General features: G+C 34.5%; 2 protein-coding genes, 1 long non-coding RNA gene and 1 pseudogene across 5 annotated transcripts; 1 reads left to right on the forward strand and 3 right to left on the reverse strand.

Moving 5' to 3' along the window:
* Window positions 1-9,970: 9,970 nt before the first annotated feature.
* LOC111374223 lies at window positions 9,971-10,789 on the reverse strand. The gene is made up of 2 exons (XR_002699096.1): window positions 10,630-10,789; window positions 9,971-10,528 (listed from the first exon to the last, which is right to left on the reverse strand). It is a non-coding gene; the product is annotated as an uncharacterized LOC111374223 (long non-coding RNA).
* Window positions 10,790-30,222: 19,433 nt separating this feature from the next.
* On the forward strand, window positions 30,223-33,593 carry LOC111374233 (lysine histidine transporter-like 8). Its single transcript, XM_022996884.1, has 4 exons — window positions 30,223-30,788; window positions 31,462-31,595; window positions 32,036-32,499; window positions 32,820-33,593. Exons 1-4 carry the CDS (start codon window positions 30,415-30,417, stop codon window positions 33,303-33,305), a joined length of 1,458 nt encoding a protein of 485 aa, XP_022852652.1. The 5' UTR covers window positions 30,223-30,414; the 3' UTR covers window positions 33,306-33,593.
* Window positions 33,594-38,021: 4,428 nt separating this feature from the next.
* LOC111374234 (B3 domain-containing protein Os01g0723500-like) lies at window positions 38,022-50,859 on the reverse strand. Of its 3 annotated transcripts, none has more exons than XM_022996886.1 (7): window positions 50,540-50,859; window positions 48,851-49,388; window positions 47,936-48,084; window positions 40,419-40,830; window positions 40,160-40,329; window positions 39,277-39,590; window positions 38,022-38,319 (listed from the first exon to the last, which is right to left on the reverse strand). In XM_022996886.1, exons 1-6 carry the CDS (start codon window positions 50,603-50,605, stop codon window positions 39,315-39,317), a joined length of 1,611 nt encoding a protein of 536 aa, XP_022852654.1. In that variant the 5' UTR covers window positions 50,606-50,859; the 3' UTR covers window positions 38,022-38,319; window positions 39,277-39,314. The 3 variants fall into 3 exon arrangements, with proteins under 3 accessions (XP_022852654.1, XP_022852653.1, XP_022852655.1); XM_022996885.1 differs by having other exon boundaries at window positions 38,022-38,342; window positions 50,540-50,857; XM_022996887.1 differs by having other exon boundaries at window positions 38,022-38,342; window positions 47,936-48,081; window positions 50,540-50,853.
* Window positions 50,860-57,244: 6,385 nt separating this feature from the next.
* On the reverse strand, window positions 57,245-97,753 carry LOC111374219 (annotated as a pseudogene).
* Between the last annotated feature and the right edge of the window lie 21,704 nt (window positions 97,754-119,457).

A 119,457-nucleotide genomic window follows, 5' to 3' on the forward strand; every position in this document is an offset into this window, starting at 1 on the left:
GTGTTCTGCACTCTCGGTATTTGTAAGTGCAAAAATCGTTATATAAAAATACACTGCAAATACGGTAGGCAGCATATACGGTAAGTTGCAAATACCGTAGGCAATATATATGGTAAGGTGAAAATATGGTAAGTTGTTTGCAAATACGGTAAGCTGTAAATACGGTAGGCAGCGTATACGGTAAGATGAAAATACGGTAATGTAAAAATACGGTAAGTTGTTTGCAAATATGGTAGGCTGCAAATACGGTAAGTTGTTTGCAAATACGGTAGACTGTAAATACGGTAAATTGTAAATACGATAAGTTGTTTACAAATACGGTATGCTACAAATACGGTATGCAACATATACGGTAAACTGCATATATGGATTTATAATTTGTTATAAATGTATAAAATTTAAAAATATAATCTTCACATTCAATTCAATCATATCAACACTATCAAAGAATACAAACAAAATAGTTTGTATATTTCTTATTCAAACATGAAATATACAAGTATATTTTTCTAGATAATATACTGCTATACAATTGTAAAAATAATTTATAATTATTTTCTTATATTATGAAAATATTTTTAGATATTACTTCTAAAACTTTCCAAAAAAATCAAAATTCATACACTAATAAAAATATAATAAATACAAAATTCGTGCAGCGCACGTGATAGCGACTAGTTTAAACATAACAACAGTTACACCGTTTTAATGTTTTATCTCAATCCAGTAACGGCACAAGAGTCGTTTTATAAGCGGTAACGACACTTGTGCCGTTCTTATGAACATGTTTTTGTCTTTATAACGCTACTTGTGTCGTTCTCCCTATCTTGAGTTATATAAACATTATCGTCGCTTGTGTCATACTCGTTATTAAGTTTGTCACTATAACGGCAGTTGTGTTGTTCTCTATATCTTTTCAAGATCAGTAACGACACAAGTGTCGTTCTCAATGACCTTTTCATCCTCTAAACAACACTTGTGCCATTCTCTTAGAACTTTTCATCTTAGTAACGACACAAGTATCGTTCTCAATGACCTTTCATCCTCAAACACTAGATCTCTAAATTATGCAAGAAAACTAGATCATGTGACATAGAATATGGAGTATTGAACTAAGTTAACCCATTTGCTTGTAACGACATTTGTTCCACCCTCATAGATACTTATATAAGTCCAACAACAACACTTGTATCGTTTTAATGAAAGTTTATAATTTATACAATGTCACTTGTGCCGTTCTCATATACACTTATAAGTCCAGAAATGACACTTATATCTTTTTTTGAGACATAACACAATAAAGATACACGTTAATATTTAACAAAAGACAAACATATCCTACAGAAAAAATTCATCCCCTGTAATAAAGTCATCCTATTGATATGCGCATTTTGAAATGTAATTTACAACTTTTTTACATTCTTCAAAATATCAAAATTCTCAAACTCGAGTGAAAAATATATATACCTTGAAATAAAATAATTTTGAGGGGTACTGTAAAACGCTAATCCTAAGCTCTAGTTACACTAGAATCATACCCCCCACCACTATAATTAACATTATTTCAACCACTACCACTGTACTAATATGTGCTTTCCCCACTCCGAGTATAAGAGTTATCACTTCTAAAATCACGACCACCAAAATGCCCACACCACGTCTACTTTTACCTCTATATGGAGCTCGACTTGTAAACCAAATCAGCCAATGGGTACCTCTTGATTGGCTTATCAAATCAGCTGGTGGCTTTGTTGATACGTGAGCAATGTAGGGAATATCAAGGCCATGACCTGCCATATCTGTCACAACCAAAATTAGTGTGTTTCCACTTTTAAACGATTTCAATGCTAGTTCTCTTTCTTGGAACAACAGGTAAATCAAAGTCAAATCAAGTAATAATCAATGTAGGCGTAATGATACAACGTTTACGCAACTAAAGAATAAAATGATTCAATAAAGTCAAGGGGAAACACAACCTTTTAAATTGTAAACTTATATACATTATTTAGTATGTGAAGTTCCAATCTACAAATAAGGGTACTGTGGTAAAAATAGGCAAAATATAATATGAAAAAATTCTGAAATCAACAAGTGTAAAGTTTAATAATAGAACTCACATAAAATAGGAATTACAGTAAAACATAATATAAAGAATTTTCCTAAAAATGCCGAATTATTTAAATCAAATTATTCTTAATGCAACTCTCTAAGTTTCAAGGCATATCAAAGAACAAGCACATTTACATATCACAATTTCGATTTATAGCAATGCCAGTAAATGAATTTTTTTTTAACCCATCATCTTCAAAACCCCAAATGTATCAAAAATCCATTCACATTAAAAAAACTCAGCTAAAACTAAACTAAATATACAAATAAATCACGAAATCATAAAAAAAAATGCAATTTTTACAAATTTTATTATAAAATTATAGTAATGGAAGCACAAAATCACATTTTAAAATAACAAAAAAGAAAAAAAAATCGGAGAAAAAATTACCTTTTTTGTTGTCTTAATTTGTACCAAAGAGAGGGTAAAGTAATGTGAAATAAACTAGAGTTAAAGAAAAGTTTTTTGTAATATTGAAATATCGTGAAAATTAAGGTGAAGAAGATGGGTTTAGAATTCAAGTTTGGGGAATAGGGTTTCACAGGAAAAGAGAAGAAGAAAGAAGAATGTGAAATAAAAGAAGTTGGGTGAATAATTTGATATAAAATGAACGACAATTTTGTCATTTTATCAATTAAAACATTTTTAATTTTTTAATTCCATTTTAATGATGGTCAAAGGCTATTTGTCCAAAATCATTGTCCAAGTGGGTCATCTGGCCAAATTCCCCTTTAACAAGTCATACAATGCTCCCTATAAAACCTGCTATAATATCTCTACTTAGGGTGAATTATTGATTCTCTCTTTGCTTCTTCTGTAAAGGCTATCCTTTTCACCATCACAACTCTCATTGTTATAGCACATCTAATATGGATGCTTTTGTTTAGGTGAGTGAATGTGAGGACGAACTACTTGCTGAGCAAATGCTTGAGCTGGGTAGTGAAAATGAGGACGTTAGTGGAAATGAAGACGGGAAAGAGGAGGAAGATAAAAGTATGAGAGAAGTTGATGTCGAGTATACAAAAACCACGTTCTAAGAGTGAAAATGCTGTTGTTTTGTTTTGCTCGAGAAAATTCTCTTTTTACAGTTGAGTTATTTTCTTAACTTTTTGAATTGGGTATTAAGAGGGTGTATTAAACTGCACTGAAGTTAGTTTACATATTTGCATTGCTCATTTACTAATGCCTTTGAGCTTTATTTGAATTTTGGACTTAACATTTAACATTTTCAATGGTACATTTGATTTCTTTGCCCCCTCCTTCGAAGTTCTAGCTGTTGCTACTTTATCTAAGGTGTAAACAACTCCACCACCTCGCCTTAACATTTGACATTTTCATAGGTACATATAATTTCTATGCCCCACACATTCGAATCTGTGTAACTTTTTTTAATTTGTATCACTTTTTTGAATTTTTTTCACTTTTTTTTAGTAATTGTCACTTTTTTTGAATTTTTTTGACTTTTTTTAAGTGTTTATCACTTTTTTCAATCATCTTTTTAAAATTTTTATCACATTTTCTTAATGATAAACATCCTCATTGTATGTAATTTTTTAATAAAAAGTGGTACTAAATTTTTAAAAGTGGCATTATGTCACTTTTTTTACGCTTGTCACCTTTTTTACAAAAGGTGACACAATTTTTATAAAAAAGTGATATTGCGTTTCTTTTTAATTTTACAAGATATTTTTTACCTATAAAAAAACTTAAAAAAACTTTTCATATGAATTTTTTTTTTATCTCTCGTAATTTTAAAGGTATTTCTGTTAGTTGTTCATATTTATCTTTGAAGCCCAAGGCCCACTCCATAGTCAACATGGAAAATTGGGCCGCCCAGTCCCAGTTAGAGGGTGTAACATACCCTTGCTAAATTTGTGTTCTCGGAAAAAAATAAGAATAATTCTAAGTGTACATAATTTAGTTTACCAAATAATTTACCTACTCTCACAAGCACGTGGACCCCGCGTGAATAAAATAATCCCAACATGTGATCCACACACTCCTATTGTGAGTGTATGTAAAGTATTAGGTAAAAAAAATTAGGTACATCTAGCTTGATCCAAAAAATAATACCTACCAAGTTTGACTTCTTGCCCTGAAAAATCAATCACAAAAAGAAAATTTGGATTATTCAGGTTTTTAATATGAGTGGATTATAGTTTAATTTTTTGTTTGTACAACAATTGAAGGTTTTTTCGTATTTTTGTGTCGTCAATGACAGTGAGACGGACAAAGGAATTATGTTGATTTTTGATATAACCAGAAGCTTAAGTGAAACAAGAGCTTAGAAACAAATTTGGAATTTCATTGGTTTCATTCGATGGGAATGATGGAGAATTATGGTGATGTTAGTTATAGTCACACAATATTATAGGTCAAAATCACAAGAATTGAAGGTCTTTTTGTATTTTTGTGTCGTCAATGACAGTGAGACGAACAAAGAAATTATGTTGATTTTTGATATAACCGTAAGTTTAATTCAAACGAGAGCTTAGAAACATATTTAGAATTTTGTTGGTTTCATTTGATGAGAATGATGGAGAATTATGGAGATAGTAGTTATAGCCACACAAAATTATAGGTCACAATCACAAAACATAATAGGTCAAAATCACATACGTATTAAAAATAAAATTTGCAAATTAGGGGGAGACATCTTGTTTGAGCACCATTTTTCAATAATAAATTCTCCAAATTCATTTTCAATCATATGTTCTCTTAATAAAATAATTTTATATTTAAATCTATTTTTTTTTCTATTTTTTAGTCACACATTTTCCAAAAAAATCACTATTTCAAAATCTATTTTCACTAAATAATGGGACTCAAACAAGGGCATAAATCGGTGCATTGCAAATTTTTCAGAATTTTAATAAAAAACATGTGGTGGTTGATGCCCGCGATGGAAAAATAGTTTATAAACATTGTTCAATTCTCAGCTTCACCAATAAATGGAAAACGGTAATGAATTTGTAGCGACAGGAAACAGAGCCAATTGCAGAGCCACTGTAGGGTCGTGTGACCCACCAACTTTCAACTTAATTGTATTGAAGTAGAAGAGCTCGCCGCTTGTTTCCCTTGAAAATCAAAACATTTTGCAAACCTCTTGCGATTCCGATTATAGAAAATTAGAACCCACTACTGGATTCAGCCTCTTATAATCCCGCGATTCCGATTCAATCACTGGCCGTCACTGACTAATTGAAGAACCAACAAAAGAAGCAAAACAGAGTGACCCTTCTGCTACTAATGGCTCAGATTGACCCATCTGATAAGTTAATTTTGCTTTGGCCTTTGCTTCTGTTGATTGTAAATGTATCTCAGATTCTCATTACATGGAATTTGGAAATATATTTGTATTAATGCTTAGACCACCCGTATTTGTTCTTGTGGAATAGAATTATAGAAACCCTGCATGACCTGTGGTCTGTGTCAGTCAAACATTGCACAAATTCAAGAATTTTAAATAAAACAGCTGGTCTTAATATTAATCCCTGTCCGTTTTCCATTATTTGGATACAAGAACGCATTTTTTGACCCCCTTTTTAGCACATGGGTCCCATTGTGAGATAGAAAGTCATAAAAATCAGCTGCTACATTTGCAAGGGTCTGAAAAGCTATTAGAATGAGGCAAAGAAATTTGAAACAGACAGGGACTTAATGCTAATGCCCCCGTTTGGCCCCCATTATCATTTTTATTCTTTTTTTCTCTCTTATTTTTAACCACACAATCTTTCATAAAATAATATTACACGTAAATCAAAAACTTTTCATTCTTTTTCAACCATACATTTAAAAAAAAAACAATATTTCTACCATTAAAATTTGACAAGAATGGAGGCCAAACGGGACAATCTAACCTTTTCGAATGGTGATACAATTTGTTGAAACTCACGAGATTGGAGATTAAGCCTTGTATTAACTAAGTTCATGAGATTAGTACAAAAGCAGTGTTCATACCTTTTTTGCAAGTTTGATTATGTCACCAACTCAAAATATCTGTGTCCGTCACTTGATGCTGTTGTAGCACCTGATAGGTCACTTATTTTTATTTGTTGGCCTTTGTCTAATAAAAACTGTCAATTGTATCTGTAAACAATCTGGCAATGCATTAATCTGCACATGTAACATTGTCCCCCCTTTTTCTTTATCTCAATAATTTAAGTTGTTATTTAAAGGTGGTGATATGATGACTGTATGTTATTGTTCTCAAATTAGTATTACAAACAGTTTAATAACTCATATTTCATACTATATTAATTGTTTGTTAGTTGGCGTTTAATTACAACTGATTATCCTTTTCTTTTCCATATTAACAAATCAAGTGAGATCATCTTCTAAAGCGATTGGATTGCAGGAAGATGATAGAGAACATTGCCAAAAATTTCGGAGAACTCCCAATACACGAATTTGGGTTCTTTTTTCAAGTCTAACAAACTTTGGAAGATATTTTACAAATAATTGATTTTTGAACTTTTAAAAAAGAATTATGGATTTGGGCATAATTTCCTTGCTAATTTTTCTTGTGTTAATTGTCTAATGCCGTATATCACATTTAGTTACAATTTTTTTTTTTTTTTTTATGCCCATTACCTGAAAATGAAAATGAGGGAAATAATATATTTTAGAAAAATGAGTGGTTGAAAAAAAAGGAAAATTTTTCGATTTATGTGTAATATTATTTTATGAAAGATTGTGTGGTTGAAAATAAGAGAGAGAAAAATGGAAAGTAATATAATTTAATTTAATGTCGATCAAACAGGGGCTTAAATTGTTAATTATAATCTTATCGTATTTAATCACAAATCATTATTTATTTCTTTGCAAATTTTAGATTGTTAATTATAATGTTATGGAGAGTATTGACTTTTTGGTTTAATTTTTGATAATTTTTGAATGGTACTAGCAAAAGAAAGTGAGATAATCTTCTGTATGATTGGACTACAATTTATATTAAGAAGAAAAGAGAGAACATTGGAAGAAACTAAGGAGAAGAACTCGCAATACAAAAATTTGGATTTTTTTTTAGCCTCAATTAATAGTAATTTCTATATTAAAAATTTTATTCTAATAAAATGAAAAAAAAATTACAATTGTTTTTTATGAAGCATAAATTTTTAAATGTTAATATTCTTCAAAATCACAATTTTACAAGTTATTATATTAAAATAATATTTCATCATTGCTTCTGAATAGCACACCTTTATTACTTAATATTTATAAGCATATTATATTATTGCTTTCTAAAAAGCATAATTTATATATCAATATTTATGAATAATAAAAATTATTACTTTTAGAAGGGTAAGAGTTTAAAATCAACATTCAAAAAGAATATCGAGTTATTTTTAAAAATCCTTATACCAAAAATATTTGATTTTGTTGTTCCTGAAAAGGTATAATTTCAGATATTACAATTTATTTCTTATGGAGAATACTGTTTAATCAAATAAATATTATAATATAATATTTTCAACCAAAAGAATAACTTTATCTAAATTATTTCTTTTTAAAAAAATATTATATTATTACTCCCACAGCATAATTTATAAGTTTTAGTTCTAGAGGAATATTATATTGTGCTCCTGAAGTAGTGCAAATTTCAAAAATTATCATATGATCTAATCTCATGAAATTTTGTAATCTATATGCTTTGTATTGTTCAATGTACTGAGACATGATTAGATTCAAAACATCACAAATTAGAGTGAAGAAGTCTCGATATCACATATTATTAAATGGTAACAAAATATTCAATTTATTGGTAATATATTATTCATTAGTCACAAATTAAACAGTTTGTTAGGCAGAATTAACAAAATAGTTGGTTACAAATGCCCATACTCCACGCCTTCCCACGCACAACAACTGCACCTACATCGCCACGACAACCACCTACAAACACTGTCATCATTTGCAAACCACCACCATAACTCCAGGTTTTTCCACACTTTCTACCACTAGCAACGAATACTCACGCGCCCTGCATCACGCAAAATCAACGCTTCCTAAGTTCGTCACCACCATCACCATCGCAACCTCACCAATACCACCAATATCACTACAACCTTACCACCACAACTAGCAATACTACCACCACCAATGGCAAACATCACCAACAAAACTCTCCCCAAAATCACTTCACAATCACCACAAAAATCATATCCAAAACACCTGCACAACTACCACAAATTAGATCCAAGATCAGTAACCATCGATCGCAAAAACAGATCTAGTCAATTATGACCGATGCGCTCTGAGCGTAACCATTATCGCATCTTTGCTGTAGCAGCGGCATCAAGCGACATCGTCGCTCAACGTGTAGCGACGACGACATCATCGTCACGATTGCCGACAGATAATGGGGAGAGGGAGAGAGGATTGAATTTTGGTGGAACGACGTTGGGGGTGAGGGTGGGCATATTAACTTAATTTTATAATATTATAGTAATATTGACTTATAATCTGATTTTTGTATAAAAAATTCTAAAATTGATTTTTGAAACGATATCTTAAAAAATCCGGTTCTATGTAATTTCCACTTTATTATGGTTTTCAGTCCAAAATTTTATTTAGACCGCATAAAACCATAAATTCAACTTCTACTTTAGATAGATGAAAATAGGCTTTATTTATCTTTGAAGCCGAAGGCCCACTCCGTAGTCAACGTGGAGAATTGGGCCGCCCGTTCCCAATTAGAGTGTGTAACTTATGCTTGCTAAATTTGGGTAAATAACTTGGAAAAATATAAGGGCAACTTACAAAATTACCCTTAAAATTATGAGTGTTTTTAAAAATCATATGAAAAATTATTTGGCAGTAAGAAATACTGTGTAAAATTAAAAAGTGACACAATGTCACTTTTTTTTTTAATAAAAATTGTCACTTTTTGAACACAATTCAAAAAAGTGACACAAACTCAAAAAAGTAACACAAACACTCCAAAAGTGACAAAATTTGAAAAAAAGAAAAAGAAAAAGAAAAAAGCAAAGGTGACACAAACTCAAAAAAAAAATGACAAACATCAAAATAACATCATCCATTTAGGTAACACCAGCAATCATGTTCTTAACAAAATCAGCGTATCCAGGACAATCCACGTGAGCATAGTGACGATTCTTAACATAATTAGAATGTCTAGGACAATCTACATGCTGATTATGTTAGGAAAATGTCACATATCATGTCACATTTTTAAGAAGATATTAAGAAGATAAAAAAATGACAAAATCTAAAAAGTTAAGAAACTCAAAAAAGTGTTTAAAAAAAAAAGTTTTTTGAAAGTAAAAAATATTGTGTAAATGTAAAAGTGACAGAATGTCACTTTTTTAACACAATTGAAAAAAAAAAAAAAAAAAGTGATACAAACTCAAAAAAAATTGACAATTAAAAAAAGTGACAAACTCAAAAAAAAAGTGGCAAAACTAAAAAAAAAAAAAAAAAGTGACACGAGCTCCAAAGAGTGACACACACCAAAATAGCGTCATCCATTTTGTTCGCCTAACATTTCATATAATTTTCCACCAGTCACCGTCTCACGTTACAACTTTTTCAATGTAGACTACATCCCCATCCTTCAAATCGAGATAGACTAGGTTACCTAGAAGACTAAGAAAATTCCCACTCCTAATTGTGCCATTTCCCACTATAATAGCAGGGCTCCAAATTAAGGGATAAGGGGACTATGATGGACAAAATCATAACACGGTATTTATAACGAATATATGGGTTGGGTAAAGGCTAATAGATATTTTTAATCATTTTTCTATGACTTCAAAATTTGCCATCAATATTTGTGTGACCCATAATAGCATGCTGTTCAACTACCAGAATTTTAAAATGAACACGCTACAAGTTAAGTACAGAACTCTAAAAAATGGTAGCATTCAAGAGATGGAGATTGTCTTCAAGTACAAACACCAACACACTTGATACAAAATTGTTAACTCCAAGTGTGGATATCAGATTTACAATATACAATATTATAATAATCAGCTATTCTTCAATTGTATATAACTAGCTAGATAGAAGTTGTCTACCACCCATCTATCTCTCCTCGCTAAAGCCGTTCCGTCTCACTCTGCTGTCCTAGTCCTCGAATCCTAAGGTGCGGTTGATTAGCAACAGTCGAGAACCTCACATTTTGTACAGGATTCTGTATTTCCTTCCACCACCTCCTGAACTATTATCTTCCTCAATGAATTTGCATCAGTGAGCAAATTCCCTACTTTAGACCTCAATGCATCGGACACTGCTTCCAAATCCATTATTCCACTACTGTTCACTACCCTTATTCTGTATTTCGCCACCAATCACTACCCTTCTTCATATCCGCTTTGCTAGTTCTATCATTGGTGCCGTTGCCAAACTTTCTTGAATACTTGCTGAGGCAAGTATCTCATAATTTCATTAGATGCCCTAACACAACATCATTTCTAATGATTGTCTTCATAAAAACCAAATTACACGAGAAAGTAAAAGAATTTACCAAGAAAAACTAACAAAACTTTGGTCGTCACCTCAAATTGAATGGAGAAAGAGGTATGGTTTGATGATGGCTGATGGAAAACGTTAAAAAGGGTCGCCAATTACCGACCAAATCATGAGAATCGCAGGAAATTGGCGGAGAGAAATCATTGGTCTAGGGTTAGGTTGGAGTTGAATTGCATTCTTTTTTCTTCTGAGAACATAAATTATACGATTAACGACAGATTTAAAAGTGAGAGGGTAGTAGTCAATTTTCCAATTAATGGGCCGTACTTGGCCTAATTATCCCAAAATATAATTACCTTCCAAGTTAGACCTTCCTGCCTTGAAAAATCAATCACAAAGAGAAAAATTGGATTATTCAGGTTTTTAATATGATTGGATTATAGTTTAATTTTTTGTTTGTATTCATATTAAATACTATATTTGTATAAATATATATTTTTTCAACAATTGAAGGTATTTTTGTATTTTTGTTTCGTCAATGACAATGAGATGGACAAAGGAATTATGTTGATTTTTGATATAACCACCAGCTTAATTGAAACAAGAGCTTAGAAACAAATTTAGAATTTTGTTGGTTTCATTTGATGGGAATGATGGAGAATTATGGTGATGGTAGTGATAGTCACACAACATTATAGGTCTAAGGTCACAATCACAAAACATAATAGGTCAAAATCACATACGTATTAAAATGAAAGTTTGCAAATTACGGGGTGATATCTTGTTTGAGTACCATTTTTCAATAATACATTTTCCAAACTTATTTTCAATCATATATTTTCTTAATTAAATAATTTCACATGCAAATCTAAAACTTTTTCGATTTTTCAATTATATATTTTCCAAAACGATCACTATATCAAAATCTATTTTCACTAAATAATGGGACTCAAACAAGGGCATAAAGTGGTACATTGCAAAATTTTCAGAATTTTAATCAAAACATATGGTGGTTGATGCCCGTGATGGAAAAAATAGTTTATATACATTGTTCAATTCTCAGCTTCACCAATAAATGGAAAAACGGTAATGAATGAATTTGTGGCGACAGGAAGGAAACATGTATTTTTGGTAAAAATCATGTTGGAAAATTATGGCCAAATTCTTCATCTACTCTAGAAAAATCACCTATGGATGTGTATATATATCAAATATTAGGTTTGCAAAACCCATTGTATTGAAGTAGAATACCAAAAATATTTTATTTTGTTGTTCCCGAAAAGGTACAAATTCAGACATTGCAGTTTATTTCTTATGAGGAATATAGTTTAATCAAATAAATGTTATAAAGGAATATTTTCAGCCCAAAGAGTAACTTTATATAAATTAATTTTTTTTTAAAATTATATTATTACTCCCACATAGTATAATTTATAAGTTTCAGGTCTAGAGGAATATGATATTGTGCTCATGAAGTGGTTCAAAATTCAAAAATTATCATATGATCTAATCTCTTGAAATATTGTAATCTATATTCTTTGTATTGTTCATTGTACTGAGACGTGATAAGATTCAAAACATCACAAATTAGAGTCAAAAAGTCTCGATTGTCATTGTTCTGGAGCGACAAGTGTTTATAGTGTGTGTAGAATTTGTTGGATGTGTTATGATTGAAATTATGAGCTTAAAATCTACAATAATTGGAGGTGAATTGTTTTGAGATCCTCGGTCAAAAAATGATGCCTTGCTCTTTCACAACCTAAATTAAACTAAAATATCTAACAGTGCCCTTTGCCCTTTCACCTAGGAAGCGATTAATGAACGTCTACAAGCAGACGCCTCACACCGTCGAATGATCACACATGTCTTACATCTAACGGTGCCCTTTGTCTATAAATACTAAGAACTCAGCTAAGAATAAGGTAAGTATGATATTGGTGTTATTCCACAATCAAGATATTCTATTTTGTCCTCTCACTTGAGTTAGTGCATTCCGGCACCTTCACCGCTGTCGATTGACATGATCGTCGTAGTGTATGTGGTTGTCGCCACTGCTAGTACCAGCCACGTACGCCTGACCATTTGCTGTTGCAGGCAGAGAGGAATACATAGAGTAGCTCTATGTTGACCATGTGAAGGGTCCAGTTCACAGGGTCAACAAAAAATATTGATGGTAAGAAAATAATTGCACGGAAAAATTAAAGAATGAATATGGGGGATAAATCTTTATGATATAATCCAATTTAATGAGCTGAATTCAATCAATGCATTGTTCCCCTTCCTTGATTATCAAGTCAGATCCTCATGCAACATGTAGAAATTGGATTGCTGCCTTTGTGAAACCCAAAGTTAATATGCCCAACCCATGACCCTGTTAAATGGCCCAATAGGAAGAATAATCTGGAAGCTCAATTGAATTAAAGAAAAACACGTTTTTTTAGTTGTGAAAAATGACTTTCACCTGATCTTGACACTTGACAATTGCTGGACCATTGGATCAAATGATTTGTTTCTTTCATATAAAAGAAACCAAAAATGCCTAGGGTTTAAGTTGCTCTCATTTTACGCAGCTTTCATTTTGAGTTAAAATTTTCTCTATACTTTGGCTCTCTCATCTTGGATCTTGTCATTTCTCTGTTGTTGGTTGAGAGTATGCATGATGTTATGAACTCTTGTGTGGGTTCTTCGTGTTGTTGAGGGGATTTTGCTGTCGTTGTTGCTGAAACTGTGTGTTCCATTTGTAACTCAAAACTGCTGTAATTTGGGCCAGTGTTTTCTAGTGGATTCGAGTTTATTCCTTCATGGATGCTCAACGGGGACTAGGCGATCTGATAAATCGCTGAACCTCGGGGTTTCGGCCAAAAATCGCTTGTGTTCTTTTACTGTTTTTCAGATCTACAAATCTTGATTTTTAGTCTTGCGATTTTCGATGGTTTTGAAACGTTCCTAGGTTCCTACAGTGGTATCAGAGCTTGAAATATTTTTCTTTTCTTTTTTTCAGTCACCTTCTAGTCGAGGATCTGAAATACCATTCACGGGCCGAAAAGAAAAGGGCAGATCTTGAAAGATCTACCAACATTATTTTTTTAAAAATTTTCTTCTTTTTCTTTCGAGTAACACTGAAATTATTTTTCTTTGGCACTGTAAGGTGTGCTTCTTTCACCTTTACAAAATCAGTGTGGGTGTCTCCTTTCTTTAAGAAACTAAAGTGTTCTTTTTGTTTGTGGAGTCCTCTTAATTCGGTTGGCGTTGTTCTTAAAACTGGAAAGAAATTCCTTGATACTGTAGGACTTGATCACCTGCAGTATTGGTGTTGATCTTCGTTTACAAAATAAATGAAGCCTATTGTGTTTTGTAAATGCTGCAGTATAGCGATAATTTTTTGAGTATATTTTAAGCTGTAAACTAACCTGTTTCTTGGTGAAATTCACAGACGCCTCTTGTCTATTTTTGTCGTACCTGCAGTCTGCAGACATTGAATTTGTGATTAATCAGTTTTTTGTATTGTATTGTTGGTACATTTAGTTCTTGGAAGTATTATTTTGATAATAAAATCATTTTTCCAAACTAGGGTTTCACAGAACCTCCTCTAACTCTATCTCTGTTTAGAGTTCTCTGAGAACCCTAGAAACTTTGGGGATTAGGGCTTCGGTTCAAGAAACCTGTAATCTTCAAAACTGTTTTTTTTTAATTCTCACTGTGTGTGGATAATAAAACCAAAAATTATATTTTCAAAGTTAAATTCTTGTACATTCTGCGTGAACTGTATAATACTCAAATTGATCTTCTCAGGTGTTGAATTACCTAAGAATAATTGTTTCAAAGGTACATACATTGCATTTACAATTTTTTGTAACTTACTATGTGTGAGTTTATGTAATTAAATTCATTGCATGCTTAGTGATTTGAATATTGAATGTGTCTTAATTTGGTTGAAATAATTCTGTACATATCACACTAAAGCACAATCTATATAAAATTTGAAATCGGTATAATAAGACAGTGATCTTTGTGATTACTGTTGACTGAATTACTACTTGTGAACAATTTCACACTATAGCACATTATGAACTCTAAGGTAGATATCCAAATTTGGGATGGCAAAGGAGACTTTAGTCTCTGGCGTCAGAAAATAAAAGCACTCTTGTTACAGTTAAAATGTGCTAAGGCTATTGATGAATCTTGGCCAGAAATCTTATCTGAGGCTAGGAAAACTGAACAAAATGAACTAGCTTGGAGCACTTTGTTTCTACACTTATCTGATACTGTGATTAGGAAAGTAGAAGAAACTAAAACTGCTGTAGAATTGTGGAATGCCTTAGAAAAACACTACCTCACCAAGACTGTACCAAATAAATGTTTTCTTTGGAGACAGTTTTTTAGTTTTAAGTTTGATCATAATCTTGATACGGGAGATAATATGGATAGGTTTAATAGAATTACGCAAGACTTAACAAATTGCGATGAGAAAGTTTCTGATGAACAGAAGGTAGTTGGCATACTTAATGCTCTAGGGGATAAATATAAAGACATAAGAAATGCTCTAGAGTATGGTAGGAATGATCTCACTGTTGAAATAATTCACAGTTCTTTTCTGAACAAAGAACTTGAATTAAAATCTGAATACAAAGAAGTGTTCCATGTTAAGGGTGTGTCATCAAATCAAAAACCACATGTTAAAGGAGTAAGTAACCTCAGTCATTTCAATTTTAACAAAAGGCAATGGAATAACACTAAAGGAAGAGGCAAGAAACCAATTAAAGGAAAAGCGAACAGCAACAATAATAGAAAATGCTTTTACTGTGGAAAAATAGGTCACTTTATTAAAGACTGTTTTAAAAAGGTAAATGACAAAAAAAATGGGTCTAACACTGAAAATGCTTCTTTAGCAGCTGCTGCTAATTATAAAGAGCAGGTGCAAATATTGGGGTTGCCTATGTGTCTCTATCTGAAAATACTGATCAGGACTGGGTTCTGGATTCAGGTTGTTCCTTTCATATGACACCCAATATAGGCTGCATTTCAGACTTTTGTAGTCTGGATGGAGGATTTGTAAAACTTGGGAATGATGAGTCATGCCAAGTGAAGGGAATTGGAAATATACTGTTGAAATTTAAAAATAGTCATCACATGTTGTTAAAACATACAAGATATGTACCAGCACTTAGAAGAAATCTCATATCCCTAGGAGTTCTTGATGATGACAATTACCAAATTGGTATTAAAAATGGCTTTACAAATATAATAAGAAATCAAGAACTCATTGTCAGTTCACCTAAGTTTAATGGAATTTATGTAATATGTGTTGAAATAATTTCACCAAAAAATTCTGTGAATTATGTCCCACATCCCGATAAATCAGAACTGTGACATAAAAGACTTGGCCACCTAAGTGAAAAATGTTTAAAAACACTATCATATCAAGAGGCATTTGGAAAGGATAGTGTTCAAAAATTGACTTTTTGTGAACACTGTATCATGGGAAAACAAGTCAGACTGCCTTTTAAGGCAGGGCTGCACAAATCCCAAGATATCATTGAATACATACATTCTGACTTATGGGGACCTGCACCTGTTTCTACTGTATCTGGCTACAGATATTATCTTCTTACAACCAATGACTATTCAAGAAAGACATGGATTTTCTTACTAAAATCTAAATCTGACACCTTTGCGATTTTCAAAGAATAGAATGTACTAATTGAAAATCAGACTAGTAAAAAGATAAAAATTTTAAGAACTGGTAATGGGCTTGAATTTTACAATATCGAATTTGACCAATATTGCAGTAAACAAGAGATAATGAGATGTAAAACTATGAGCTATACTCCGCAACAAAATGGAGTTGCCGAGAGGTTAAATAGGATAATTCTTGAAAGGACCAGATGTAGCTAATCAATTCTGGCCTTCCAAAAAATTTTTGGGGTGAGGCTGTAAAAACAACATGTTATCTTATCAATAGATGCCTTTCCAGCTCTCTAAATAGCAGAATTCCCGAACAAATCTGGTATGGTTCAATGCCAGATTATTCTCACCTAAGAACCTTTGGATGTACAGCTTATGCATATCATGCTGAGTCAAAATTGGACCCTAGATCATTGAAGGGTGTGTTCTTAGGATATGGAAAAGGTGTTAAAGACTATAAACTGTGGTTAAGCGATGTGAGGAGTTATAAGGTGATAACAAGCAGATCTGTTATCTTTAATGAAGATGATTTCCCTTGTCTTCGTGACAAATCTGGTGAAAATTTTGGAAAAGATGACTTTATTATCATAGAAATTAATTTTGATAGCCAAAATACTGATGACCAGGCTCAGTTTGAGGTGGAGCCACATCAAGTAGAACCACAGAATGTCTCTGATGTTGAAATATTGGAAGATGAACAGCATCTGGAGCCTGCACATGACTTGCAGGGCTACCAGCTTGCTAGAGACAGAGAAATGAGGCAAATAAGACCTCTTTCAAGATATCAGTATGCTGATTTTGCATTTGATCAGTTTGACATAGAACCAGCCTCTTGTGAAGAGGCTACTTCTTCCAAAAAATCCCTAAGTGGATTGCTGTGATGGAAGATGACATGAACTCACTTTTTAAAAATGAAACCCGGACTCTAGTTGAAAAACCAAAAGATTGTAAACTGATTGACTGTAAATGGGTTTATAAAATTAAAGAGGGTGAGACTAAGGCTAGTGATAAAAGATATAAGGAAAGACTTGTAGCTAAAGGCTTTAATCAAAGGGAAGTGATAGATTAAACTGAAATTTTTTCACCGATTGTTAAATATACATCCATTAGAGTCCTACTTGCTATAGTGACACAATTTGACTTAGAGTTAGAAAAACTCGATGTGAAAACTGCCTTCTTCTATGGTTCATTAGATGAAACCATACATATGACTCAACCAAGAGGGTTTGAAGTGGAAGGAAATGGAAACTTAGTGTGTCTCTTAAAGAAATCCTTGCATGGTCTAAAACAGACCCATAGGCAGTGATACAAAAGATTTGACTCTTTTATACAAGGTTTGAACTTCAAGAAATCAGAATATGATCCCTGTTTCTATTATAAGAAAGAAGGTGAATCGGATTTTTTCTATCTCTTTTTGTATGTTGATGATATACTCCTTGCTGGTCATAATTCTGATGCACTTAACTCAATTAAAGAAAATCTGAAATCAGAATTTGAAATGAAATATTTAAGACCAACTAGAAAGATTTTGGGCATGGAAATAAAAAGGGATAGAATAAATGGAAAGTTGTTCTAACACAAAAATCTTATGTTGATAAGGTTGTTAAAAGGTTTTCCCTTCATGAATCTAAGCCTGTTAATTTGCCTTTATCTGCTGGTATGAAATTATCTGTTGATCAATCGCCTAAAACTTGAAGAAGACTGATTTTCATTATTTTTGTTTTTATAGGTAATAAGAGCAAATGAAATGAAGTTAAGTTTTGAATCCACAAAAGCAGGCACAAAAGACAGCAAAGGTGGAGAATGTAGAAATTGGGTTGCTGCCTTTATGAAGCCCAAAGTTAATATGCCTACCCATGACCCGGTTAAATGGCCCAACAGAAAGAATAATCTGGAAGCTCAATTGGGTTAAAGAAAAACACGTTTTTTCAATTGTGAAAAATGACTTTCACCTGATCTTGACACTTGGCAATTGCTGGACCATTGGATCAAATGATTTGTTTTTTTCATATAAAAGAAACCAAAAACGCCTAGGGTCTGAGTTGCTCTCATTTTACGCAACTTTCATTTTGAGTTAAAATTTCTCCCTGTACTTTGGCTCTCTCATCTTGGATCTTGTCGATTCTCTGTTGTTGGTTGAGAGTATGCGTGATGTTATGAAATCTTGGGTGAGTTCTTCGTGTTGTTGAGGGGATTTTGTTGTCGTTGTGGCTGGAACTGTGTGTTCCGTTTGTGATTCAAAACTGCAGTAATTTGGGCCGGTGTTTTCTAGTGGATTCGAGCTTATTCCTTCATGAATGCTCAACGGGGACTAGGCGATCTGATAAATCGCTGAACCTCGGGGCTTTGGCCAAAAATCGCTTGTGTTCTTTTACAGTTTTTCAGATCTACAAATTTTGATTTTTAGTCTTGCGATTTTCGATGGCTTTGAAACCTTCCTAGGTTCCTATACAACACTTTTGTATAAAATCATGAAAATGTGCAGCCTTATGAGTTCTCTCCATAATGTTCGAATCACCTTATTTATCGAATCCTAACATCGCTTCTCAAACTACTCCACATGAACCAATTCATCGTGTTCTTTTAAAGTTACCTTAGCTTGTTATGATGCCTCGCGCTTTTCATAACCTAAAATAAAACATTAGAAGCCAACTGACTATAAAAAAATAAAAATAATAAAAAATTTCAAATTCCCTGTAATAATTTTACATATTCCCCACTAAGTGGGGGTGGTCCATCATTTTTGTGTCCCTCGGCGTGACCATAATGTCCAAACATTTTTGCTTTCCGTGGAAGTTATACAGTGAACATCTCCATCGAAATGCTGGTAAATGTGCTGATTAAAACAATCCTAATGCACCCCATGCGGGATTATTTATATGCCTTTTCTCGGGTAATCCTTATAGTTTTCTTCTTGTCATCATTCCACTTTTCAGATTTTGTCAATCTTTATTCTACATGTTTTGCGATTAATATTTGATGTATTGGAATTATCTCTTGTTCTTAGGGGTGTCAATGAGTCAAGTCGAGTCGACTTGTGAGCCAAAAATCTCAGCTCAAGCTTTTTTAGGTCGGACTTTTTTTGGTCCGAGTCGAACAAAAACTCGGAAAAAAATTGAGACTCGACCTGAGCTTTCACCTAAGCCCTTACCGAACCGAGCCGAGCCGGCTTGAGTTTTTCTTTTTCCATGATGGCAACAGCCAGCCTTTAGAAGGCAGTTGGCACGCTGCCTAAACAAAGGCGATTACTTTAACTTTTTTTATTATTATTTTTTTATAATTTTCAAGCTGTCCTGCTAGCCACACAAGCATGACCAGCTCGGACTTTTTACGAGTTGGGCCACGGACTGTCCGAGCCCCCTAGGCAATTTGTCATCCCTACTTGTTCCTCTTAAGACATTTTTTCTTTTATAAGATTAGTATAGTATTGTTGTGTAGAGATAAAATTGTAAGATATAAAAAATAATATTTCTTTCATACTTTTTGAGTGCAATCCAGTAGAAAACATGCCATTAGTACCCAAGTTTAAGAAACTCGATACCCTAAACTTTATATATCTAACCGTTTTAGGGTCATATATATACTGCGAAAATCTTGAGAATTGTCCCTAAAAGCAAAACAATATGAACGTAAAGTCGAAAAGTTGTTTTTGTAAAGTTTTCCCATATAATTTTCAATTGTCCAAGGCTGCAATAATTAAAATATATATTTTTGAAGACGCCAAATTAAAACCAGAATTCCACGCATCTTGTATTGATTATTATAAGACCAATCTATAAATTGTTTTACTCGATTTGAACTCAACCAATTTAACATTTGACACAAAAAATCTAAATAGGTCATTTCAAGAAGTCGAGCTGATTATCTGTATTTCGTTACCATATTAAAATTTCAATCTCGCTTGCATGCAAAGCATGGGGTCAAAATAAATGGTTTGTTTGAGCCCCATGTTTTGACAAAATAGAGAATGTGGTAAAAAATCCATAATAGAGTCTGACCACAACAACTAAATTGATTATCTTCTTGAATAAGGATATTAGATTACCTGGTAGAAAAGATCGAAAAATCATCTCAAACCTCCCTTATTTCTTTTCTATTACAATTTTTGGATTATTATATGATGATTTTTGAACTTTCCATATATAGAAAAGAAATAGAAAGAGATAGATCGAAAACGTTAATTTTAATTTTTTTTGGAGAATTTGTGATTAAAAAGTAGAGAATTTTTTTTTGAATTTACGTGTAAAATTATTTTATTGAAAAAAATTTATGGTTGAAAATAAATATGGATGAATGTATGGTTAAAGATGAATTTAAAGAAAAATGAATTTTTATAGAATGACACGAAAAGGGCCAATTATGAATCTTTAAATTATCTGATCAAATTCTCTTGTGATAATTTGTTTTGTTAAAGATTAGTTCCTGCTTGACATTCATTAAAATGAGTTTTTGAAATAGTAATTTTTTGGATTAGGTATAAATAAAAATAAAAATTGAGTTTATTTTCAAAATATTTTATTATGTGAATGTGTGGTTAAAAATGAGTTTTAGAATTAAAAAAAAAGTTTTGATTTAATGGATGTGAACTATGGACTAATAGTATTTGTAATTAAAAAAAATTCAAGTTTACATATAAAATATTTTATTGTGTAAATGTGTGATTGAAAATAAATTTAAAAAATAATTGATTTAATGGATGTGAGCCAGCATTTGCAATTTGTTTAGTACTGTCCAGCCACAATCATATGCTCAACGTCAGAGTCCTAGTAGTCAAAAACACATTGATTTTCTGTCCAGAACGCAAATAATGATACCTTCTCAATCTCAGATCCCGCCCGTATTGCTGTCTGCATCCTCTACCCACGGCCTAGCTCGTTCATGCCTTCCATGTCTAAAATGGTCGGCCCTCTGCTTGGCATGTCGTAAGGGGTATCTAGGAATGGCAATCGAACTTGCCAGCTCGAGACTTGGGAAAATCAAGCTGAGGCTCGGGTCAAGCCCAATTTTTGGTGCCGGGGCAATGCTCGAGCCGGTTCGGGTGGCTCGCCAGCTCGAAGCATATATTTTAAAAATATTAAAAAAATAAATAAAAGACAGCGTGCTGCTGTCAGAAAAAGGGCAGCAGGTTGCTACCTTGTTTGGCAGCAACCCGCAGCCTTAAATGGCAAGTGCCTTGTTGCCAAGAAAGGCCCGAGCCAAAAATTCGGATCGAGCCTAATATTTTTTGTCGAGCTTTTGCTTGACTTGGCTCGGGCCCGGAAAAAAGTTCGGATATTTTACTCGAGTCGAGCTCGAGCCTAGAATTTCGGCTCGTTGACATCCCTAGATGGTGGTGGTGACATTTGCATATTCCTCTCCTTTTTCTTTTATTTATTACATTCCTTTGTTATTCTTTGCTTTAATTAAAATGGAAATATAATCATTTTTCAATTGAAATATATTTCGTTTTAAGGGTAGTGCGAATGATACATGAACTTTGCCCCATTTACTAAAATTATGCATAAACTCAAATTTGTATCAAAATCATATATGAACTTATAAATTTGTATTCAATTCAAATGTATTTACTTTCGTTTGTCAAAACTAACAGAATAATCCATATGGCAAACGGAGAGCCTACGTGACAATGATCCCATAGACACCCGATAAGCTAATAATACAAATGGTACGTGAGCTTTGCTCTTGTATCAAAATCACACATGAATTGTATTAAAATTATACACGAACTTAACTTTATATTAAAATCATACACAATCTCACGAATTTGTATTTCCATCTATTCTAGAATTAAATTATGCATATTGAAAGTAAACGAAAAATTCACGTAACAAACAAAGTGGCAACATGACATCGTGAATGTTGACATTACGTAACCTCATTATTTCAATTGCATTTCTTAGAGGATTTGAGATTTCTTTACTAAACCACTTTTAGTTAAGGTGATCATTGATTTTCATTTTGACTTTTAGAAAAATCGTACACGAAATCTCTTTAAAGCATGTTTTGTTTTGTTTTCAAATTAAACGTGGTTTAAATCCCCTAAAACTATCAATTAAATGACGTTATTTAGTAATATTAAGTGTTTGACCTTTTATGCCAAGTAGGCAATTCGTTTGTCACGCAAACTGTTTCATTAAGTGTGACAGACAAAAGGTAATATATGTATCTGTGAGACATATATTTGTGAACTGATGGACAATTTTGCTACAAATTTAAACTCTGTATGAAATGTACAGTGTTCATGTACCATTCATGCAATTAACTTTCTGAGTATCGATCAAGTTATTGTCACGTAAGATCTTCGTTTGCCACGTGGGTTGTTACTTTATTTTTAACTAAGGTTTTAAAAATCGAACCAGCTCAGTTGGTTCAACTGAAAAAAATTAGGAACTTGGACCAAGATCTGTCCGATTAAATTTATAAAACCTCTAATTAAAAACCCTCCCCAAAATTCGTTAAATCAATCGATTTTTAAAAGATTCGTGACCCATTCACAATTTAGCTAGTTCAACCTGTGAAAATGTATATTTTTAATTTTTTTTTTTTAAAATCATCGATTCGACCCCCGGTTCAATATTTTGATCCTTGACATTTTTCCTCTTTCGGGTCAATTTAAAACATTAGTTTTAACATATGAAAGTTAATTTTAGGAAAAATTGCAATAGCAATCCCTAATATTTTCGTTTTTTGCAAACTTTGCCCTACTTTAATTTTGTACCAAGGGAAGTCCCTAACCTTTCGTATTTATGCAGTTCGGGTCCATCTGGATGGAAACTGTCCAAAATACCATCAATTGACTTGAAAAATTAAAAAATGAGCTATATTGATCATTTTAAGGAGGGGCAATTTTGTCCATATATGTCAATATTCTTAGAAAACATACTAGAGATTTTATGAGCACATGTAAGTTGCGATTTTCTAATGCACAATTCCTTCTTGAACTATCAAAAGTTCTATGAACCATTTCCAATTTCTTTTGTTTTCAACATCCACTACAACCCTTGCAATAGGTAACATGCAATTATATTGATCAATACCAACTGCAGCCAACAATTGTCCATCTTATTCACTTTTTAGGAAGCATCTATCCAAATCAATCACATGCCTACACCCAGGCCTAAAACATTCTTTACAAGCCCGTAAGCATATGCAGTATCTTTTGAAGCTTGGCCCTGAATCTTCAATTTGAACTGTACTAGTAGAATTTTTTCATTTGAGCTCTTCACCATAGTCCCACAATATCTTGTACTGCTCAGTTACAAGATCATCGATAACTTCTAAACATTTTATTCTTGTCCTATAAAACTGATGTTTTGATATCTTATACACGTAGTTTTCCTATATTATCTCAATGAATGCTCATGGATAGTTTTGAATCTAATCTGAACTTACGAATGTATTTCTTTGCTGAGTACCCAATCTGCACTCTTTTGTTCTGCTACACCATTATGCACTTATGTTCATCTTTGAAGGTATTAATCCTAAAACTTCTAGCTAGTTGTTGGCGAAAATATAACTCCTATGGATAGTTATTCTGACACCTTACCCTTAATCTGGTTCTTTCATTCTTCACATATCTAATCTGCTTTATAGTATTCACTAGATAGTGTACCACTACATCCCTCAGTGTCTTTATATTATCAAACTTTATGCCTGTATGGAATAAAATATGTCAAATATCTATGTTATACCGTTAGCATATAATAAAACATGAAAGAAGTACAAAAGATCAGTAACTATCTGGAATTTTAAATCTTGCATGATAGTTGCAGAGTTAAATCAAGTCTCATTCGTAGCTCTTGAAGAGGAACCCCCTTCTTCATTGCCACTTGGAATGCTTCTCAGATCATCTGAGTCATCGTAGTTTTTTCCATCACCATCTTCAACACCTACATTACCCATCACTAATATCAAGAGATTCGGTCAACCTAAAGAATGCATCTTCATTACTGTCATCTATATCTACAGTCAACCTAAATAATGCATATTCAACAACAAGCAAACGCCACAACTCAGCAATCTTCCTATCTTTAAACAACTTCACAAAATTCATAAAGTCTCCATCACTCACCAACCAAAATGCTGGCTCACTAACTCGCTTCTTTTCAACCTTATATAGATACCTCATTCTGTGAGAATGTCTTAACATCTTTAAAGCATTGTCTAGAAGAAACTTATTAAACCAATCTAGATTCACATAGTCAAAATATGCTATCTTGCCATGTTTGTACACAAAATTTCGCATCTTGGCAATTAATTTACTACCATAGTGTAGCTTTATGGTGAAATAAGTATATTTTTCTCCTGTAAAACAAATTCAACCAAAATGATAATCAGGCCCAAACCTTAGTCAGAAAATATACGAATGCTAATGTGAACCCATAGTGATTGCACATTTTATGCTATACCCAAATCAATAAAATAGTACGAAACATGAAATGTTGCACTAAATTACATTTTTTCAACGCTTAGTGCATAACAAAGAGCCTAGCAATTTTCAGAAATTTCGAAACACAAAAATACTCACTGTAGACAGGTTTCAGAAGAAGGTTCGTATGTGACAAGATATATCTTCAATATTTTCATCAAATTGATAGCCTTCTTTACCAAATATTGTAGAAAATGACTATTTTCCTTTCTCTTGCTATTACGTTACAAGGTTAGTGGAAAATGCATATGCAATTTGTGAATGAAAGGGAGATAGTATATGGACAAAGTTTCCCCTCTTCAAAATGGTCAATATATCTCATTTTTTAATTTTTCAGGTCAACTGACAGTATTTTGGACAATTTTCCTCCAGCTGGACCTATAAATGTCAATGAGCCGAGTTGAGCGAAACCGGCTTAAGAGCCAAAGCTCAAAGCTCGGATTCGGCTCTAGTAAAAAAGATTCGAGCTTTTTGGACTCGAGGCTAGCTGAACTTTTGCTTGGCCAAAAATGTAGGTTCGACCCGAACTTTGCATGAAAATTCTAACATTTTTCAAAAGAATTTAAAATTTATGCAATTTATACGGATTGTAAATTAAATAAAAGTTACAACACTTCTCATTTTTTCGAGTTTAAAAACAACTACAATCAACGTAGACAGAGTTAAAATTATACACGAATAAAATATTTCATATACAATATTTTTGGAACAAATAAATTTAAAAATTACGTATTTTTTTAAAATTAATCAATTTAAAAACTTATAATATCGTTATACTTGGATCTGCTGCAACTCTTCGATCATTAGATCGTCAACTTGTTTTTGAATACGTAATTCGGCACATTCCCAGTTTTTCAAGCATATTAAAGTCTCTAATATATTTTCTTTTAGTCTTGATCGTTCGTATAATAAAGGTCAACCACCTAAACTAAATGCAGCCTCCGATGCCATCGTAAACATCGGAGGTATTAGTAGATTACAACTTTTGATACAATTGGATATTTCCCTTTATTACACCTCCACCATGATAAAATATTAAATTCTTGTAATTCTTTTGATTGTAAGACTCTACAACCGTCCACGCACATATGCCTAGCTAACTCAAGGGGAATTTCAAGATTTATACCACTAACATCTATCACTCTAGATATTGATGAACTAAAAGTAAATGCGGGAACACTTGTGTTGTTGTCCAAATAATTTTATATATAATCTGAATTTTTTGAAATATTTCTTAAAAAAAAACTTTGAAAGGTAGAGTTACCCCGATTTTCAACATAATAGTTATACATTTTATATAACATAGATTCTATATGTACATGTAATAATTTCACATTCATAAATTTTAAAATCCCATTTATAATAGTTTTTATGTCAATTAAATTGAGTTGATGGTCCATCATTGAAGCTAAAAGAAATTAAGAGAGCGGTTCTTTCCAATATTTACGAAATTTCAACTCCACAAAGTAGATTACCTCAACAAAACTTAAAAATTCCTATATTCATGAAATGTTTGCAAAATGTAGAAAAAGTGTTGTAAAATAAGTGAAAATGTAGGATAATAAACATTATTACATTCCTTTATGGTATCAAAAAAGGTTTTATGAAATTTTCACACAAAATGCAATAGATCATTCCCAATATTCCAATATATGTTCGGGTTCGTATATATACCTACTATTATAATATAGTCAAATAACTTTATCATAATTTCCACACGAATGTGATATAAGATATATAGAGCTCCATCTATATGTTCATTAGTGGCAAATGATTTCTCTCGTAAGCCATACTCTACACTTAAACTTTTAATTACTTGCTTTCTTACTAGCGAAATAGTAATAAAATTTATAGCTTGTGAAGTTTTACCTAAAGAGAGTTTTACATGTTCTAATCTATCTGTTACAATCAAATTGATAATGTAGTATACACAATGTTGATAAAAAAAAATAATAATAATAAACTTTCCAAAGGTGGGGTTAAGATCATTAATAAACTTATCGATAACACGTTTGTTAACATTAGCATTATCAAAAGTAAAATTTTGAACCATTTCTTGTATACCATATTCTTATATAATATATTTTAAAATCATGTATATATTAGTTGCATTATAAGGACATTCTATCCATGTGAATGTAATAATCATTTTATGTAGAAGTCACATGTGATCAATATAATGAGTTGTAATAGCAATATAACATTATTTATTACCGTCAATCCATAAATTAGAGGTAAACAATACAACATCGTTAAAAAAAAATTATTTTTCAATAGCAACTTATTTTCTTTTGTTACATAATTTTATAGTATCTGAATGAAGAATATTTTTACAATAAAAAAGTATACTTGGGCTGGAGATAATTTTGCATGAGTTAGATAAAGTGTATTGAGTCTATCATCGTAAGTGGTATCTCTACTACTTTCATATATGCAGTCATTCTTTCATGAAATCTTTCATGTAAATGTGTGAATGTGGAAAGAGTAGAACAAGAACTGTCAAATTAGGTCAGTTTGGGTCGAGATCGATTGATTTCGCTTTGTAACTCTTTAATATATGTCTATTCAAATGCGTTGTGCTTGAACCAGTCTTTCAACTAAGTTCTTTGCCACAGTAATTGCAACATACTTTCCAAATATCAACTCCATTTTGAACACTAACTTTTTTTACGTGTCATATATTGTCAATAAGAATTATTCTTGAGGTACATAACCCCTTGCGTAAGGCGCCCCTCCGATAGGAGGCGTCGGGTGTCCATTTTGGACACACTTATGTGCCCCCTATGTACCCCAAGAATAACCTTGTCAATAATTCTACTATTCTTTTTTCATCCTTTTAGTCTCAAGCAATTCTTCCTCTTCAATATCCTCCAAATCAATTGGAATATTTTGAGATGCATTATTGTAAGTTGGATTACTCAAACTACCTTTAAACTAATTAATCTCATCACTAGTAAAATTCATTTATATTATATGGCTATTATGACAAAAGATGCTGCATATTAGAGTAAAAGAAACTAAATATTAGATGAAAAAAATGAAGATTTGGAGTTGAAACTAGAATACTACATGTTAAAACTGATTGAAGAATATTTATGAGACTGAAAAATTTAACTCATATTTATAACCAAAAAATATAACCGTCTCAACTCAATTTGAAATTTCAATCTTGTCATATAGGCTATGGCTACTAGTTAAGGTAGCAGACGTAGCTGCCTTTTTCATTTGACTTTTTTTTTTTTTTTTTTTTTATTTTTGGAAACCTTTTTTTTTTTTTTTTTAATATCATTATCGTCAGTGTGGTTTTTACTCTACATTCAACGGTGTGGACTCCCCCTTGTACGCCATCACAATTCCGTCAACGGAAGAGTCAAAATTGTACCATGGCCGTCAGATTGTGATGTTGTTTATTTGAAGTTGTTCCTCTTTTCCTAAGGCTTAGCTTGTTACAGGCTTAAATAGCCTGTGATACGAGTCGGCTTGTGGGGTTTGGGCTCTAGCAAACGTCCCAAAAAGAGGCTAGGCTCGAGTCATTCCTCTGATCCACGAGTCTGGTTAGCTCAGGCTTTTATTGGACCAAGCCATAAATTGATGAATCAAATTTACACCCCTAGTTGGACCTCAAAATGAAAGTTAATGTAAAGTTTGTAAAAAAGGAAAATATTAGGGATTGTTGCTACAATTTTCCCTTAATTTCATTTTATGTATAGATGTAATACAAAATTAATTCATATATGATTTTGATAACATCATGTATGATTTTGGTATGTGAAACAAAGTTCATATACATTCGTGCATTTAACTTGAAAGCAAATGAATTATGTCCACTAAATAGTAGAAACTCACGGTGTTACAAATTGAAAGGTTGGAAATATTCTTGTCAAAATGTAATCTGAAAATCAATATGTTGAGGACCATAATAGCAATATTCCCAATAAAATATTAGGAAAACCCTTAAATTTCCACGGTGGTCCTACTTGTCATATTTTTGTAAACCTAATGCCAAATAATTGTTACCACTTTCGAATACAATCGTTGTGCGTAGACCTTTTACATTTTTGGATGAATATCTAAACTCGATATATTTTATAATAAAAATACTATTTAGTATCAATGATATTAGAGTATCAATCTAAATGAATGAATAATATGATATTACATTTAAATGAACTTATTATTTAATAATATACATTTGTTATTTTAATTAATATTTGATATCAATGATGTTAAGTTCCCGTTTGATTTTCATTCTTTGAAAAAATATATTTTTAAACAATATTTTGATATTATCTCAAACACACATTTTTTAATAAAATAATATTAAATACAAATTTAATTTTTTTATTTTTTAAAAATATATTTTTTATCAATATACTATTTAAAAATTCATTTTTTTAAACAAGGCTCGAACAGGGCTAAATAAAATTACTGTGTGTATTTTCATGATTTTAAATCAGTCGGCCACTTGTCTTTCCTCTGTATTTTACCTTTGTCGGTCACTTTGAATGGGCAGCCCACGCCACCATCATTGCACAACTCCCCAATACAGGCCCACACCATAAGCAACTGTAGTCACTACCGCACCATATTCCGTATTGATGTAATGTCTTCGCTAACACACACACACACACAACCATAGTACGTATACATCAGGCAAAATCATAGAACAAACATTAAAATCTTGTATTCAAAATATAATTTTTTATTTTATTTTATTTTTTGCATTTTTTTCTTTATAATGACCATAAAACATGGGCTTAATTTTGACATTCTATTAACTATTAAAATTTATTAAAAATTTAATTTTAAGTACACTCTAGAATATAGTTAGTATACATAGCGACCTTTTTGAAGTAGATTATTTCGTAAAAAGTGACTTTTTGAAAAATGATAATTAAGTAAGAAAAATAATAATTCACGTTCAAAATTATTTTTTTTGAGAGAATGTGATTGAATGTGAATTTGAAGAAAAATAAATTTTATTGAAAATGTGCCAAACACTTGCTAAATATTTCAATTGTGAAAATATCACTCGTCAACTTTTACGATTTTAGCATATGTTTTATAAGTATTTTTAAACATTTATATTTATAAGAACATAGAATGAGAATATGATAAGTAATACTTCTGGATTTCACTAAACATGTGCATAAAATATAATTTGACTTTTGTAAATATTTATAAGCACTTGTCAAGCTTTTTGTCTCAACATAAATGATTGTACATGTTCGGTGCACAAAATTAAATCATACATATTCCTCTAAAGGACTAACTTCAATCCACTAAGAATACAGTAAGAAAAAATACCCGAAAAATACATCTTTGCTGCAAGATCTCAATTTGCTCGTAGATCGAACAAAATTTTGCACCCACAAAATTTTAATTTTATTCCCACAAAATTTTAATTTTATTTTTTCTTTTCGATATAATTTTTCCTGACACTGTACAACAATAATGTAGAATATTAGACTATATTTTCTTAATACAATATTACAAATACTTAGTTCTAAAGAAAATTGAACATAATTATTCACAAATTTTTATCTTTTTTTCTTTTTTAAAGGTCCCTTCTAACATAGATTTTCACAATTTGCATTTGCATGATCAGTCAGTCATTCAGTCAGCAGTCCAATTATTCTTCACTTGTCTGAATCTCTGAGTTCTGACCACTCCACACTGAGAAACAAACAAGAAGAAGAAAACAGAACTCACCATTCAATTATTTCACTTCGTTTTTCATTTTTTTGCATAATCACTTATGGAGGAAAGGCCAGAGACTGAACTAATATCAATACCTGCCACCCCTCGCGCGTCGACGCCGGAGATACTGACCCCTTCCGGTCAGAGGTCGCCGAGGAAGGAATCCAGCACGGCGAAGTCATGGACTCCGACTTCGTTCATTTCGCCGAGGTTCTTGAGCCCTATTGGGACTCCCATGAAGAGGGTTTTGACTAATATGAAGGGATATTTGGAGGAGGTGGGGCACTTGACGAAGCTGAATCCTCAAGATGCTTGGCTTCCCATTACGGAATCGCGCAATGGGAATGCACATTATGCGGCTTTTCATAATCTGAATGCTGGTGTGGGATTTCAGGCCTTGGTCTTGCCAGTTGCTTTCTCTTTTCTTGGATGGTATGATACTCAAAACTTGAATTAAATAGGAGTTTTTCAATATTATTCTTGATTCTTTTGTTAGTTTCAGTTCATATTCAGAAACTTTTTGTTCAAAGTAATTCCAAGATTGCATTTCCGGGTCAAACCAACTCGACTAAAACTTTAAGCTAGTAGAGAGGACATGAATTTATTTATTTATATTATCTTCAATAAAGTTCTTAAACAATGCTAATCTTCCTTAGAAAATTTATTTTTCTTAAATGACTACATGCTTCAGCAACCTAAACGTTTACACACCATTTAGATAAGGGGTCGATCTACTACTGAGGGATTCATCTAGTATTTTACTTTCGTGACGTATATGCATTTGGCAATTCTTGGGCTACTTATTTTTAGTGAAACTTATGAATTGATGGGAGATCTCATTATCAACTTATTTGCCTTGATGAATACTCTTCCTTGATAAGTTTGTTAGGGTAAAATTGTATCCTTCCGAAACCTATATAGTTATGGTTGCTTTCCTTTATGATCAAAGAAATTTAAACCTTACACCGAACCACAGGTCACTTATGATACTACTATCTATGTTCAGATAATTATTTCAATATAATAAGTAAGATGAGTATCCAAAATACACTTCATAACAATTTGAGTAGGATGATTTTTCAGTTCTTGTTATTTTCTGATGCAGGAGTTGGGGAATAATTTCTTTAATTATAGCCTACATCTGGCAGCTATACACTCTATGGATTCTAGTTCAGCTACATGAAGCAGTTCCTGGGAAGAGATACAATAGATACATTGAACTAGCCGAAGCAGCCTTTGGTGAGTTCCAATTATAGATGACAATAGCATTAAAAATAAGGTCCATATATATTTTATTTTAGCCTTGCAAGCATTGTATAAAGTTGTAGCTTTGCATATTTCATGCGTTCTTTTGACGAGAAATCTGATTGGAACTGTGGAATGAAGATGACGTGACAGACAATAAAGGTTTAGAATATAATTTTACTATTATCATGTATTATGTCATCCAAAGAATCCGGTGTTTTAATCGAAAGAGCCTATATAGTTCTGCTTAGGTAAATAGGACAAGTTTTTCCCTATTATTCACTTTGGGAAGTCAAAATTCAACAAAAAAATGTGTGTTATCCCCAAAATTACGATCTTGGGACACTTTTGTCATTGCGATCCAGCATTAATATTACATATATTTCAGAATATGCAAAGATCAAAGAATATTTACCGTTACTTCTTTTAATCAGGGGAGCGATTGGGTGTCTGGCTTGCTCTTTTCCCCACTGTTTACCTATCAGCAGGGACTGCAACGGCTTTGATTCTTGTGGGAGGGGAGACCATGAAACTATTCTTTCAGATAGTTTGTGGTCCCCTCTGTTCGTCTAATCCTCTGACGACTGTTGAGTGGTATTTGGTATTTACGTCCTTGTGCATCGTATTATCCCAGCTTCCGAACCTCAATTCAATTGCCGGACTCTCGCTAGTTGGGGCGGTGACTGCAATCACGTACTCGACCATGGTGTGGTTGCTCTCTGTAAGCCAACCTCGACCACCCGCAATTTCGTACCAACCCCTTTCACTGCCTACAGCAACAGCTTCTGTGTTTTCCGTCTTGAATGCACTCGGTATCATAGCATTTGCATTTAGAGGCCACAATTTAGTCCTTGAAATTCAGGTTCTCTCTCTCCCTCTCCTGGCTTATGGAAACCTCGTAAGTTTTATCACTTATCTATGAGTGGAATTTGTTATGATGGAACCTTTTATTTTTATTTTTTAAGGATTAGGCAAATCTAATGAGATTTCTGATCCTGTTGGTTTATTCTCGTTCCTTCCTTTGATGGTTCAGTTCTTATTAGTATCTATTATACAAGCCGAATCCTTGATGTGAAAATATAAGAAAAGTGTATCTCATTGCACATCTCATCCCTTGTGCCCAACAAAATGAATAAAGAGTATTCTCTAACTTAAGATACCTTTAAAGTCGACTACTAAGCACATTTAACACAGTAACCTTTTTTCTATTTCTTGCAGATGCCTTCTGGAGGAATTCTTAATGCGTTATTCGGATTTCATAGTCACGATATTTCAAGGGGCCTTCTTGCAATGACATTTCTTCTTGTTGTGTTTAACTGCTTGAGCAGTTTCCAGATATACTCAATGCCGGTTTTTGACAGTTTTGAAGCCAGCTATACAAGCCGTACAAATCGTCCTTGCTCTATTTGGGTGCGCTCCGGTTTCAGAGTTTTCTATGGATTTGTCAATTTACTTATAGGGGTGGCACTCCCTTTCCTGTCAAGCCTTGCCGGTTTATTAGGAGGTCTCACTCTTCCAGTCACCTTCGCATACCCGTGCTTCATGTGGGTTCTTCTTAAAAAGCCAACAAAGTACAGCTTCAATTGGTACTTCAACTGGATTCTTGGTTGGTTGGGGATTGCATTTAGCTTGGCCTTCTCTATGGGGGGTATTTGGAGTATTGTAAACAGTGGGCTTAAGCTGAAATTTTTCAAGCCGAACTGACGAATGAACTGATAAATTACCTTAAAAGGCGTGTGGTTTGGTAAGTTGGATTAGACGTTCTGGACAATGTTAAAGAAGAAAATGAAGTTAATATCTTGTCTCGTCTATCATGTCTAGTATTGCATATGGAACATGCGAAAAAGGTTTCTACTATAGTGTGTTTAACCAGTATCATCTTATGGTTTTGATCCTGGCTAGCTGATTAAAGGCTTCCAGATTTTGTTTAAGAAAAAATTGCTGAATGTTTTATTCTACCAGTTTATAATTCGTAGTTGCAATTTGGGTTTATTTTTCCCATTTATTTTTTGTTATAAATGCTCTACTGAATTATCATGCTATTTCTGCAAATAATATTTCTCATTCTATTTTTTATTACTGAAATTTGTCTTTTTACGTTATTTTCTTTTCTTTTTTTCCTTCTAGACGATGCTCCAATATTATTGGACATTGCTCCAATTACTAGACGAGTTTCTGACTCTTGATAATTGGAGCACCATTCATGAAATTCCCTATTATTTGTTTTTTAAGGACACGTTTGGTACGTTGGAGAACCCTATATTTCTTAGTTATAATAGGATTCTCTCGTGTAGAAGGTGTCACAGAAATGGAGCTTAAATTTTCTCAAGCTTTTACATGGTACTCCTCGTGGTGGCACTCATATTAGTACGTAGAAAATGAAATTGTTTAGTGTCATCTGAGTTGATCTTTGCTTGAAGTATGAAATGTCAATGTTACTCGAGTCACATGATCACGTACAAAGTGTTGGAAATATGGTTTACATACAAGGGGATGGAGAAGAAAAATAACAAGATGAAGAAACATAAAAAGAAGGTTTAAACACGTAATCGTTTTTTCAAATGATATTTACTTTCTTTTGTATTAAATTTGATGCTTAAATGGATTCTTGGCAAAACGGTTTACATGATTTATCAAGCCTTGAAAAGGATTTAGCACTTAAAGCACTAGTGAAATTCTTCAAAACTAGAGAACACAGAATCAAGATTTGAATATGAAGAGAAAAATGAATTTTAAAACTTTTTGGAATGAGGAATTAATCTCAAGTGTCACTATATATTTCTTATTGATCATCAATCCCCTATATATAGTCAATCAATCAATACTACACAAAGTGGTGCCAAAACACTTGAAAGCCCACCTGAAACTCAAACAAAAAGGGCACTTGACGGCGAGAAAAATGTTCTATGTGCCCACATGGATCAAACCTATGCGGCCGCATAGATCGTTTAATAGTGGCCCTGCAAATCACCATGTGACCGCATAGGCCAATATTTTGGCCTCCAGTTCCATTTTCATTCCACATTCTTTTATTGATTTTGAACAACAATATTCAACACAGTGATAATCGAATCAATTAATGCATGTCGAGTCGGAACAAGTGGGAATGATGTCAAAAGAAAGATTGGTTCATTGGCTTATGATGAGTTGATAAACAAAAATCTGAACGTAAACATGAAGTTAGAGCTAGATAAGACACTACTAGTAGATTTTCACGTCCCTCGAACATCAAGAAATTCCATTCTTTCGGTTAATTTTGTCTGCTACTCACTAATATCCATCTTATTAAAAGTACCACAAGGAATTAGCAGAAATTCGATTGGACTTGACCGAATAATCCAACAGTACAACCTCAAGAGCATGGTTAATTTCACTTAGGTTGTGTTTGATACACCAAAATTTTTCAGGGAAAATGGAAATAGAATTCCATTTTCCAACTTTATGATGTTTGATAGGGTTTTATTTTCATGGAATTGCCTTTTCTTGCTTGTCTCGAGAATTGATCTTTTCTTGATTTTTAAGGAAATTCCATGTTACTATACCATTTTTTTTTTTTTTTTGATTTTTGAATTTTTTTTGGGTGGTAATGGAAACAAATTTTAAGATTTATTGTAAAAAATATATTTCCTTTTAATTGACAATTTTCATGTAAAACAAAACTAAACGAACACTCAAAGATAGATAATTTTCTTGAATTTATTATTTTTTATTTTTTTTGGTTTTGGCAATAGAAATAAATTTCATTCCCAATACCAGTAAATTATATCCCTTTAATTAACAATTTTCATGTAAAACAAAGCCAAACAAACATAAAAAAACACTTTAATTTAAACATTTTCACATGAAAAATTATACCAATCAAACACAATAATTTACAATTTCCAGAAAAATAATTTCCCATCAATTCAATTCCTTGAAATTCGTTTTCTTTCCACCTAAATTCCACATTTCCAATCAAATGGACCCTTATAGTCATTGAAGAGTGAAAATTTCAGAATTGTCGTGAAAGTTTTTTTTTTTTTTTTTTTTTTTCCACATTCAATTCCTTGAAATTCGTTTTCTTTCCACCTAAATTCCACATTTCCAATCAAATGGACCCTTATAGTCATTGAAGAGTGAAAATTTCAGAATTGTCGTGAAAGTTTTTTTTTTTTTTTTTTTTATCCACTAAAGTTAATAATTGTTTAATAATTCTTTTGAACAATTATAGCTTAATTTATTGTATGTTTTATTTATTAGATAAAACTCGATAATTGAAAATAAAATTGAAAGAAAGAAGCAAATATCGCATGAATCAAGGTTCTCCCATATTTCATTTTTAAATATCCATAACCTTTGTACGGCACACGAATCAAGATTCTCCCATATTTCAAGTCTTGCCGCAATGGAAAACAAATTAAACATGTTATCGTCGTTTATCAATGATTTTATTCTCGTTGCAGCCTTCGACCCCTTTCTAAAGTTACGCAGAGTGGAATATCGTTTGGAATTATTTCAAAATATTTTAAACTTCACTTTCGAAACAAATATCTATACGAGAAAGTATAATACAATTATGTAATCGTACTTCGTTTTGATCTATACTAATTTATTTTAGTTTTTCAAGTTCCAAACGTATGATAATCATATACTCGGAGCAACTACATGGAATGAAACATTGGTTGACGACAACTTGTTTAGTTTACGTCAGTAGAGGAAATTACAATGTTCTCACTATCTAATATTGTCCATTCACTTTAAGAAGTAAAATTTTTAATGAGAAGTCATATTTTGGATCGAGATTTAACACGTGCAGGTGACATTGCAAACCAATTCAAAGCACATTTTGTAAGACATTGGCTTGAAGAAGGTGACCTTTTGGCTATTCTGCCAACGTTCATGTATTTCAATCGTAGACACCGGGGGTAAGTACATTTTATATTTTTATTTATTTTATTTGTAACTAAATTTTATATTTTTATTTATTTTATTTGTACAATGTTATTATATGTAATTATTTATTTTACAAAAAATGTGCACAAAATATTAATTCGTGTACAAATTACAATTTTAAATGGACTACGGATTGTATTGTCGATCCCAAATCCTTAAATCGACCACGTATTGTATAGTTGATCCCAAATCCGGACAAAGGAGGACTTTTACAAGTTCAAATTTCTTTTATTAAACATTTTTAAGAAATCAATATTTTCAATTTCACCATTTATTATTTTGTGAAGTTCCGGAAAGAACGATAACAAAGTTGGCAGAACGAGCAATTCTCCCCAACAATAAGCGAGTCGGTGTGAAGAGCATAGCCGGCTTTTTTGAGATGTGCTGAGCATTCATGCTCGATTCGTTCCAAAGTGTGCATGAGTTCTCTCTTAGAATGGGCCTAGCCCAACATGAATATAGACGAGCCGAGCCAACTCAGCTAGGCTAATTAACACTCCTAAAAATCAATGATGGCCATTTGTAGAAACCAAAATGCCTCGCAATCTCTAACCCTCGAGCGATTTTTGTCAATAATTTACAAATCATTCCTGTAAGCTAAAAAGCACCGACACGGACACGAGTGTCCAACACGGAAGTCGACACATAATTTCACAAAAATGTATCCATACGATACGTTATCGACACATTGATTATTTTTTTTTACTTAATTTTTATAAATATTTTGATTTATTTTTTATGTCAAGGAAAAAAAAATTAAAGAATTTGAGCAAGAAGCAAGAAGAATTTTCTCTTGAAATGAAGCCAATCTCTCTGTAATTGGAATGGTTATGTAAGTGTGTATTCCAAAGCATTGGTAAAATAATAATTTAGTTATAAAAGTTTTTCACCATTTGGAATTAGCAATTGACATAACGTTCAATTCTTTCATGACTAAATAAAATGTAAATCCATTTAAAAAAAATTTGACCCAATTTAAAATTGGCCTCACCCACTTTAAAATTGGCCAGGTCCACTTTAAAAATTTTGACCCAATTACTAAAACCTTAAAATTGAAAAACGAACTCTCTGTCTTCCACAAAATTAGGTTTCCCATAGAGAATTTCTTCCCCCTCATGAGGCACCATCAAGTTATTGTCGAAAATTTGCTAGAACCCATGAAAGTTTCGGTCATAGACACCAAAACCCAACTAAATCAACAGGTGTCAACCCCTGTGTACAAATAGCAAAACTCACGAGGAGAGAGCGGAAATAACTCTACTTGATATTTTGTTAAATGACTATTTCCCTTACACTATTCAAATGACCTCATTAAGGATTTGAAAACTAACCCGTTCATTTTCTCTAAAGACAGAACATTCTGACCTGAATTGGAATTCATCTCAGGATGATCTAGATACAGGTGATCGTTTTTGACATATCAGGGATCGATTCAAACCAACTCAGTCAACTGACTACAAGTTAAAAAAAATAAGAACGAAGCACAAATTGAAAAACAAGTTATGCACAATTTTCACGTCTCTTTCAGCTAGTTTTTACTGGTTAACAGTCACCGAGTTCCAATTTGATCATCTACACTGGCACAGGCATTTCATGCTTCTAAATACTGAATTCCACCAGAAGTTATAGCATAAAACTCAACATGTAACATAAATCTAAAACATACCGAGGATGTTTTTCCAACCCAAAAAGCAGCTTTATCTCTTCCTTTCTACTAATTGTTCCATTATATACACGAAGAGACGAGCAGCTAGAAAATGTTCCTATTTCAACCATCCAGAAGAAACTGCAGCCCGCCAATAAACATCACTAGTCACAACATCAGATAATTCATTAGGGATTTTGGATAAGCTAGCGTTTAGAACATCCTAATCAAAGATCCAACATATAAAGTACGGGTTAAAAACGCTGATGGACTGAACTCCAAACAAAATTTCAAGTTGGCCTTCATTTTGTTTTGAGTTAGTAAATTAAACTTTGTTTCAGCTCGTCCATGAACTTCAACATTTGTTACAATTTGGTTACTTTGCCTGTACTTACTAGTTTGACTAACTTAAAAGTTGATCTGACAGTTTAGTTGGCAAATAACTAGACAACCACGTCATGCTTTCCGTTGAGTAATGCTATATGTACAAACTAGGGATTATGGGTAGTTTAGTCGGCAGATAACTACACAGCAACATCACGTTTTCTGTTGAATAATACTATGTTACTAATTAGTGGCGATTAAAATCAGATTTTTAGTAAATTTTGAAAGAAATTGATGAAATGCGTGATTGAAATGTAGTGGGTCAAAATTAATTGTAGGCCTTAAGTAAATTTTTATCCCTACCGAACAGGTGCTATACGTACAAATTGCGGGTGCGGGGTAGTTTAGTTGGCAAATAACTAGAATGCAACATCACGTTTTCCTTTTGAGTAATACTATATATGTACAAATTGGAGATGATCCCCATGTGAGGTTGCATTAAATGATAATGTCAATAAAGCGGGTCTCATATCCACACATTTAATTGGCCTTATCATTACACCATACGTTTACCTACTACATCACATGGGGATGATCCCACTTTGTATATATAGCATTATTCTTTTCTATTAGTCAAACTAATGGATATGGTCTAAATAACGGCCTCGAAATAAAGTCGAAGTTGAGTGACGAATTTGGTGTAAAATGAAGTTTAACGATCGCCAGTGTATTTAACCCAATAATAATAACAGGAATGAGGAGAACTATATTTACCATGGTACTTCAGGTAAAGATCAACTTCCCTCCGCATTTCATGTCCCGTTTTGATAGTCTACAGCTTTCTTCCCAATACCGGATATGTGAACACGCATTTCACATTTGCCAATAAGCTCAAATATGCAGATATCTCCCATCTGGATATCATTATCACGAACGAACGCCATCCACCCTCCACAGAAAGTATGCAATGTCTGCACCTTCATAGTAGGGATAGAATTTACAGTCCAACATTCTCCTTTCAAATTATGAAGGACAATCTCCGTTCTGCAGTTTGGCAGGTGATCCATCGAAAACTGATAGGGAACTTTCTGTAAAAAAGATTTCAGAAACATGATCATTGAGTGATAAGTGGTGAAAGAAGCAATTTGCAGAAAAACAACTAAACTGTAAAAGCATTACCAGCTAATGTGAGATTGTGAATAAAGATCCTTAAACCTAGATGTGCCAAACACTACAAGCACTAAAACTAAATCAAAGAGGACGATGCTTCAATTTATCATCCTCAACAACTCCATCAACTGTAAGCGATAATCCCGTGAGAATTTGTGCCTCAGAGTTTAACATAATAATGTCATATTTTTTCAGATTTTATATCAAACACTGCAAGCATAAATCTATATGTATGGTCCACGAGTTATATTCTGACGATTATTGAATATTATATTTTGTATTCATTTTTTTATTCATTTCATTATATGGAATAAAAGTATTATTGAGGCAAAAAAAAAAAAAAGCTTACAAAGTATAGAAATCTTTTTTCTATCATGCAACATATTTGACATGGAAAACAAGAATATTACAAGTTTAATATAAAATTAAAAATTTGAGAGAATAACCAAAATAAAAAATAAAAAAAGAAAAGAAAAGAACTGCTTACCAGAGTATAAGAACCACTAACGTTGAACTTCTTCATACTTTTCACGAAATGAGGCAAATTGGAGACAAAAGACTCAACAGCTATTTTTTCTTCAGGTGCAGACTTCATTGACATACATCCTTTAGCATAAGGACCCTGTTTGCTCAAGGAGCCAAATTTTTTCTGGATATCTGTTATAATTTTGCAGTAGAACTAGTCAGCAAGAATTAACAGATTCTCAAAGAAGACATATCACCCAAGCAGAGAGTTCATTAGTTACCTGATTCTCCTATGCAAGTATGTGAGGAGAGAGAAGATCCCCTCTTACTATTAGCAAGTCCACTTATTTTCTTTGATTTACGTCTCGATATTTTATTTGATGTGCCAGCAGAACCATTAATGTTCCTGTTATGAAATGCTTCACCAACATTCCCATCTATCCGTTCCTTTCCCACATGCAGAATTCGCACTTGCAGCTCATACTTGCGCACAAGCTCAAAGATGCAAATATCTCCCAAATCAATAGTATTATCACGAACAAAGCCCAACCATCCTCCACAGAAAGTATGTGAAGTATGGACTTTTGTGGTGGGGATTGAATTTACTGTCCAACTTTCTCCTTTTAAATTACGAAGCAAAATCTTAACTTTGCATTTGGGAAGATGTTCCATTGCAAACTGATATGGGACATTCTGCATAACAAGCAAGGAGAAGCCTGAAAACGAGGGTAAAATAATGATGGAAGAAAGAAAGTGAAAACGAAAATGCTCAAGAGTAATGGCTGCCAATTAACTTGCTTGGATGAAATCTCTCATGTAAAGAGTCAATATGATTGTTATTAGTTAGTTAGATTTGATTATTGTTAAGGGATAATCCCATATTGAATAAACATAAATAAATAATCAATATATAAGAACTTGAACTACTCTTCTTAACGAAAGAGACCTTTTTAAGATGGACCCTAAACGTTTATATGGTATCAAAACCTATTAAGCTCAATTGAGCAATTCAATCCAACAAAGAATCAAACGAGCACAAAGTTTAAAGATTGGTATATGCAAACAAGCCGCCATGTTGCATGGACATGTTAAGGGATAAGTTCCACATCAAATAAGATAGAAATAAATAACGGCATAAGGACTTGTCAGGTAATTAACAAGACTGATGAAGAGCGGGAAAAGTATAAGAAAGAACTTATCCTACATTTCAAGGATTGTTGTTTTCCCTTTATTTAGCGCTTCACCTTGTTCAGGAGACGGTCTAAAAATGAGTTCAGTCCAAATAACTCTGAACAAAAATAAAAAAAGGCTATCCTTCATAACAAGGCTGACCTATTATTAATAAGGAATGAGAGCTTGAATATATTTAGAAAATAAGATTAGAGCGAGAAGGTAAAATGAAGTACTATAGGTATTTAGTTCTACACAATTGCTATTCAACTAGTTGTGTTTAATGATATTAAGTGTGGGCTTTCAAAGGATAATACATTCAGAAGATGAAAGCAGTATATACTATATATAAAGATGATAAGATGGATGCACGTCCATACTATAATAGATATAATAAGAAAGGACTATGAAAGACAATAAGGCCACACCAACTAAAAAATTTCAAGAAAGATGACTTTGATGGTTAAAGTGTGTCTTCTGAAAACCAAAAGAATCTCAATTCATGAGAGCGATCAAATCCAAGGGTACAAGGGGTGGTATACACTAAAAATAGCATGGCTTTATGTGGCCATGACGCTCGGACTCTCCAAATATGAAGAAGTATCCATGTCACACAGGATATGGATCGGATCCTTGGTTTTGGACTTGGATAAGGCGGCAAAAGAGAGAAAACAACGGACGGTAGAGTATTGCTTTTGGCTTGTGCCTGTGGCAGCAACAAACCCATTTATTTTGGGTCTTGTAATAATAATATGCAGAAATTTTCGGAGGAAAGGAACACGGCAGCAAAATTTGCAAAAAAAAAAAAAAAGAAAAAGAAAAAGAAAAAAGATGGGGACGACGACAGGTTTAGAGAAGACTTGAGGGTTTTGGAGAAGGTGTCAAATGGGATTTTGAGAAGCCTAATGAATAGAGTTAATGAAATGATGAATTTAGGTGGTTTCAAAGTCAACAAAAATATTGCTATGAATCAGGGGTAGTCTCTTCCAAGTTTTTTATTATTTATTGTGAGCGGCATGATTTATTATTTTATTTGAGATAGGATTATTTTAATATTTAATTCTAAATTTTCGTTTGATACGATAGTTTAAGTTACAGTTATCCATTTTGAGTGATTTAAATCTATTGGAAAGCTTGCAAGGCATTCATGATAAATATATTACGGATGTAGTATAAATGTGAAAGCCGTCTTTGCATGAATTATTGAATGCCACATTCTAAATTGTTTAATACGTAAAATGTACACAGGTAACCTATATTTTATATATATGAAAAAAAGAATAATAAATAAGTTGATACATGTGTACATATATTTTAATATATTGACATGTCATTTTTTAGTGTAAAAAATTTAACACAACAAAATTTTACAGACAGATATACATTATTATCAAATTGAAAAAGACATATTAGACACTAAGTGACTTTTTAATTTAAAAGTGACATAACATATCACTTTCAAATGGACAACCTTAATTTTTCATATTTGTCTACATAACTAATAAAAATATTAATTTTATAAATGTGTAAAAAAGAATACAAATAGAATTGTGTGTGACTTTTTAATAAAAGTGATAGATTATTTCACGTTTAAATTCCAACATATTAATTCATATACAAGACATTCAGTGTATCATCATGTCACTTTTAGGCCCCGTTTGGTAGTCATTTTTTTTCAAAATGCATTTTTCTCTCTCTTCTTTTCAACAACACATTCTTTATTAAAATAATATTACACGCAAATCAAAATTTTTTCCTTATTTTTCACAAACACCTTATACACACATCTTTAATGGATCAAGAAAGAATTCAAATGAGATTGCGACTTTCTTAAAAAAATGACGACAAATAAAGTGTTACATCATATCACTTTTTTTTAATGTAAAGAACCAATTGAATTCATATTCATATTTAAATTTTCACACACACCTTATATGCACGTCTTCATGGATAAAAAAGAAATCAAATGAGATAAGACTTTTGAAATTATAATCCAATTGTTTAAATTGATTTTATCAAAAGAGTTGATAAACAAAATAAACTATGAGTTCATTTTTTAACACTGAATATCAATTAATTGTGTATGAGTAAATGTAAATTTAGATTGATATTATTCAAAACGGTTGTCCAATACTTATATTTGAGTTCCTTGATGTATTAAGTTTTTTATTTCTTATTTCTACTCATGTAAACTTTTTATATAGTAATTAATACACAAATCAGTATTATTAATTATAAAATTAGAAATATTTATAACACAATAAAAAATAATAATTGATGAGTAATCAAATCTCCATCTATGTACAACTCGATTAACTTATCACCTATGCACGATACTAGTCGACTTTATGCTTTTCAACATGTGATCACACAACTTCACATTAAAGGTCCTTAAATAGTATAGATCATATTGGTCCTAACTCACTTTAATCTTTTAAAGTATTGGTGAGTAGTCAAATCTTCGTCTACGTACAACCCAGTCAACTTGTCGCCCATGCACGAGTTGGTTGATCTTATTCTTTTTAGAGTGTGATCACACAACTTCACGTTAAACTTCCATAACCATAAATATCTTAGATCATATCGGCTCTAACTCAATTTAATTTTTATAAGTAAAGTAAAGGATTGGTGAATAGTCAAATCTCCGTCTACGTACAACTTGAAAACTTTTCGCCTACGCACGACGCTAGTCGATCTTATTATTTTTAGAGTGTGATCAAACAACTTCACGATAAACGTACTTAAACCATAAATATCCTAAATTATATCGACTCTAACTCATTCAACCTCTAAAAGGAAAAGATGGTGATTAGTTAAATCTCCGTCTACATACAACTCGATCAATTGTTGAATAAGTACGACACTAGTTGATCTTATTATTTTTAGACTGTGATCACACAACTTCACGTTAAACGTACTTTAACTATAAATATCCTAAATCCTATCAACCCCAGCTCATTTAATCTCTAAAAGTAAAGTAAAATATTGTTGAATGGTCAAATATCCGTCTACGTATAACTCAATCAACTTGTCGCCTATGCACGACGCCGATCTTATTCTTTTTAGAGTGTGATCACAAAACTTCACTTTAAATTAATATAAAGTCAGAAAATTAATACTTGCTAAAATAATATCTAATAAAACGAGTTGGCCAATCTAAAACGGATAACCTAATGTTTATTATAGAATATTTAATCAAGCATCAACAATTGGAATTAGGAAGCAAAGCATTATTTATAGAATATTTAATTAACAATAATGCATTAACAATTGAAATTGGAAAGCAAAATTCTGGTGAATAAAAGGTCCAGGAATCAAGCCGCCAAATTACGTGAAGAATTGCGATTTTAGTTTCTTTTTTTTCAAAAATTTCAGAATTTACTCTTGGAATTGCAATTTGACGTTTTAGCTTTCTCTTCAAAATTTCCACCAAAAACTCTTCTTTACATAAATGACAAATTCGTCTTCCTGTCAATATAAACATATTTTCTTCAATAAAACATTTTCAGATTCTTATTTACTCCTAATTTTCAAATATGAATCCAACTCTTCACTAGAAACATCTAAAAGACCATCAAATCTTAGTGCAAATCAGTTTGATGATAAGCAACTATGGAACCATGTGAAGGTACTCACCACAGCAGTGAGCAAAGGTAGAAATCGAACCTGGAGTTGCAACTATTGCAACAAAAAAGTGACTAGATCGTACACTAAATTAAAAGCTAATTTGCTAAAACTTCCAAATCACAAGGTTGAGTGTTGTAAAGCTATAACAAATGACATTCATCCATCAACTAGGAGAAAATACGAGCAAGTCGAGAGGAAAAAATTACAAGATGAGGTCAATGAAAGGAAAAGGGTTGAGTATGTCTTATTACCGAGTGGTTCTGATTTGTTGCAGTAGAAAAGGCAAAAAAAAAAATAAAAAATAGAGAGCTTGAACCTCTAGGAAAGACATTCGACATGGCGCACAGGGACACAACTGATAAGGAAGCTGCCAGAATGTTCTTAGCTAGTGCATTGTTATTCAAATTTGCAAAATCTCCTTACTTCATACAGTTCTGTAGAACTTTAGCCAATAGCAACTTGATTGGTCATACCCCTCCCTACTTTTAATCGATTGCGTACAACATTGCTTACACAAGAGGAGCATTTCAACAAAAACTTCAGCCCATCAGAGATTCATGGAAGAAAATGGGAGTGTCTAATGTTTCTTATGGCTGGTTGGATAAACAAAGGAGACCTTATAAATGTAACGGAAGCATTTGCATGTGGAGCTATATTTATTAAAGCAATTGATGCAAGTGACAATGTAAAAGATGGAGAATACATGGTAGCAACGTTTATTGATGCTATCAAGCAAATTGGAAGAGCAAATATTGTTCCAATCATAAGAGACAAGCATTGAAACAAGGCATCCTCATATCTTTTGGACTCATTGTGTGGTACAGTCTGAATGTGACTTTGAAAAGCATATGTCATCATTTTGAAAAATCGCCATGATATGCACATTGTAAGTGGATTGCTGATTCGGTGAGTGATGTGCAAATCATTTGTAATTTTATTGTCAATCATGGAACGACATTAGCTATATAAAATAAATATTCTAAGTTGGGTTTGTTGAGGATGGCTGATACAAAATTTGAATCGGCTATTGTAATGAGAGTAAACGATTAAGAGAAGTTAGGCTAGCACTTAAAAAAATAGTGATGGATTCAAATTGGAGAATTTATAGGGACGGAAATAATGAAGGTAAATCACAAAAAGTGAACATGTGTGTTGTCAATGATGTTTGGTGGGATAATTTGGATTTCTTTATTTATTTATTTATTTTTTTTATCTTTCACCGAGCTTGTTCATAATATGTTACGAGTAGTTGATTCCAATTCCCTAGTTTCACATTTAATATATGATATGTGGGACACAATGATTGAAAATGTGAAAAACATTGTATTTGACCACGAAGGGACAAACATAGTTTTAGGACATTTAGATTTTTGAGCAATGCTACAAGTACAACAATTTTGACATCATGGTTGACAACTTTGGAGCCCACGATTAAAATAATTGAGGTCCCCACAATTATGAGAGTGCTATACATGCAAAACACTAGATTTTTTTTTTTCATGCTATTCATCAAGTTTTGGAGAGTAGATGGCATAAGAGTAACCCTCATTTGCATTGTATGGCACACTCTTTGGTTCATAAGTATTATAATGAAGCTTGAATTCAAGATGGAAGTAACGGAGTTCCAAGAATTGTACCACATGAGGATTAAGAAGTTTCAAGGAATAAAAGCAAATGTTTCAAAAGGATTTTTTTTTTCCAACTGATTTAAGAAAAGCATATGTTGAATTTAGGTCCTTTATCTTGCGGATTGGAATATTTCAATCAGTCCCATGTTATTGATGCAAGAATGTACGAAGAACCAATCTCTTGGTGGGCTAATCATGGTTTTTCAGTGCCTTTGTTGCAATCTCTAGCATTTAAATTGCCCTCGCAGCCAACGTCTTCTTGTTGTGAGCGAAATTGGAACACGTATTCACTCCTCCAAAGTATCAAGAGAAACAAGTTGGCGACAAGTAGGACTAGAGACTTGGCATTTGTTCATTGCAATCTTCGAATTTTATCACAAAATGAAGAGTACAAAGATGGGCAACAAAATATTTGGATTTGTGTATGTATACTATATTCTTACTTTTTTTTTCAGATATCTAATTTTATTACCTTAATATTAGTATATCTATATTTTTTGTAGGCCGGGATCAAATTGAATTGGATGGACAAAGTAGCATTGATATGGCAAAAATATCCATTGATGAGCCAAAATTGGATGCAATTACGTTTGATGAAGAAGAGGAGTAAAGCTTGATTGGGAACGCTTGTTCAGTTTGATTTCGAGTGGGGAACTTCTTGCTTTTTATATTACGACATTTTGGATGTTTAACTTTATTTTGAATCATGTTTTGTTTGAATTTGAATTTTATCATTATATGAAACATTTGTATTGTGGTAATTTGCTATTTTGCTTTAATATTGTGGTTATTTGCTTTAATTGAATCATTTTTCTCTTTGTTATTTTCGTATTATTCTACCATTTAAAAAAATTGTAAGAAATATCCCCGTACTAGTATCCAAAATACGGAACCTTTAAACCCATATCCCCATAACTTAAATTTTTTAAAATGAGAAAAATTCGACTCCTGGATATCCGTATCTAACACCCATATCCGATTCCGAGTATCATGGTCAGAATGATTTGATTTTATTAGATTTTATCAAATGCAGTGCCAGATTGTATAGGTGGCGAAAATAAGATTCATGTATCTGACCCAACTTTAATGATAGTAAAGTTTACTTCATCGTCTTTGTTGGTCAAAAGAGACAAGGTGCATTTTACCTTCCTGTTTAGTATCTTAGTCAGGCTAATGAAGTGTATAGATAAAATGGATTGAATGCTTTGATGCACAGTAAGAGCACATTATCAATCAACAAAGAATCCCAACAAAAAGCTCAGAGATCATTGACACCCAACGCTAGTTAACCTTTTATAGTCCAGTTTAATAATAAATGACTTTTAAGGGTGCTCATAAAAAAACACATGGCAAATAAAAAAAATATTTTTAACCAGAGTGTACGAACCACTAACGTTGAATCTTTTCATGACCTTTGTAAAATTGGGGAAAGATGAAGTGAAAGATTGCACTACTCTTTCTGCTTCTGATGCTGATAACAGCACGTCTAGCTTGGTGGTCCTATTAGTAATTGGTCGATCTGCTTCACAAAACCCAAACATTTAAGAATTGATAGGCTTTGAAAAACTTTACCTACACCAGTCATTTTTTTACCCAAAACTTTAAACTAGCTAATCATAGCAATTCTATTTTCATTTACTCTTGACTTTGAAAATTGGAACAAAGAATCAATTTGATCTATAAGTCAACAGAATCAAGCCATAGTCAACTCTACACATTCATAGAAGTCATTAGCCTCAACACATTAAGAGCCTGTTTGGAAAGGATTAAAATTCGATTTTAATCTAAATCCAAGTCAAACAATCAATATGAATCTCATCTTTCATGGTTTCACAGCTTTTCAACCACACATTTCAAAAACTTTCATCACAATCTACTAAAAAAATATAATTTAAATCCCCATCAAACATCCTCTGAGATTTCTGCTTTGGCTTTACTAATTGATTTTTTTTTATGTTTTAAATATTGACCTTCTTATTTTGTTGTCTATTTAATTTTTACGTTGCATAAGCTTTAAATAGAAGTTTGCAAAAGGAAAAGAGAAAAATCATATGAATTCCATATAAATACATCTTAACAACAAAGCATATAATCCAGGCAGCAGGTAGAATATTTTGTTTTAATCAATATAGTTTTCCAGTTCCCCCACAGCAAGGAACCATCTGTTCTTAGCAATACTGTCAAGTAGCTATCCGTTGCAGATGGCAAAAATTTTGGGAGGCATTTACCTTTTAGAAAAGTGAACTTTCAACTGCAAACCCCAAATAAAGAACAGTGAGCACTTTTACCTGAAATCTTATTGAAAACCTCGGCATGAGATGGTACAGCAACAGTTACAAAATTCTTTAATTTACTGTTGCTATCAGCTTCTTTCAGGCACTCTTCCTCGTCTATACCACATATACAATTTTCCGGATTTTTAGTCAAGCATTCAGAATGCATTTTAGAACTTCGTATTTTCTTCGGAACGCCTTCCATGATGCTATCTAAGTAACCAGAGCTTTCCCTGTCTCTTTTTTTCGCTTCATGACTAACATAGTTGCTTAAATCTTGACTGCTTGCAGCACTAAATGCAGATTCCTTCTCGCATAAACTCCTATCGAAAATTTGCACTGTAAAATGCAAATCACCATCATATCTGAAAACAAGAGTATCACCTTGTTCAAGAAAGTGATCTCTAACAAAAGCTGCCCATCCATCTTGAAAGAATAACCTATCACCAAGCAAAACGATGTCTGCATACCAGGTGTTACCACTAGGACCTACTAACAAAGCTGTTCCTGACCCGCTTCCTTCAACATGCTTTATGAAACTGAAGGGAATATTCTGTGAGAGAAAGTACTTAAATGATGTCAGTAACACGCGACACGATGGATTTACGTCTAAACTATAGTGATAAATTACTTGAAAACCTCATTTAGAGCACGATGGATTTAATATGAATTACATATGACGAAAAGGCAGTATCAACCTTGATAGACTGCTTACAATAAAAAATATTCTCATGGTTTCAGCAAGCACATTGCCTATATGCAGCAAAATTGGGTATACCAAGGAAGTAAAACCCCTCAATAAAAAAAAGGATAAAAAATAGCAATTTTTAGCTATTATACAGTGGAAAAGATCTTATCTCTTAACTTCATAGTTATAGTTGTCAAAATTTGTTTAGATCAACATTAGATGATACAAACCTCAAAGTTAGTTGAAGACTTGAATTAACACACATTTCAGTACCACTTTTAACATCTCAAGTCCATTAAGTAGAATGATTCACCACCAATGATAAAGTAAAATGGAATTAACACGCAATTATTTAAGCCTAATACTCATTACCAACTTTAAAACAAACACGCAGCCTTATTACCTACACAAGTAATAATGTCAATTTTCACCTATCAAAAATTTATCAAACTTTTAAGAAATATGGTTCCCATCAAGTACGGTTCAGTTGAACTGATTTCCCTTCCCAACTAAAGAACAAAACATATCCTGATATCCGTAATTATTTCAACCAAACAAACTGCATTACCAGTCAAATAATTTATAATCAATATTAAAACCCTCATTTTTCTCAACGCTTGAAAATTTTCGAATTTTAAAATTAAGTGGCACCTAGCAAAAACAAAATCTCATGAAATCCAGACAAATTAGGAAATCAAAGACTTTATTTCTCAATCCATTTTTATTAATCACGGTCCACATTGTATTTCACCCGAAAAAATAATAAGTAAAAGTCAAGCCTGCTTACACACTTCAACCCATATGCATAAAAATACCGTTAAACCAGAAAAATTACACAATCCTTTTTCAATTACACAATCCTTTTTCAATCAATTTTTATCAATCACGACCCACATTACATTTTACCCGAAATTTAACTAATTCATACTAATAACAAATAAGATCTAGGTACGCGAACACAACCCATATGCATAAAAGTACATATAAGAAATATGAGGATATGAAAAGAAAATTACCAGTTTTTCGCAGCATAAAGAAGGGTCAAAACCCAAAATAAAGTGAGGTCTTCTCATATCCAACATCTTTTTCTTTCTCTTTTTCTATTTCTCTCAACTGTTTATGGGTAATAGGAAAAACCAAGAAAATTTGATGATCAACATTTTGCTGTGAATCATATTTGAGATTTGGGATTTTTGCGAGAAAGTAGTATAGAAAAGATTTTTGAAGGAAAAAGCAGAGAAATCTAGGTAGCGAAGTGAATAAATAATGAATAAAATGAAAGGGACGTAAACGAAATTATTGTGAAAGTAAGGGACCTTGCTATCGAAGAAGAGGAGAGAGATGGCCGTATAGTTAAATGGTTCATCCGTAGCTGAGCTTTTACATTGGTCACACTTTATTTATTGAACTTTGAAATACTTTCAAGCAATATCCTATAAGTGTGGATAGGCATGGAGTTGAAACTTTACGAGTTTAGATGAGGTTTAGAAGAAAAAAACCATTTTTTAAATTTTTAACATTTTAAAAAAATCATTTAATAAATAAAATAATACATATCAAACATCTAGAATAATAAAATACTGTATTTACTTAATAATTCTTATCATTAGTCAATCATATAATTTTCAAATTTTCGAAATGCTAAAACTAAAATACTTTTCATAGTTTTAATTTTCAACTAGATAAGTTCTACTTAATAGATATATATGAATTTCATACATATTTTTTGAGTTTGCAACAAAATAACGAGTTTCAATATTATAATTACATAATGTAGATAACACTACAACGGAAATCTTATTTAACTATTTAGATAAAGTCATTTTTAACTTTTTGTACAAATAAAATTTTTTAAAAACTTGAAATTAAAGTTAAATGAAAAGCGTTTAAAAATAAAAATAAAAATTAATAAGCTAAAGTCAAATAAAAGACTTTTTTAAAAAAGGAAAAAACGAATAAAGTGCGCCTAAGAAAAATGAAAGAGATGAAGGGAAAAATTCAATCGTTTATTGGGAAAAAAAGTGTCTAAGCATGAAACGAGGCCTTTTACCAGAATTTCAAGCTTAGGTGGCTAGGTGAGCTTTTTTAAAATTACTTTCAAGTAGTTATTGAACTTAAAGCATTGCACTCCATCACTTACCATGTTTTATAAGTCATTAAATTTTAAAATACTTTCGAAGTGGTCACTAAAATTTAATGTGTTACATTTCATCATTCATTTATCATGTTTCATTAGTCACTAAACTTTAATACGTTGCATTTCATCGTTCATTCATCAAGTTTCATTAGTCACTAAATGATAGGTCCCCGTCAGAGGCACATAAAATGGTGAAAAAAAAAATAATTCTCTTCGTGTGAGAATTGTACCACATTTAGGACTTTTTTGGATAAATATGTCCTCCTTTATTGAATTTGAAACTGTGGTTTATATAGGAAAAACCACGTTCAAATTACATGCAAGAGTAAAGGGAAAGTTCCTAAGAAATGGCTAATAGAAGGATAATGCAAAACAAATTGCTAGAATGTGCAAAACAGGAAAATAAAAATGCTGGATTTTCTTAACAGCTCATAGTTTATTCTCTAACCCCACGTACTCTCATCCTTCACCTATCAATACCTCCCCCTCAAGTGGAGAGTTGTCCCCAAGGTCCACACTTGGAGTTTGCTTCTGGAGGTCTTCCTGGGTATGGATCGCTTGCACATGCTTTGTCTTCAATTGGATTGCCCTCTATGACCTCTTCATCGGTAACGTTGCTCGTGTTTGTACACCTCTCCAACAGTAATATTTATGATTTTTGACATTTGTGACCAGTAGTCAACCTATCATTGCAATTGAAACAAAGACCTTGTGCTCTCCGTTTCTGCATTTCATCCGAAGTAATTCTCTTTCACGGGCAATGAAACTATAGTTTGTGCTGGAGATGAAAGTGTGAGTTCGGTGCGACCTGATGATGCTAATCGTAGGGACCTTCTTGCGCGTTTTAGATGTTTGTCCTTCATCCTTGCTAAGCTAATTGCCTCCTTTAAGTTTTAGGCTTAAACATGCGAATGCCCTCTGCAATCTCAAGTTGCAAGCCTCCCATGAACGTGCCCACAAGAGCCTTCTGGGTCCATCCCTGTACGCAATTGCCCAACCTTTCAAATTCTTGTTGGTAGTCCTTCAACATACCAGTTTGTGTGATATGCGAGAGGGCTTCGTTGAAATCCTCTCCTTCTGTCGGCCCCAAGACTTGGCCACATCTCTTTAGAGAAGAGCTCCCATGTGATCAGCCTGCGCTCCTTTTGATATGTCTTGCGCAACCATTGCCACCATTGATATGCTTCTCCCTCCAGGTGGTAAAAAGCGAGGGATACTCTCTGGTTGTTGGGGGTGTCTTGGTACTCAAAAAATTGGGCCACACGAGTGAACCATTCTGTTGGATTGTTGCCATAGTACTTTGGAAATTACAGCTTTGCCACTTTAGAAGAGAAGGGTTGGCGGCCACTTTCATTCTCCTCGCGATGTGAGTGGAAGGGTACTTCACGTTCACGATTGTTGTGGTTGGATGAAGTACTGTTTTAAAAGGATAGCGTCGAAAAGCTTTTAGATGGTTGCCTCCTGTTGGTTCAACTTGTCAGTGACGCCAATCCCCATTTGCTGTAGTCCATTTTGAACCCTGCCAAGTCCTGCCTCCAAGGCTTCAATCCTTTCCTTGTTTGTAGCCATGATAATACAGCTCTGATACCAATTGATAGGTCCCAGTTAGAAGCACATAAAATGATGAAAAAAATAAAAAATCTCTTCGAGTGAGAATTGTACCACAATAAGAACTTTTTTGGATAAATATTTCTCTCCTTTTATTGAAACTGAAATTGTGGTTTATATAGGGAAAAACACGTTCAAATTACATGCAAGAAAAAGGGAAAGTTCCTAAGAAATAGCTAACGGAAGGATAATGCAAAACAAACTGCTAGAATGTACAAAACAGGAAAATAAAAACGCTGAATTTTCTCAACAGCTCATAGTTTATTCTCTAACCCCACGTGCTCTCATCCTTCACCTATCACTAAATTTATATATTCGTCATACTTTACTCATTGAGCTTTAAAATGCTTTTGGATAGTCACTGAACTTCATAACATTTTCGAATAAAGTTGATTTTCTATGAAATTCGACATAAATTAAGAAAATAAAATAAAATAAATATTGATGAGACGAGAATATTGATATTGTTAAAAAATATATAATCTCTCTAATCTTCAAAAGTTATGTTCAAATGAAAAGTAAAATGCTAATCTCAAACTGATACAAATCATAATTTAGATTATAATCTCGCTTTACGTCGAGAAAATAAAATAGAGAAATGATTTATCTATTTCGATTGAGATAGTATACCCAAATCAATATAATAAAAATCATATCCCAAACCGACATTGAAATTTTCGATTTTAACTTTTGAGTCAATAATATTAATCAGGACTAACAATATAATTTTTAGAATCGTTACAACGTAATTCAAAAGGAAAGAATGTCATTGTTTTCGTGTATTGTATTTTATACTTCAAGATTTTAAATTTTTGAACAGTTGATTTAATGAATAATGTTTAGTGACTACTCGAAAGCATTTTAAATATAGTGAGTAAAGTATGACAGAGATGGTGAGTAAGTAATGTAGTAAAGCATATCAAAATTCATTGACAACGCGAAAATATTTTTAAGTTCAATAGTAAAACGTGTGGAGGTATTGATTAATTAGATAAATACCCTAATAACTAATTAAATCATTTAAAAACGTAATTAATACGCCATAAACCCCCAATACCCCTCCGCCCATATATATTTCATCAGATTTTTGCTGCAAAGAATTAGGAACCACCACATTATAGGATCAAATTCTATACACTCATCTCTCTCCAATTAATGATGACAAAGTGAAGAAGTTATTCAAGAAAAAGATGATAATGATATTGAATTGGAAAGCAATTCTCACAACTCTGAACTGAAAGATTCATTGAAAAAGTGTTGGGTTGTGAAAATGAAGATGTTAAAGGAAAAATTCACACTAAGGTAGAAATGGCCTATAAGCAGTTCTCACAACTCCTCTTTGCCTTTGCCGAAAAAGCTCAACCCGAAAGACCTCTCGAATCAATCGAACGAAACTCACATGGGTTCCACCTGGAATGCGGTATTCTTCTGATAAAAAGTCTTATGGTGATAAATGATAAAGGCGGTTTTTTTTTTTTTTTTTTTAAATTTATGATTATTGCTCATAAATGTTTGTTTTGAACTTTTATTGGCACAAAACAATTAAGCAGTAATGGAGAAGTATAGCAGGAAAGGAAACTGAAGCTAATTTGATGTTTGAAATAGTTGAATCATAAGTATTCAAGAGATGGGAAATGTTTGATTTTGGAAGATCTAAAAGAAATTGTATTTATTCCTAAATCTAATGAGGATAAAGTTATGCATTTGTTGATGGGTTTCTGATACATTTTGATTGTAAGCTTGCTCTTTTGGTTTGGACTTGTTGTCTAAATTGTTTTAGCTGTGAATTGATGGTAGTCAAGTGAAGGTTTATCTTCCTTAGATGATGCAGAATAATCAATGAATATTGGAAGTTGCAAAAATATAGATGGTTTACATATTCAGTAAACAAATAAAATTTAAGAAAGTGAAGTATGATTAATGGCTCACTTAGACTAAAAGGAGAGTTCTGTGGATATCATGTATAGTTGTGAAAAAATTGTGAGGAAGTAATAGGAGAAAGGAAGAATGCATGAAAAAAGAGCAGAGGAAGCAGCATTTTGGTCAGTTTTGGTAAAGTGAGGATATGCATTTTTTGTTGTGTTGAGTGCTTTTTTTTTTGTTAAGTATGATTTTTGTTAGTGTGTGTGTTTTTGCATTTCATCATAACTACTTAACTGTGTTTATGGGTTTAGTTCAGAGGGATAAAAGTAAGTACGTAACAACATCAATGTGTCTCTCTCTGTAAGAGAGAGAGTTGGAAATATTAATATACAAAATGATGTACTTAAATATTTTACAGAAAGAAAGGAATAATGAAGGTTGCAATGAAGGACGCACAAAACACTCATTCAAGTTCGTCAAGAAACACGATGGCTTAATGACTGAAAGAATACATCCTTACAGATGTAAAATATTATGTCATTTTTTGGATTATTTGTCATTTTTTTTAGTGTTTGACACTTTATTGGAATTTTCATCATTTCCAACTTATAAATTCTTGTGTTCATACTGTCGTTGATGTGCTTGTGATTTAACTACCAATGTTCATCGTATTAGTTGTTAACTTATTGGATAATTTGGCTATATTGCAAAATTGTGGACTATGATTCGCCACTTTTTTTTTTTAACTTCTCACATTTTTAAAAATTGTGGGTTTTTTTTCCCCTTTTTTTTTTTTTTTTTTTTTTTTTAACTTCTCACATTTTAATCTATGTAACTTTTTTTTTTTAATTTGTGTTACTTTTTTTAATTTGTCACTTTTTTTTTCTAATTTTTGTCCTTTTTTTGAATTTTTGTCATTTTTTTTAGTGTTTGTCACTTTTTACAGCCACCTTCTTGATTTCTATAACTTTTTTTAGTGGCAAATATCAATTTTAAATAAAAGTGACATTGTATGTCATTTTTCTTAAGAAGTGACTTAACTTTTAAAAGTTTTTTAATTAAAAAATGACATAATTTTTATAAAAAAGTGACATTGTGTCACTTTTTAATATTATACAGTATTTTTAGTTTTTAAAATTTTTTTTTATGATTTTTCAAAAGATCTCTAACTTTAAGGGTATTTTTGTAAGTTGTTCATCAATATTGTCAATGGAATTTATTTTTAAACCAGACCATGTTTGACAACCATTAAAGTAAAACTCATTTTCTTGTTAAACTTATTTTCAACTACACATTCTTACAATAAAATATTTTAAACGTAAATCCAAAATTTTTTCCTACTTTTTAATCACCTCCAGAAATCACTCTTTAAAAACTCTTTTTTTTCCCTAAAAACTCATATTTAGAGGTTGTCAAAACAAAAGCTTAGCCCCTGTTTGACCCCCATTAATTTTCATTTCATTACATTTCATTTTTCTCTCTCCCATTTTCAACCATACAATCTTCCATAAAATAATATTACATGTAAATCGAAAACTTTTCATTCTTTTTCAACCACTCATTAAAAAAAAAAAACACTATTTTACCCATTAATTTTTCAACAAAATGGCGGCCAAACGGGGGTTTAATTAAAGTGATTAATGTGAAAAAAAAATAGGCACAAATATATTTAAGTGAACAAGTCTTTATACTTTAATTAATTTCTTAAACCAACCCCCCATGTTAAACGGAAAATTAGTACATACGTAATATCTCATACAATTTAATTTGCAATCTTAACAACCCCATTCTGTTCTGCTATCTCAAATTCATATTGCATCACACATAATTCACTCTTCCAATAGACTTTCATCTACAAAAATTTGGATAACAACACATATATTCAATTTATCTATTTTTCTTCTTTATAAACAAATCTTCTTTGTAACAAGTTTTCGAGGGACATTTTCCGAGCAAAATCCTCTACCAAGACTGGCATACTTACCAACCTTGCACGAGACTCAACGACCGAAGCGAAGCTATGGACAGTCCTCGAGGACAGCACATTTCTAGCAAAGTTCCCCAAGAAATCGGTAAGCTTGGTAATATCAATCATGGAGAAATAGGCCATCAACCATCATCTATTTGATTGACTAATCACGTTGGTTACCTTATTTCTTAATTAGACGGTCTCTGGCATGCAGCAAATAACTGCCAGCTGATAAAAGCCATCACCTTAGAGGTGAAAAGCTCGAAGCCGACTACTTTTGATAACTGCCACTCCAAGCTTAACATCATGTAGCTGCAAAAACCACAAAGGGATGCACTTAAACATGGTTTATCATGCCTCTAAATTTGGACAAGAAACTAACTGAATCGACTCAGTGAGCATTACAGGTTCCGTTTAGATGGTTCTAAAGATGACAGAAAGAGGAGAGCATGTTTTGCTAAGCTTAAAAATAAGTAAATAATTTTTTAAAATATATTGCTATTTGGATAGTTCAAAATTGTAAATAAGTTACTTTTTGGCAGCAAGACAAGTTATTTTTAGTTAATTTTTTCTACTTGAAGAGTTAGAAAAAGTAACTTGTCGAAACATGTTGGAAACAAAAGTTATTCTCAATCTGTTGCTTCCTTTTAAGCTAGCCAAACATGATCAAAGCTCGTGATTATCCATATTTGGAAATCTCTTACATACTGAAAAGTATAATAAGCCCAAAAACTTGTTTATGTATAACTAATACTTTCATGTAATTTGCATCTTACAAAACATCATTCTGGATTTTAATGTATCTATAAGCCCGCATAATCACTAATTATAAGAAAAGATGAGTATTCGATGAGTAAAAAAGTAACACCAAGAAGCATGACAGAGAAACTGACCTTGTGATTGATGGCATTGTTGCCACAATCACGCACCTACATATATTATAGGAATTAGAGTCCTCAGTGTATTATTCCTCAGCCACATTAAAGATCCTAATGCAGAAAGTGATATGCTCAATGCCTGAAAATATTTTGTAAAAAGGGTTCCAAGATATTGGCTTAGAAGATCAAGGGCATGAGTCGAAAATCTCTTCCAAAAAATTTGGATAAAGAAGACTTGAGAAAAAAAAAATTCAAAAAACTATAACACGTAAATTATCCATCTGAAGACAATTACAATTTACTGACAAAATTGACAAGTAGGAAGAGATGTACCAAATCAGCATTTTCTTCAACACCTTGAAATATGTAGTTCCAAGTGAATTCTAATCCTCTAGTGCTTACCCAAAGGGGTGCCAATCTATGCAGGACAGAATCAGCAAAGGCCCATCCTGCCAACGTAGAAAATGGGACATTAAATGCCAAGAGGAAGAAAAAATTTATTTAACAGAAAGAGGAGGAAAAAATGTTTTAAACTTATCAACAATTTTCTTTCCGTTGATAATGAATTATTCATTATTAAGTAGGAGGTTCTTCCAATTACCATTTTCTCTTCTTTTTTACCTTAAGAACATCACAACCCCCATGGCTAAGAAACTTCCCAATGTTCCCCTCTAGAACAACATCCCACCAATTATTCCGCCTAGAGGAAGCCCAGTGCAAGTGAACATCCACCTCAGTCATAGATAAAATAAGCTAGCAACAAAAATGCCATTTTTAATTAATTTAATGATATCATTGATTAGGCACCAAGGGAGTGAAAGAAATGATGAGAAGGGCTTGGTCAATCATGCCAAAGCCATATATTTGATATATATTTATAGGTAAAGTGTTTACAGGTTTTGATACATTCCATATACACATCCTCTGATATAGTAAATTTACAGTAAAGACATCCTAAAAATAATCATATTGCTATGCTGGACATATGGCAGATTTGTTGCTTTCATCATTGCTAGTATCAATCAATATTGCTAGTATTTTTTTGAGAATTGGGAACAAGAATGAAAGGTTGCTGTTTAACACCCCCTCGCAAGAAAATGGGGAGCTCACAAACCCTGAGCTTGTCTTTCAATAATTGAAACCGGGAGGATGTAAGTCCTTTTGTGAAAATGTCACCTACTTGATCCACTGAAGAGATGTAATGAATGCAAACATCACCATTTACTACCTTTTCTCTAATGAAATGGAAATCCACTTCAATATGTTTTGTACGAGCATGATAAACAGGATTGGCAGCGAGTGCAATGGCACTTTGATTATTACATCAACTGATGGGAGGTGAAGTAAGTGGAATGTTCAAGTCTTTAAGTAACATGCGAATCCAATAAAGTTCAGCGACCACCATCGCAAGAGCTTGATATTCAGCTTTCGTACTTGATCGAGCTACAACACTTTGCTTCTTGGCACACCATGATATTAAGCAAGGGCAAAAGAAAATACCATAGCCGGTAGTAGACCTTCGATCAGATGGGTCACCAGCCCAATCTAAATCACAATATGCATTTAGAGTTAGAGGACCCTTGTTGAAGTACAAGCCATGTTCAACAGTACCTTTGAGGTAACGTAAGAGTCGTTTAGCAGATTTCCAATGGACATGAGTTGGGGAATGAAGATGTTAGCAGAGTTCGTTAACTGAATATGCAATTTCAAGGTGAGTAAGAGTACAATACTGAAGTGCCCCAACTATTTGTCTCTAAGTGGTAACATCTTCAACTGGTTCATTAGTACTAGGAGAAAATTTTTCTCCAGATACACAGGGTGCAGGATATGGTTTGGCCCCAATCATTCTTGATCGATGCAAAATATCTAGGATATACTTACTTTGATGTAAATGAAGACCATGACAGTCCCGAGAAGCCTCAATTCCAAGAAAACATCCAAGATTACCCAGAGTTTTGAGTGTAAAATCTTGTTGAAATTGCTTAGTTATTATCTGAATGAACTGGGAACAAGAGCCAGTGATCAATAAGTCATCAACATAGATTAATATAAAAACATGTATCCTCCCATAGTGATAAGTAAACAATGAGTTGTCAACCGAAGAACCTTGAAAACCAAGATCAAGTAGGCTATTTGAAAGTTTGAGGAACCAAGCCCTTGGGGCTTGCTTGAGTCCATAAAGTGCCTTTTTAAGGCGATAGACATGATGAGGTGCAGTAGGGTCAACAAATCCCTGTGGTTGCTCAATAAAAACCTCTTCTTCAAGATTTCCATGAAGGAAATCATTGGAAACATCATACTGTAAAATGGGCCAACCAAAAGAAACAGAGAGACAAAGAACCATACGTATAGTTGCTGGTTTTATTATCGGACTGAAAGTTTCGGTAAAATCGACACCATCTATTTGTTGAAGACCTTTAGCAACTAGTCTCGCCTTATAACGATTAACACTTCCATCTATCTTTTGCTTAATTTTGTTAACCCATTTGGTACGGATGATGTTGTGATCAACAGGACGAGGGACCATAGCCCAAGTATCATTGGCTATTAGTACATCATATTCCGGTTGCATAGCTTTCTGCCACTCTTGAGATAAGGCGGCTTGGGAAAAAGTAGTAGGTTCAACAATATTAAGCACACTATGATACGTACATACAGGATGATTAGATGTATAAAAAATGTATAAAAATCAGAAAATTGCTTGGGTCGAATAGAACCAGTTTGGGATCGGGTCACCATTTGATGTTGAGTTGGATTGGGTATAGAAGAGGTTCACTTTCTAACTCAACAGGGGTTAGGAGGGTTTCAATTGCTGGAGAAGGACTTAAATTGGGTATGTGTTGGTTGTGGTCAGATGAAGAAGAAGCCGGTATTGGTAATTCTTCTTCATGTGGTTGTTGTGACAATATATCATGTTGAGAGTAAAAGGGTGTAAGATCAGATGAAATACCTAACACATGGGTGTTTGATGTAGCAGAGCAAGTATAGGAGGTCCATCCTTTGGTTGGAAAGTTTTGCTCATCAAAGACAACATTGTGAGATATGTACACTTTATGAGAGACGGGGTCTAAGCATCGATAGCCTCGATGGTGAGAGGAGTATCCAAGAAAAATACATTGTTTAATCCTTAAAGCTAGTGTATGACTCGTGTACGGTCTCAATAAAGGATAATAGGCACATCCAAAATTTTTCATAAAATAATAATCTGGGTTTTCCTCAAACAATTTTGCATATGGAGTTGCATTTTTCAAAACAGGTGTGGGTACTCGATTAATCAGGTAAATGGCTGTCATGAAGGCATCGACCCAAAATTTTCTAGGTAGATGTGATTGACCTAAAAGGAGAGTCCAACTTCCATAATGTGTCGATGTTTTCATTCAGCCAAACCATTTTGCTGAGAGTTATATGGACATGATAGGCATTGATGGATACCATTTTTGCGAAGAAAAGATTGGAATTGGTTGAAATATATTCACCACCATTATCACATTGAAATTCTTTAATTGTCGTAGATAAACGATTTTCAACATAGGCTTTAAATTACATAAAGCATGAGAGCACTTCGAATTTATTTTTAAACGGGGACAACCATGTAAATCTAGAGTAATCATCTATGAAGATAATATAAAAACGATAACCATTAGAAGATGGCGTAGGAGAGAACTAAACATCAGAATGAATAAGTTCGAGTTTTGATAACGTGATATGGGAAGACTAGCTAAAAGGTAAATTTTTTGCTTTTCCCAATAAACACGGTTTACAAACAGATTCAATATTAAAGGATCCAGAAATAGGTAATTCAATATTCTTGACTACATTTTTGGTGACTTGGAAAGATGGACGACCCAATCTCAAATGCCAACCATTAAGTGTAGTTCGAACACATAAGAGAGTAGCATGAGATCGAAATTTATTGATAGATTTTCGATCAACTTGAATAAGATAGAGACCTCCTTCACTCCGCCCTGCTAGTAACGTTCATCCCGTGTGGTTGTCCTTAACAAGAAATTGAGAACCAGTTAGAATACAATAGCAATCATTATCTAAGCAAAGCTTATTTATTGACAAAAGATTTACTGATACTTGTGGACAATGAATGACATTTTTTAAGTGTAATGGCAAAGGAGATTCCTGAAACGTGAGTTTACCAGTATACTTAATTTGTAAAAAATTACCATTACCCACAACTACTTTATCATCTCCATGATATGGCTTAGTCAAGTGAAGGTTTGAGAGGTCCGTTGTGATATGTTGATTAGCGCCACTATCTACATACCATGTATTATCATCAAGAATAGAATTGGAATGGGCAGCCATAGCTGCTAGCTGTTGAAGAGGATGACATCCTTGGTAATTGTAGTCATAGCGGTGAAAACAATCAAGTGCCATAAGACTCTTTTTCTTATAAATTTGACAAGCATAAGGGTCAAAGTTAGGTATATTTGCCCAAGCAAGAATTTGATTTGGAATATGATAGGCAGCTTGGGGAGGTTTCTTTGCCAGAATAGGAGCCGTGTTAGGATGAGCTTGCTGCCAATTCTTGTTATTTTTCTTTGGGTTCTCTCCTCCACCAAACTTCTTTGTCATCATAGCAAAGTTGTTGTGATCATTGTGCACATTTCTCTGTTGATTTTCAAGCAAGGCTTCAAAGGCAATTAATTCAAAGTGGAAATCAGTTAATGTAATTGACTTCTCACATTGTGCAAAATAGACATTGGATAAAAAAGAAGTGTATGACGAGTTGAGTCCTCCCAGAATATGAGAGATTAAGTCCTCATCAGTCACTGATTTTCCCACAGTGGCTAATTGGTCTGCAAGGACCTTTGCACCTTCAACAAACTTAGAACAAATTTTGCCTCCTTGTTGTAGGTTTTGTAGTTGACGTTTGAGTTAATTCACATTCGAGGATGAGAAAGAAACATAACGATTTGCCACAGCAAGCTATGCTTGCCGAGCAGATTTGAGGCCATGGACTAAGGACAATATCTTCTCCGAGATTGTGGACTTCATCCACACTAGCACGAATCGATTTTTTTGTTCCATATGATAAACTCCGGATTAGAAATAGAAGCAACAGTCCCTAGAGCAGGTAGGAACTCTTTTGGGTATGGTTCAATACCATCCACAAAACCCAGAAGACCATGGATGTTAAGGGCACCTTCGATTTAGGAAGACCAGTTCAAATAAGATGATGATCCTTCAAGTCTCACCAAGACAAACTGAACAAGATTGTTAGGTGGAATGAAGGTAGCAACGGAAGACATTATTGTAGGTAGGATTAGACGTTAGCCAAATATTGGCTCTGATACCATGAAAGAAATGATGAGAAGGGCTTGGTCAATCATGCCAAAGCCATATATTTGATATATATTTATAGGTAAAGTGTTTACAGGTTTTGATACATTCCATATACACATCCTTTGATATAGCAAATTTACAGTAAAGATGTCCTAAAAATAATCATATTGCTATGCTGGACGTATGGCAGATTTGTCGCTTTCATCATTGCTAGTATCAATTAGCATTGCTATATTTTTATGAGAATTTGGAATAAGAATGGAAGGTTGCTGTTTAACAGGGAGTTAAAGTTGCAAAACTTCTGTGATTATAAACAGCATAACTAAAAAGAATTCAAAAGTTCAACAGAGGAACCAGTAACATAACGAAGCTACTTTTTGCTCAAAGCAGGACCTATTTTTCTCTGCTTCCAATATATAAGCTAGGATTTTGAGTAATTGTTGTCAGCTAAATAACAACACATGAGGGTTCTAATAATTTTCGTTCTTTCACTTTCAATTTGATCCATTTTTCTATTTATCTCTGGGAGTCATCCGGATGGGAGGGGGTGTGGGTATACTATGGGTGTTAAAAGTAGGCATAAAGGAGGCCAAATCTAAATGTTGAACCACCACCAAGGATTCCACAACATGAACACTGGCATCACCACTCAATTCATTTAATTACTGCTCGCATGTGCTTATACATGATTTTCCATTTTAAATTGTAACAATACTTGGTTAGGGTAAAATTTTTTAGTGCTGGAGCCATATGTTATTTTATAATATCATAATATGATTACGAACAAAAGTGAATTTTGTTGCATAAACCATGTTAAAGCCAACTGTGTTACCCAATTACCCAAAAACAGTGGTTACAATTTTGAAGAATATTGTATTTGATCTATAACAGGAAATAATCAACACAAACAAAATATATGAACACAATAAATCAATTTAACATGAAATGATTAACACAACATTATATACAAACATTAAAAATTTCATTTCCCTTTTTATCATTCATCTACAAGCAAGAGATGTAGGAATTTGAAAGGAAGCAAAATTCATCAAATCCTTTCACAAAATATATAGATTCTCCACGTTGAAATCAAATAGAAGATTAAAAATGCCGGAGCGTACCTTGATCCATAGTTGTTAGTTTTTCTGAACGAGTTTTGATCTTCCAATTATTACGTGATCTTCTTGAATTTTTTTTGTGTTGACGGGGATGCAGAGAATTGTGAAACTCACATACAATTAGAGACCATAACCCCAAATTAAATAACCGTAATTGACAGTTATTAATTTTGCGCTATTTCAAATTGGTCATTCATCAATTTAAAATAACATCTTTCTGTCTCTACACTTTATTCCCATAACATTTAATACTCATTAGTCCAAAATTAAACATAATGAATCACTTTATGAACTAATCCTTAAAATTGGCACCACACATTTCAATATATATACATGTATAGCCCCATACGATGGAATTTTTTCAACAATCTCCCATTGGGCCATGCATGTAATATTATACATGTGCACAGACTTATAAGCTCAAAATTGTGCTATCGTTTTTAAGAATATTTTCAAATAATCTCATCCATCAGTCATATTGATATAGGATCAAAGCGATTTTCGTTACATTTAGCGTGACTAAATCCATCAATGGTCATGTACACCCATACAACCAAATGACATAGATCAATCATGAGAATGTAACATGAAAATTTCATGTTATGTGATCCGAACATGTCTATTTCCAACTATTCCAACTTTATTTCTTAAGTGAGATCAATACTAAACATAATGACTAAGTGGAATGAACTGAATACTTCATTTCTGTACAGAAAAAAATCCAAATACACAAATGTGTCCAAAAATAAACATAAAGCAACGAGAATACAAACTTCCACTAAAACATGACATCTCAAGAAATACAACACCCATACGAGCGGTGTGCTCATGAAAGACCTTGGGTGGCGATCTCTTAGTAAGCGGATTCACAATCTTGAAGTTTGTCTCAATGTGCTCTAAAGAAATCTGTCCACTCTATACTCTTTCCTTTACAATCAGGAACTTAATGTCAATATATTTTGACATAGATGAGCTCCTATTGTTAATTTTGTGGTCTTTCTATTACATTCAGAATGCGCAGTCCAGTGACAAAATTTTGCAGTCATATTTCATGATTAGATGCCTCATAGTATGCTACAAACTCTGCTGCCATGGTAAAAGAAACGATGAGTGTCTGCTTGGCATTTTTCCAAGAAATAGTTCCTTCAACTAGCAATAGATATAGAATGACGTGGATCTCCCACTGTCTTGGCATCCAGCAAAATTAGAATCGAAGTACCCTATGATCACTAACTGGTCTGATCTGCTATATGTGAGCATGTAATCCTTCGTTCTCTTTAAATATCTCATAACCCTTTTGACTGCCTTCTGATGATCCATCCCAGGTTTACTTAAATATCTACCTAGTATTCCAACAATGAAAGCTATGTTTGGACGTGTACAAACTTGAGCATACATTAGACTTCCAATAGCTAATGCATAGGAAATCTTTTGCATTTCCTTAGCTTCAAGGTCATTTTACAAGATTGTTTGAGATTAAACTTGTCTTACTTAGCGAAAGGGGTGTCACCTGGTTTACAGTCTTACATGTCAAACCTTTTAAGTACTTTATAGATGTAACTCTTTTGTGATCCAAGAATATCTCGAGAACGATTCTGATGTATCTGAATTCCTAATACAAAAGAGATATCACCAAGATCTTTCATCTCAAAATTCCCTAATAAAAATCTCTTGGTTTGGTGTAACATGCCTATATCGTTAGTGGCAAGCATTATGTCATCAACATAAAAGCTAGGATAATAACTTGTGATACACACAGTCATCAATGACATTCATCTCAAAAACAAATGAGATAATGACTTGATGAAATTTGTGATACCATTAACAGGAAGCTTCCTTGAGCCCATAGATGGATTTTTTCAATTTGCAAACCATATTCTTCGGGTCTCCTGTCACCATATAGATTGTCTCATAAATGTCGCCATTGAGAAATGCCATCTTAATATCCATCTAATCTAACTCAAGGTCAAAGTGCTCAACAAGTGCCATAATTGTCCTGAAAGAGTCTTTCGTTGAAATTGGAGAGAAGGTCTCTTTGAAGTTCATGCCTTCCTTTTAGGTAAAGCCTTTAACCACAAGATGAGTCTTATATATTTTCACATTACCATTTGAATCCCTTTTGGTTTTAAAAATCCACTTGCAACAAATGGGCTTTAGATCTTAGGGTAATGGGACAAGGTCCTAAACTTTATTGTCTTGCATAGACTTATACTCCTCATTCATAGCATCAATCCACTTTTGAGAGTTAGAACCATACATGGCCTGAATGCCTGATTGAAATTGATTGGATCATCTTTCACAATTCCATTATTTTCCTCATGTTCTTGGAGAAATACTATAAAATCATTCGAAATAGCACTTTTCCTTTCTCTCGTAGATCTCTTTAATGATATTGGTTCTTGAGTTTGTTTTTTTGGAATAATTACCTCATTTTTGGATGGGAGGTTCTTCAACATTGTCTTGTTGAGGTTTTAAATATACTTCTTGATCAAAGACAGGTATCGAAACATGTACATTGTCAAAAGCAATAGTTGGAATCGAAACCGATCCTTCCTCAACTTCTTCCTCAAAGACAATGTCTCTAAACCTTATTTCTCCCCCAAACTTAACATCCTCAAAAAATGTTGCGGTTTCTATTTCAAAAATTGACTTAAGTGTGTGAACCAATAAAATAGCTGCTTACTGTCTTGGAGTCCAATTTCTTTTCATGTTGTCTATAAAGCCTAGCCTCAGCTGGACATCCTCAAATGTGAAAATGCTTTAGACTAGGCTTTCTACCTGTCCAAAGTTCATTGAGTATTTTAGCAGCAGCTTTAGTTGATACTCTGTTCAGAATATAAGCTGTGATCTTTAATACCTCTCCCTAGAGTGATTTTGGTAAGATTGAATGACTAATCATACTCCTTATCATGTCCTTAAGACTCCTGTTTCGTCTTTCAGCTACACCATTCATGCTAGGCGATTCTGGCATAGTGTATTGTGGGACGATTTCACATATATCTAGGTATTTAGCAAATGGTCCTAGACATTATTCACATGAACCGTCATATCTGCCGTAGTACTCACCACCACGATTAGACCTAACACTCTTTATCCTTTTGTTGAGTTGATTCTCAACCTCAGCTTTAAAAGCCTTGAGCATGCCCAGTAACTTAGATTTTTTATGGATGAGATATAGGTACCTATAACGTGAGTAATCGTCCGTGAATGATATAAAACATTGTTGACCATTCGAAGATGCCGTAGGGAATTACCCACAAAAATCTGTGTATCAATTCTAAGACGTTCGAAGTTCTGTTAGCACCTAATCTTCTTGTTTTGGTCTGTTTTTCCTTGATACAAGCAATACATATATCAAAATCCGTGAAGTTAAGGAATCCAAAATACTATCTAACACAAGTCGCTCAACTCTAGCTTTTGAGATGTAACCTAAGCGCTTGTGCCATAATTTTGCTGAATTCTCTTTATTTAATTTGCGTTTAGTACTATGTGATTCCACATTCAATGTCTCATTATATGATGCAATAATATCAAGCAAATATATGTTATCCTATGTAGATAATGAACCAGTACCAATAAAATTGAAGTTTAATGAAAGACTAAACTGATGTTTCCAAATGATCAACATAATCCAGATTTGTCCAATAAAGAAACATAAATTAAATTCTATCTAAAAGACGGTACAACAAAAGTGTCTTTCAGATCCAAATAATAAGCAGTCCCTAATAACAACCTAAAGGTATTGCTTCAACTTCTATCGATTTGCCATCACCCACATAGATGTAACTTTCACCATCACTTAACTTTCAGTAGCTCAGGCAGCCTTGCATAAAAACGCTTATGTGAGTAGTAGCACTAGAATCTATCCACTAAGTGTTTCTAGGTACTAAAACTAAATTATCATCAGAACATACCAAAGTAAGAATTGTACCTTTCTTTGCACGCCATGCGTGAAATTTGGTACAATCATTCTTCATATGTCCATTCTTATTGCAAAAGAAACAAGTCCCTTTGTCTTCCTTCTGTTTCTTTTGTGCTGGACCCTTAGGAGCAGCTTCATATTCTTTCTTCTTTTTCTTGCCCTTATTTTTAGAAGTGCTTACCAAGTGAGTGCTTTTAGTTCTTTCTTGCTTCAGCCTTTCTTTCTCTTCCTGCTTCAGCTTTTCTTCCTCTTGCACACAATATGAAATGAGCTCATTTAGAGACCATTTTCCTTCTGGTAGTTATAACTGACCTTAAATTGACTGAACTGTGCAAGAAACGAGATCAATACCAAATGTACGAGCAAGTCATCATACAACTCAAACTTTAGCCCTTTAAGTTTTGACGCAATATGTGAAATCTTCATGATGTACTCCCTTATGTCCTCATTGCCTTTATATTTCATTGAAATCAAGCTTTGCAAAAGCATGCTTGTTTCAATCTTATTATTCTTTGCAAAATAGTAGCTGAATTAGCTGTACAGAGAACAAAAATAAATAATCATGCTCATATCCATATCTATATTTAATGAACAATAAATTCAAATAACTGTAAACCCCATCTCAAGATACCTAGTGCAACATTAATATTAAATCTTTGGACAGTAATATTAATTGCTAGTGGAACTCTCAGTACAGTGATCAAACATTGACAATAACTCTGTCAAATAATAACCCATCTTTAGATTGATTTATTATTCACATGGAAACCTTATAATTGTCACACATTTACCATCGCACGCGTGCATGTAATTGGTCTAGTTTTAACCTTTCTTTGAGCCGGCTAATGTCCGCATGAAGAAACACACGCACAACATCTAAACATCCCAAACAAACCAATCTATACAAGAGAGGTCACTTTGGTAACATATTGTTTCAATTAGTTTATTCAAGATGCTAGATAACCTTAATTTATCATGAATGATTCACCAAATTATCTAAATTTGATTGTCCCACATAATTAAATATCAATTATACCGCTTAAAAGAGTCCTTATACCAAAATTTGATAAAGAGAATCACTAATTTTGCATCATTAGATGCCTTTAGAAACTTTAGGGACCTAAGGGTTAATAATTTAAAACTTTAGGGGTCAAAATTTGATTTTTTTTAAAACTTTGGGGGGCCAATTTTAATTAATTATAAGCATTGAGGGCTTTAATTGCAAATTTCAGAAGTTTAATGGCCTAAATTAAATAATTTTCAAAATTTAAAGGTTGAATTATTAAACCCATAACCTTAAAGGTCCAACTTGGATGGATTCCAAACTTTAGGGACTAAAATTTTAATTTTTATTTAAAAAATAACTAACCCTAATCTTAAATTGCAAGCAAGGACTTGAGATTAATAAAATTGCACCTTAGGCCCCCACCCAAAATCCATCCCAATCGACTCTGTATCTCTCTCCCTGCCTCATTAACGTCGTCAGGGCAGCGCCTGGCGTTGATGTCATTTTGTAGCAGTTTATTGCACGGACCATCAGCCAGATTCAGATTTTTCATTTTTTTATGTGGAAACCCAAAAATTCACAAAACTGAAATTTCAAAAAATCTTAACCCAAATTTGGAAAAATAACCACGAAGAATGTGCCATAGTATTTTCAAATTCAATAAAACATATAAAAAATTGTCAAATCTTGAAAACCCTTAAAATATTGCAAGAAGTAAATTCCATATTATCATGTGATGGAAGATAAAAAAGTAACCCAAAATACAAAATTGTAACAACTCTAATTCTTGCAATTTCTCAAAAATTCAACAATTGAATACTCTGATACCACTTGCAGGAATTTGAAAGGAACCAAAATTCATTAAATCCTTTCACAAAATACATAGATTCTCCATGTTGAAATCAAAGAGAAGATTAAAAATGCAGAAGCGTACTTTGATCCATAGTTTTCAAAAATTGTCAAATCTTGAAAACCCTTAAAATATTGCAAGAAGTAAATTCCATATTATCATGTGATGGAAGATAAAAAAGTAACCCAGAATACAAAATTGTAACAACTCTAGTTCTTGCAATTTCTCAAAAATTCAACAATTGAGTACTCTGATACCACTTGCAGGAATTTGAAAGGAACCAAAATTCATTAAGTCCTTTCACAAAATACATAGATTCTCCATGTTGAAATCAAAGAGAAGATTAAAAATGCAGAAGCGTACTTTGATCCATAGTTGTTAGTTTTTTTGAACGGGTTTTGATCTTCCAATTGTTACGTGATCTTCTTGAATTTTCTTCTATATTGATGGAGATGCAACGAATTGTGAAACTCACGTACAATTGGGGATCACGACTCTAAATTAAACAACTGTAAGTGACAGTTATTAATTTTGCGTTATTTCAAATTGACCCCTCATCAACTTAAAATAACATATTTCGGTCTCTACACTTTATTCCCATTACATTCAATACCCATTAGTCCAAAATTAAACATAATGAATCACTTTACGAATTAACCCTTAAAATTAGCACCACACATTTCAATATATATACATGTGTGACCCCATACGATGAAATTTTTCCAACAAGAGAATATACCAGCTTGTTAATTTTAAACTTCCTCAACAATTTAATTGCCAAAGCTAAAAGAGTGTTCTCATTAGGGATTAAAATTACAAACACTGATAGCTGCTAATTCATAAATGGAAGACACTTGATCTAATACCCATTAGTCCAAAATTAAACATAATGAATCACTTTACGAATTAACCCTTAAAATTAGCACCACACATTTCAATATATATACATGTGTGACCCCATACGATGAAATTTTTCCAACAAGAGAATATACCGGCTTGTTAATTTTAAACTTCCTCAACAATTTAATTGCCAAAGCTAAAAGAGTGTTCTCATTAGGGATTAAAATTACAAACACTGATAGCTGCTAATTCATAAATGGAAGACACTTGATCGCATTGGACGATACATAAGATCAAGAACTATGTAATTTCTCAACATTTGTAATATACAATATCAAGACCATATCTAACAGAAGGTATAGTCCTAACCATAATGTCATATCTCAATTCCATTTGTTAATAATCTAACATAAATACACATAAAAATATACGAAAACTACCTAATATATAAGCAATGATTTCAAATGTAGAGGTTAATCATATTCTAGCAACTTTACGTAAGGCAGTTATTGGTTGTCATGGGGTGTAGTGGAAAAGCTGACAAATAAGTCACTGCTAATTTTTTTTCCCTTCGCTTGCATTTTGGACAGCTGATGCATTACTTTTTTGTCCTAAACTCCTAAACTGATGATATATTTGAATATGGACGCAATTGTAACAAGAACTAGAATTGTAGGAGAAAGAGAATAAGAGAATAAGAGAAGAACGGAAAGAGAAATAGAGGGAAAAAGATAGAAGAGAGTGACAGAGAGAGATTCAATGGTCAGTGTGTGTTATACAAAAAAAAAAAGAAAAAAAAGAAGAAAAAAAAGAAGAAAGAAAAGTCTACCCATGCTCATAGTTGAACTTCTAGTCAATACGGAAAACTATTAAACTAAAAAAGGTAAATAAAAAATTCTCTCAACATAAAATATAATTCTCTTCCTAAAACAAGTGTTGAATCTTGATAAGTCTTCAAGGGAATATCTAAAATGATTGTCTAAGTACATCAATAAAATAGAAAGCATGAAACAAGGAGAGAAGGAAAAATGATTGAGAAATCTGATGTGCCAAATAATGTAATTCAGAAGGTGGTAAATATCTAAACAAAGAATTTGACAGGAAAAGCTAGATATTAAATAGTATCTACACATATACAGTATTTGCTGAAAAATGACAATAGAGCGACCAAGTTCACAAGAATGAAACCACCATCCTAACCAAGTCCAACAGCTAGGAAGTTGTGAGTTTGAGAAATGTTCCTGTGAGTCAACTGTGTCTAGGCAAATTAAAGCCCAGCAACATCTATAAGCCCAAGCAAAGCTTTTAACAGTTCCTGAGATAAATTGAACCAATAGTGTATTAGAATCTTGAATTAATGATTTTTTTTTTTTAAAGAATAAACCCCCATTATTTTTCCATCTATAATGTTTATTACTTTGAGGTAAATGTAGCTGACAGAGCGAAATAACATTTGGTCCAACAATTGAAGGCTTCCCACCCCCTCCCAAGTCACCATACATAAAGAAAAATTCAACAAAATTTGCCCAACATACTCTTTTTTGTCATTTTCCTTTTCTTTCCATTTACTTCAAACGTTTTCTTTTATTTAACAAGGAAATGTTATAGAATATTTCAATATTTCTAATAGATTTTTATGTAAACGAGATAAGTTGAATGTAATTGAAATAAAAATTTATGCAACAGAAAATAGAAACTTACTGGCCTTCCAGTTTCACACCAAATATTTGAAGTTAGTCAATGAGAAAGGACAAAGAGCTACATTCTTTTCAATGCAAAATGTTGTACGACAAATCATGTGTAAAGACGATAACGATTGCATGTCAACAAGCAAAGGCATAATGATATCAAAAAGTTAGGAAATAAAATAAGGGGCAACAACACGATGAAACACCTGCCCAAAAGAAATACCTGATATGGATCAAATCTGTAACTTTCAGATGTTAAGAAATGTTGCCAGACAAACAAGCTGCAAAAGAATAGGCATTGAAAAAGAAGACATAGTTAAGGAAATGTCTGCTTGAGTTGGAAGTGCAATCGGAAAAAAAAAAAAAAAATGGATAAAAGGGAAAGAATGATATAAAGAAACACACCTTAACTAATGAAGTTATAAGATAAACAGCAACTGCTTTAACTGAAGTACCTAGTTTATCATGATCGGATCTCCAGAATAACAATATTCAGCTAATTTGGTATCTCATATTTTCAAGATGTAATGCATAAATGAAGTAACTAACATTCAATAGTTTTCATAAAATTGAAAACTCGTGATGCAGACATCGACCCAATTATTTTACTTCTTGTTTTATTTATTGAGGTCTTTTTATTTCATTGGGCATGTCTAATAGGTCTGGCCCAAGCCCGTGAATATTAGGGTTTTTTTTTTTTGCTATTTATATATTGGTAATTGGGGTGGCAAAACAGTTATGAACGAATTAAATTACGTTTGGTTTGTGGCCATGTTTTCCCTCTCTTTCTCCCCATATCTCCCTGTTTCTCCATTTTCCCTCCCCTTCCTAATAGTTTTCTTCTCTTCCTGATCTTCTTGCTTTGGTTAATTCTTGTTTTGACTTATTGATCCTACATAAGATTTGGTGTCAGAGCCGAAATTTGGGTAATTTCTAATCTACAATCCAAAAATTTCTTCTTGACTTCTACCCAAAATTTGTAGGAAGAGGATAAGTGAAAATTTTTTGCGTAAGAGCCATAGTTTTCATTCTTTCAGTTTTCTTTCTTTGTGAAAAACAAAAAAGAGATAGAAGAAAAAGAAAGAAAGGTAAAAAAAAAGAGAAAACAAAAATAAAATAATTTTCAGATATTATTCACAGGTATATTTATTTTATTGATCAAGAGCCACTCAGACGATTCAGTTGTCGCCTTGCCAACATAGCCGTACCAAATTGAAAATTGTGATTGGAGCATTGTTTGACTTTTGAGTCTCGTGAGGTGATATTTGACACAGCTACTTCAACAAAAATGATATTTGACACAGTAATATTTGACACGGCTACTTTAACGAAGGAGATCTTTGACATAGCTACTTCAACAAACAATAGGGGAGTTACTGTTTTCTATTTATCATTGGTTTATAGTGCTGTTTCATTTTAAAATTGCATTGATTAAATTTTTGTACTGCTATTATTCTAATAATATACGTAAAGTCATGTGACTGAATCCCATGATTTCATCAAAGCCCCATTTTGCCCCACTTCTTTTACGCAATTAGTGTTTGACTAGTATTTGATCTACGCTTTGTTATTTTACATAGATCAGCAATATTTGCATACCATATTTGAATTTACTTTATAAAAAAAAAGAGAGAGATTTAAAAAAAATGCTCAAGTTGTTATTTTCCATTGCTTGCTCTTATTATTCATTGATCTCACCATTGCACGTCATTTAGCTGTTATTACATTGTATGTAGTTGCGTAATGGTTGTCTTGTTGCCTTTATTTCTAGTATATTGAACATGGACTCATCTCAATTTGATGCACTCACTAGACAATTAGCTCAACTTGTCACTAGCCAGCAACACTTACAAACTCAATTAGCGACTGTCCAAATCGAGGTGGCTGCTGCTCATGAAAATGCCAGAGATCTTGCTACTAGTCTGAACAATTTTAAGCAAATTCTCCATTCGATTGATGTTAATAATTTTGAAGTGTTCTATAATAGACATTATCATCGTCGACAAGGTGATCAAAGATATTTTCAATATGATCGTAGGGATATGGATAAGGTTTGTGAGCGAGAACGAGGTAATGGTTGTCATAGTACTCATTCTCTTTCTCATCATAAGGAATGTTTCTTTAGAGACATTAAATTAGATACTCATACTATTGATGGTTGCTTAGATCATGAAATTTTTATCCAATGGAACACCATTACATAAGGAAATTGGCTAGAAACTGAGTATATTGCTCAATTTGAGAAATTACAAATGAAATGTCATATCGTTGAGGATGAGGCCTTGATTTTGAGTAGGTTCAGACAAGGCCTAAGAGAAGATCTAAAGCGCGAGCTCTTCCTTCGGGGTATCAAATGTAAAGTGTGGTCACCATCGTTCACTTATCTATTTAATGCCACCTCGTTATAAGTCTATCATAGAGCATTCCCTATCTAATGTTCCTCCCATTTGGTAAAATAAGTATAAAAGTCATGATATCCCAAGACCTTCTTCTTCGTATCAAAGGCGTAGTGACATTCGCTCTTTCGTCTCGTTGACGCCACCTCCTTCTGTTAAGTCCATTCTAGGACCTTTTCCATCTAGTGCTTATCTATTGGAAAATAAGGGTCAAGGTTTTGAAACTCAATGACTTATTCTCACTTGCAGTGTTTTAGCTGTAAGGACTTTGGTCACATTTTTCCCAAATGTCCTAGTCGAACGCTAATCATTGAGGAATGAAATGATGTAATGGATGATCGGTTAGAAGATCGAGTCTATGAACCTAAACTTGAGAATTTGATGACTCAAATGATATTGAGGACACTTTTTATGTAGTATCCAGACTTTTCCTATGAATCTAGGGGTTGTACCCCTTGCTCTCGATACCTCTCAGTCAAATGTTGTATGTTGTACCCTTATTCAACCCAACGGTCTTGATGATTTGTATGATCATGCCATTTTAAAGGAAAATATTGTGAATTGGAATCTGATCCTCCCAACAATTCAAATTGTATATAACAATTTTGTAAATCGGTTTATATGTAAGAGTTCCGTCAAAGTTATTCATAGTTATAAGTCTAAGAAGCCTTTAGACCTTATTCCAATGTCCCCACATGCTAGTGTGTCTATGTCAGTTGAGGCATTTGTACATCATCTTCATGACTTGCATATTTAGATCAATAAACAATTTAAAGTAGGTAATGCATCATATAAACTTCGAGCTAATTTGCACAAGCGACATGTTGCATTTAATATTTAGGATTATGTTATGATTCGAATTAGGTCGGAGCGGCCATTTGGATCCACTTCCAAATTGCAAGCCCGTAGTACCGATCTTGTTAAAAATTTTAAAGCATGTTGGCCCAAATACATACATCATTAATCTCTCATCACATTTTGGCTACCACTCTACTTTAAATATTGAGGACTTCATTACTTACAAACAATGTTTTAATTCCTTTTATGATCCTTTTCTGCTTAGGTTTGTGGACCTCAAACTAGATTATGTTGATATTTCTACTTCAATACTATCTATCACAGCACACAAAGATAAAATTGATATTATTTTAGATGAACGTATTGTATTGACCAATGATTGCAAGATTCAGTACTTCCTTGTTTGTTGGGTCATTCCATCTAATTTAGACTGTACATGGATTCCAAGAGAGAGGTGCTAACTAATATGGATCAAACTATTTTTGGAGTTTCGATACTTGGTTCGTCAGAAAAATCGTCCTTCGTGGCATGACTTGAAACATTTTGAATATCAGCTTGACTGCAGCTTTTGTGATTTGCCCACTAGCTAAGGTTGAGTTTTTCTCCTATACCGGGAGAGTTGATAAGGATATCGGCCCAATTATTTCACTTCGTATTTTATTTATTGAGGTCTATTTATTTTATTGGGCTTGTCTAGTAGGTCTGGCCCAAGCCCATGAATATTGTGTTTTTTTTTTGGCTATTTATATGTTGGTAACTGAGGTGGCAAAACAATCATGAATGAATTAAATTACGTTTGGTTTGTGGCCACGTTTTCCTTTTCCTTTTCCCCCTATTTCCCTGTTTCTCCTCTCTCCCTCCATTTCCTAACAGTCTTCTTCTCTTCTTGTTCTTCTTGCTATGGTTAATTCTTGTTCTGACTTATTGATCCTACATCAACTTGACCGGGGGTTCATTAAATATACTTGGCATTTGGATAAATCAAAGCCAATTACATAAATAAACTAGCCGAAGGTANCGTCAAAGTTATTCATAGTTATAAGTCTAAGAAGCCTTTAGACCTTATTCCAATGTCCCCACATGCTAGTGTGTCTATGTCAGTTGAGGCATTTGTACATCATCTTCATGACTTGCATATTTAGATCAATAAACAATTTAAAGTAGGTAATGCATCATATAAACTTCGAGCTAATTTGCACAAGCGACATGTTGCATTTAATATTTAGGATTATGTTATGATTCGAATTAGGTCGGAGCGGCCATTTGGATCCACTTCCAAATTGCAAGCCCGTAGTACCGATCTTGTTAAAAATTTTAAAGCATGTTGGCCCAAATACATACATCATTAATCTCTCATCACATTTTGGCTACCACTCTACTTTAAATATTGAGGACTTCATTACTTACAAACAATGTTTTAATTCCTTTTATGATCCTTTTCTGCTTAGGTTTGTGGACCTCAAACTAGATTATGTTGATATTTCTACTTCAATACTATCTATCACAGCACACAAAGATAAAATTGATATTATTTTAGATGAACGTATTGTATTGACCAATGATTGCAAGATTCAGTACTTCCTTGTTTGTTGGGTCATTCCATCTAATTTAGACTGTACATGGATTCCAAGAGAGAGGTGCTAACTAATATGGATCAAACTATTTTTGGAGTTTCGATACTTGGTTCGTCAGAAAAATCGTCCTTCGTGGCATGACTTGAAACATTTTGAATATCAGCTTGACTGCAGCTTTTGTGATTTGCCCACTAGCTAAGGTTGAGTTTTTCTCCTATACCGGGAGAGTTGATAAGGATATCGGCCCAATTATTTCACTTCGTATTTTATTTATTGAGGTCTATTTATTTTATTGGGCTTGTCTAGTAGGTCTGGCCCAAGCCCATGAATATTGTGTTTTTTTTTTGGCTATTTATATGTTGGTAACTGAGGTGGCAAAACAATCATGAATGAATTAAATTACGTTTGGTTTGTGGCCACGTTTTCCTTTTCCTTTTCCCCCTATTTCCCTGTTTCTCCTCTCTCCCTCCATTTCCTAACAGTCTTCTTCTCTTCTTGTTCTTCTTGCTATGGTTAATTCTTGTTCTGACTTATTGATCCTACATCAACTTGACCGGGGGTTCATTAAATATACTTGGCATTTGGATAAATCAAAGCCAATTACATAAATAAACTAGCCGAAGGTAGCGATACTTTTAGCATTATGAGAAATCACAGAAATTAAGCCATCCAATTATCACGGTCCTGAAATGTATTGCTATATTTTCCACATTGCAAGTAAAAATAATATTTCAAACCACTAATAGTTATTACAACAACAACTTCAACTACAAAGACAGGATAACACATTGTTACCATTGATAAAACCTCCACTGAATCATCCTCATATATGCCTTCGCTCAGGGAAAGAACTCCTCGAATCTATTGTATAATATCCAAAAAAAATTAGGTAGCCGTTAAATTGAATTTAGCGGCTAGAAATAAGGATTTTTTTGAGGACCAAATTAAATGTTAACCAATAGCTTAGAACCATTTTTTCCTTGGCTAAAACTTAGTAATGTGATTACATGGTTGATTCAAGTATTGCATGTCAATTAGCCTAATTAATTAGTTAACTATTATAATTAGAGAAACTTCCATTTATAAAATTAGAAACATTATTTATGCACGTGTAATTAGCAATTCGTATTTTTATATGGTATGTTAGAATATATATTTTGGCATAATTTAAAATAAATGTTTAATTATATGCAATACCTTATTAATAGCAATTATATATTTATCAATATAGTTAATTGGGTAATTGGTTGAGTTATTGATAACACGCTATATGGAAAAACGTGTGACATTAATAACGGAAATAATGTTGGTACCAAAAATAGGTAATAAGGTCAAGAGACCCTATATACCCCCCTTACATTACTTACACTCACACACAACTTGTCTTGTACTTTACATCTATCTCTCTCTTAACTCATCTTTTACATACATTTTCACACTACAAAGTTTAGCACGCATGGAGTCCCAAGAATTTTAGAGTGAAAGTTTAACAAGACAATTTCCTCGATTTACTTTATCTTCTTCCATACAACTGTAAGTGTAGTAGTATGAATTGTTTTTTCAATATTTGAATTATGAAAATTTATATTATGAATATAATGATATGGAAATCTAAGTTATGATTATGATATGTGTCCTATATGTTTAAGTTCAAAGGATCGAAATTTAGTAGCGCTACGCATGGGAATTATAGCCATGAAGTTCGGATTTTAATTCCCATATCTCCATACGTATGTTATGATTTTTCGTATTTAAATATGAAATGTAATTTGTTATTATTCATTTACTGAGACTTATGTCTCGTATGTATGTGTTAAATATTTTATAGGTAATTAAAAAGGAGGGTTCAAGGCAATCGGGGGTGGACTGTGCTTGCATGATTGAAAAGCGAAAACTAACTTAAGTAGTTAAAGATTTTAATAATGTTTATTGTATTTTTTAAAAACTAATTTTAAACCATCGCATGTTCAAAAAATATTATGTTTTTCTTTATTTATGAAAGTATTCTTTTACGGTACATGTTTAATGATTCCAAAGGTACAAATTTGGATTGTTACATATTGTCCTTGGATCAAGCCTTCTCAAGGAAAGGCAACTCCACTAAGTCATCCTTGAATCAAACCTGTGCTAAAGGAAAGAACAACTCCATCCAATCATTCAGGGTTCAAGCCATCACCTAAGGGAAGAACAACTCCAGTCAATCATCTTCAAATTAAGCCTTCACTCAACAAAAGACAACTCTTCTCAATCGTCGTTGTATCAACATTTACTCAATGTAAAAGCAATTCCACTTAATCAATTCATGATGAAACTTTCACATTTGGACAATCTTCAACAAATCAAGCCCAAAGAAGAAAAAATGCAAATATGTATAACTAAAAGATGCACTTAGACACCAAAAGAGTATTGGTTTTTAAGCTTAGTCTGGGACACCTAATGAAGGTAAGTACGGGTAAAGCAATGTACCTAACACGACCCGTCCTGAATCACCCTATGGACCCAAAACGTGACGTCGCTGATGGTAGATGCTGACGAGATATCAGATCCACCACCAAGGCTAACTATGAGTTACTACAAAATATGCGACAAAATCAAATGATTTTAAAAACATAGTGTAATGGGCTCGAAATAATTACTTCATATTTTTCAAAATGAATCATATCACTCAATATGTCATGCGGCTCTAACTCTTAAATCACCAGGCTCTTCAAGCTATGGATGATCAATATTACCTGTAAGAATAATTTTAGAAAAGTAGAAGTTGACAGCTCAGTGAGTGGAAGAGTTCAAAAATAATTATACTTTCTCCTTTAAACATTTTTACCAAACATCAAGTTCATATTGTTTAATATTCACATGATAGGCTCGTAAAATTATAGCTAAAAAGTGAGACATTCTCATAACACTGTAAATATCATCTCATAATTATGATATAATCATCAGCTGATATCTATATCATCATCTCATCACATCACATCACATGTGCTCATCCAAAAATGTATCATTTGACTAAAATCCGAAATCCGCCCCTCGGGCCAAACACTTTCTCCACGGGCCTTGGCGCCCTCCATGAACGAAAGCGGGTCTCTAGACCTTTAATAATCAATTCTAGAACACGGCCAGTACCCCTCTATGAAGTATATGTATACGGTCAAGACCAATGTCTGGTCAAGACCCCTCTGTGTAGGATAGAACACGGCCAAGTCCCCTCTGTGAACTAGAAGAAATATATAATCAATAGTATTTTTCTGGCCGGTCTCAATATCACATTTGTCTCATATACCAAGTCATAAATGTACCATAAGTAATCTTTAAAATTCCACACGTGTCATAATAAAAGAGATTTCTATAATAATTATAAAATTGAACATATAAATACACATACTTTACTAATGTACTTAATTTATAAATACTTTAAAAATATTTAAGTTTTTTCACTCACAGAACTATGTTCACAAATCAATTCGGTTGGTAAGCTGTCCCGATGTCTGTATTGCCGCCTGAAATATGATATAATTTTTAAATCAACAATTAATTATTTTATGTGATTTCAATAATTAAATAGGTGATACCTAAACTTAATCATTTCATGTTTAAGCGATTTCTAAAGTCTCTTTAATTACTAAAACTAGTTTTTTTTCATTTAACTCAATTCCATAGCTTATTATTCTTAACCCCTTCAATAAAATATAAAAAACTAAACAAAACTTGACAATAAGTAACTTTTTACTTACCTTTCAAAATTGAAGAATTCAAGCCTAATAGTGTAGATCACTTATTTTCTAACAAAATAGCCGAATTTTCCTATTTTTTTTCTCCTTTCCTTTCTTTTTTTTTTCTTTTTCTTTTCTCTTCCTGCTCTCGTTTTCTTTGTATGTGCTAGTGTGTGTTTTGGTTTAGATTGTATATATTTATATATATATTGATATAGGTTGGTAAAGGAAACCACCCTTGGCGACAAGCAAGATGGATCATTACACTTCGATGCAAGGCCACCAACCCTTAAGGGATGCTCTACCACTACCCCCAGGGGGCGTTCTACTACTACGCGAGGTCGTTGACCCCCCAATATCGCTTTATCTCTATGCGAAGTCTTCAACTGGCATGGAATTACCTATACGATTATCCAAACACTTAGCCACAAAACCTCTAGTAAATTGACTAGATTCCAAGGCGGTTAATACGGGCGCAACCTCCAAGCGGGAATTTAAAGACCCCCCACTCAACACGTGGGGATAGTGGGAACGCCAACGTGGGACACGTGGCACCACAACCGCCTAGCGGTTATCCAGCTTCCAATATCTATAAATATCCCCAGATGTGGTACAGGTAAAGGGATCTCTCTCCCTCTTTAGCCATCTAAATTCCAACTACATTTTTTCCAAGTCTATAAACTAATTCTCACGCCGGAGGTAAAACGGGGGAGGAAGCCCCACCTTCATTTTTCAGGTCAAGCATACTTAACGAAGTAGCCGGAACGCCGAACGCCACCAGGCAGATAGAAGGGTATTGTTATTCCACCACTTCATTGGTGCAGTCTGTGGGAATTTCTTCCACCGAACACAAAGGTCATGTCAATAAGACGAACAAGAAGTGACACACGCCTTAGAGCAGCAACGACGGAGGCAGAATCAGAATCGCTCGCCAGAGGCCCCGATCCGTCGCCTCCGCCGCAGTATGTGACGCAAAGCCAGTTTAGCGCCCTAGAGACCCAGTTAGTGGCCATGATGACCCTCTTGAAGAATCAAACGCACAGAGCGCCCGCTCACCGCATTCGGCAGATGCCCCGTCCCACCCCAGGAGGCGTACATAGAAACACCGCTTGCCATCCAACCAATGATCGCAGGCTCGAGGGCTCCAGGGATGGGGGTCTTGCAGTCCATCCCACCCCTGGCGGATCTGGAGCGGAGAATGGAAGAGATCATGACGAAGAAAATTGATGACGTGAATCTAAAAGAAAAGATAAGCGCAGGCAAATGGTCCTAGAAGAGGACCCATTCGCGCCTGAAATCGTGGCGGTCTCTTTACCTAAAGGCTTCAAGCAGCCTATAATAGAGGCTTACGACGGCGTCGCAGATCCGCTTGACCATCTGCGGACCTTCTTTGAGCTAATGAGACTCTATGCAGCACCCGATGCGGTAATGTGCTGGTCTTTTCCCCCGACTCTTAGGAGGGAAGCCAGAGACTGGGTGGCAACACTTGCCCCCCGGTCTATCCGAACATTTGATGAACTTTTCAGGAGCTTTATACCCTACTTCCTGCATAGCAAGAGAAAGAGGAGGACAACCATTGAACTGATGCAGGTAGTCTAGGAGAAATATGAGTCTCTACAGGAATATTTGGCCAGATTTAGCCGTGCGACCCTTAGAATAGAGGACCTTCAAATGTTGACGGTGGTGACTGTGTTGATGAATGGAACTCGAATCCGAGCTTTCAAGATATCACTTTCCAAGAACCCCCCAGAATCAATGCATGACCTATTGAAAAAGGGAGACTAGTATGTTGATGCTGAGGAGGCAGAGAAGGTCACAAAGAACCTCAGAGAGGAATGGGAAATAGAAAGTCACAAGCGCAAGGCGGGGGACGAGCTAAGACCTGCCAACAAAAATAGGCCAATGAGTGAGCAGATGGTGAAAGAGGCCGCCCAAGACCGGCCAGCCAGGCACAAATGAGAGGAGTCCAGGGCGTTCACCCCTTTGAACACCCCATGTGCCAAACTATTGATGGAAATACGAGACATGAAAGAGCTAGAATGGCTGAGACCCATGGTAACGCCAGCGGGCAAAAGAAATCAGGGCAGATATTGTCATTTCCATAAGAATCACGGGCATGATACTGAAGAGTGCCTGCAACTGAAGGAGGAGATCAAGCACCTCCTAAGGTGGGGTCTCCTGGGCAAGTATGTGAAGGACAATCGGGAGAAGCAAAAGATGGAGGATCGTCCCCCACCTACGGCCGGAGTGATAAACATGATTATAGGAGGGTGAGCAGGAGGGGGAGATTCAAATTCAGCAAAGAAAAGCTACAACGCTCTCTCGGGATCTGCTCCATCTAAAAGAAGGCAAGGTTCAGCCAAAGCATCACTTTTGTCAAGGAAGACTTGGTAGGCGTGGTGCACCTCCATGATGATGCCCTAGTAATAGTAGGTGACATAGCTGATTTTGACGTCAAAAGAGTATTGGTCGACGGGAAAAGTGCCACAAAAGTACTTACTCGGGACGCTTTTTTAGGCCTGAAGGTCCCATCTGATAAGTTAAAAATCGTGAACACCCCCTTGCAAGGCTTTGGAGGAGCCACGGTGATTCCAGAAGGTACTATGGAGCTCCCGATCACGCTAGGCACATATCTGACCACTGTGGTAATTGTGGCAAGCTTTTTGGTCATTAAGACCCCTATGGCCTATAATGCAATCTATGGTCGGCCGTTACACAACGCAGCTGGGGTCATCCCCTCGACCTATTACCAGGTCTTGAAATTCCCAACTAGTAGGGAAGTCGGGTGTGTGTGGAGGATCAGCAAGCATCTAGAAAATGTTATGTCGACACTTTTCAGTCATGATGTTAGAAGTCGAACCTCCGAGAGGGCGGATTAAGCCACTTAACATGATGGAAAAGATTTCCATATGGAGGGCCGGGAGGTCAACATCGGGGTCGAGTTGGACTCTGACGAAAAATGGAAGCTGGTGAGTTACCTAACAAACAACCTAGACGTCTTTGCATGGAGCCCAAGTGATATCACTAGAGTCAGGGCAGAAGTGGAAAAGTGTTTCATCCGAGAGGTACGGTACCCCAAATGGTTTGCCAACGTTGTGCTAGTAAAAAAGTCAAATGGGAAGTGGCGCATGTGCGTAGATTATACCAGATTGAATAAGGCATGCCCTAAGGACTCATACCCGCTCCCATGGATAGACCACCTCATCGACGCCACATTGGGTCACGAGAGGCTCAGCTTCCTAGATGCTTTCTCGGGGTATCATCAAATCTTTATGGCTGAGTGTGACCAAAAGAAGACGTCATTCATCACAAACTCTGGAACCTACTATTACATTGTCATGCCTTTTGGTCTGAAGAATGCAGGGGCAACTTACCAGAGGATGGTGAATAGGGTCTTCCAGGAGTTGATTGGAAATGTCATAGAAGCCTACGTCGATGATATGGTAGTAAATTGTATTAAGGTCGTCGACCACATGGCCTGTCTGCAGAGAGTGTTCGACATAGCCCGACAGAATAATCTGAAATTCAACCCCGAGAAATGTATTTTTCGTACAGCCGGTGGAAAGTTTTTAGGTTTTATGATCACCCAGCGAGGTACCGAGGCAAATCTCGACAAGATACAGGCAATACTTGAAATGAGAAGCCCCACTAATAGGAAGGAGGTCCAATGGCTGACAGGGCATGTGGCAGCCCTTAACCATTTTATGAGCCGGGCAGCGGATAAGTGCTACCATTTCTTTAAAGCCATTGGGGGCTCTACAAATTTTGAGTGGACTCAAGAGTGTGAGGAGTCACTGGAATCCTTGAAGAGGTCACTCCAGCAGCCTCTCATATTGACCAGCCCATGCCTTGGGGACATACTATGTCTCTACCTCGTAGTGTCGCCATAGGCAGTCAGTGCAGTTCTCGTAAAGGAATTCCCAAAGGCACAGAAACCAGTCTACTATGTCAGTCAAGTCCTCAAAGGCGCAGAGACAAGGTACAGTCTGGCCGAACAATTGGTGCTCGGTTTGATTGTTACGGTCAGAAAATTGAGGCCTTATTTTTAGTCCCATACGGTATAAGTGATGACCGACCAACCCATCAAGCAGATCCTACATCAACCAGAGACATCTGGAAGAGTACAGAAATGGGCAATTGAAATGAGTGAATTTGACATTGAATTCAAGCCAAGGACCGCCATCAAAGTTCAAGCTCTGGCAGACTTCATTGCTGAACTCACCACCCCAGCAGAAACCCCAGAAGGGCAAATGACAGATTGGAAGGTTTTGTGGACGGTTCTTCAAATACGGAAGGATCAGGGACAGGGATCATAATGATTGGGCCAGACTCCGGGGAATTGGAATACTCATTGCGCTTCGAGTTCCCCGCCACTAACAATGATGCCGAGTATGAAGCAGTAATCACAGGCCTAGGTCTGGCAGCTAGGCTGGGGGTGTCTTTAGTAGAGGTTTGCAGTGACTCGTAGTTGATAGTTGGACAGGTGTCAGGGGAATATGAGGCTAAGGATGGAAAGATGGTAGCTTACCTGATGAAAGTAAGGGATCTGCAAAGGGGGATCGCAAGCTTTAGGATGACAAAGATCCCACGAAAGGAAAATGAGCGGGCAGACGCGCTAGCGAAACTCGCATCGGCAAACCCAAGAAATCTGTCGTGAACAGCAAACGTGCAAGTCTTACAGCAACCCAGCATCCAACGCTGGGTCGAGGTGAAAAATATTGAGTACGAGGAAAGCTGGATAGATCCGTTAATCAAATATCTCACAGAAAATAAAACATCGAAAGATCCCTTTGAAGCAAGAAGGTTGAGAGCTCGGGCAGCCTCATTCACCATCATTGATGGGCAACTTTACAAGCGGGGTTTCACCATGCCATATCTGAAGTGCATACGACCCTCGGAGGCTAAAGAGATACTATTTGAAATACATGCTGGGACTTGTGGTAACCACCAAGGGGCAACATCCCTTGCTTTCAAAATTCTACGACAAGGCTATTATTGGCCAACCATGAAAAGAGATACCAAAGAATTAGTAAGAAAGTGTGACACATGTCATCGACACGAAAATTTGATCCACGTCCCAGTCGAGCAACAAACAGCCATTTTTGAGGTGTGCCCATTTTTTCTGTGGGGGATGGATATTTTAGGGCCTCTACCTTTAGCTAAGGGGCAAAGGAAGTTTTTGCTGGTCGCCATCGACTACTTCACCAAGTGGATAGAGGCAAAACCACTTGCGACCATCACGTCTGTAAAAGTACAGGGTTTTGTATGGAAAAATATAACATGCCGATTCGAGATACCTAGGGTAATGGTGACAGATAACGGCAGACAATTTGACAATCATAGCTTCAAGGCTTTTTGTGCAAGTTATCACATCGACCATAGACTGACTTCGGTTGCTCACCCACAATCGAATGGGCAAGCTGAAGTGACCAACTGAGTCATTCTCTGGGATTTGAAAATCAGATTGGAAAAGGAGAAGGGGCTTTGGGCAGACGAGCTTCCCAATGTGCTGTGGGCATATCACACAACTCCACGAGAGCCGATCGGGGATACACCATTCAGACTAACCTTCAGGATGGAAGTCGTAGTCCCAGTTGAAATTTTGACTAAGATAGGCAAGATGAAAGTCAGACAGCCTGATGACACCACGACCAGAGGAGAACTCGACCTACTAGAAGAAGTAAGGGAGAAGACAGCAATAAAGATGATGGCTTATAAACGGAAAGCCACCGAATACTTCAATCAGAGAGTGAAACCAAGAATCTTTCAACCAGGGGACCTCGTTTTAAGAGACGCGGCAGCAACAGGACACCCCCAGCAAAACTTGGACCAAACTGGGAAGACCCATATGAAGTGATCCACAGCCTAGGAAAGGGGGCTTACAGCTTGAAAGACATGAAGGGACGGCCACTGGGTAGACCGTGGAACGTAGAGCATCTCAAAAAATACTACCAGTAGATTTTAGAATAGACGCATGGGCTACGTTTTTGTAAATGCAGTAGATAGATTGCCATGTTAATTCTCTATGTAATAGCTCACGAAGGTACCCTTAGTTGCATTTGTTCAGTCAATAAAAAACTTTGGTAGCAGCAAGTGATAAGGGCACTAAGGAAGGGCCAGCCTAGCTGGGACGTCCCGGTACGCCTCTGAACTCACGAATCCAAGTATTTTTATATACCGATATGCAGTCTCAGACTCCCCCTCATCCCATGAAGACATACGGTCGACATGGCCTACGCGGCTAGACGGAGAGCCTTAACAAGCCAAAAATTGGCTAAGGCCCTTAACCACTAGACCCCTCTCCCGATGGTCGACATAGCCTACGCAGTTAGGCGGAGAGCCTTAACAAGCCAAAAATTGGTTAAGAGCCTTAACCGCTAGACCCCTCTCCCGACGGTTGACATAGCCTACGCGGCTAGGCGGAGAGCCTTAACAAGCCAAAAATTGGCTAAGGCCCTTAACCACTAGACCCCTCTCCCGACGGTCGACATAGCCTACGCGGCTAGGTGGAGAGTCTTAACAAGCCAAAAATTGGCTAAGGTCCTTAACTGCTAGACCCCTCTTCCGATGGTCGACATAGCCTACATGGCTAGGCGGAGAGCCTCCTGACGGTCGAAATAAGCTACACAGCTAGGTGGAGAGCCTTAATAAGCCAAAAATTGGCTAAGGCCCTTAACCGCTAGACCTGTCTCCCGAAGGTCGACATAGCCTACACGGTTAGGCACGGGGAAACACAAGGCTAAATTTGGCTAGGGCCATCGACCACTGAACTCTAGCTCGATAAAAAGCCATTCCCCCACACCATCAAACAGTGAAAGGAAAAAGAAGAAGGACGACATAAGAGACGAAAAGTTGAAAGAACAATGCACTCAACACTAATAATAGCGATCGAAAAATGTATTCATACATATGAGAAACTCTTGCCCACGTCCCGGACAAGTAGGAGATAATGAGACTAAACAAAAGTAAACACGAAAAAGGAAAAGCTAGCAAAGGGAACAATAACTAAGAAATGCTTCAACTTGAAGGGGAGACATCCCCACTACCACCTCGTGATGAACGTCCAAGCGACCTGGATGACTGTGCTCCACTCTCCTTTTCCTTGCACTGCGCAAGAAATCTATCTAGATCAAAGGGTTCTATAGAAGGATGCTCGGCCATAATCCACTTCCTGGAGAGTTTGATAGTAGCTGTCATGGCCTTCCTCCCATATGAATTCAAAGCCTTAGCATAATCAGACGATGTCTTGTACTACTCCACAGATACCTCGAGATCTCTGGCATACTCAGTTGAGGCCTTATACCTTTCGATCACCACATTTGGAGCACGAGCCAAAATAGAACGCAAGTTGTCATTCTCCGTCTCCTGCTTGCGAGCTCGAGTATCCAACGTCTCCAGAAATTTCTTCAAGAAGGATATCTTTTCCTTGTAGTGATGAGCCTCCTTTTTCTTTTCTTCAGTAAGAGTCTTCAACTCCGAGACCAGGCGACGATTCGATTCAGCGAGTCCAGTCTGGAGAGCTACCACCTAAGAAATGAGGAGGTAAAATAAAAGTCAAGCGTTAAAACCCAGCTTAAAAGGCAAGACCCAACATAAAAGAAAATGCTAAATTGGAAACGTACCCTCTGGAGATAAACAGTCACAGCCCTTTCAATGTCGTCTGCACTACACCCTGCAATTGCTCTAGATCGAGCAGGCGTCACCAAAGACTTGAGTACTCCCATCTCATGATAGCCCCGGGTAGGAGTAAACCCGAATTTGGGAAGTGAATCCTCGCGCTCACACCGTGCATAGCCGGAAGCATCCGGCCTAGGAGCTGGAGCCACCTCACGAGGCTCGTCTGGAGGCTGGGAGGTCTCATTGATCGCCCGAGATCTCCCCCTTGATCGGCCACCCTCCTTTTCTTTGAAGGGATCGATGATGGATCCTTCCCATCCCCTGCTCCTGGTCGGGCATGGAATCCATGATCCCTTCAAGATCAAGCTCTGTCCCTACACATATAAGTTAGAATCCGTTAAGATCGCAAGGTAGAAAACACATGAGGATAAAAAAAAAAAGGGAGGTGAACACAAAAGCTTACCATCAACGGGAGCAGGGCCCTCATTGCCTCCTGGCAGGGTCTTCAATACCTCATCAAGATCAAAGTCCATATCTATATGCACACACCCAAACTCGTTAGTCCCGAAAAACTAAAAGCAAAAAATAATAAGTGAGCGTATGTGCATGCGATAAAAAGAAAAATCGACGGAAACAACCTACCAATAGGACAACTCATTCCCACTATTAACATGTTCTTCATGGTCAAGATTGATCCTAAGTCACGTGCGAGAGGCGGTCATCAACCAACTCTTGGATTTAAGCTTTTAGAAAGGGGGTAACTTCTACTTGGCTATTGAAGAGATAGATTTGGGAGTGTCGCCAATTGGTGTTAAAAGAGAACTGACCTGCTGAAAGCCGGACGAAGAAGAACCGGGACTTCCATCCGCTATTCAAATTTCTAAATTTAGGAAATTTCAAAGGAACTCGGGTGGTAAAATAAACGAACGCATTACACTGACCTAGCTCATGCATTTCGAAGACACACCTGAAAAGGTCTATGGAAAGTGATATTTTCCTTATGAGACAAACATATAGGAAATATAACGACTTTTTCCCTACGTTGGGATTAATTTGACTCGGAGTCAGGTAGAACTGATTGAAAATCGACACAAAAAAGGGATGAATGGGGAACCGAAAATCCCCATCCATAACATCCTTGTACACGGCTACCTCGCGGGGGTCGGACCCGGAGAGTCTTTCTTTAGGACCGAGGGCTCTATAGACGTAATCATCAACCCGGTCATACTTACCTAGACATTTTTCCAACTTAAGTAGTGAATTGTAGAGACTATAACTTTTCGGGATATCTAAGAGGACAACCTCACCAGCCGGGTCTCGCCCAATTTCTAAATTTTGGTTTGGAAATTTGGTAGAACTAATGTGCCTCTTTGGGGAATTTGGGACAAATGCCTGAGAATATTGAATGAGTTTCACTATCAATGTAATAAAGAGATCTATTGGACGAAGGGGGCGAGGGGCCGGATGGGTCACGAAGCTCAGAAGAGGCCGGAGAACGGCTAGCCCGAAGGTTGGCCGTCGCTCGACCAGCCTTAGGGCTGGTTGACGGTCGACCAGTGGGGCGGTCGGATCCCCTCCGATACCCTCCGATGAAGGTTCGGTCGAGTCACCACACCCTCCATCACTATTCCCATTGGAAGGAGAAGAAAGAATAGTCTTATACATGACAACCAAAAAAGATGAAGAGAGCAAATTCAAAGCAAGACTTTGGATTAAAGAGGAGAGAAAATTACCTTAGAAGAGAGAAATCCTAGGATGTTGAGAGAAAATGAGACTGATTCTTTGAAGTAGAAATCACCCCCCTTTTATAGACACAAGAATTCAAACTTTTTGGGGGGAAAATTTCCCTCCAACATTAGGACCATTGATGGGGTGCCATGTGTACAGTAAAATTGCTATTTGATTTTGATTGCGTTGCTCGACTTGCTAATACGAACTACTCATTTATCATTTAAAAAAAAGAAAAAAAATTTCAAACCAACCCGGATAAAGAAAATTGCTACCCCTTGCCGAAAACATCGACAAGGGGTAGGGGGCTAATGATATAGGTTGGTAGAGGAAACCACTCTTAGCGACAAGCAAGATGGATCATTACACTTTGATGCAAGGCCACCAACCCTTAAGGGATGCTCTATCACTAGCCCTATGTGGTACTCTACCACCATGCACGGCCGTCGACCCTCCAAGGAGTGCTCTACCACTACCCCCATGGGGCGCTCTACCACTACGCGAGGTCGTCGACCTCCCCAGGGGCGCTCTACCACTGTCCCCAGGGGGCGTTCTACTATTACGCGAGGCCATCAACCCCCCAAGGTCGCTCTATCTCTACGCGAAGTCTTCAACTAGCATGGTATTACATAGATGATTATCCAAACACTTACCCACAAAACCTCTAGTAAATTGACAAGGTTCCATGGTAGTTAATACGGGCGCAACCTCCAAGCGGGAAGTTAAAGACTCCCCACTCAGCACGTGGGGGTAGTGGGAATGCCAATGTGGGACATATGGCACCACGACCGCTTAGCGGTTATCTAGCTTCCAATATCTATAAATACCCCCGGATGTGGTACAAGTAAAGGGATCTCTTTCTCTCTTTTTAGCCATCTGAATTCCAATTATATTTTTTCCAAGTCTATAAACTAATTCTCACGCCGGAGGTAAAATGGGGGAGGAAGCCCCGCCTTCGTTTTTCAGGTCACACACACTTAACGGGGTAGCCGGAACGCCGAAGTCCACCAGGCAGATAGAAGGGTATTGTTCCGTCACCACATCATATATAATAATAGAAATGGATTTGGATGGCTTTATCCATCGCCTACCATTTCTTTTGTCCTTTTTTTTTTGGACCTAATCTTTGGTTGACTTTTCTTTTATTTAGTGAAAGTAACAAACTCACTCTCTTAAAAGAATTTCATCCTCGAAATTCAATTAGCTAGAGGTCCAACATGTATGGATATAGAACTCACATTTAACTTCCGCTACCCATAATGCCTCTTTTATTGAATGATTTCTGATAAGTGTATTTTTGCACACTTATTTAGATTACAAAAATGACTTAATTACGAGCAAAATATTTAAATTGTGATTTAATCTCGTTGAATTCATGCAATGTAGGTGTTTCCATGGAAATGGTGGAATTCAGGAGAAAAGAGCCGAAAAAAGACTAAAATGAATCAAACTGAAAGTTCAGGGACCAAGTTGCAAATAATCCATAGATGAGACGGGAAATTGAATGAAGATTCAAGAGTGTTAGAGGTCAATCGGATGAGGAAATGAGTCAAGAGGTGAAATATGGTCGAAGTATTATCAAGTATCAACTTTCAGGCGAAAAAGCTATATTCGTGATTTTTAGTCTCTACTTGAGATCCATTTTTGGCATAGTAAACATCCGAATTTGAGGAAGCCTATTTCTCCACAAGTGTATATCTTTGAGTTCTCTTTCCAGTGCACTTTTAATCACTTCAATTGGAGATCAGGGGAGAAAGTTGTGATCAAAATACTGAAAGCTGTTCGACGAAAAAATTTCTATAGCCATGCGGTCGCATGGTTATAATTCCTTGCAGTCGCACAAGGCAATGCAGGGAAAAATCTGGGCTGAAACTTCTGAACCATATGATAGCATGGCTTTATACCATGCGGTGTCATGGTATAAAAATGTGACGAAATCTCAGGTTTCCTTATTCGACTCAAACATGATTTAGTAAGGTTTTGGGCAACTTTCTTGACCTAATTCCGCCCCCAATAAATACCAGACGACCCTGAAACATAAGAGGGGAGGGAGGGGGGAATATACACAATTTTTGGAGGATTTGGAAAGGAAGAACAAGGCAAAAACAAGGCAATCCACTTCAAGATTCAAGATTTCACTTCAAAAATCAATTGGGTGATGTTCTTCCTTGGTTTTAATTATTGTTTTTCTTTATTTCCCATTATGCTAGGCTAGATTTTTATTATGCTAGGAGATCAATGCACCATGTAGTTGGATCTTTAATTTTCTAGTTTTGCAAATTGACATTAAAACATATTTCTTTTGTTTTGAATGATTTATATGTATTTATTGTTTCCGCAATTAAGGGCTCGTAATTGTGTGAGTTTGGACGATTTATTCTTACATTCGAGAGAATTGGAATAGATTCGACATAATATAAATCATCGTAGGGTCCGATAGGGGATAGAAATATACCACTATGCCCTACGTGATTCTTTAAGTGTTCATAAAACTACATGCATTTTTACATATGCACTTGTCATAGAAATATAGGCCGATGGTATGTAGAAATAGGTTTGATACATCTCGAGAGTGAGTATTGGATAGACTTAGGAACATTGATTCGTCAACAATTGAATTATGTTGTCATATTGTGAAACTAGAGTTTAAAGTGATAATTGCATGGGAAATCGTGATCCTAGTGTGTTTAATTTCTATTGATTACTACAAACGTGCGTTCTCAACAATTGATTTCATTCTAAAGTTTTAAATTATTGTTTTGCATATTAATTTCAATTTAATCATAAAAAAATTGTATAATTGGGGTTTAATTAGGTCTACATTCACTTTGGTAATTTAGTTTCGGTTAAGGCTACAGTAGGTAAAATTTGAATTAATCAATCTCTGTGGGACGATATTCGGACTCATTTAATCTACTTTATTACTTGTTAACGAACCGTACACTTGCGGTGGTTTTAAATCGAAAGAAAATAATTTCGCGAACAATTTCTCCAACAAACTTTTAGTCCCAATATTTAATCTTTCCCATCATAGTCTTAATAACTTCCTAAGAGCCAATATATGGCATTCTCATCTTTCTTTTTTTTTTTTTTTTTTTTTTTTTTAGGAAAACTCAATTATTTTCCAATTTGGAGTTCAAGATACTACTTTTCATGTTCTCCAAGTCTTCACCTTACGTCAAATTTAAACTATCCTTTAATCAAATTCTTTTTCTATAACAATGGCTACATATTAAGATCGAATAGCATTCTTTCACCCATTTCGTCATACGTCCTTGGAATATTTCAATATTATATATAGCCTCAATTATCGACATTTGTCTCTAGTTTTTATATGTCAATTCCATGAAAAATAAATGATTATCCCTGACTCCTTTAATTAACCAACCATAGTTGATAGCCTCTCTTTTGAACTTGTCTTCATAGTGTCTGACATTCTATCAAAAGAAGATGCCCAATGTAATTTAATTATCTTACAACTAACCAAAGATAATACTCGAATTCCACCATTCAGTTAACAATATTGTCTAAATATAATTTTATAAGTCTATCATATGAACTAACTATATCATTTAAAAAGAATCTTGTAACCTTTATCAATCTTTCCACAATGATTTAAATACTATTTTATCTTCATTCCATGTATTTGGATTCCCCAAACAAAAATATTTGTGGGTAACTATCTTCATTCTAAAATTGACAATATCTCCAAAAATTCAGTTGTTCATAATTTTCTAAAATTCTAGTTATCCCCAATAAAACAATTAAGATAGCTCAATATATTGTTCTTTTCCTTTAGTTCTATATCACCCAATGATAATATATACACAATTTCCATTTCCACCATTTTGAATAAAATATACCTTAAACTCTGATGATTAATAAGTATTGTTATTTCTCACAATGTGATGACATAATCCCAATATAACCAACTCCAAATCATGTTTTAATCATGCCTCTTCATCAATATATCATATAATTCATAATTCATCATTTTACTTCAGAACGTGTTCTAAACCTTAACATAATCCATTATCATAAATCAAATCCTCATCAACTTTTGATGCATGAGTAAATGTTTCCTCATAATTTAATCTAATAGCAACACTTTTTACATCCTTAAATCCACACGATTTTTGGTGTTCTTTCTTTCTATGAAGAGACAATTATAACAATTAATCCACGATAATTCTATACTCTTCATAAAGAGGCCATTGAATAACCAACGTATAAGCCTTTTTGTACGTCACATAAAGACCTTTAATGAAGATAATATAACCTAAAGATATCATTCCACGGCGAATAAAATTTACATTTGATGATCGTCTTAGACTTTAAATTATCCTACATATCATTTATATATTTCGTGGCAAATAGATCTCGATAGAGTTGGAATACATTATTTGTGAGATCTGAAAATACAATCGAAAATGACCCAAACTTTACATTACTAGAAATTCATTAAATTTGCCTTAACTTCCAAATTTAGCTCGATGTTTCCAAATTTGATGTAATATAAAATAATAAACCAACAGATAGCCTTGTCAAAACTAATTAACTTAATAACTCAAATATATCGTCACATCATCTTGCTATAAGGCAACCATAACATTCATTTACTTGTTATTCATCCTATCATATTATGATCATGTAACTTGTCATTTATCGTCATACTGTATGACCTATAACATCTAATTATACCAATTTTCCTTATGATCACAAAATAATAATCTTCATATTTATCACGTGAATCTTTCACACACCAATATACTACCAAATTTTCTTATGTTAATTCCTAATCTCAATAAATTTCAACTCTCCCATTCTTTGCTTTTTCTCCTTTTCTTATTCATTAATTCAATGGTCTCATTCCATTTCTCAAGCCATACATGCATATATATGAAATATGCAAATCAATCTCTTTCCGTTTTCTTTACTTTAATGCACATTTCCTATTATAACCAAGAATGAAAATCAAGAAATGTTTCTTTAGTTGACTTCATTCTTATGTTTTTACTTGAATCCCAAAAGCATACATGGATGTACATATCTATTTAATTTCATTTCTTAAGCAACATATTACTCCCATAATAAGTAATCTTCATGAAGTATATCCCTAATTTTCTCACATCCCTTATAATTAAACAACTCATAAATAATCGAAATAATTGGAATGACCTAAATGTTAATCCCATTGACCCATAAGATGAACAATAACACATTGTTATCTATCAATCAACAAGTCATCATTTTGTCTTCCACAATTTCTTATCATACAACATAAATTTATAGCATCATGATTCTCTATCATCATCTCATATAAGTGCCCAGAAATCAGCAAAAAATTTAGGTGACGCCACTAATCATTTAGCTTCCCAAGATAATTAAAATTCCTCACTAATTGTCACCAATTACACAAAGAAGATAATATCATTCCCTTTTATTTATTGCGCACTCTATCATTTCGAATGCCCGTGTAAACAACCTACAAAACTATCACTTTAATCAACTCTTAATAGGTTACATGTACCACAATCCCAACTCCACAACTAATAACAATTTCACCCATCATATCATTGCAACTAATATACTTACATACTAGTCATTTCTAACTTTGCCAAAAATATTCTTCTATAATTTTACTTTCCATACAGTATAGTAGCAAGAGCTTGAGAGTCTGTAATTTTTGCCACCACGACACGTGATCATACACGCTGAATATGCATGATGTACTAATGCATGAATTATGAATATTTTACAGACCATGCTCTGATACCACTTTGACATGACCTATCCCGAATTACCCTGGTGGACCCAAAACGTGACGTGCGCCAATGATAGACGTTGATTAGATGTCAAATCCATCACCAAGGCTGACTATGGGTCACTACTAGTTATAAGTATCTTATTTTGGATTATAATTAGTAGTGACCCATAGTCAGCCTTGGTGATGGATTTGACATCTAGTCAGCGCCTATCATCGGCGCACGTCACGTTTCGGGTCCACTAGGGTGATTCGGAACGGGTCGTGTCAGTACCAACCTTACCATATGGAAAAGTCAACTACTAGGAGAATCTAGAGCAAACCAGAATTTTGTTACATCCTTTGCTAGAGTCACGAACCTATTTGAGTAAAATCATTTGGGTGAAGCTTATGAACTGAAAACCTATTTAATTCAGCTTATAGAGACAAAGAAATAATGAAGCTTGGAATTAATTAATAAATAAAATTAAGCAAATATGGTAGACCAAAATCTAGCAACTCTCTAATCATTCTTGCCAAGCTGCCTCATTCTGGTCCTCGAGTGTCGCGGTATAAAGTGGTGTCTACTAGCACGGGAAGTCTCTATCCAACTGCAAGTTGGTTTCACCAAACTTAGTCATCCTGTAAGAAGCTGCTGCTTGGCTCACCCACTCAGTCATGTAGTACTCTTTGTCACTCATGATCCTGTGTATAAAGTTCCCCCTCCTATTTAAAGGGAGGTGCCTTTACTTTCTTCAATTTAGAAAGCAACTGAGTGATTTTCAGTCCTTGATCTATTGTCCATCGATGCCCTGCCCTCTCTCTTTATTTAGTGCTTGAGTCAGGCTCTTATCCTAGCTAGATTGGATTGGTATTCACGTAATTTTTCTTACAATTTAGCCCAATGCTTAGCTCTTTCTTTTGAAAGACTAAACTTTCAAGAATCAATCAACAATAATTATACTTTAGGAATGATTTCTTTCCTTACGAAATTATATTCCTTTCTACGCTTTTGTCACCGTTAAAAGTCAATCTAGCTATTACGATATCTAGTAGTGTTTGGGGATCATCTATAATCTAATTAATAAGAGTTAATTATACAAATCTATCTGTATGTATAACCAGTCAATAATGAACCTTTAATTAAATCAATATGAACATTTTTCAAAAGTAAAACAAGGAACCACTTGACTTCATTAATTGAATTTCAAGTTCATAACAACATGAAATATTACATCGTATATAAGTCAAACATAGGCACATCATGCAGTTGATAATTACAATGAGATCCAATAGTTGAAAAATATGAAATTAAAAAATTGGTCTTACAAAGGGGTGGCTGAATAGTAAACTGCGTGCGGGCCGGACGTCAGAATTGCACAGTTGAAGAAATGAAACATATAGTCATCTTCGCCATTGGTGATGTGTGTGTGTGTGTGTGAGAGAGAGAGAGAGAGAAGAGAGATCCCGTTCTTATTCGACATGGACTCTTGTTCATTAATGGGTTGGGCAGTTGGGCTTCTTCCTTTTCAATTCTGGTTTGGCAAAAGTTAGTTAAGATCCGAGGTCCAAAATTTGTTGTTTATGATTGAACATCATTATACATTATAATGTCACCTAATTCTAAACATAAGTAACAATGAGAAAAAATTGGATATGCTAATTTAAAATGACATGTCAATTATTCATTGAGTAAACAACAAATTTTGAATAATGGATCTTAACTCGGAAAAAGTATGAATGGATTACTTTGGAATATTAAGCTCATATTTGGTAGATATTCAAATTCAAATTTTAATCTAAGTCAAAAGTAATAATTAATTTTAACCATGTATATTATGGATCTCATAATTTTTCAACCACACATTTCATTGATTTTTATTAAAATTGACTAAAAATCTCCTTTTAATCCTACCAAATAGGATTTTTTTTTTTTTTTTACGAAATTACACACAATTTTTAACTTCCAACTCCAAAATCAAGTTTAAAACTTATTTATTCAAAAAATAATATCATAATTCAGCTTTTAATTTTAATAATATGATTATTAAATTAAATTAATCTACATAGGGTCCATTTGGTATGATTTTTGCTTTACAATCTATAGAAGAGATTTTGGAAGAAGATGCCTTAATTTTTGTATGGAAACTAATTTTTAAATGAGCTTTCTATTTCTACTGTGCTTTTAAAGGAAGCAACATTGAACTAATTTCCTCTAAAAAAATTTCTAATTAGAAGAAACACTTAGATAACATTAGCTAAATGGGGTTCAAAAACTGCTTTTGAATTTCAAAATCTCATTTTGATTTTTCAGAACGCATGCTAGATGGGGCCCTTAATCTCTCTACAACAACTCTCTCTTTACATACAAACAACTCTCTCAATCTCTAATTACAGTTTGTGGTCTGGTTGACATGATTTGCAGGCTATTGCGTTAGTCCGAGGGTTTATCCAGTGCACACCCGAAAGATAGCGGCTGCGAGTTTCCCTGTTAAAAAAAAAAAAAAAAGCTACAGCGTGTGGTAGCTCGCTGTCATGGGCACGTAAAATAACGATGGGTGCTACCATCGCAACTATTACAAGCTGTAACATGCATAACTGCTATAGCATGTTTTCCTTGATGGTAAACACCCCTTATATTCCTTTCCTTCTCCATCTCCATCACATTTTTCCCCACGTGCCACCACTCACTATTGACAAATTCTCAAATATTTTTCTTCCCTCTAAAATCCCTCTTATTCTCTTTCCTTATCCTACATTTCTCCTTATCTCCACCACAAAACAATAATTATACCAACCATTTCTTGGGAAAATTGGGTGATTTGTATGTAGATTTATTTAGAAATTAGCATAATCAATTAAATGACATAAATGTAGATTCAACAATAATATAAAACAAGAAGAATGTTAGAAAATCAAGCCTTGGGAGTCACGTCGAGGACGCTGTCTTAAAATCGTGTTGCCTCCCATTCGTGCGGGTTCTTTCAGCACTACATGGCTCCAAGATAAATCCCATGTAGCTCTCTTTCTATGAGCAAGACCATAGGGAGATAAAGAACGAGCCTTTCACGAGATGCCAAAAGTATAATATACAATTGTAGAAACAATAGTGTTTCAAGTGGGTTTTTTAATTGTATTTCAAGATGTGATTTTCCTCCCTTTATATAGTGTACAATTTAAACCCCCACACTAATGAGAATTAATCAATTCATAACCTCCATTTAAATATTTAGTTTTATGTTATATTATAAATTAAGATTTTAATTAATCCCAAAACTGAAAATTAAAAATATAATAATTTTGAAAGTTGAAACTTAATATAATTTTCAACAATCCCCCACAAGTTTTAAACTTTCAAAATAATTAGAAAATATATAATAGTGACAACATAACATTGTGCAATAGCTGTACGTGTCTTTTGGACTTGAACCTCACTTAGTGATAACAATTTCCATTTGAGGGAGTCATAATGGACTAAGCCTTGAATTTGGTCCTTTTGGCCAAACCTTAATTGTTCCACACACAGTATCGATTTAGGCTTTAATTCATAGCGGGTAGCACTTTTAATGACTATGCGCTCTAATCTTGATTCTACTAAGAGTCTTTAGGGAATAACCCAATTCCATAGCCACAGCCTCATGGCACCCACACCGCCTCATGGCAACTCTTACATAGGTGAGTCCGCCAAGGGTGTGTGTGACCCACACCTTGCGAGAATTCTCGCATCGGTACTTATTCAGAGTTAAACCCTTCCTAACATCACATTATTGTTAGCACTATATTACCATAGGGATGAGCACAATATAAGTAGTGCTATTACAAGTCACGCAATACGGGTTATTTCTACCACATTGAACCTTCTTCATGGGATCTCCAATCACAAAGATTGTGTTACTCTCGGAGATGACTCCCTTATGGGCTTCAGTTATCCCCCTCGATGATTTATGTATGTCCATGTCGGACTACATATATTCATGTCCCTCTTGGACAATAAATTAGTACCATAGTATTTGCAAGCTTTTATTCTCCACTTGCAATCTGCACACCTGCAAAGTTTTCTTAAAATTTCTAAGATATCAATAACACATGGTTAACTATAATAAGATAAATACATGAAATTTAGAAATTGACTTCTCGTAGCATGTTCGAACATATGCGTCCGTTCAACTCTTGTATTTCACCTGCAATCTTCATATTTAACCTGAACACTTTAGTTAAAACAATGATTTTACCACTAAGAATAATAATAAAATAAAAGGTGTATCCGTATTAAACACCCACACAGATATCCAGCTTCAAGAACTTTCTTTCCCATTTCTAGATCTAAATTTAGAGCTATGTTTAATCTTAGCCTTATTATAGTAATTATATATATCTAGTTGAGACCAAGTAACGTGGAAGCTCATTAGAAAATGCCAAAGTTGTTGATGCAACGATAATTTAATTCCAGTATCTTAGGTCATTCAACGGGAATACAAACTATTGAAGCAAATTACCTTATCTTTCAATGCAGTCACAGAAAACCAATCACAGAATATATGGTAAAAATCAACCAAATCTCATGATATCTGTTTCTATCTTACCTACAAATTGTGACGAATCAAAAACTATATTACTTAAACTTCCGATGGATATACAGTCTATAGCATCAACACAGTATGTTCACAGATAAATGTGCACCATTTTAAAAGTCAATTATAACCCAACATTCTATTCGTTAATTTTGCAAAACATAACTTTAAGGAGCTCAATATAGCCCCAATCAAATAACAATAAAATTATATCGCAATCTGCCATTGCCCAAACTATAGCTGATAGGGTCACTTGCTATCAGGTGTATAGTTCTCCTTCAGTATTATAGCTTCTATATCTAAGCTTCATATTTTACAGCAATTAATTTTCTTCACTCATAATTTTTTTTGCCATTGCAGCAATTAATTTTTCTTCACTCATAAATTTTCTCCCATCATCAGGACCGATGGACCACATTGATATGATTTCGCATTCTATTTTCCTATTGATCTTTAACAAAATTGATGATGTCAAGTCCTTCTATAAAATTGCTAAATAAGAAATCACAGATGCATCAATTAATAAAGGTATTGAGTGTAGAAGTTTCTTTCTTCTTCTATAAATTATTTTCCCTTCAACTTGGAAAGACAATATCAGTATGTACTCACATTCTCACACAATATGAAAAATCAAGAAAATCATACTAGGAGATTTTGGTTTTTTTGAGGAGGCAGCAATAATATTTGTTTAGAATGATGAGCATGTAATTATATCCTAAGTGACGTGGAGCAAAAGTGTGAATAGCAAATTTTAGAATGAAATCGATACCTGATTATACGTATATGAAGGTACAAATGTACCAATAGAATTCATTTATTTTTAAATTTCATAATGAGATGAGGAGTTTAAGGAGCTCAGAAATGCAATCCCAGATGCATAGTTTACTAGAATCTTCATTGGTTACAAATCTTACTGAGATCCAAAATCCTCATTAATGTTTGGAATCTGAAACACTTCAAACCTTGGCTAACATCTACATCTAATTGAAAACTTTAGCAACTATGATCAAGAATATGTTTCATATCATGCTGCGTTTACGTTTTCATTTTCACTGCTCACTAGATACTAGTTGACTAAAATAATAGTGAGTTTCTCGTATTTCATCTTCCCATTATTCAATTTCACAGAGTTAAAGAAGCAATAAAATATAATTTAATTTATTTTTTAACACGATAACACCAGTATAAGAGTTACAAATCTAGAATAAATCACTATTACTCACAAGAGTTATACTTTGACTATAAAATTATGTAGATTAGTTTTGAAATCAAACCTCCTTTATAATATTAATTATGCCCAATATTAAGAGTAAGACCGTGTCATCCTACCAAGAATTGCCTTAGTTCAATGCTTATGTTAATACAATGGGTACTTGCTAGTGAGTACCTTAAATGTGTCTATGCCACTTTCTTCTGTCATTCACCTAATGTAGCTTACCAAGCCACGTGATTTCCGTCCATCCTTGCAGCCGCAGTGAACTTGTAACTGCCTCATTTGTGTAACCAGAAGAAGCAAGTGTACTTAGGAATCATATGCATATTTTATTTAAATATGCTTCAATTGATATTAATAAAATATAATGCAGTAAAATATATTAGATCAAGATTTGATGATCACACTATATTTAATCTACAAGCAAATCACCTCAACATGATTTTAGATTGTTGGGAAAATTGGGTGATTTGTAAGTAGATTTATTTAGAAATTAGCACAATCAATTAAATGACATAAACGTAAATTCAACAATAATATAAAACAAGAAGAAGGTTAGAAAATTAAGCCTCGAAAGTCATGTCGAGGACGCTGTTCCAAAATCGTGTTGCCTCCCCTTCGTGCGGGTTCTTTTGGCACTACACGACTCCAAGATAAAACTCATGTAGCTCTCCTTTTATGGACACGACCATAGGGAAATAAAGAACGAACCTTCCACGAGATGCCAAAAGTATAATATACAATTGTAGAAAGAATAGTGTTTCAAGTGGGTTTTTTAATTGTATCTCAAGATGTGATTTTCCTCCCTTTATATAGTGTACAATTTAAACCTCCACACTAACGAAAATTAATCAATTCATAACCTCCATTTAAATATTTAGTTTTATGTTATATTATAAATTAAGATTTTAATTAAATCCAAAACTGAAAATTAAAAATATAATAATTTTGGAAGTTGAAACTTAATATAATTTCCAACACCATTTAGGCCACCCCTCTCTTTACTTGCCAAATATTGCCCTTTTTTTGACACGTATACCTACATGGAAATTCTTATCAATATGAGACTCTGGTATGAATGTGCCCCTTTAATCCCTTCTCTTACTCAAGAAGGATTTTAACCCCACTCTTGAGGAAATTACTGGTATTCGTTCTGGTAAATAAAATCGCATTGTTGTTGCAACCCAAGTCAGGAGCATCTTGTTCAATCTATCGACCCAAATACTGTATCGTATTTTGATCCCTCTGGATTCTCTGAGCTTCTACACGGAATTCGACCGGTGAATAAACAACGTGTTACTGTAGCATGATTTACTATATTAAACAAGTTTAATGGGAGACAAACTTAGAAATTGGTAAGGGCGATTAAGCATTTTTCGCGTAGAAATGAAGATGGAAGATGTGAAAGCTTTAATGGGAAATTGTTAGGTGAATGTGTATTTGTGCTGATCTGTGCATGGAAATGACATTGATTTGTAAGCATTTGTGGAGTGGTGGCAATGATGGTAAAGTGGCAAAGGTTGTTGGTTGAGGAAATAAAGTGCGCTTTAACCCTAAATGGAATATGGATTTTTTGGAGTGAAGACACCCATTCTCCTGAATTTCATCCATTGGCCTCTATAGCTCCGGGCGCTTCATCCATTCCTGCTGATCTTTCTCAACCTACGGACTCTCCAGCTATCCTCCCAAGTGGAAATATGACTATTATTGAGCTTCTTGAAACTATCATGCATGCTTCTTTAGAAGCGAGGATACCATTGGGGATTGAAGTTCAATTTAGTCAGGATGATCAGGTTTTCGAGAATTTTTAATCCTTGGTTAATTAGGATAGCTTAATTTCATCCATTGGCCTCTATAGCTCCGGGCGCTTCATCCATTCCTGCTGATCTTTCTCAACCTACGGACTCTCCAGCTATCCTCCCAAGTGGAAATATGACTATTATTGAGCTTCTTGAAACTATCATGCATGCTTCTTTAGAAGCGAGGATACCATTGGGGATTGAAGTTCAATTTAGTCAGGATGATCAGGTTTTCGAGAATTTTTAATCCTTGGTTAATTAGGATAGCTTATTATTATTATTATTATTATTATTATTATTATTATTATTATTATTTTTATCTCATTGTTTAATGATGATGAAGCTTCATTCTTTATTTGTATAAAACTGCTCTTTCTTGGTAATTTTATTAGTAAAATGTCATTGTTTATGTTGTACAAATTTGTTCATTTGGTAATCTCTTTAAGCTCGCATTGTTTTACTCAATTTGTTATTTTGATTGTCCACATAGATATATATTCACGGACGGATCTAGCCGCTCAAGTGAGCTAGGGCGGAGTTTCAAGCATTTATCAAACGATCGCTCAATATAGCGATATTGTTCACTAATACTTAATTAATTTATATTAAAAGGATCTCCAATCAATATATAAATGCATTAAAATGTAAAAATCATATACGTATGAAAATGTAATTCAATACAACCCAAACTAATAAGGATTCAAAATATAGTTTTTGAATTACGTATGTATTATAGAGTTTCAAAATTTTATGAACTTAAGCGAGACAAGATGGAGTTTATATGTAAAGTATTGATTAAATGATAAAAACAAAAATTTTAAAGCAATGAATCTTAGAGCTATTTTTGACCCCAAAAAGAAAAGTATTTTTCAAACTATTAAAAGAATAAAGAATTTTACAAAATAAATTGATAGTAACTTAACAATTAAAGTCTATGTTATGAAGTAATAATTTGAGTAAATAAATTTTTAAAATGGTGGTTTTTAAAGCTATTTTTACCCAAAAAAGAAAAATATTTTTTGAACTCTTAGAAGAATAAAGATCGGTACTTAGATTGTTCAAATTTGAGTTTTACAAAATAAAATTGATAAAATCGAACAATAAAAGTATATATTATGAAATAATAATTTGAGTCAACAATTTTTTTTAAAGAAATTATTTTAGAAACAAAAACTAATAATATAGAATTATTTAGTTATAATTTATCGTGTTAAAAAATTGAGAAGCAGAAGAGGAGGTGAAAGGAACCCTATATCTCTTACATGTGATAGATGTGAGAAAAGGGCTTCACATTTGAGATACAGCACTGTTCATATATTAATGAAAACAAAATCCTATAGAGTTATTTAATTATTATTTATTGTGTTTAATTCTACTGTTCATATATTAATGAAAACAAAATACTATAGAGTTATTTAATTATTATTTATTGTGTTAAAAGAATTAAAAGAAGAAGTGGTAGAGAGGGGAATCAAGAAGGGATAAATCTCACCTTCTAATTGGAATTTTTTTAGCGGTATAGACCTCGCATCATAACTACCACTCTCCATTTCTGTGACCTTGTTTCAGGTGCAGTGTTTTTTTTTTCCTTTGGCTTTCATCGCTCATGCTTCTGTAGTACTTGCTAAGTTATCTTTACTAGTAGGTATGTTTTTATCTGTACCCTTCGCTGGATCAGTTACTTGCTTTCCTAAATAAGGATTTTCAAGCATGCATTTTTTTCTCCTTTTCCATCTTTATTACTAGGTAATGTGTTCCTTTGGAACCTAATTCCTTATTTTAGAGACATCATTCATGATTTGCCATGAATGTCCTGAGGAGTTGACCTGTATTGGATCAAATCATTTTCAGATAGAATAATAGTGGAATGTACTTTTCGAGAGATGGTCAAGGCCATCACTAGTTTAGCCCTCTTCCATAACGCTTCGTTTGAAGCATCAGAAGGGAATGGGAAGTTAGATTCTCTACATGATTATCAGATATAATTGAAGGAAATGCAATTGTTAGAATTACCTTAGATCCAGAAATATCTAAGTATGTGCTCCCTGGGTGTTTAGGAGTGTTCGTCGTATGTGTTTTCTATACCTTTTCCCATACAAGGGGCTTTGATTATGATATTGATTTCTCTTCGTGAGGGTTGGAAGTTTGCCACATTGACCAACAAGTGTGATGGCCCTGTTTGAGCATGTCTTATCGAATGTATAGGTCTTTATCCTCGTGGTACTATAGTCCTATTTCTTTGTTTATTTCACATCATGGCCATTTTTAGCACTTCATAGCACTCATCTATATCATGGCTTTTGGTGTAATGGATGATGTAGAATTTTGCTCTTCCTTCTTCAAGAGATAGATATGCCTTTCCGGTATCTTACAAGAATGATACGGCGAATGTGAGCATCATGCCTTTGCGCTCCTTCGAGCTATAACATTGTGATCTAGATAATCTAAATACGAACATCATTGACTTTTCTTCGGATTCTTAGGGAAATTTTATTCCATCGTCCTTTGATTATCCATCATCCTTTAATACTTTTGAATGTCCTTTACCCTGAATTTCATTAAGATATATTAGTTGGTGAAAAGAGAATGGATACCTTTTACGAAGCCTCTATTGGGGTACTTTTAAATTTGACCCAGTTAAAGGTTCAAAATTTCACTTTGACTTTGAAAATCATGAATATTATCACATTGGCCTCTTGAATGGTAAAAGACAAAGATGTCCTTAAATGTATTATACAATTACAAAATAATGTATTGTTGAAAGGACTTTACTACCCTTTTAGTTAATAATTGAAAACCAAATACTTCCCACTTATAAAACTTCAAAAGAAGCTTCCAAGACAGAAAAAACTCTCATATTTCATTTGCTTGAACCTCAACATCTCAAAAAGCGTTCAAACGTTGAAGCTGGATTTTTTTCCATATCAATTACTTCAAATCAGTAAGTATATTTACGCATGTTTAATTTCGTTTTCAGTAAATTAGTATACGTTTGAATAGAGAAATTTTATTTCGACATAGTAATAGTTAGTATAAATTTTTTTTAACAGATCTTACCTATCAAAAAAAAATTGAACAAATCTATAATTTTTTTTCTTTAGAACTGTAGAAGAAAAAAAACTCATGCGCAAAATAGCAAAACGGTCGTAAACAGCGAAACAGTCCGCTGACTGTTGGCTGTTAACAGTCGACTGTCTGTTGACAGCCAACTGTTGACACTGATTTTTTCATATAATTATGAAGTTGATTAAATTTATTTTCTCATGCAGATATGATAATTTCCATTTGTTATTTCGGTGATTTCGAATTGAATGAAAGTAATCGGTGGGAATGAAAATGGACGAGTGACATATGTGGTTGTATTACAATTCCCATAACAGAAAGTACATCATAGTCAGAAATGTACCATGATTTACAAAATAAGCTGAATGTTGATCAATCTTAATACGATATGCAATTGAGATATCTATTCAACGGTTATGGGGATTCATCCATTCCGATGCCACCGGTATTCGTTAATAATGATGCTGAATTGAATTATCTATTAGGATTGAATAAAATGCATCGGACTCCGACTATTCTTGGTGTGACTTTAATTAAGAAGGATGTTATCGAAGGTGAACGCGAAGATTCAGATAGGGCAGATAATAATAATCGATGTTTTTGGGAGACAGTGGAGATAGTTCCTGCGGATGATGTGGTTATTCCTTAAACAGTTGCTTCTGATTGTGATGTCTCTGTTATGTGCAGAATTCCGTCAACGGTTGAAGACAATGAGAATATAAACGAGTTTACAAATTAGAATTTGATTGCTTTATCCCGACAGAGACATGAGTCGGGTGGGAGCTCACAGATTGGAACAAGTGGACCGTCCTCCAATTCTTCTCGTGTGACTCCCGATGATGAGGACTTGTATGTTGAGTAACTGTCTGAAACCAAGAAAGATTTGCAGGAAACTGTGTACCGACTGTCATTAAAATATAACTTTGAGTTCAAGGTAAAGAAATCGAACAAGTCATTGTTTACAGTTACCTGCGTCGAAGACAGTTGCAATTGGCGCTTGAGAGCATCTAATATGGACACAAATGAGTGCTTCGTAATTCTCAATTATTCACGTGAACATACTTGCGAAGTGGAAATTTTTCGAAACGATCACAGGCAAGTTCGAGCATGGTTTATTGGTCAACAGATAATGTATAATTATCAGGACCCATGAACGATCTACAGACCTTCGGACATCATTGACGACGTTCGTTGAGAGTATGGAGTGGTCATGAGCTACCAGAAAGCCTGAAGGCCAAAGAATGTGCGTTGGAGGATTTAATGGGATCGGCTGAGGAAAGCTATGCTAAATTGGCCAGGTATTGCCATAACATGGGAACAACTAATCCTGGCACGACATTTTTTATTGAGATGGGGGGCGATAATTGTTTTAAGTATTTCTTCATGGCTCTCGGACAATGTATTCGGGGTTTTCAAAATGCAATGTGACCCATAATTCTAGTTGATAGTACAACTCTAAAAGCTAAATATCAAGGCAAATTAATTATTGCTATATTTCAAGACGCCAACATCCAAATTTACCTTATTGCATTCGACATAGTCGACAGCGAGAATGATCTGTCCATGCGTTGGTTCTTTTNGCATATAAGGTGGACTTGATTGATAACACATGCACTCGTACGAGATTTCAGTCGGAGAGTTTTCCATGTGAGCATGCAGTTGCGATGGCCATGTATCGAGATTTTGCAGCGAGAACGTTCTGGTCTTTGTATTATACGACTGAGTCTTGGAGAACAATATATGCGGAGACTGTATTTCCTCTGCCGAATAAAGCCGAGTGGGAAGTTCCCGAGCACATTATCCCGTTTCATGATTTTTTGCCATCAGCAGTTGAACCGCGTGGTCTTGGATGTCCAAGTACATTTAGAATACCATCTATTGGAGAGTTTCCTCGATCGCGTAGGTGTGGCAGGTGTAGAGCCATAGGGCATACTCGACACTTTTGTACCAATCAAATTCCCCTAAATGATAATTAGACAGATACGTTAAATGAATAATATTTCTGTTTACTTTACACTATTCAATATTTTTTCTTTATAAATGTTCAATGTTCAATATTTATTCTTGATAAATGGTATTTACAATGATTCATATGAAAAAATTAGTTCCATTCTCAACATATTTGTAAAATAACAAAAAATCAACTTACAGAATAATAATTATATTTTCAATGTGAATGTTATATACATTGAACACAAATTTACAATTATTTCATAATCACAAAAAATAATTAAATTTACAATTCGAATGTTACATATATTTAATAAATATTTACGGGTCACCATTAAATTCGAATAAATCACATGCTAGCTTCTTTTTCCAGTTCTGTATCCACGATTGGTTGATTCCATCAACCTTATGTCCTATACTTAAAAATTCAACGTACTTATTGGCAATTATGCCGCAGTCGTTTCTACAATTGAACAAGAATGAATCAGTTCAGTGCTGTGTAGTTAAAAAATTAAATCTGAAAAATGAAAACAACAAAGTTCAAACACTTACCTTACGGACTGTCGCGATGTCGTCGTGTTCCGAACAATCTGCAATATGTCCTGTACATTCATCCCCGCCTGTCTGGCCATCATAGGAACAATTACAACTACGGACTCCAAGTTTTGCTCCAGCTGGCCTTGTGTCAAACATGAATGATTTGGGTCGTACACATATATAGTCGTGTCAGCAAAAACGATCTCCAGCACAACATAGTGCCTATTGATGCACGTTGGAATGTACATATGTGGACAACCCTCCCATGATTTTCCCTTGACACTCGGCGACATTCCTATGACCCACTCGAGCATATATTCTAGCACCGTGTACTTGTTACCCATAAGTTGGATCGACTGATACTCTATGGTAACGGCACGTAGGAACTCGATGTTTAATATGACTCGATCATGGACGTCAAATGATTTTGGATATCTTTGAGCTCGATCTCGCAGCAAGTCCATGGCCAGGTCAATGTGTTGCATCGGGAAACACCAAAAAATTATGAGTTATTCATTTAATAAACACAAAGTGACGTATACATAAAAAACACGAAATGAATAGTTCACTTACATCGTCGGCAAGCTAAGCTCCCGAAGTGGTGATATCGTGGAACCACTTGTAAGCGTCCGAGACCGTCCGGTTACCTATTGTACGGCTAGCTCGAAAAAAATTGGGAAATGTTAAAATAAGCATAGACGAGTTAGCGCACAGTACTTTATTAAAATCATAAAATACTTACCCGGGGATAATTCTCTTCCACTCTGTCTCGAACGCTTTCCACTTGGCATTGTCCACCTCCCTAAATAAGTTCGGATTCGTCCCATCGATGAACGTCCTCCTCTTGGCCTTAGTCGTGAAGGGAGAAACGACATACTGTGACGGCACTCTCAACCTCTTGCCGACCACATGCTCTGTCTCATTAACAGCATGTCTCTTATCCACAATCATGACGGGCGTCCTCTCGACCTCCAGGGCCACCTCCTCCGCCCCTCCCATTGTGGCCTCCCCCTTCATCGCCACCTCCTCCGCCCCCCATTGGGGCCACCTCCTTCGTCGCCCCCTCTCCCATCCCCATCGGGGCCACCCTCTTCCCCATCATCCTCTCTGTCCCCCCATCACCTAGCGGCTAAATCTCCTCTAAGTGTCGCTACCGTATTCTAAAGATCGATAACGCAAGACCGTAGCATTCCAACATCATGGGATAGATCGTGAACCCTCCCTGCCAACTCATGTCCCATATCGTCGACCCTCCCTGTCAGATAGTCGACCTTTCCTGTCAGATCATCAACCCTCCATGTCAATTTTCGTCCCAGATCATCGACCCTCTCCGTTAACTCTCGTCATAGCGCGCCGACCTCCTCCGCTATAAATCCAGTCAGACGGGCATACAAATTATCACTGTGTGTCGGAGATACATGGGGGACGTGTCTGGACGAGGGAGAAGGAAATACCCTCAATGGTGGCGATGCTCTCGGTGGAGGCAATGCCAATGGCGGCGATGATGCTCTCGACGGAGGTAATGCCAATGGTGGCGGCGATACCCTCGGCGGAGGTGATCGTCGATCAGCTGGACCACCCTCCTACATAAATAACATTAAAAATAATTCAATAAATTTATACGTCGATGATATTCAATAAATTATATTTAATTCACATACCCAATCTCGGTCTAGGCTCGGATCAGACATCTCCTCGTCTTCAGTGTGTGGAACGCATACATCCTGCACAAGACCCCGAGCCTCCTTCTCCATCGATGACGTCAACTCAAGTATGACTTCAAGCTGACATATTGACATTTCAACTAGTTAACGATCATGTAAATAGATTTAAACTACGTATAATATAAATCACAAATGCATAATATTTACCTGAGAATCGTTGAGGAGGGCCGATAACTTTTTCTGAGTGGGACATCCCTCCGCTCGCAACGATCTCCAATGATGCATCCGAGGGCATCGTGTCTCCTCTCACCTCGCGAAGCGGGCCCCCAGTGCAGGGACTGTCTTATACATCAAAATCTACAACACATACATTTATTATGCATAAATGTAATATACTAAAACTTTAACTTTAATTATATTAAACATTTACCTGCACCGCTAAGGGCAATCCATATGTATCGTATTTACGCATTGACCCCCTGGGTCTCGAGTGTAATCTGGTGAAGACATGTACGGTGTCTCATAGCATCTCCGACCCCATGGATAGTTGTTGAACGCATCAATGTCGTCAACAACTTTCAAATGAAAAAGTCGATGACAGTCTTCTTGTGACACCTCATCACACTCTCGAGGATGTAGACCAGCCTAAACTTCAATCTATCTAGCATTTGGTCGTACCCCCTGATCACGACCATCAACTCGGGTAGATGCACCGATCCATGTCCCTAGAAGTACGTCTCGTACAGCCTATTGCTTCTCTCAATGGCTACATCGTCATCCATAATCCCCAGTCCAATGATCAAGCTAAACTCAAATATCGAGAAACTGACGACCTTGCCCTCGAGGTCGAAGTGGAGGGAATCACCGTCGACTGGCCTCAGAAGTCGACATAGAAGTGCATCGATGATCTGTCCTGAGTACTGCACCTCTCGCATATGATACAGTGGCCATAAGAAGGACTGTCACAACATATCTCCGTGATGATCATCAAGCAGCTCCAACACCGCAGTAAAACTCTCAAAGCTACTGTTCCAAGTAGATTTCCCTGCCATTCGTCTCAACTCCCTATCTAAATGATACTCCATCCTGCAAAAATTCAAATGTTAGAATATTGAACAATAGATAATAAAGTAACGCAAGACATTGACGCTAATAACAAAATAAATTCAATGCAAATTTAAAAATTAAAATAATTTAGTTATAAATAAAATTAATTTTGTATATTACATTTGGAAAATATATTTACAAAAAAATTTTCAAATTAAATACATTTAAAAAAATAAAGAATATAAATATTATTTAAATAAATTAGAACAAAATCAAAGATTATTTCATAAAAGAAAAATAAAAGGAATTATATATAGTTAATTCAACCAATTCAATTAAAAACCCTAATCAATTCCCCAAATCAATCTCTTCACTTCTTTCCTCATTCATTTCTCTCCATTTCTTTCTCCACTTGACCACAACTCCAGCGCCGTCGCCCACCGCCGGAGACTGCCACTTGCAGCACGCTGATGAGTGCCGTCGAGCGAAGCAGATGCGGCGCACATCTCCCTCACCCCAAACCCTAATCAATTCCCACTATTCATATTTCTCCAAACCATCGCCTCACTCCTTCTCTCTCCACAGTCTACACAATCATCACCTTCAGCAGTCTTGTCCTCACCTTTCTGTCGTCGTCGCCGCCCACCCCATCATCCACCCCCAGTCCATTTCACCTTAGAGGGAGCGTCGGTCAGAAGAAACGGGAATCACAGTGAGTTTTGTGGCTATTAGATAATATTCAATTATTAAATTATATAAATAAAAGACAATTATAAAAATTAAATAAATAAATAAATAACATAATTACTATTTAATCAAATAAAAATAAATTAATTATAAAAATTGATAAAAAAAACAAATAAAAATTAAATATATATATATATATATATATCAGTCTGGACCGACTGTTAACAGTCACTGGACCGACTGTTCACAGTCGATTCTACTATTAACAGTCAATGGGCCGATGTTAACAACAGTCACTGGACCGACTGTTAACAGTCGATTCTACTATGAGGGAATTACATAAAACCAGGCATTTAAAAGTTCAAATTCAAAGTTCAGAGATGAAATTTATCTGTGCAAACATCAGGTATTATATATAGTTAATTCAACCAATTCAATTAAAAACCCTAATCAATTCCCCAAATCAATCTCTTCACTTCTTTCCTCATTCATTTCTCTCCATTTCTTTCTCCACTTGACCACAACTCCAGCGCCGTCGCCCACCGCCGGAGACTGCCACTTGCAGCACGCTGATGAGTGCCGTCGAGCGAAGCAGATGCGGCGCACATCTCCCTCACCCCAAACCCTAATCAATTCCCACTATTCATATTTCTCCAAACCATCGCCTCACTCCTTCTCTCTCCACAGTCTACACAATCATCACCTTCAGCAGTCTTGTCCTCACCTTTCTGTCGTCGTCGCCGCCCACCCCATCATCCACCCCCAGTCCATTTCACCTTAGAGGGAGCGTCGGTCAGAAGAAACGGGAATCACAGTGAGTTTTGTGGCTATGAAATGAGCAGTATTTTGCGAAGCAGATCCACCGCGACGATGAAATGGCATTTGCGAAGCAGATCCACCCACTTACCTCGACGACTCTTCACAGATCCGTCGCGGTGGTGAAATGAACAGTATTTGTGTTGTGGCGATTTTGTCGTGGTGTCTATGGTGTTTTTGTGTGGTTTGTGTGGTGGTGGGGCTGGCGATTTGGGTGGGTAACAGTTTTGCATTGTGTTTGTATGGTGGTGGTGAGGGTGATTGTGTGGTGGCGATTTTGTGGTGGTTGATCAACGGTTGGGGTTGCTAGCAGCGTGGGGGTGATATGGTTGTGTGTGGTGGTATTACTGTGGCAGATTTGGGGATTTTTTTTTTGGTGGGGGTTGTTGAGGTGGTGGACCTGGTGGTCATTGCGGTAGACGGCGGTGGTTGTGACTCACAATATTTGATATGTGACCTGAAAATTGTGAATTGTGACTCCTTACTCACAATTGGTTAAGTTGTGATTGAAAAATTAATCGTGACCAATTAATTCAATAATTTGGAATGAGTAAATGGATTGTTGATGGGGTGTTGTGGATGTGATGGTATGGTGGTGTTATCGGTACGGTGATGCACATGATGGTGGTGACATCTGTGACCGACAATTAGGCGTCTGTGACCAACTATTTAGTCGTCCGTGACCAAAATTCATATGTTTGTGACTGATAAACTGTGACATATGTGACCTATAGATATAATGTGACTTGTAATTTGAATGATCTGTGACCTCGAAATAATATGTGATCTACAAAATTTTTTATCTGTGACTACGAAATAATTTTGTGACCAATTAATTTGACGATATGTGACCAATAAATAAATATGTGACCTATAATTACGATTATGTGACCATTAATCTTGTAATTGTGACTTTATTATCTTCATTTAATAAATATTTTTAATTAATTAAATATAAACCTGATTTTTGAATTTTAAAAGTATCTATTTGATTTTTGAATTAGGGTAAACTAAATACCTGAGATGTGAACTCTTCCCTTCTACTATTAACAGTCAATGGGCCGATGTTAACAGTCGGTCCAGACTATTCATAGTCTATGGCCCGACTGTTAATAGTCTCTACCCGACTGTTAACAGTCGGATCGACCCGACTGTCATACAGTCGTCATCTTCCCTAAGCCGAAATCGCCATTGTCGACAATGGAAAGGTCCAAAAATTACAAAAAATTCACATTATTCACCTCATCATGACCCACAATCTAACTACTCATGAATGAAGATCTAATTAAACCAAATAAACGTAAAAATAATGAATGAAAAAACTGGAACAAAATAATAAACTTCGAGTGCAACAAAACTAACTGGAATAGCGCCCGGTGCTACGTGCAGGTCGTCGATTGAATGTTGATGGTTTCGACTGATGGTTGATCGGTCAGTTCTTTAAGAAACTATGGCGTCGGTTTTTTTCAAAAGTCGGTCGGTTAGATTTCACTTTCGAACAGTCTATATAGGGAAGGGGTAAAATCGCCCTTTTAGTGTAAAGTTATATTTTAAATTAAATTTTTTTATTCATTTAATGGGTCAAAGGCTAATTTTAAAATTTGCTGCAGTCCAAGAGTCATTTCCATGTATTTCTTATCATTAATAAGCTATTACATAATGCATTATTTGCTTCCACATCCTGAATAATACCATTGGCGAGCATATCATCTTTAAATCGTATATAGTAACTACTAAAGGATTCTGCTTCTTCCTGCTTGATGTTACTTAAACTTGTAGTTTATTATTCTATTCCCAAACCAGCTTGTTGATGAGGAAGCTAGTAATTGGTTGTACCTGCAGACAGCTGATACATTACATTCTTTTTTTTGTAGTAGAGACTACTCCACTACGAATCATTCTTCAAGTCTTTGATGTGAACGAATATAATAGGAACTGCTTTCTGATTTCGTCCCTAGCTACATTTCCGGTCATGGGAGTTTACTTTGCTCGCTAACCTGTTTATGGAAGATTTGCTGATTTGCAATTTTTTCCATGTTCCCACGAGAGCAGTACCGTAAACTTGTGACATTCGTTATCATTATTGCCTTTGGGAGAAAAGTTGAATGTCAAATACTGGTTTTATCCCGCTATCCTTATGTGGACAACTCGTTTTTGGATTCTTATACTTTGTGCCCATTTTCCACCGTCAATGCCTTTAGCTTTTCTACCATTCCTGAATTTGGCCATTTTCACAGAAAAGAGGAATCTTGCTTTACAATAGAAGTAAAAGTTATGTGGATTATTCAAGAACCAAAGTTGCATTTGTAGTATGCGTTCTTTTCTGCTGACAATAACATCGAATAAAGAAAATATTAGCTTGAGATCCTGCCGGCATTTTCTCTCACTTCCTTTTTTGGATTCACTTTTGATCGAATCATTGCTAGACTCTTCTGTATCAACTTTAAACGCTTTGGTTACCTTTGGATCTACTTCTACTCTATCCATTCTTCCAAATTCCGATAGAGAAGATTGTGATTTTCTTTGTTCGAAATTTCACCGATGGCATCAATTTGTTGATGATACAAATCGATAATATAAATATAATCAACAAATCCTCTTACCTAATTATGGCTTTCACCTCTGAAACTCAATAATCTTGATGCTTAAACTGGAGTAAGAGGAAAAATAACTATTTGAAAGAAAGATATTTAAATTGCATTCTCTTTTTCTTCAAATGAGAGAGTATATATAGATTTTTCTCCTAGCCTTGAAGTAGTTTGGTCTTTTTGGGAGAATGACAATTAATAATCACGCTTTATTTATTTGTCCACCATCACGTGTCTTTTATTGAAAACATGTAACCAGCCTTGATACAAAAGATGATTCGCGAGCATTATTATTTCTTCATTCTCCTCGTATCGTTTTACATCTCACCAATAACGAGCTATGTTCGAGGGCTTTATTTCGAGGGTTAACATTAATATCTCATCACTACTAAAAAATATGGCTTCAGACACGGATTTTTCGTTCCTGAAACCTCGATATCCGTTGCTATTACTCTTTACCAACGGAATATTTGCAACCGCAAATCCATTGCTAATTTGAGGGTCCCTGATAGTTATCAACGAATCCAGCCGTAGGTCAAGAATAAATATTTTACCAACGAATTTTTCGTTGGTAAAGTGTGAATCTTTTACCAATGAAATTTCTGTTGGTAAAAATCTTAACCAATACCAACCAACATTCCGTTGGTAAATGTCTACCATTACAATTGGTAAAAATCAATGTTGTAAATAATTGCATAGGTGTGAGGCATGATAAAAATAAAGTTATTTTATTTTTTTATTGTTATTATTATTTATTTAATAATTCTAATTTTTTTTAACTTTTAGCCAACCAAATTGAAAGACCAAAATATTGTTTAACCACTTATCGGACAACGAATTAATTTATAGAGGGCAACTCCGAAGACTTTGTTGTAAACTCTCGATGTGGAATAAGTGAATTACTTTTACCAACGGATAATCCGTTTCTAATTATCAAAGAAATATCTGTAAATGAAAGATCAAAATGTTAAACGATTACATGAGACACAGATTATCTGTTGGTAAAGAGATATCATCGTTACCAATGGTAAATCTGTTACTAATTATTGTAGTTGAAAATGAATTACTTTTACCAACGAATTGCATCCGTTGGTAGTATTCGGTAAGTCACCTACAGAATATTCATAGATGAAAGATCCAAATGTTAAACGGTTACATGAGGCACAGAATATCCATTGATAAAGAGGTATCATCGTTACCAACGAAAAATTTGTTGCTGATTATCGTAGCTGAAAGTGAATAACTTGTATCAACGGATAATCCGTTTCTAATTACCAACGGATTACATCCGTTGATAATTTTCCATATGTGAAAAGCTGTTGCTTATTAATGCATTTTCATTATGCGACAGCATTATTTATGAATATTTTTCTTGGATCACTTATGCTATTGTTTGCAATTCGTTGATAATTTTTCGCAAGTGAAAAATTGTTTTTTAGTAGTGCATTTTCATAGACGGCATTATTTATGAATATTTTTCTTGGATCACTTCTGCTATTGTCTTTATTTCTTGACTATCATTACAGTAGCTACACATAAGTCAGCTCTAGAGTTGATGAATTGTCAAGGACCTAAACCTAGCTCATGTGAAGAGTCATTTGCACATGGGGCTGTTTTTTTTTTAATTAAATTTTTTTGAATATAATCAAGGAAAAAATACTTTTTTTGGCACATTAACTTCTTCTTATAATTTTTTGTACTGCTATGAATCGTGTAAGTAGGGCAAAGAGTACAGGAAATGAGGACAAAAAAGTATATAGAGAGTAATCTTAACGAAGAGGACTTTTCTTCCTAATCTTTTTCTTTATGTGGGCTGTTCATGAGATGTACCGAACAATGAATAACACAGACAAAAGAGCAGGTATATATTTGGATTTTTGCCTCTTTGGGGTCCCATTACTATTTGCCTTTCCATCACCCTCTTTGTTTGTGCTTGATAATGATGGTAGAGAGAAAATTGGTCTAGTCTTTTCACACGTCCAAAATAAAATATAATTAAGACGATCGACTAAGATAAGAGACAACACGACAACTGATAAATTTTGCCATAGTGGATCTTAGTCTAGAACACAATAGTTTTGGATTGAACTGCCTTGAACAGGGATGACAAATTATGAATATTTTCTCTTACAGGATTGGAAATGAAAATTTTTAAAGTTTGTTTCATTTGATCAAATCTTTTTCCACCTCTTAAATAAAGCACAATAGTTGAAGACTTGGCGGATTTTCATAAAATTAAACTGAAGTAGCTTTTTATGGCATTCGGTTACAGCGTGCATGTGAACGCCGTAAAAAGTAATAATGGCGTTCTTTTACGGCATTCTTTGCACGATCACTTTTTACGGTATTGCTTTCTACAACATTCAGCTGTATGCCATAAAGAACATTTTACAGCATGTAATGCATGCTGAGTAAATTTTGTTGTGGTGAGAAATGATTAGTGTTTATTAAACTGCCATGAGTGTATATAAAGAAAGGGAAATGGCTCCATGATTATAAATGTTGCTGGTCAAGTGCTGGGAAATGAAACACAAGGCAAAGATTGAAAAAAAAATAAATAAATAAAATAAAATGAGGGGGGACTATCTCGTGACAAGGATAAAAGTAGTTGGCCCAATCGAATGCACTTCTAACACTAGTTCCAACTTTGAAAGTACATAGTTATTTCATTATATCTTGACTTAAATTATCATAAACCATATATTTTAAGAGTAAAATTTTTTGCTTGCTAAATATGAAAACAACACCCAATGTGTAAAAGAGTTCAAATTATTCATTCCAACAAGATTTAAATACTATCAGAATTAAAAAGTTCAAAAGTGTAATTCGATCCGCTGGCGATTGAATTTTATGAATAGTTTTGTTTAATGAATCACCATTTTACAAGAGTATATTAAGATAAAATTTAACATCATAAGAAAAAATATAATTTTTTGGATGACTCTTCTTAGCCTTTTAATTAACCAATGTCTTCGTCGAATGCAACATCTTTCTTTGTAACAATTCGTGATAAAAAATAAATTATGGAAGTGCATGGTACGTCTAACAATTAAATAAATAAGATTTCAACTTCTTTATTTTCTTAATATTATAGGTAAATTACTATATAATTAAGCATGCCATAATAGTTTCTAAGTGCATTGATGTGAATGGACATATGGTTTAGGATATTGGAAAACAATGTATACATTTGGCCCTGTTTAGTAGGGATAAGTCAAAACCAATAATTAGTTTTAATCACATATTAATGGGA

Source organism: Olea europaea, unplaced genomic scaffold (assembly GCF_002742605.1).
Source record: "Olea europaea var. sylvestris unplaced genomic scaffold, O_europaea_v1 scaffold1222, whole genome shotgun sequence".
Classification (NCBI taxonomy): domain Eukaryota; kingdom Viridiplantae; phylum Streptophyta; class Magnoliopsida; order Lamiales; family Oleaceae; genus Olea; species Olea europaea.

What these genes read in the sequence shown, in the direction of transcription:
- LOC111374233 (XM_022996884.1), top strand. Translation starts at nt 30,415, where the DNA reads ATGGAGGAAAGGCCAGAGACTGAACTAATATCAATACCTGCCACCCCT. An exon ending in GCTTTCTCTTTTCTTGGATG is followed by an intron (nt 30,789 to 31,461) that starts GTATGATACTCA and finishes TTTCTGATGCAG; the next exon opens with GAGTTGGGGAATAATTTCTT. An exon ending in TCCTGGCTTATGGAAACCTC is followed by an intron (nt 32,500 to 32,819) that starts GTAAGTTTTATC and finishes TATTTCTTGCAG; the next exon opens with ATGCCTTCTGGAGGAATTCT.
- LOC111374234 (XM_022996886.1), bottom strand. Translation starts at nt 50,605, where the DNA reads ATGTTGGATATGAGAAGACCTCACTTTATTTTGGGTTTTGACCCTTCT. An exon ending in CTTTATGCTGCGAAAAACTG is followed by an intron (nt 49,389 to 50,539) that starts GTAATTTTCTTT and finishes TTTCTCTCACAG; the next exon opens with AATATTCCCTTCAGTTTCAT. An exon ending in TTAGTGGTTCGTACACTCTG is followed by an intron (nt 40,831 to 47,935) that starts GTTAAAAATATT and finishes CTTGTTATGCAG; the next exon opens with AATGTCCCATATCAGTTTGC.